The sequence below is a fragment of the Atractosteus spatula genome, assembly GCF_055471065.1.
Source record: "Atractosteus spatula isolate fAtrSpa1 chromosome 10 unlocalized genomic scaffold, fAtrSpa1.hap1 SUPER_10_unloc_1, whole genome shotgun sequence".
Lineage (NCBI taxonomy): Eukaryota > Metazoa > Chordata > Actinopteri > Semionotiformes > Lepisosteidae > Atractosteus > Atractosteus spatula.
The window spans coordinates 3,281,587-3,419,976 of NW_028296612.1; the positions used below are offsets into that span (position 1 = coordinate 3,281,587).

The following is a 138,390-nucleotide window of genomic DNA, read 5'->3' on the forward strand; positions in this document are numbered from 1 at the left end:
ATTGAGAGACAGGCTCGCTGTCTGTTCCTCAGGCTGGGACAGGAGATCACACACTGTATTATTATTATTGAGAGACAGGCTCACTGTCTGTTCCTCAGGCTGGGACAGGAGATCACACACTGTATTATTATTATTGAGAGACAGGCTCACTGTCTATTCCTCAGGCTGGGACAGGAGGTCACACACTGTATTATTATTATTGAGAGACAGGCTCACTGTCTGTTCCTCAGGCTGGGACAGGAGGTCACACACTGTATTATTATTATTGAGAGACAGGCTCACTGTTCCTCAGGCTGGGACAGGAGATCACACACTGTATTATTATTATTGAGAGACAGGCTCACTGTCTGTTCCTCAGGCTGGGACAGGAGGTCACACACTGTATTATTATTATTGAGAGACAGGCTCACTGTCTGTTCCTCAGGCTGGGACAGGAGATCACACACTGTATTATTATTATTGAGAGACGGGCTCACTGTCTGTTCCTCAGGCTGGGACAGGAGATCACACACTGTATTATTATTATTGAGAGATGGGCTCACTGTCTGTTCCTCAGGCTGGGACAGGAGATCACACACTGTATTATTATTATTGAGAGACAGGCTCACTGTCTGTTCCTCAGGCTGGGACAGGAGATCACACACTGTATTATTATTATTGGGAGACAGGCTCACTGTCTGTTCCTCAGGCTGGGACAGGAGGTCACACACTGTATTATTATTATTGAGAGACAGGCTCACTGTCTGTTCCTCAGGCTGGGACAGGAGATCACACACTGTATTATTATTATTGAGAGACGGGCTCACTGTTCCTCAGGCTAGGACAGGAGATCACACACTGGGCTTCCCTTCCTCCCTCTCCCAGTAGGATTGGGACCTGTTGTGACTCTGGCAGGTGTGGGAACTCTGGGACTAGATTTTTGAATTTCGGGAAGAATGTTTCTCTAATCCCAGAGTATTCAATTCAATTCAATTCAATTCAAGGTGCTTTATTAGCATGACCGATGGGTACAATCAGTGTTGCCAAAGCAAATAAAAATAATAAAATTAACATGGAACAAAACACAAAATAGAAGTAAAATAAAATCTACAGACATGTTACAGACATTTACAACAAAGACATATTATAAAATATTGACATATACTGTAGGCGGCTGGAGCATCACTGGGAGAATATCTGTCACTCTCTCTCTGTCTCTCTCTGGAGCCCTGAGACAGTGGAAATTGTCTTTGTTTTCCGTTTTCTGCCGGTCCAAAATGGGACTCCAGCCTTTCCGCCAAACCAATTGTTTTTTTCTTTTTCCTGGCTGGAAGTCTCCTTCATCTTTTACCGCATTGCCATCTCCTCTTTCTCCAGCACCTTCTTACCCGTCTCTCCGAACTATCTGGGCGAGCTCCTCCAGTCAGGACAGGAGGCTCTTCTGTACACAGAGGGTGGCGGGGGTTTGGAACAAGCTGCCCAGCCCGTGTGGTTGAAGCCGATACCCTGGCTTCTCTCCAGACACAGCTGGGTGAGCTCCTCCAGTCAGGACAGGGGGCTCTTCTGTACACAGAGGGTGGCGGGGGTGGGGAACAAGCTGCCCAGCCCGTGTGGTTGAAGCAGATACCCTGGCTTCTCTCCAGACACAGCTGGGTGAGCTCCTCCAGTCAGGACAGGGGGCTCTTCTGTACACAGAGGGTGGTGGGGGTGGGGAACAAGCTGCCCAGCCCTGTGGTTGAAGCCGATACCCTGGCTTCTCTCTCCAGACACAGCTGGGTGAGCTCCTCCAGTCAGGACAGGAGGCTCTACTGTACACAGAGGGGGGTGGGGGTGGGGAACAGGCTGCCCAGCCCTGTGGTTGAAGCCGATACCCTGGCTCCTCTCCAGACACAGCTGGGTGAGCTCCTCCAGTCAGGACAGGGGGCTCTTCTGTACACAGAGGGGGGTGGGGGTGGAGAACAAGCTGCCCAGCCCGTGTGGTTGAAGCAGATACCCTGGCTCCTCTCCAGACACAGCTGGGTGAGCTCCTCCAGTCAGGACAGGAGGCTCTACTGTACACAGAGGGGGGTGGGGGTGGGGAACAAGCTGCCCAGCCCTGTGGTTGAAGCCGATACCCCGGCTCCTCTCCAGACACAGCTGGGTGAGCTCCTCCAGTCAGGACAGGGGGCTCTTCTGTACACAGAGGGGGGTGGGGGTGGGGAACAGGCTGCCCAGCCCTGTGGTTGAAGCCGATACCCCGGCTCCTCTCCAGACACAGCTGGGTGAGCTCCTCCAGTCAGGACAGGGGGCTCTTCTGTACACAGAGGGGGGTGGGGGTGGGGAACAGGCTGCCCAGCCCTGTGGTTGAAGCCCTGATCTCTTTCCCAGAAGAGGCCAAGTTGCTCTCGACCAAATATTCAACTCCTCTTGTTCGCATCTGTCCTGGCGTTCCTCTTCTGTGAAACCACATCCCGCCGTGACTCATCCCTGTATTTATGGAGTGATGAAGTTGATTAACCGAGCAGGTTGACTGCCAGCCCGTCCATGGTGTACGACGCCTTCCGCACGTTGCTCTGCAGGAAGATGGGAGCGGACTTCGCCGAAGAGAGTCCCTGCGGAACGGTGACGTCGCGTCCTCTCAGCCCATCAAACCGGTAAGCGGAGAACACACTGTTCTCGCGTCAGTAAACTGACCTTTTTACGGTTCCAAAATTCATCATATACAGTGGTGTGAAAAAGTGTTTGCCCCCTTCCTGATTTCTTATTTTTTTGCATGTTTGTCACACTGAAATGTTTCAGATCATCAAACAAATTGAAATATTAGACAAAGATAACACAAGTAAACACAAAATGCAGTTTTTAAATGAAGGTTTTTATTATTAAGGGAAAAAAAAATCCAAACCTACATGGCCCTGTGTGAAAAAGTGATTGCCCCCCCTGTTAAAACATAAATCAACTGTGGTTTATCACATCTTTGGAAAGCTGAGTTCAATTTCTCTAGCCACACCCAGGCCTGATTACTGCCACACCTGTTCTCAATCAAGAAATCACTTAAATAGGACCTGCCTGACAAAGTGAAGTAGACCAAAAGATCCTCAAAAGCTAGACATCATGCTGTGATCCAAACAAATTTAGGAACAAATGAGAAACAGAGTAATTGAGATTTATCAGTCTGGAAAAGGTTATAAAGCCATTTCTAAAGCTTTGGGACTCCAGCGAAGCACAGTGAGAGCCATTATCCACAAATGGCGAAAACATGGAACAGTGGTGAACCTTCCCAGGAGTGGCCTGCCGACCAAAATTACCCCAAGAGCACAGCAACGACTCATCCAAGAGGTCAGAAAACACCCCACAACAACATCCAAAGAACTGCAGGCTTCACTTGTCTCAGTTAAGGTCAGTGTTCACGACTCCACCATAAGAAAGAGACTGGGCAAAAATGGCCTGCATGGCAGAGTTCCAAGACGAAAACCACTGCTGAGCAAAAAGAACATAAAGGCTCGTCTCAGTTTTGCCAGAAAACATCTTGATGATCCCCAAGACTTTTGGGAAAATACTCTGTGGACTGACGAGACAAAAGTTGAACTTTTTGGAAGGTGTGTGTCCCATTACATCTGGCGTAAAAGTAACACAGCATTTCAGAAAAGGAACACCATACCAACAGTAAAATATGGTGGTGGTAGTGTGATGGTCTGGGGCTGTTTTGCTGCTTCAGGACCTGGAAGACTTGCTGTGGTAAATGGAACCATGAATTCTGCTGTCTACCAAACAATCCTGAAGGAGAATGTCCGGCCATCTGTTCGTGACCTCAAGCTGAAGCGCACTTGGGTTCTGCAGCAGGACAATGATCCAAAACACACCAGCAAGTCCACCTCTGAATGGCTTAAGAAAAACAAAATGAAGACTTTGGAGTGGCCTAGTCAAAGTCCTGACCTGAATCCGACTGAGATGTTGTGGCATGACCTTAAAAAAGCGGTTAAGGCTCGAAAACCCTCCAATGTGGCTGAATTACAACAATTCTGCAAAGATGAGTGGGCCAAAATTCCTCCGCAGCGCTGTAAAAGACTCATTGCCAGTTATCGCAAACGCTTGATTGCAGTTGTTGCTGCTAAAGGTGACCCAACCAGTTATTAGGTTTAGGGGGCAATCACTTTTTCACACAGGGCCATGTAGGTTTGGATTTTTTTTTTTCCCTTAATAATAAAAACCTTCATTTAAAAACTGCATCTTGTGTTTACTTGTGTTATCTTTGTCTAATATTTCAATTTGTTTGATGATCTGAAACATTTCAGTGTGACAAACATGCAAAAAAATAAGAAATCAGGAAGGGGGCAAACACTTTTTCACACCACTGTATATATATATTTTTTTTTTTCATGTAAGGACAAACTTTCTTCACCTGCAGATTCGTCTCGACCTAAAGCCTTTATTTCCTCACCCCGTGTCGGCTAATGAGTATTCGTTTACCCGCGGCGTGTCTCCTACACGGGGAAAGGTATTTACCACGGCCCGGCTTTCGGGTATCGTCTGGTTTACCCTGTGGGCTTGGTCCGCTGTGCGGCGCGCCTGTGTCACGTGTTGTGCGGTGTCGCGTCCCCTTGCCCGGGGACGATGTCCGCTCGTGTGCAGGGACGGACCGGATGACCTCCCGTTGACAGGAACGAGGAGCTCGGGTTCACCAGAAGCCCTCCGCCGGGCCGCTGGGCAGCAGCAGCAGCAGCAGCGTGCGCTGTGACCAGCGAGCGCCGTCACGCGTGGGTGCCCGCCCCCCCCCCCCCCGGGTGACACTTTTTAGGATTAGTATAATCTCCCCACGGTACCCCTGAGTGTGTGTCACCGGTACAGAAACCGCTGCCCGCTCGGAGGGACGTGCGTCTCACCTTCTCAGCGGGGTCAGACTTAGCGAGGTCACGGTGCTCACCCTCCTATGTGTTGAGTGTGTGTGTGTTTGAGTGTGAGTGTAACTCTAGAAGTTACACATTCCTTCTGCCTGTCCTGTAACCCATTCCGTTTCTCCCTCCCTCTCTCTCTCTCTCCTGTTTACCACAACACTAACCACCCCGACCCGGACCTCCTCACGGACAGAACCGATACCCGGACCACGGTAGTGGCCACGGCGAGGCTACACCAGCAGGGGGCGCCGGTGTCCGGTCCTTTAATGAACTCAATCCTGCAGTTCTCGCGGGATCTCAGTCTCGGTCCCGTCGGCGGTACCGGTACCGGGCCCCTGGGTCTTCATCTCCTAGAATCCCCCCCCCCCCCCCCGGGTCGAATCAAATTCAGGACACCTGCAGCTCTTGCATCATCCCTGCGAGCTCTCCCTCATGTTCCGATTAATGGGGTGGGGTGTTGAACGGGGATCAGTATGTTACAGAGGGACTGTAGGTTTGCTGGAAATGCCATTTAATAAAGCCGAAAGCCGGTCTCCGGGCCTATAATCTCCTCCCTGCCCTCCCGGAGAGACTGTGTTTCCATCCAGCTCTGTCCCGGGACGGGGTCCAGCAGCAGTCTGCGACCCCAGAGGTCTGGGGGCCGTGGGGCTTTGTTTGTTCTCTGATGGTGGTGGGTGCAGGGACAGGACCTCTTGGAGGGCAGCTGTCGAAAAACATAAGACCTGTCAGGAGCTGCGTGGCTTCAACGCCAGCGGCTGGACTCCCAGCTGCTCATGTGCCCGGCACAGCTGGGGTGAACCTGCCTCTGCTTTCGCAGGAGAGAGACGACGGAACAGAGTATTTATTTCGCGAATTATTTAGCAGGGCTCCTGGGGGCTCTGGGTGAGCAGGCATATGGACCCGGCGGAGAGGTGTAGAAACAAGGGAACCAGCTGGCAAAGCTGGTCGGGTGAGACTGTGGGTCTCTGCCATTCACTGATGGAGTCGGATTCAGCTCTGCGGGGCTCTCAGAATGTCTCTTTTTTTTTTTTTACATTTATCACGAAAATCGTCCGGATCTCCTCATTCTGAGATGAGATAAGATCACTTTATTCGCCATATACGATTTCTCGCATTGGGAATTTTAGGCGTCGTTATCCAGGTGTTCAGGTCTGATGAGACCCTAGCCGATCCTGCAGGATTGAGTCTGTCGAGAACCAGCGTTAGCAATCCCACTTTTAGATCATTTTACTGAGCGGAAAGTGTATGCTAAGCTAATGCTTCCGTATTTGTATCCTGCTAGAGATAGACACGTTCTACACAGGTACTGCATCCTACTGTATATCTATACTGCATTTTAGTATACGTACTGTATCCTATATATGTACTGCATTATTTGGATATACTGTTTTCTATGTATGTCCTGCATCCTATATATATTCTATATTCTATAGATATGCTGTATTTCAAAATATCTGACACATAAGCTCTTGTCACAGCCCAGGTGCTGTAGGACTGGATTCTCACTGGAGACACAGTACTGAGAGATCAGCCTGTTTCCCCATGAGGTGACAGATCTTCCCCACAGTCGCGCTACAGATCCCTCTGTCATGTCAGCCCAGTAAAGCACAGGACTAATCGACAGGACAGCCGATCACTGGAGAGGGAAGGCCTTCAGCCTGAGTGTGTCTCCACCGTGGGTGCTGAATTAGAAACACGAATGAGACTTGAAACTTGAAGCCCTGCTTATAATATTAAAAGGAAATTGTTTTTTGTTTTTTTTCCGAGCATACGCTCTTGCACCATTTGGGATAGTCTGAGCTCTGGAAATTCCACCAAGACGGTGCTACATTACAGAAATAATCAAATAAAAGCTCCGAGTTAACATGAAACTTGTTCTGACGATTCTTCTTTGCGAATAAAAGTCACATTTGACCGACAGAGTATTTGAGGAAGCTGACAAGTCCTGTGCACCGGCGGGACAGAAAATCACCACGACAGTACCGGCCTGAGCCGAGGTACTTCCTTGAGTACGGACCTACTCGGAACTAAACAGAACGCGGTGCGTGTTTCCCCATCGGCCGCTACCGGAAATGGACTCGGCCGCTGATTCGGAGGAGGGGTGGCGGAAGTTGTGCAGCGGCGAAACCCTTCCCCCGCAGTCGGCGAGAGACGCAGCGTCGATAAGCAGGAGCAACAGCCGGGGCAGCCGCCCAGCGTGACTGACTTTTGGACCGGACAGCGATCACGGGTTACCCCGGTCGCTGCTCATCAGCGGTAATTAGGTTGCGTCAGGAAACGGTGACCCGAACGATGGCGGAGGCCGCCGGGAAGTCGAGAGAGACGATCACGGAGACGGTGCAGACCAGCACGCCGCCCCCTCCCCAGCAGGTACCGCAGTCGCCGCTAACGAGCGTGTCGAAAATAATGATAATAACGACAGCAATCGCGCTGGAAATGACAACACGGCGCGGCGCAACCTCGCTGCGTCATTGACACTGCGCCACCTGATCACCTCCTGAGCTGCCTGGAGATCTTGTTGACAGACGGAAAACACCATATTTATTCACACACGTCTTTCTCATTTTTAAAACCTGTTCCCCCCCCACACCACCACCACCAGTCCATTACAGTGTTCATGTACTGGAGTGTCCAGTCAGTGTGTGTGTATGAACCCCTCTCTCTCTCTCAGTGCAGTGTTCATGTACTGGAGTGTCCAGTCAGTGTGTCTGTATGAACCCCTCTCTCTCTCAGTGCAGTGTTCATGTACTGGAGTGTCCAGTCAGTGTGTCTGTATGAACCCCTCTCTCTCTCAGTGCAGTGTTCATGTACTGGAGTGTCCAGTCAGTGTGTCTGTATGAACCCCTCTCTCTCTCAGTGCAGTGTTCATGTACTGGAGTGTCCAGTCAGTATGTCTGTGTGTATGAACCCCTCTCTCTCTCAGTGCAGTGTTCATGTACTGGAGTGTCCAGTCAGTGTGTCTGTATGAACCCCTCTCTCTCTCTCAGTGCAGTGTTCATGTACTGGAGTGTCCAGTCAGTGTGTCTGTATGAACCCCTCTCTCTCTCAGTGCAGTGTTCATGTACTGGAGTGTCCAGTCAGTGTGTCTGTATGAACCCCTCTCTCTCTCAGTGCAGTGTTCATGTACTGGAGTGTCCAGTCAGTGTGTCTGTATTAACCCCTCTCTCTCTCAGTGCAGTGTTCATGTACTGGAGTGTCCAGTCAGTGTGTCTGTATGAACCCCTCTCTCTCTCTCTCAGTGCAGTGTTCATGTACTGGAGTGTCCAGTCAGTGTGTGTGTATGAACCCCTCTCTCTCTCAGTGCAGTGTTCATGTACTGGAGTGTCCAGTCAGTGTGTGTGTATGAACCCCTCTCTCTCTCAGTGCAGTGTTCATGTACTGGAGTGTCCAGTCAGGGTGTCTGTATGAACCCCTCTCTCTCTCAGTGCAGTGTTCATGTACTGGAGTGTCCAGTCAGTGTGTCTGTATGAACCCCTCTCTCTCTCTCATTCTGCAGGAGAGCCGCAGTCTGACAATCAAGCTGAGGAAGAGGAAGACGGAGAAGAAGGTGGAGTTTTCCAGCGACACTGTGGACAATGAGCATCTGGGCCGAAGGTCTTCCAAATGTGAGTTGACTGTCACTCAGTTCTGTTTTCCTGTTCCTTCCTCATCAAAGTAGCAGAAGCGTAGCACCTGGACTCATTCAACAGTTAAGGGTCAATGCTGTGCTTATTAGAGAATCCGGCTGATTGATTTCAGTATCTAGTCCAGGCTTGTCCCGAGAGAAGGTGTCAGCTTGTTCCACACTCCCACCGCCCTTTGTGTAAAGAAACACCTCCTGTGGCCAGATTGAACACTTGAGTCTCGGGGTTCGTGTTATGTCATTTAGAAAGTTGAATATACGTCTGAAGGGGCTCTTCTGTACACAGAGGGGGGTGGGGGTGGGGAACAAGCTGCCCAGCCCTGTGGTTGAAGCCGATACCCTGGCTTCTCTCCAGACACAGCTGGGTGAGCTCCTCCAGTCAGGACAGGAGGCTCTGTACCTTCTGTACACAGAGGGTGGTGGGGGTGGGGAACAGGCTGCCCAGCCCTGTGGTTGAAGCTGATACCCTGGCTTCTCTCCAGACACAGCTGGGTGAGCTCCTCCAGTCAGGACAGGAGGCTCTGTACCTTCTGTACACAGAGGGGGGTGGGGGTGGGGAACAAGCCGCCCAGCCCTGTGGTTGAAGCCAATACCCCGGCTTCTCTCCAGACACAGCTGGGTGAGCTCCTCAGATTGATGAGCTACTCACTGCGCAAGAGAGGTGTCTGTATGAACCCCTCTCTCTCTCTCTCTCTCTCTCAGGCTGCTGTATCTACGAGAAGCCCAGGCAGTTCGGGGAGAGCTCCTCGGAGAGCGAGGGGGAGGACGACGGCTGTGGCAGTGCCAACTGCATCATGGGACACAGGAGCCGGCCCGGCGCGGGGCCCCCTGGTGCTGGGGGGCCGCGACAGCAGCCCCAGGGCCGGCACGCCCACTGAGCGCCCAGTGAAGAGAGAGAGAGAGAGAGAGAGAGAGAGAGGTAGCTCACTGTGAGCCAGGGGGGCGCCGCGAGACGCAGAAATAAACAAACTCAAGCACTACAAGACGGGGGGGACCTTCCATTTGTGACGCGGGGGGGGGGCAGGGAGGCAGGCGGGGACACGCAGGGGTGGAGGTGGGGGTATGAGTGGACCGGGGTGAGAGAGGGCGAGAGGCACTGATCGTCGCAGGGAGACGTTGGGAGGGGGGGGGGCAGCTGCTGAGTATCTGCCCCTCCCGCCCCCTCCCACCTCGTCTCTGTAAAGCCTCCCCCGCGCTCCTCTCCCCTTCCTCTCTCCTCCCGCTGCGCCTGGCCGCCCAGCTGTGGTGCCTGATGGGATTGAATGCTGTATCCTCACGAGAAACGCACTGAGTCAGCCTTTCAGTTATTAAACGCACCCTCACACACTCACACACTCTCACACACACTGACGCTGGGCACCTCCCTGACTCTTCCACTGTGCCCTGAGCTGCTGTCGTACAGCCTGATACACACCCTGGCCTGGTGGTATATACAGTTATATGCTGTCAGCTGGTATTTATGTTTATTTATTGTTATGTACCTTCAAGCGGTGTTATATGCAGTTATATGCCCTTCACTGTATGTTGTGTACTCTGCGCTGGTGTTATATACTCTGACATAACCTGCGCCGGTGTTATATAGTCTCTGATGTACCCTGCGCTGGTGTTGTATACAGTTATATACCCTGTGCCGGTATTATATACTCTGATATACCCTGTGCTGGTGTCGTATACAGTAGTATATACCCTGCGCTGGTGTTATATACAGTAATATACCCTGCTCTGGTGTCGTATACAGTTATATATACCCTGCGCCGGTGTTGTATACAGTAATATATGCCCTGCGCCGGTGTTATATACAGTTATATACCCTGCGCTGGTGTCGTATACAGTAATATATGCCCTGTGCCGGTGTTATATACAGTTATATACCCTGCGCTGGTGTCGTATACAGTTATATATACCCTGCGCTGGTGTCGTATACAGTTATATATGCCCTGCGCCGGTGTTGTATACAGTAATATATGCCCTGCGCCGGTGTTATATACAGTTATATACCCTGCGCTGGTGTCGTATACAGTAATATATGCCCTGTGCCGGTGTTATATACAGTTATATATACCCTGCGCTGGTGTCGTATACAGTTATATATACCCGGCGCTGGTGTCGTATACAGTTATATATACCCGGCGCTGGTGTTATATACAGTTATATACCCTGCGCTGATGTTATATATAGTTATATACCCGGTGCTGGTGTTATATACAGTTATATACCCGGCGCTGGTGTTATATACAGTTATATACCCTGCGCTGGTGTTATATACAGTTATATACCCGGCGCTGGTGTCGTATACAGTTATATACCTGGCGCTGGTGTCGTATACAGTTATATACCTGGCGCTGGTGTTATATACAGTTATATATACCCTGCACTGGTGGGGTCGAAGGGTTCAGACGATGGCAGGGGTAACTGGGTATAACAGGAGGACGGCCCGATTTTTATTTGTGTTTTTTTTTAAATACATTTTAATTTTGCAGAATGATTAATAATCCTCCTCTTGACGTTCTTCTGATCAAGAAATGTGGCCCCACACACACACACACACACCCTGGACAGGACACCAGTCTATCACAGGACACACACACACACACACACACACACACACACACACACACACACCTGGACAGGACACCAGTCCATTACAGGACACACACACACACACCCTGGACAGGACACCAGTCCATCACAGGACACACACACACACACGCACACACCCTGGACAGGACACCAGTCCATCACAGGACACACACTCACACACCCTGGACAGGACACCAGTCCATCACATGACACACACACACACACACACACCTGTATAAACAGATGAAATAATAGTCAATCGCTTGCATCCTAAGTATTCCTCTTCACGCCAAGTGTACATGAGAACATTTTTTAAGTATGATATGTATTGCATCTTTCTGTATGATCCTGATAAGTAAAAGAAAGTCGTCTTTGAGTCCCGTGACAAAGCGTTTTGTGTGGAAGTCTGTTTTTTTTCTCCCTGTTGCGTTCGTCTTAAGGGGGGGCCTCCTAGTTCTGAAGCCCTGGGTTCGAGTCCAGGTGTCCACCTTCTGTGGGGAGTCTGCGTGTTCTCCCAGCTGCCCCGGGCTCCTCCCACCTGATCCCCCCAGAGCGCCTCCGCTGTCGTTATGACCCATCAGGCTTCAGCGGGTGCAGCTGCCCTCTGCCCTCTGCAGATTCCTGACAGCCAGTGACCACATGGGACAGGAGGAGAGGAAGTACCTCCCCCCCCCCAGGGGGAAAACAAAACTCGGGTGCGACACAGAACTTGTGTGATTTTTTTTTTCTTTTCCTGACAAAGAGCAGGAGCCCCTGGGGCTGGATTCACGGGTTGGACCTCTGTCGTGCCCTGAACCCTGCAAAGGACACACTCATCTTGTCAGTCAGGTTGGAAAAACTACAGTTCAGCCAGGATAAACGCCAGTCGATACACTAGCCCGCCCGCCCGCCCACACACACACACTCACACACACAGCTGGGACCATAGACTTCAGAGTCCTTAGGAATACGAGATGGGTCACCAAAGAGAGGAGGCGATAAGTCAGAACTTCCCCTTTGGTATGATGGGAAGATCTCATCTAGCTGTGTCTGGAGAGAAGCCAGGGTATCGGCTTCAACCACAGGGCTGGGCAGCCTGTTCCCCACCCCCACCCCTCTCTGTGTACAATAGAGCCTCCTGTCCTGAATGGAGGAGCTCACCCAGCTGTGTCTGGAGAGAAGCCGGGGTATCGGCTGGGCAGCCTGTTCCCCACCCCCGTTACTAAGTCTGTGAATTCCCCGGTTTGCTTCTAGACGTATTATAAGGAAAAACAGACCAGAGACCAGAGCCTGATGATTTTTTTTTAAATGACTTTATTACCTTTGCTTGGAAAACAAACAAACAAACAAAAAAAAAAACAGTACACCATTCATTCCCTCAGTGGCACTGGAGTGACGTCCCCAGTAAAACCGTTTTTTCAGGCTGCGGCGTCCCGACAGTTTCTTTCCCCCCCTGCTCCTTCCTCTCTCCGTTCCTAGGTGGTTTCAATTAAAAAAAAAACCCCAGTAGGCCTCAGTTCAGCCTGCCCGCTCTAGTAGGCTCCCTTCCCCACTGCAGTGCTTCCGTCCTGGGCCGCGGCGTCCAGGACCTCTCCCCGGGCCTCCCCGGGCCTGGAGGGATGCCGGCCCGTTTGTCCCAGAGCGGGACTACTGCTCTCCCGCGTTCCCGACGCACAGCCTTGGTCTGGGTCAGGGCACTGCAACCCGGAGAGAGGGAGAGAGGGAGGTTACAGTCGGGACACGGTCAGATTAGATGGGCAGTTTTACAAACAGCTGTTCAAAACGAGAGGAGAAGCCTCTCAGGTGTGCATCAGGCGAGTCTGGACAGCGTGTCCCATAAGAGTCTGGACAGGCGAGTCCCATAAGAGTCTGGACAGGCGAGTGTGTACAGTGTGTCCAGTGAGAGTCTGGACAGGCGAGTGTGTACAGTGTGTCTAGTAGGAGTCTGGACAGGCGAGTGTGTCCAGTAAGAGTCCGGACAGGTGAAGTGTACAGCGTGTCCAGTAAGAGTCTGGACAGGCGAGTCTGTACAGTGTGTCCCATAAGAGTCTGGACAGGCGAGTGTGGACAGTGTGTCCAGTAAGAGTCTGGACAGGCAAGTGTGGACAGTGTGTCCAGTGAGAGTCCGGACAGGTGAGTGTGTCCAGTGTGTCCAGTAAGAGTCCGGACAGGCGAGTGTGTCCAGTGAGAGTCCGGACAGGCGAGTGTGTCCAGTAAGAGTCCGGACAGGCGAGTGTGGACAGTGTGTCCAGTGAGAGTCTGGACAGGTGAGTGTGTCCAGTGTGTCCAGTAAGAGTCTGGACAGGTGGGTGTGTCTCTACAGTGTGTCCAGTAAGAGTCTGGACAGGCGAGTGTGTCCAGTGGTGTCCAGTAAGAGTCTGGACAGGCGCGTGTGTCCAGTGAGAGTCTGGACAGGCGCGTGTGTCCAGTGAGAGTCTGGACAGGCGAGTGTGTCCAGTGGTGTCCAGTAAGAGTCTGGACAGGCGCGTGTGTCCAGTGAGAGTCTGGACAGGCGCGTGTGTCCAGTGAGAGTGTGGACAGGCGAGTGTGTACAGTGTGTCCAGTGAGAGTGTGGACAGGCGAGTGTGTACAGTGTGTCCAGTAAGAGTCCGGACAGGCGAGTGTGTCTCTACAGTGTGTCCAATAAGAGTCCGGACAGGTGAGTGTGTACAGTGTGTCCAGTAAGAGTCTGGACAGGCGAGTGTGTCCAGTGGTGTCCAGTGAGAGTCTGGACAGGCACGTGTGTCCAGTGAGAGTCTGGACAGGCATATCCACAAGAGCCCGTATACTAGTAGACGGATTAAACAATCCGATTGAAAGACGGTAAGTCCACGAGGCTCGTTCTCAAGCGCACCACATGATGAACTGTTGTCTAAGCGTCCAATACTCGTTTCTAAACAAACGATTCTCGTCGTTCTCCATTTCACCCCCATCCCAAGGAACTCACGTCGAAAACGTGTCTTTTAAGCGTTTGCGCCATTTAACACAAGACACGACCGATTCCAGGACTATTCGAGCTCTAAAACCTGACAATTTCACACGCTCCCACACCCGAAAATGACAAATTTCTCCTCGTTTGGTGAATTTGAAACAGTTTTGTCGAATTTACCGCAGCACACAAGACGGCGGTGTTACCTGTTTCTGCGGGACGTCTGGGGCGCCGCTGCGGGCAGGAGGCGCCTCTCCCGCCGGCTCGGACCTCTCCGGGCCGCCGTCTCCCGCTGCAGGCCGGTTCGGGGGGCAGGCGGGCCCGGGCCGGGGGTCCGGCTCGCCCCGGAGGGCCGCCGACACCAGCGCGGTCCAGGAAAGGCACCCCTTCCTGAAACGCACCCAACCGGGCCAGGAGAGGAACCCCCCGCCGGTCCGTCTGTGGGCCAAGGGTAGCAACAGGCTGACGTGCAGAACCGGGCTCCCGGGACCGGCGCGGTGGGCGGAACCGTCCCCCGTGGGCTCCGGTCGCCCTGGCGGTTTCGGGGCGCAAAGCAGTCCCTTGTGCACCCCGGCGAGCACCCCCCAGCCGGGGTGGGGGGACCCCCTGCCCGGTTCGGCGGCGAGTCCCACGGCGGTCGGCGCAGGACGCGGCGGTTCCGACCCGGACCCCGAAGGCGGCCGCTGTGCGCGTCTCCCGTGACCCTCCGCCGTCTGGGCTGCGGGCCCCCGCTTTTCGCTGACCCTCCACCTCAGGGGGCCCCGAGACCCGCCGACCCGCACCCCGCAACCCCCCGGCCCGCGCCGCCAACGAGCGGCCCCCGCCGCCGCCGCCGCCGCCGGCCCCCAGCTGCGCCCGCCGCCCCGCCGAGGCGCTGGGGTCTCCGGCTGCGGCCCGCACGGCAGCCCGAGGCTGCGGCCTGCGCCGGCGGGCCTCGGCGGCGGGTTGGCTGCGTGCGGCGGCGGCCGCGGCCGCCCGAACAGGCCGCCCCGGCAGCGCAGGACGCCGGCCCGGGCGGAGGCGGAAGGGACCGAAGTCATCGCAGCGGCAGGTAGGCGACAGAAACGCGTCTCATCTAAGCCCGACGAGCGGGTCTCCGGAGCTGAAAGTGTGAAAACGGGGGTCCTGCGCTGTGCACTACCGCCATCCTCGGCGTGTCAAGGTTATGTCAGCGGCGCCCCGTTTAAAAATGCCGTCCCATCTGGGTTTGAGAAAAAAAAACAACAACAAAAACAAACACCACCCCGCTCGATGAATGAGCGCCGGGCGGATCTCCGGTCGTGGGATACCGGCGCATCGTGCTGGCGGCGCCGCCCCGGTACCGGACAGATCCGGTCCCCCCCCCACCCCACGTCGTGTCGTGTCGTGTCGTGTCCTGTATAATCCTGTACGTGTTCCTGTGCAGCCTGAACGCAGGCTGACGCATCTCCCGGCTTGAACTACGTCGTGACTTTTCTCCACTGTCTCCTTTGTGTCTCTCAATTCAATTCAGTTCAGTTCAGTTCAGTTCGAGGTGCTTTATTGGCATGGCTGTACTTTATGGGTACAGTCGGCTTTGCCACCGCAAATGAAAACTAAAACGAACACGAAACAAAACTAAAAATAAAAATCAGATCTACAGACCTGTCACATTTACAACAAAGACATACAGTAGCACACAATATTTACATATCCTGTAAACAGATGAGGAACTGTCTATTCCTCAGGCTGGGACAGGAGGTCACACTGTATTATTATTATTGAGAGACAGGCTCACTGTTCCTCAGGCTGGGACAGGAGATCACACACTGTATTATTATTATTGAGAGACAGGCCCACTGTCTGTTCCTCAGGCTGGGACAGGAGGTCACACACTGTATTATTATTATTGAGAGACAGGCTCACTGTGTGTTCCTCAGGCTGGGACAGGAGATCACACGCTGTATTATTATTATTGAGAGACAGGCTCACTGTCTGTTCCTCAGGCTGGGACAGGAGGTCACACACTGTATTATTATTATTGAGAGACAGGTTCACTGTCTGTTCCTCAGGCTGGGACAGGAGGTCACACACTGTATTATTATTATTGAGAGACGGGCTCACTGTCTGTTCCTCAGGCTGGGACAGGAGATCACACACTGTATTATTATTATTGAGAGACAGGCTCACTGTCTGTTCCTCAGGCTGGGACAGGAGATCACACACTGTATTATTATTATTGAGAGACAGGCTCACTGTCTGTTCCTCAGGCTGGGACAGGAGATCACACACTGTATTATTATTATTGAGAGACAGGCTCGCTGTCTGTTCCTCAGGCTGGGACAGGAGATCACGCACTGTATTATTATTATTGAGAGACAGGCTCACTGTCTGTTCCTCAGGCTGGGACAGGAGATCACACACTGTATTATTATTATTGAGAGACAGGCTCACTGTCTGTTCCTCAGGCTGGGACAGGAGATCACACACTGTATTATTATTATTGAGAGACAGGCTCACTGTCTGTTCCTCAGGCTGGGACAGGAGGTCACGCACTGTATTATTATTATTGAGAGACAGGCTCACTGTCTGTTCCTCAGGCTGGGACAGGCGATCGCACACTGGGCCGCCAGTTCAGCTGAGTTCCCTCCTCCCCTCTCCCAGTAGGATCGGGCCCGTTGGGATGCTGGCAGGTGTGGGAGCTCTGGGACTAGAATTCGGAATAGGGAAGCCAGATCGTAATCACGGGGTGTTTTAGTGCATTAAGGCTCCCTTTTTGTTGTTGTTGTTGTGGTTCGTTGGCTTTGCGCTGTGAAGAAGGCTGGAGAGTGGGTGTGTAAATTGGTCGGGTCTTTCTTGCAGTGGGCGAGACCCACACAGGGTGACCTCCCCCCGCTGTGTGGGCGTGTCCAGTGCATTGTCTTTCACAATGCGGGCACGTCCAACACGACGTCATTACAGTCGTGGACGTGTCTAACACGATGGCACCCCCCCCCCCCCCCGCCAACTGAGGGCGTGTCTAACACGATGGCATCCCATGATTGCCAGGCTCCAGATATTTTGTTGTAGTTTCTTCACTGGATGTATAGTAGCCCTGGATATTAGTGGGGGTGCTACAAGCCAGCAGCCATATCCCCCTGCAGCTCCCAGCTGGCAGCCCCACTGGAGCCCCAGCAGGCGTGAGCCTGGCCAGTACCTGGAGGGGAGACTCCTGGGACAGCTGAGGCTGCTGCTGGGAGAGGGGTGAGTGGGGCCAGCAGGGGGCGCTCAACAGCGGTCTGTGTGGGTCCTGATGCCCCAGTACAGTGTAGTGTGCTCTCTGTAGGCACCAGTTCTGTAGGGTTTGGGCATTTACTGGGGCAATTATTAATTGTAGCAGAAAATCACAAAATTGATTCTTTTGATGGCTTTAGAATCCAACCATGCGATATAACTCAAACAACGCACACACACAGGTACTAATACACAAGAATACATTTATTAATACATACAATATGCATATAAACCTAACAGATCTTATCGAGAGGGTTTTCAGAATACAAAAGGTATATACTCAGTCAGTTTCAAAGAGTTACACATATCAAGAGGACATACGTTCAGTATATCATTCATTTAGACCGTTTCGTAATTGAACTTGGTTACAACTTCTACATTAGATACTCAAAACAAGTACATAAGTCTTAGGAATTAAATTGATACCAACTGGTTGGGATAACAATTGAATTCTCGAGCTGTAATGCAGTGAAGTTGAATACTCTGGGGATTCAGATCTCCTGCGGGCTCTCTGGCTCCGTGCCAGGCTGTGCTGTGCTGCTGATGCTCACTGACCGGCTAGTTAGTGTTGGCTTTAACTAGCACAGTTTGCGCACAGGAGAAGAGATGACTGTGGGTCCCAGCAGGTCAGGAAGAGGACCGGTTCGTTCCTGATGAAGCGCTAGTTCTGAATAGCGATTCAGCTGTCCACAGTTCCGACCTGTTCACGAGGCCTGCTGCTGGTGCTCACCTCGGGTGGATCCTCCGGTTACTCTCTGGCAACCTCCGCTCTCGACTCTTAGAACAGAGGAAAGTTCTGGCACTCGGACACACTGGCCGTTCCGTGGTGGTCCGGGCTGAGTCTCAGGATGGTCAGGAGGCGCGCTGCGAGAATGTCCTGCCCTTGGGAGCCTTCTGCTCCTGGGCCGTCCTGCCCTGGAATTCTCCTTTGAATTCCCTTTAGAAAAGTCCACAGAAGTCTCACTGAATCTCTTCTGAATCTCTCAGGCTCTCTGTGTTGCCTGTTTTTACCTGGAGGAACTTCAGCTCGTTCATTGGCTGAAAGTTCCATGGGCATCAGAGACCCACGTGGGTTACTCTGCCCTACCAGTCCCTGATTGGTTGATCAAGGTGAGATATGAGTCACTTACTCCTGACATCTAGGAATGCAGTCCAGATGTCCATCTGGCTCTCCCTAGACAGATAGGCGCCAATGGATGACCATTGATCATGATAGCCAGGCTTAGCTAAGTGCATCCCCCTTTGGGAGCTGTCCTAGGAAACCTTAAATCACCCTGCACTAATGGTCTCTCTGTGGCTGCACCACAGAGATGAACAGAGAGATGGGGCCTCATTTGGGAAAGCACCGCAACACTTAATTCTGTCTTATTAACAAGCATTGTCGCTACAACAGTGACGGGGGACACTGGACTGTAAACAGGCGCCGTCCTTCGGATGAGATGTAAAACCGAGGTCCTGACTCTCTGTCCTCATTAAAAATCCCAGGGCGTTTCTCGAAAAGAGTAGGGGTGTTACCCCAGTGTCCTGGCCAAATTTCCCATTGGTCCTTCCCAATCATGTCCTCTTAATAACCCCCCCTCTCTGAACTGGCTCCATCACTCTGCTCTCCTCCCCACTGAGAGCTGCTGTGTGGGGAGCGTTCTGGCGCACTATGGCCCCAGGTGGGGCTGCACACTGGTGGCGGTAGTGGGATTCCCCATGACCTGTAAAGCGCTTTGATTGGAGTGTCCAGAAAAGCGCTATATAAGTGTAAGACATTATTATTAATAATTATTATGATGGGCGTGTCCAGTGAGGCCGTCGTTCACAGTTTGGGCGTGTCCAACACGACGTCATTCATATCCTGGGCGTGTCTAACACAGTGGCGCAATACGGCGTCGTTCGCGTCCCCTGTGTGGGCGTGTCCGGCGTGTGTGTCATTCGGGGGCTCGTTCGTTCAGAGAAGACGGAAAGCGTTCTTAACTGGAATCAAGGCAGGTCGGTTCCTGGCACCGATGCGCCCTAGGGAGTGATGGTGTTGTAGTGGGGTGGCGTATACGATATAGGAGACGAGTGTACAGGGCGCTAGGGGTGACTATCCGGGAAGAGCCCTGCCCCACCCACCCTCCAAGTCCTCCTAGTCCTCATTCCCCACCCGTCCACAGAAGGGCTGTGTCGCCTCTCCGTCGTCCGTGATCCCCGGAGGGGGGGGGGGCGGCGCGCCGGTCCCAGCGCCCGGCAGATTCCTTCCACTTCCTCAGGGAGCAGAGGAAGATGAGCGCGCCACACAGGAGAAGCGCGGCGGCGCTCCCCATTCCGACTCCCAGGTCCCGGTGTCTTCCTGGGGAAAGGAAAGGCAGAAAGGACATCAGCAGAGCCCCCTCGCCCCCCCACCCCCCACCCCCCGCCGGAGAGCCGGAGAGCTCAGATCCCAGAGGGTCTTTCCTTCCGTTAGAACCAGCAGGAGCCTTAACGCCGCTGCTGGCAAGCTGACCCCCCCCCCCCCCCCCCCCAGCAAGGTTTTAGAGAAGGTGCCTAGATCCCTAAATCCCTAAAACCCCGGACTGCAAAAAAAATTGGATAATCAGCTTCCATTTGTTTTGGCGCCTTGGGATTCCAGGACAGTGGGGGGCGGGGGATGAGATGAGGAAAAATCATTTTCCTCATCTCCTCATTCCTTCAGGAAACTGCACATTACTGTGTGGAGTGACCTGCTGTAGACCTGCTCACCCTCCACAGTCACGATCGCAGTGCTGATGGTGTTTCCCTGAAGGTCCCTCACTGTGTAGCTCCCCTGATCAGACGCCCTCAGCTCCTGCAGTCTGAGCTCCTGATTCTCCACTGACACTCTGTCTCTGTACTGGGGGACACAGCTGGCTGTGCTGTTCTGGACAGAACACACTGAGGTCCAGTCTCCTGAGCCTTCAGGGTCAAACAGCACCTCCACCGGCTCTCCAGTGAACAGGGGGACAGACAGAGAGGCTCCAGCCTGCAGGGTGACATTGTCTCTGTGAGCTGGAAGACAATCAGGACAGAGAGCAATATTAGAACCCCCTCTGTCAGGAGTGTAGACCCCTCTAGTGACCCTACTGTAGACCCACTCACCTCCCACAGTGACGATCGCAGTGCTGATGGTGTTTCCCTGAGTGTAAGGGACCGTAGAGTCAGAGAGCCAAGTGCCCTGGTTTAAACTGAACCCATACATGGGGGCTGGTCTGAGGGCAGTGGTCACAGGAGGAAATAACAGTACGTATCTTAAATCAAGTCTCGACAGGCGTAGGTCTGGAAACCGGAAAGTAGTGCAGTACTACAGGGAAGTGGAGCTCCTCTGTTGAACCAGAACCAAGTCCGGTCAACGGACCGGTGGCTCTTGTGTAACGGTGACGCCTACAATCAGACGCCGATCGTACCGAACGGGCTTGTGATGGCTCTTGTGTGACCCTGACGCCTACAATCAGACGCCGATCGTACCGAACAGGCTTGTGGTGGATCTTGTGTGACTGTGACGCCTACAATCAGACGCCGATCTTACCGAACGGGCTTGTGGTGGCTCTTGTGTAACGGTGACGCCTACAATCAGACGCCGATCGTACCGAACGGGCTTGTGATGGCTCTTGTGTGACCCTGACGCCTACAATCAGACGCCGATCGTACCGAACGGGCTTGTGGTGGCTCTTGTGTGAGACCCTGACGCCTACAATCAGACGCCGATCTTACCGAACGGGCTTGTGATGGATCTTGTGTGACCCTGACGCCTACAATCAGACGCTGATCGTACCGAACAGGCTTGTGATGGATCTTGTGTGACCCTGACGCCTACAATCAGACGCCGATCTTACCGAACGGGCTTGTGGTGGATCTTGTGTAACGGTGACGCCTACAATCAGACGCCGATCGTACCGAACGGGCTTGTGATGGCTCTTGTGTGACCCTGACGCCTACAATCAGACGCCGATCGTACCGAACGGGCTTGTGGTGGCTCTTGTGTGAGACCCTGACGCCTACAATCAGACGCCGATCTTACCGAACGGGCTTGTGATGGATCTTGTGTGACCCTGACGCCTACAATCAGACGCTGATCGTACCGAACAGGCTTGTGATGGATCTTGTGTGACCTCGACGCCTACAATCAGACGCCGATCGTACCGAACGGGCTTGTGATGGCTCTTGTGTGACCCTGACGCCTACAATCAGACGCCGATCGTACTGAACAGGCTTGTGATGGCTCTTGTGTGACCCTGACGCCTACAATCAGACGCTGATCGTACCGAACGGGCTTGTGGTGGCTCTTGTGTAACGGTGACGCCTACAATCAGACGCCGATCGTACCGAACGGGCTTGTGATGGCTCTTGTGTGACCCTGACGCCTACAATCAGACGCCGATCGTACCGAACGGGCTTGTGGTGGCTCTTGTGTGAGACCCTGACGCCTACAATCAGACGCCGATCTTACCGAACGGGCTTGTGATGGATCTTGTGTGACCCTGACGCCTACAATCAGACGCTGATCGTACCGAACAGGCTTGTGATGGATCTTGTGTGACCTCGACGCCTACAATCAGACGCCGATCGTACCGAACGGGCTTGTGATGGCTCTTGTGTGACCCTGACGCCTACAATCAGACGCTGATCTTACCGAACGGGCTTGTGATGGATCTTGTGTGACCCTGACGCCTACAATCAGACGCCGATCTTACCGAACAGGCTTGTGATGGCTCTTGTGTGACCCTGACGCCTACAATCAGACGCCGATCGTACCGAACGGGCTTGTGATGGCTCTTGTGTGACCCTGACGCCTACAATCAGACGCTGATCGTACCGAACAGGCTTGTGATGGATCTTGTGTGACCTCGACGCCTACAATCAGACGCCGATCGTACCGAACGGGCTTGTGATGGCTCTTGTGTGACCCTGATGCCTACAATCAGACGCCGATCGTACCGAACGGGCTTGTGATGGCTCTTGTGTGACCCTGACGCCTACAATCAGACGCCGATCTTACCGAACGGGCTTGTGGTGGCTCTTGTGTGACCCTGACGCCTACAATCAGACGCCGATCGTACCGAACGGGCTTGTGATGGATCTTGTGTGACTGTGACGCCTACAATCAGACGCTGATCTTACCGAACGGGCTTGTGATGGCTCTTGTGTGACCCTGACGCCTACAATCAGACGCCGATCGTACCGAACGGGCTTGTGATGGCTCTTGTGTGACCCTGACGCCTACAATCAGACGCCGATCGTACCGAACGGGCTTGTGATGGCTCTTGTGTGACCCGGACGCCTACAATCAGACGCCGATCTTACCGAACGGGCTTGTGGTGGCTCTTGTGTGAGACCCTGACGCCTACAATCAGACGCCGATCGTACCGAACGGGCTTGTGATGGATCTTGTGTGACTGTGACGCCTACAATCAGACGCTGATCTTACCGAACGGGCCTGTGATGGATCTTGTGTGACCCTGACGCCTACAATCAGATGCCGATCATACCGAACGGGCTTGTGGTGGCTCTTGTGTGACCCTGACGCCTACAATCAGACGCCGATCGTACCGAACGGGCTTGTGATGGATCTTGTGTGACCCTGACGCCTACAATCAGACGCCGATCGTACCGAACAGGCTTGTGATGGATCTTGTGTGACCCTGACGCCTACAATCAGACGCCGATCTTAACGAACGGGCTTGTGATGGCTCTTGTGTGACCCTGACGCCTACAATCAGACGCTGATCTTACCGAACGGGCTTGTGGTGGCTCTTGTGTGACCCTGACGCCTACAATCAGACGCCGATCGTACCGAACAGGCTTGTGGTGGATCTTGTGTGACTGTGACGCCTACAATCAGACGCCGATCTTACCGAACGGGCTTGTGGTTGCTCTTGTGTGACCTCGACGCCTACAATCAGACGCTGATCTTACCGAACGGGCTTGTGATGGATCTTGTGTGACCCTGACGCCTACAATCAGACGCCGATCTTACCGAACGGGCTTGTGATGGATCTTGTGTGACCCTGACGCCTACAATCAGACGCTGATCGTACCGAACAGGCTTGTGATGGATCTTGTGTGACCTCGACGCCTACAATCAGACGCCGATCGTACCGAACGGGCTTGTGATGGCTCTTGTGTGACCCTGACGCCTACAATCAGACGCCGATCGTACCGAACGGGCTTGTGATGGCTCTTGTGTGACCCTGACGCCTACAATCAGACGCTGATCGTACCGAACAGGCTTGTGATGGATCTTGTGTGACCTCGACGCCTACAATCAGACGCCGATCGTACCGAACGGGCTTGTGATGGCTCTTGTGTGACCCTGACGCCTACAATCAGACGCCGATCGTACCGAACGGGCTTGTGATGGCTCTTGTGTGACCCTGACGCCTACAATCAGACGCCGATCTTACCGAACGGGCTTGTGGTGGCTCTTGTGTGAGACCCTGACGCCTACAATCAGACGCCGATCGTACCGAACGGGCTTGTGATGGATCTTGTGTGACTGTGACGCCTACAATCAGACGCCGATCTTACCGAACGGGCTTGTGATGGATCTTGTGTGACCCTGACGCCTACAATCAGACGCCGATCATACCGAACGGGCTTGTGGTGGCTCTTGTGTGACCCTGACGCCTACAATCAGACGCCGATCGTACCGAACGGGCTTGTGATGGATCTTGTGTGACCCTGACGCCTACAATCAGACGCCGATCGTACCGAACAGGCTTGTGATGGATCTTGTGTGACCCTGACGCCTACAATCAGACGCCGATCTTAACGAACGGGCTTGTGATGGCTCTTGTGTGACCCTGACGCCTACAATCAGACGCTGATCTTACCGAACGGGCTTGTGGTGGCTCTTGTGTGACCCTGACGCCTACAATCAGACGCCGATCGTACTGAACGGGCTTGTGATGGATCTTGTGTGACTGTGACGCCTACAATCAGACGCTGATCTTATCGAACGGGCTTGTGGTGGCTCTTGTGTGACCCTGACGCCTACAATCAGATGCCGATGCTCTGATTGAGCGCTGCGGCGCTCGGTGAAACGACCGTGTGTTAAGAATCTTACCGACGACGGTCAGCCAGACTTGCCCAGTGGCGTTCTGAGACTGGCACTCGTACAGGGTCCCATCAGCGAAGGTGGTGTGGTGAAGGGTCAGGGAGAAGTCACCCGCCGCGATCCTCTCTCGGGACACCGTCGCCCTGCCCTGGAAACCGCTAGCCGCGGTGGCGGTGCCCTTGTTGTACTCGAGGACCTTGGTTTCGGGGGTCTGCCAAAACACGATCAGCTGGTCGGGCGCCCCACTCGGTCCGTGGCAGGGCAGAGTGGCATTGTCCCCGAATTTCACTTCGACCTCCTTGGGCAGAAGAGGTGGGGTGATAACTTTGGGGGAAAAGGAAAAGACTGGTTTGAGCCGCGCTGATCAAGATCTGGCAGACACTGCACTTCCTGTGACGTAGCCCGTAGCCAGTCAGGGCTAACTCTCCCACTTCCTGTGACGTCAGCGAGAGACTTCCTGTCTGGCCACTCAGGGCTAACTCTCCCCCTTCCTGTGACATCAGAGAGAGACTTCCTGTCTGGCCACTCAGGGCTAACTCTCCCCCTTCCTGTGACATCAGCGAGAGACTTCCTGTCTGGCCAGTCAGGGCTAACTCTCCCTCTTCCTGTGACGTCAGAGAGAGACTTCCTGTCTGGCCACTCAGGGCTAACTCTCCCCCTTCCTGTGACGTCAGCGAGAGACTTCCTGTCTGGCCAGTCAGGGCTAACTCTCCCCCTTCCTGTGACGTCAGCGAGAGACTTCCTGTCTGGTCAGTCAGGGCTAACTCTCCCCCTTCCTGTGACGTCAGCGAGAGACTTCCTGTCTGGCCACTCAGGGCTAACTCTCCCCCTTCCTGTGACGTCAGCGAGAGACTTCCTGTCTGGCCAGTCAGGGCTAACTCTCCCCCTTCCTGTGACGTCAGAGAGAGACTTCCTGTCTGGCCAGTCAGGGCTAACTCTCCCCCTTCCTGTGACGTCAGCGAGAGACTTCCTGTCTGGTCAGTCAGGGCTAACTCTCCCCCTTCCTGTGACGTCAGCGAGAGACTTCCTGTCTGGCCACTCAGGGCTAACTCTCCCCCTTCCTGTGACGTCAGCGAGAGACTTCCTGTCTGGCCACTCAGGGCTAACTCTCCCCCTTCCTGTGACGTCAGAGAGAGACTTCCTGTCTGGCCAGTCAGGGCTTACTCTCCCCCTTCCTGTGACGTCAGCGAGAGACTTCCTGTCTGGCCAGTCAGGGCTAACTCTCCCCCTTCCTGTGACGTCAGCGAGAGACTTCCTGTCTGGCCAGTCAGGGCTTACTCTCCCCCTTCCTGCGACGTCAGCGAGAGACTTCCTGTCTGGCCAGTCAGGGCTAACTCTCCCCCTTCCTGTGACATCAGCGAGAGACTTCCTGTCTGGCCAGTCAGGGCTTACTCTCCCCCTTCCTGCGACGTCAGTGAGAGACTTCCTGTCTGGCCAGTCAGGGCTAACTCTCCCCCTTCCTGTGACATCAGCGAGAGACTTCCTGTCTGGCCAGTCAGGGCTAACTCTCCCTCTTCCTGCGATGTCAGCGAGAGACTAAAATGAAGTCAAACGAAACTCTGCACCTCCCCCCTCTGTAAGCCTGTGCTGAGAGATGAATGAGGGTGGTTTGCATCCTCACACTACTGACCTGTAGGCAGGAACACCACGAGGAAGAGGGACCCCGTATCCGGGCCTAGGGGGGAAAAAACACAAAATCAAAAACGAACAAAATGTGCGATTTAAAAAGAGGGAAATGTCCACGTTCACATTCGAGAAAAGCACACAGAACAGTGTCACCCAGGACAATGACTTTGCTTTCTGGAGTTTGTATTCCTTCAGCCTGGAAGTGATCATCTCATTCTCTATCTAGGCAAGAGTACGCATAGCACTTCTGTACACGGAGGGAGGTGGGTGTCACAGGACACACACACACTCACACACCCTGGACAGGACACCAGTCCATCACAGGACACACACACACCCTGGACAGGACACCAGTCCATCACAGGACACACACACACTCACACACCCTGGACAGGACACCAGTCCATCACAGGACACACACACACCCTGGACAGGACACCAGTCCATCACAGGACACACACACACTCACACACCCTGGACAGGACACCAGTCCATCACAGGACACACACACACACACACACCAGGTGCGGAATTGAAGCCAGTTGTATGCAAGTCGAGGGTTTGCTGCCCGCCTTGCTCCACACTCCCACCACTCTTTCTGTAAGGACGTGCCTGAGAAAGGACACCCGACATGCAGACTCCCCACAGACAGCACCCGAGGAATGGGACCCAGGTGCCGACCGCTGCGCCGCCCCACAGTGTTTAATACTTGGACTGTAAAAGACGTTTCACGCCTCGCCGTCGGCTTTTTTTCTCTCTCTCTCTCTTTTACTTCTAAACAAATGCGACTCCGCGTGCCCCGGCTCGAAACCGAAAGCAACGTATTCGGCAGTAAAAAAAATAAATAAATAAATAAAAAAAACATCCGGTAGCTACGAGGAAGTGCACTAGGAGTGACGACGAGACGAGCAGGGATAGGAACTCCCTCCGTTCACAGCGCCGGCGGATCGATTCAAAATTAAAAAGCCGTCGGTTCAAGAGGCAGCCGTCGATACCCGCCGGGTGTTTTTCGGGTCGTCTTACCCATGTCGGTCTCGGGGGGGGGGAGGACTCGGTTGGCGGTCACAGGTCGTGAGGAAGAGGAGGCTGCGGCGATTGCTTGTCGTTTCGGGCTGGGACGGGCCTGGGGCGGAAGACGCTGGGGCTGGTACTGGAGGGGGCGGGGGGAGGAAGGCGTCACCTGCGCGGGTTTTCAGGTCGGGGGGGGGGGGGGGTGACGCGAGCCCGTGGGTCCCCACGTCACCTGCTGACGATGCAGACTCGCCCTCGTCTGCGTTCGGGAAGAAAGTTCGTGAAAGTTGTTTTTTTTTTTTATACACGCAAACCCCAAAAAGACGGGTCGGCCGGTGTTTCAGGGCAGAGGTGGGGGGTACCGGGTCTGGCTGGACTCCACACAGTCACAGTGAGGGCACCTTCTCTCTCTTGGGGGTCGGGGGGTCCCCCTGCACCCGGTCAACAGGATCTTCACGGGGTGACAGTCAGGTGGCGCCCAGGTTCTGAACCGTGTAGCTGAAATACCTCAAGAGCTGTTTTAAGAGGAAGTACCCCCCCCCCCCTCAGTATAACATACTAGAATGTTTCACTGTGTGAATTGTTTGTCGAGAAGAGCAAACGGGCTTCACAAGATGGAGCAATATCGCCACCTACAGACCGCACAGGAGACCGCGGTCGAAATCACGCTCAGAACACGAGACTCGTTTCGTGACAGAAACCACAGCCCGCGACGCCGGTGGTTCGTTTCAGTGGTTTTATTATGTCTCAGTGTGACGTCTCTCTCTAAAGGCGTTCAGTCCACACTCTGCAGAGTCCCTCTCCCGGTCCGTACGGCCTCTTCAGGGACCAGAGCTGTTGGACGACGTCTCGCTCTGTTCTTTTCCTGAAAGACACCACAGGAGAGGTCGGAGGTCACGGACAGGTCAGAGAGGGGTCAGAGCAAGGCGTCTGGTCGAGAGCACACTCCTCTCTCGCGCCACAGATTGGCTGCAGTTCCTTGCAGCACTCGTGCCCTGGGTGCGATTCCAGGCCGGGGGTGCTGTCTGTGTGGAGTTTGCATGTTCTCCCCTGATGAGCATGGGTTTCCTCCCACAGTCCAGAGACAAACTGGTGGGTTACTTGGCTTCGGGGGAAAACTGGCATTGGTGTGTGTGTGTGTCCTGTGATGGACTGGTGTCCTGTCCAGGGTGTGTGAGTGTGTGTGTGTCCTGTAATGGACTGGTGTCCTGTCCAGGGTGTGTGATTGTGTGTGTGTGTCCTGTGATGGACTGGTGTCCTGTCCAGGGTGTGTGTGAGTGTGTGTGTGTCCTGTGATGGACTGGTGTCCTGTCCAGGGTGTGTGAGTGTGTGTGTGTGTGTGTCCTGTGATGGACTGCTGTCCTGTCCAGGGTGTGTGTGTGTGTGTGTCCTGTGATGGACTGGTGTCCTGTCCAGGGTGTGTGTGAGTGTGTGTCCTGTGATGGACTGGTGTCCTGTCCAGGGTGTGTGAGTGTGTGTGTGTGTCCTGTGATGGACTGATGTCCTTTCCAGGGTGTGTGAGTGTGTGTGTCCTGTGATGGACTGGTGTCCTGTCCAGGGTGTGTGTGAGTGTGTGTGTGTCCTGTGATGGACTGGTGTCCTGTCCAGGGTGTGTGAGTGTGTGTGTGTGTCCTGTGATGGACTGATGTCCTTTCCAGGGTGTGTGAGTGTGTGTGTCCTGTGATGGACTGGTGTCCTGTCCAGGGTGTGTGTGAGTGTGTGTGTCCTGTGATGGACTGGTGTCCTGTCCAGGATGTGTGAGTGTGTGTGTGTGTCCTGTGATGGACTGGTGTCCTGTCCAGGGTGAACCCTGCCTTGTGTGTGGATAATGGATGGATTGTCTTATCATCACATGACTCCTGCCTTGGCTACACTGTATCAGTTGCCGGTTACATTTCAGATGGCCTTTAAGAGGTTTTGAATTTCCCGAGTCCCTTCTCTTTCCAGCCCCCTCTCTCCCTCTCTCACCTCGTCCTTTCTTCCTCCAGAGGACACAGGCAGCGACGGGCAGCACCAGAGCCACAGCCAGGACCACGATCACCACCCCGGCGATGAAGCCCGCGTCGGGTTCGAGGTCCTCACCTGTCAGAAGAGGACGGAGAAGCCAGACGTTCAGGTGCAGCAAGCGCTGGAGTTTTCCTGGGCTCTGATCTGGGGATATCGGTGACGCCGTCCTACTTTCTCCTTCCACTAGGGGGAGCCCTTGGGCAGCACACACACACACACACCTGCACAAGCACTGTGAAGTCGCCCCCCTACACACAGCACAAGAGATTCTGTGGTTTGTGCTTCATTGGTGCCGTTGACGTTGAATGCAGTCTGTCTCCATATAGCGCCTTATTCCGTCAGGGTGCGACAGTCTGCGGTCCTTATGACGACGGCGATTGCTGGTGGCGGTCAGGCCTCTGTGCAGTAGCGCGCGTGGCGTACACCTAGCAGAGGTGGGAGGGGAAATGCTGGTAGTCTTGGAGTGTCTTCTGTCCTCCTGTGTCGCAGACTGAGTGTCAGGGCGGTCCAGTCCTCATCCTTGCTGGTGTGTGCATTGTGTGTGTGTGTGTGTGTGCGTGCGTGCGTGCGCGCGCGTCTCTGGAAAGCTGAAAGCCCGGTGGCATCCTTTAAGTGGGTCTCATTAAGCCAATAACGAACCCATTCAGGGTCGTTAAGACCAGGAAGGACAGACCTGCGCAGATATAGAGTACCAGCCCTCCTGGACCAGGACTGACAGCTGGACAGAGGATCTCTCTCTCACCCCAGTCCACCTCCAGCCCGTTGTCCAGGCCGCTGTGCTGGACCCTGCAGGAGTAGCGGTGTCTCTCTCGGCGCTCCTCCTCCTCCTCGCTGAGCGCCAGGCTCTTCCTCAGCTGGTAGGTCCCGTCTCCGTTGGGCAGCACCTCCCCCCCCGTCAGCTCCTGCTCCGGGACGGGACGCCCGTCTCTCAGCAGGCTCAGCTCCAGGGCCCGGGGGTAGAAGCCGGTGGCCAGGCAGGTGACCTCCGTCCCCCCAGAGAGGACGGATGTCTTCCGGAAGACCCGGACCCTGGGCTTGACTGCGGAGGAAGAGGAGCAGAGAAGAGGTCCCCTGAAGGACATGGAAAAGCACTGAAGAAGTAGAACTGGAGAAACGTCTTTACTCAGACAGTGGTAGGGGTGTGGAACAAGCTGCCCAGCCCTGTGGTTGAAGCCGATACCCCGGCTTCTCTCCAGACACAGCTGGGTGAGCTCCTCCAGTCAGGACAGGAGGCTCTTCTGTACACAGAGGGGGGTGGGGGTGGGGAACAAGCTGCCCAGCCCTGTGGTTGAAGCCGATACCCTGGCTTCTCTCCAGACACAGCTGGATGAGCTCCTCCAGTCAGGACAGGGGGCTCTCCTGTACACAGAGGGTGGTGGGGGTGGGGAACAAGCTGCCCAGCCCTGTGGTTGAAGCCGATACCCCGGCTCCTCTCCAGACACAGCTGGGTGAGCTCACTGTGACACACCTCTCCTCATCAGGACATGACCGTCCTGCTCCAGGTATCTCTTCAGCAGCTTCAGGCACATGGGCTGGTAGACGTTGATCACCGCAATCTTATAGCCCTCCAGGAAGAGCTTGTCGTAGATGGCGCCGGGGTCGAGGGGGCTGTAGCTGAAGGTCTCCATATCGTAGGTCAGCACCCCCTGGCCGTCGTAGGCATCGGCTGTCCTGAAGCGGGCGGCCCCACTCTCGTCCAGCTCACAGCCGCTGATCCTCTGGTACGTGTGGACACCTGGAGGACACGGACAACTTCTGTTCTGCAATGTAGGCTGAGATGAGCTCTTTGATTAGTGTAGTGTGTCACAGGGGAGCTGGAGTCTGTCCCAGCAAGCAAGAGGCACACACCCTTGACAGGACATCAGTCCATCACAGGACACACCAACACACTCACACACCCTAGACAGGACACCAGTCCATCACAGGACACACACACACTCACACACCCTGGACAGGACACCAGTCCATCACAGGACACACACACACTCACACACCCTGGACAGGACACCAGTCCATCACAGGACACACACACTCACACACCCTGGACAGGACACCAGTCCATTACAGGACACACACACACACTCACACACCCTGGACAGGACACCAGTCCATTACAGGACACACACACACACTCACACACCCTGGACAGGACACCAGTCCATCACAGGACACACACACTCACACACACCCTGGACAGGACACCAGTCCATCACAGGACACACACACACTCACACACACCCTGGACAGGACACCAGCCCATCACAGGACACACACACTCACACACCCTGGACAGGACACCAGTCCATCACCAGTCCGGGAGAAGTAATGCCGCCGAGCGACACCCACCGGCGCTGTGGTTGAAGCGCGCCATCATGTACGCCAGCTTCCGCCTCATGTCCCGCTGGAAGTCGCGGACGGTCGCTTCCCTGTCCTTGGCGTCCTTGAAGGTGCCGCCGCCCGGGTGCCAGGGCCTCCGCGACACCAGCTGCCCCGCGGCGCTGTCGTAGTACTCCACCTGCACGCCGTCCACCACGCCCACCCCCGACAGCTCGGGGAGCTCGGGGCTGCCCACCACCAGCGTGCCGAGGTACCACAGGGAGTGCCTGCCTGGAAAACAGACGGGATTCTGGGCTCGCCTGATCCCTACATCTCCTCATGCCGTCCGGGGAGAAGGGTCATGCTGGAGGAACTGAGTCTCTTTAGTCTGAAGGGAGTGTCCCGCACTGACAGGCTGGAGGAACTGAGTCTCTTCAGTCTGAAGGGAGCGTCCCGCACTGACAGGCTGCAGGAACTGAGTCTCTTCAGTCTGAAGGGAGTGTCCCACACTGACAGGCTGGAGGAACTGAGTCTCTTCAGTCTGAAGGGAGTGTCCCACACTGACAGGCTGCAGGAACTGAGTCTTTTTAGTCTAAAGGAAGCATCAGAGGAACTGAGTCTCTTTGGTCTGAAGGGAGTGTCCTGCACTGACAGGCCGGAGGAACTGAGTCTCTCTAGGCTGAAGGGAGTGTCCCGCACTGACAAGCTGGAGGAACTGAGTCTCTTTAGTCTAAAGGAAGCATCAGAGGAACTGAGTCTCTTTGGTCTGAAGGGAGTGTCCCGCACTGACAGGCTGGAGGAACTGAGTCTCTTTAGTCCGAAGGGAGTGTCCTGCACTGACAGGCTGCAGGAACTGAGTCTCTTCAGTCTGAAGGGAGCGTCCCGCACTGACAGGCTGCAGGAACTGAGTCTCTTCAGTCTGAAGGGAGTGTCCCGCACTGACAGGCTGGAGAAACTGAGTCTCTTCAGTCTGAAGGGGGTGTCCCACACTGACAGGCTGGAGGAACTGAGTCTCTTCAGTCTGAAGGAAGTGTCCCGCACTGACAGGCTGCAGGAACTGAGTCTCTTTAGTCTAAAGGAAGCCTCAGAGGAACTGAGTCTCTTTAGTCTGAAGGAAGCATCAGAGGAACTGAGTTTCTTTGGTCCGAAGGGAGTGTCCTGCACTGACAGGCTGCAGGAACTGAGTCTCCAGTCTGAAGGGAGCGTCCCGCACTGACAGGCTGCAGGAACTGTCTCTCTTCAGTCTGAAGGGAGTGTCCCGCACTGACAGGCTGGAGGAACAGAGTCTCTTCAGTCTGAAGGAAGTGTCCTGCACTGACAGGCTGGAGGAACTGAGTCTCTTCAGTCTGAAGGGAGTGTCCCACACTGACAGGCTGGAGGAACTGAGTCTCTTCAGTCTGAAGGAAGTGTCCTGCACTGACAGGCTGGAGGAACTGAGTCTCTTCAGTCTGAAGGAAGTGTCCTGCACTGACAGGCTGGAGGAACTGAGTCTCTTCAGTCTGAAGGGCGTGTCCCACACTGACAGGCTGGAGGAACAGTCTCTTCAGTCTGAAGGAAGTGTCCTGCACTGACTCTGGCTCCTTGACAGCCATGAATTAGAAGAAGTGGTTAGATGGATCAGCATGTCGAGTTTATTAGGAAATACAGATCAGCCCATCAGGGCTTCGCAGTTTCACACGTGTTCTCGCGGCTCAGAGAACAGAAACGTTGAAAAAGCGGTTTTTTGTTTTTCCGGTCTGTTTCCACGCCGCAGCTGAGCTCAGCTTTTTCATCGAGCGCTTTCATCACGCCTCCGCGCGCCTCGCTGCCAGCTCGGTTGGCGCCTCGCGGGGCGCCGCCAGGTGCGCTTCCGGGCTGCGCCGGAAGGAGCCCCCCGCAGGTGTGCCCGCGAGCCCGGTGGAGGGGGCACACGTGCGATCAAAGGGCGCCGTCGCCCGCCGCCGGCTCGACGTCACACACCGATAACGTCACCCGCGGTTTTGCCAACGCGACAAAAAAAAAAACCCAAGAGAAACTTGTTTTGCAGACGCCTCTTGCGAAAGCCCCGTTTCGGTTCCCTCTTCCCTTACCCCCCCCCCGTCTCCCCCCACCCCCTGTCTCCCCTCAACTCCTTCAGCCCGTTTCCGGGGCTGTCGGACCGAGCGGGCAAGTCGCGCTGGGGACGTCACCGCTGCCGTCATCCGAAAATGACGAACTACAGAGTCGGGCTGTTCTGTTGTCACGCCGATAGCAGTTCTATGCCTATACACTCGTATTTTTCTCATATACCCCTCTATATAAGAATATTTAAATATATATACATCCTTGTATTCATTCTTTAATTGCTACATCTGTTCTTTTTATTTTCCTGTTTACAACCGTAATATTGTACCCGTGCAATACATTTATATTTATATTATATATCTATATTTACATTCATATGTGCAATACGATTTTTCTGCGTACTGTTCTGTTCTAGTTTCTCTGTGTGTCCTGGACTGTGAGTAACTCTGTTAGTGCCACCCCCTCACTGTACTGATTGTATTGTGTTATTATTATTGTATCATTCGTCACACTGTGGCTGTGTTGTCTGTGTGAAGCTGCTGTTGCCCTGCAAATTTCCCTCACGGGATCAATAAAGTGTCCATCTCTCTTAATTCTGTGAACCTGAGCGTATGAACTGAAGAAAAACCTCCAGTCCGATTTCAAGCATTCTGCTAAATTAAACTATCCAGTCGTCTGTCCCAGCAAGCAACAGGCACAAGGCAGGGTTCGCCCTGGACAGGACACCAGTCCATCACAGGATACACACACACACCCTGGACAGGACACCAGTCCATCACAGGATACACACACACTCACCCTGGACAGGACACCAGTCCATCACAGGACACACACACACTCACCCTGGACAGGACACCAGTCCATCACAGGACATACACACACACACTCACACACCCTGGACAGGACACCAGTCCATCACAGGACACACACACACACTCACACACCCTGGACAGGACACCAGTCCATCACAGGACACACCCCTTTAACCCACCTGCCCGTCTCTGGACTGTCGCAGGAAACCGGAGCAGCCGGAGGACACCCCCACTGACACAGCGAGACCATGCAGACTCCACACAGACAGCACCCCCAGGGTCCCAGCCCCCGGCGAGGCAACAGTGCCACCCGCTGCGCCACGGCACAGCCCGGTAGGTAATGAATCTATAACCCCGCTTCGGTCACAACCGCCTGGCTTCTCCGGGAACATCGCGGTCTCCGTCCCACACACCCACGCGAGCTGCGCCTTTCCCACCCCTATCCCAGAAGGGGGAAAAGTTGGATTCGGGCGTTGGAAAGGACGGGCTTCACAGGGGGGGGGGAGCGACCCGGCGCAAGCGGACAGACACCGGCGGCGGCGCGCTTACCGGCCGAGAGCGCGCCCCGCAGGCAGAGGAGGGCCAGCGCGCACGCCAGGCGCATGATCGTCTCTGCAGCTTCTCCGACACCGGCCGAGCCGAGCGGACCAGGCGCTTGCAGGCGCGTTTAAAGACGGGACATGAGAGGAGGGGGGGGGGGGGGGGGGCGCGCCTTGCGTGCGTGACGATATTCCGGGCCAGTCGAGGAAGGGCGCGTCAGGCGCTGCCGACCCGAGGATGAAGACCGTCGGGGGTGAACGTTTCTTGATCGCATCCGACAGAAATGCGGTGTTTAGGCGTTGTTATTTTACGATGTCTTCATTTGTATACGTATGTATTAAGTACGACAGTCGAAACGGTGTCGGTCCACGCATCGCGGAATTGTCGCTTTCTGCGACGGCAAAAGGCATTCGATGTATAGGAGAGGTATCGGCGCGCGTGTTGAACCCACATTTTGCTTGATCCGCACTCTGTGGTCCTACTGAGCCATTCGGATGGTACCGGCAGGGTGTGTGAGTCTGTGTCCTGTGATGGACTGGTGTCCTGTCCAGGGTGTGTGAGTGTGTGTGTGTGTCCTGTGATGGACTGGTGTCCTGTCCAGGGTGTGTGAGTGTGTGTGTGTGTCCTGTGATGGACTGGTGTCCTGTCCAGGGTGTGTGAGTGTGTGTGTGTGTCCTGTGATGGACTGGTGTCCTGTCCAGGGTGTGTGAGTGTGTGTGTGTGTCCTGTGATGGACTGGTGTCCTGTCCAGGGTGTGTGAGTGTGTGTGTGTGTCCTGTGATGGACTGGTGTCCTGTCCAGGGTGTGTGAGTGTGTGTGTGTCCTGTGATGGACTGGTGTCCTGTCTAGGGTGTGTGAGTGTGTGTGTGTCCTGTGATGGACTGGTGTCCTGTCCAGGGTGTGTGAGTGTGTGTGTGTCCTGTGATGGACTGGTGTCCTGTCCAGGGTGTGTGAGTGTGCCCGCCTGGACTTCTTTAACACGGTTGGTTACTGAAGGTCGTCGCACAGAATGACATAGTAGCCATCGTGCCCAGCGGCCCTCCAGTCCAGTTCACATCAGTTCTGAATGTCCACCTTATAAAATACTGCAGCTTCAGGAAAGGTGTGTACAAAGCTCACAGAGACCCTCTCAACGAAGCGCTGTGCTCAAGCAATAAACACAGGAAAAACCGTACATCAGCTCCCCCTGGTGGCCACTGTAGGGAAAAATATCTGGTCTCTGGAGACCCTCCTGTATCTCTGTATATCCTGTCAGGTTAACAGTATTGAATCAACAGCATGAACCACTGCTACAGGAAAAGGCACCTGAAACACGTCAATGTGCATTCATACAACATTATTAAATATCCAGAATCAACAATAAAGCCACATACTGACAGGCCAACAAGGATTTACATTTTTATTATTATTATTTACAACCTTGGAAGTGCAGCTGTTATCGTCACTTCCAGGATTGCGGCACAAAAAAAGTTCGTTATTAGTTATTCACTTTCTTAAGATGTGATTTCATTTTTTTTTTGATGATCAAATCTATGCAGTGTAGCTGATAAAAATGACCAAAGAAACCCAGCCCCACAGTGATTAATTCTGTTATAAAGGATTCAGGCCCTGCGAGATCTCTGTATACACTCTGCAGAACTCCCCTTTCAGTCCGTACGGCCTCTCTAGGGACCAGAGCTGTTTGATGACGGGTCACTCTTGTTCTTGTCCTGGAAGACACGAGAGGGAGAGGTCAGAGGTCACAGAGAGGTCAGAGAGCATCGGGTTCAACAACCTGGCTGGGCAGCTTGTTCCACACCCCCACCACTCTTTGTGTCTATCTTACTGTAATAAACTGCCAGACGAGTACCACACCAGATAACTTATATGTCATCACATCCCTCCAGTCAGTTGATCTCACACTCACCCTGGGCCTCAGTTTACATGACGTCAGACCTCCTACAGGCTCCTAGGATGTAAAAACACAGATTGTCGTCAGTGAGACAGCAGCGCTCTGCTCTGCTCTGAGCTGTGCTCTGTCTAAAGGGCTGTCAGGTGAATCTCCACTGTGTACATTCACAGAGAGCAGCTCTGATTCCCTGCAGACTGAGTGACTCCTGCAGAAGGTCATGACGTTTTCTCCTGCCTCTCCCAGCCCTGCTGTACACACTGATCTCCACACCTCTCTCCCTCTCTCACCTCGTCCTTTCTTCCTCCAGAGGACACAGGCGGCGACGGGCAGCACCAGAGCCACAATCAGGACCCCGATCACTACCCCAGCGATGAGCCCAGTGTCCAGGTCGGGTTCCGGTTCTGTCAACACAGCAGGGGGGAAGAATGAGCCCGACTCCATGAGCTCTAGTTGGGAATGTGTGTCTGTGACTGTTTCTGGGGTGTGATTGAATATGCTCTGTTTCCTGTCCACAGTCTAGAGTCTAGTGGTTTAGATTCACACGATTATGTGTCACAATGTCCACGAGGAACCTGCAGAGCTGAGCCAAACAGCCGAATGTCTGTTCTGCCCTGAAGCCCTGCTCCAGCTGGACAGAGGATCTCTCTCTCACCCCAGTCCACCTCCAGCCTGTTGTCCAGGCCGCTGTGCTGGACCCTGCAGGAGTAGCGGTGTCTCTCTCGGCGCTCCTCCTCCTCCTCCTCCTCGCTGAGCGCCAGGCTCTTCCTCAGCTGGTAGGTCCCGTCTCCGTTGGGCAGCACCTCCCCCCCCGTCAGCTCCTGCTCCGGGACGGGACGCCCGTCTCTCAGCAGGCTCAGCTCCAGGGCCCGGGGGTAGAAGCCGGTGGCCAGGCAGGTCACCTCCGTCCCCCCAGAGAGGGCGGATGTCTTCTGGAAGACCCGGACCCTGGGCTTGACTGCGGAGGAAGAGGAGCAGTAGATCAGAGCTGAGAGGGGCATCGACTCTTTACCTATGATTCCCAACTGTGGTGACAGTGAAAGAGGCAGAAAACACTCTAAAAATCAAAAGTCCTGGGACAGTAGAGGGACGTTTGTCCATTTTTGCAGTGAAATAATGAAATTTGTGTTTCGAATCAAAAGACTAATAGGAGGCAAAAGTATGGCGTTTGAGGTTTTGTTTCTGCGTATTATTTCACAATCTCACAATCGACATTTGTTGTGTTCAATTGGCCCATTCCATTGGCCCTGGGTTCAATTTCTGGGGTGCTGTCTGTGTGGAGTTTGCATGTTCTCCCTGTGTTCAAGCGGGTTTCCTCTGAAGGCTCCGGTTTCCTCCCACAGTCCAGAGACACGCTGGTGGGTTAACGGGCTTCTGGGCTTCTGGTGTGAGAGAGGCTGTGTCTGTGATGGATTGCTCTACCCTGCCCTGTGACCCTGTACTGGATAAAGTGGATAGCAGATAAATGGATGGACTAGTACTCGTCCTTTAGCTTTTCACTGTAGCTACATGAAGTCTTGCCAGGGAAAAGGACACAGCTAATCAGCACTATGGGGTGATGTAGATGGGAAATTGCCCCCTGTGTCTGATGGAGAACAGACACAGTCTGTCATTCTAAGTGGTGCACATCCTGTACCTCTCATCACAGGTCTGTCCTTCTCCTGCTCCAGGTAGCTCTTCAGGACCTGGATGCACAGTGGCTGGTAGAAAACCTTCTGCTCGATTTGGTCAGACCTCAGCAGAGCCTCGTTGTTCTTTAATTCGGGCACCAGAGGATCCCAGCGGAAGTGGGTTATATTGTATTGGAGGAGATCTTGACCATCATAGGCGTCCCGGGCGTGAAACAGCTGTGTGCCGTTGTCGCTGAGCTCACAGGCAGCCTGTCTCTGGTAAGTGTGCAGACCTGTCACACACACACACACATAGATAAACACAGATCGGCCATACCACCCTGCAACTCACAATGGGCAGCCCCCCCACTGGAGCCCAGCAGGTGTGAGCCTGGCCAGTACCTGGAGGGGAGACTCCTGGGAGAGCTGAGGCTGCTGCTGGGAGAGGGGTGAGTGGGGCCAGCAGGGGGCGCTCTCACCCTGCAGTCTGTGTGGGTCCTGATGCCTCAGTACAGTGACGGGGACACTGGACTGTAAACAGGCGCCGTCCTTCACATGAGATGTAAAACCGAGGTCCTGACTCTCTGTGCTCATTAACAATCCCAGGGTGTCTCTCGAGAAGAGTAGGGGTGTTACCCCAGTGTCCTGGCCTAATTCCTAATAACCCCCCTCTCTGAACTGGCTCCATCCCTCTGCTCTCCTCCCCACCGAGAGCTGCTGTGTGCTGAGCGGACTGGAGCATCATCCAGGTGGGGGCTGCACACTGGGGGCGCTGGAGGGTATCCTCCTGACCTGGGAAGAGCTCTGAGGGGAGGGTCCGGCAAGGCGCTATATAAGTGAAGCTCTTCACTCTTTCACTGAAGAAAGATCTAATTATTCTTGAGCGCACAGGAACTGTCCCTATCTGCCTTTCTGTGTTGTTTGGCCTAAAGGGGCTTTTTTATGTTCTATACATGTGCATGTGACAGTTGTTTTTCTATGTCCTATACTCCCTGCTTCTCATTAAGTGTTAGTCTGTGTCTCTCCCAGAGAACCCCTTCTTTAGCGAAGGCATTAGTTCCACACCCACTGTCAAGAAACACGCAAACGCCAATTCATTTGAGTATCTAGTCCAGGCATGTCCTGAAAGAAGCTTGTTCCACACTCCCACCACCCTCTGTGTAAAGAAACACCACCTGGAGTCAGATTTAAGTACTTCCATGCATTAAACACTTGTACCTTGAGGTTCAGTGTTAATCTCGAGAATTTCTCTTCTCTGACTTTGTCGATGTGTTTTTTTCAGAAAGTTGAATATGCGTCTAAAGTCCCCTCCAGTTCTTAAACAGCTCCAGTTCCTTCACCCTGTCAGGGCCGGATATCCCTGAGGTCCGGGAATGTGTGAAACAGGAACCAGAGAGCACAAGTGGAAACTGCAGGGAAGTCGTGTTAAAACTGAGAACAGGAGGCTCTCCTGTACACAGAGAGTGGCGGGGGTGGGGAACAAGCTGCCCAGCCCTGTGGTTGAAGCCGATACCCTGTCTTCTCTCACACAGACACAGCTGGGTGAGCTCCTCCAGTCAGGACAGGAGGCTCTTCTGTACACAGAGGGTGGTGGGGGTGTGGAACAAGCTGCCCAGCCCTGTGGTTGAAGCCGATACCCTGGCTTCTCTCCAGACACAGCTGGGTGAGCTCCTCCAGTCAGGACAGGAGGCTCTTCTGTACACAGAGGGTGGCAGGGGTGTGGAACAAGCTGCCCAGCCGTGTGGTTGCAGCTGATACCCTGGCTTCTCTCCAGACACAGCTGGATGAGCTCCTCCAGTCAGGACAGGGGGCTCTCCTGTACACAGAGGGGGGTGGAGGTGGGGAACAAGCTGCCCAGCCCTGTGGTTGAAGCCGATACCCTGTCTTCTCTCACACAGACACAGCTGGGTGAGCTCCTACAGGCAGGACAGGAGGCTCTTCTGTACACAGAGGGTGGTGGGGGTGTGGAACAAGCTGCCCAGCCCTGTGGTTGAAGCCGATACCCTGGCTTCTCTCCAGACACAGCTGGGTGAGATCCTGGGATTAAATAACTACCAAGCAGGACAGATGGACTAAATGGCCCGCTCTCATTGGTGACCCATCTTATATAATTCTGCTTCTGGAAAAAAAATGTGTGAATGCATAATGGAGGACATACCAATGTCTGGTCACTCACCTCCACTGTGGTTAAAGTGCTTCATCGCGAGCTGCAGTTTTTCAAACATAGATTCGTAAGTGTGTTCGGCTGCTCTTTTCTTTTCCTCCTCGTTCTCCGCGTTGCCCAGGTCCGGGCGCCAGTGCCGTCGAGACACGACCCTCCTGTGGCTGCTGTCGTAGTACTCCATGGGCAGGCCATCCAGATACCCCACGACCACGAACTTTGGGACCCACGCGGCTTCTGTTGTCAGCGTGAAGGACCAGGACATGGAGTGCATGCCTGGGGTGGCAGAGAGAAATCCCAGGTTTCCAGGGAAGCTGTGTGCCAGGAATCGGCTCGTCTATCAGCACTGGCCCAGCGGAGCCTCAGCTTGCTGACACTCGCAGGACGAGAACTCGGGTGTGTCTGATTTTCCTCTCTAGTAAAAATATTCTAGGTCTGAAATATCTCTGATGTGCGAAATGGAGCTTCTCTTGTGAACATACCTACAACCCTCCATCACAGGACACACACACACCCTGGACAGGACACCAGTCCATCACAGGACACACACACACACTCACACACCCTGGACAGGACACCAGTCCATCACAGGACACACACACACACACACCCTGGACAGGACACCAGTCCATCACAGGACACACACACACACACTCACACACCCTGGACAGGACACCAGTCCATCACAGGACACACACACACACACACCCTGGACAGGACACCAGTCCATCACAGGACACACACACACACTCACACACCCTGGACAGGACACCAGTCCATCACAGGACACACACACACACACACCCTGGACAGGACACCAGTCCATCACAGGACACACACACACACTCACACACCCTGGACAGGACACCAGTCCATCACAGGACACACACACACTCACACACCCTGGACAGGACACCAGTCCATCACAGGACACACACACACCCTGGACAGGACACCAGTCCATCACAGGACACACACACACTCACACACCCTGGACAGGACACCAGTCCATCACAGGACACACACACACACACCAGGGCCAGTTTTCCCAGAAGCCCATTAACTCAACAGCTTCTTAAGAAGACAGAGTACCAGCGAAGCCATGGAGAACATGCAAACTCCCCACAGACAGCACCCCAGCCTGGATATTCCGAAAGATTGGGAAAATCGCCTTGTCCTACAGTGTCAGACGGATCTTAATTTAAAATGCGATCTGTTTTTTTTTTTCCCATGTTAAACCGTCCTGTCCTGTATCTTTGCAGTTTGTTAAGGTTCTGTATCTGAACCTCGTCTGAAATAGATATAAACACAGCCAGAACCTCCCGTCAGGATCCAATCGGGGCCCGAGACTGGGTCGGGCACGAAGCTCTGACTTCGAAAAAGCAGAGCACACCTTTTCAACGTTCAACCTTAACAACACAAGCTCCTGCCTGTCCCGGGATCTGATTTTCTGTCTTTTCATCTCCCTGTCGGAAGCCGGCAAGCAAGTTCTTTCACACGGCCTCAGCCAGACCCCCAGGTTATCGAGTGACACGACGATTCCAGGAGTTTTTTGGTCCAGACCCGCAGAGAGACAATTAAAACCTGCCTTCTGCTTTCAGACTGCAGCAACACGGCAGCAAAGGGCGGCTGTGTTTTGTTCAAGCCCTTTTCCCTAAAAGGTGGGTTTGTTTTCTAGCGGTGCATCAGAGACAGAGACAGACCCCCGAGAGCCCACAATGGACATCCCACAGCGTCCCTGGAATTGAAAGTCAAGGGGGGAGTCTTGTCTCAGTGGTGCTCGGTCCTAAACCCCCTGAACCAAGCACAGACGCCCCAGTTTTCCGAGCCCGCAAGCTCCTCGTGCAGTGGGCAGCACGAGAGTTTTTCCGTCCGCTTCTGTTGTGGAGGAAGATCAAAAAAGACTTTCCCATCTCCTCCCGCCCCCCCCCGGGCAAATTTCACAACAGGGGCAGATCGTCTCGAGAGCAACAAGACAGACAGAATGCTGGGATAGAGAGTTAAAGGTCTTGAATTCAGAGCCAGGGGTCTTTTGGGTTAACTGTATTATGCAGTAGTAGGGCCTCATTTACAAAGCTGTGTAGACTTTTAATCACTAGGTTGTAGAAAACATATTGACAGACTGAAGGAACTGAGTCTCTTTCGTCTGAAGGGAGGGTCCCACACCGACAGGCTCGAGGAACTGGGTCTCTTTAGTCTGCAGGGAGCGTCCCACACCGACAGGCTCGAGGAACTGGGTCTCTTCAGTCTGAAGGGAGCGTCCCGCACCGACAGGCTGGAGGAACTGAGTCTCTTCAGTCTGAAGGGAGCGTCCCGCACTGACAGGCTGGAGGAACTGAGTCTCTTCAGTCTGAAGGGAGCGTCCCACACCGACAGGCTGGAGGAACTGAGTCTCTTCAGTCTGAAGGGAGCCTCCCACACCGACAGGCTGGAGGAACTGAGTCTCTTCAGTCTGAAGGGAGCGTCCCGCACTGACAGGCTGGAGGAACTGAGTCTCTCCAGTCTGAAGGGAGCGTCCCGCACTGACAGGCTGGAGGAACTGAGTCTCTTTAGTCTGAAGGGAGCGTCCCACACTGACAGGCTGGAGGAACTGAGTCTCTCCAGTCTGAAGGGAGCGTCCCGCACCGACAGGCTGGAGGAACTGAGTGTAGCGGCGAGGCTTAATAATAAGGCAGAATTAAGTGTTTCTGAGCTTCCCAAATGAGGCCCCATTTCTCTGTTCATCTCTGTGGAGCAGCCACAGAGAGCCCATTAGTGCAGGGTGATTTAAGGTTTCCTAGGACAGCTCCCAAAGGGGGATGCACTTAGCTAAGTCTGGCTATCATGATCAATGGTCATCCATTGGCACCTATCTGTCTAGGGAGTGCCAGATGGACATCTGGACTGCATTCCTAGATGTCAGGAGTAAGTGACTCATATCTCACCTTGATCAACCAATCAGGGACTGGTAGGGCTGAGTAACCCACGTGGGACTCTGATGCCCATGGAACTTTCAGCCAATCAACGAGCTGAAGTTCCTCCAGGTAAAAACAGGCAACACAGGCCTGGAGATTCAGAAGAGATTCAGTGAGACTTCTGTGGACTTTTCTAAAGGGAATTCAAAGGAGAATTCCAGGGCAGGACGGCCCAGGAGCAGAAGGCTCCCAAGGGCAGGACATTCTCGCAGCGCGCCTCCTGACCATCCTGAGACTCAGCCCGGACCACCATGGAACGGCCAGTGTGTCCGAGTGCCAGAACTTTCCTCTGTTCTAAGAGTCTAGAGCGGAGGTTGCCAGAGAATAACCAGAGGATCCACCCGAGGTTAGCACCAGCAGCAAGCCTTGTGAACAGGTCGGAACTGTGGACAGCTGAATCACTATTCAGAACTAGCTCTTCACCAGGAACGAACCGGTCCTCTTCCTGACTTGCTGGGATCCACAGTCATCTTTTCTCCTGTGCACAAACTTTGCTAGTTAAAGCCAACACTAACTAGCCGGTCAGTGAGCATCTGCAGCGCACCGTCGCAAGCTTGTTTCTTTGTGCCCGCAGGAGATCTGAATCCCCAAAGATTGGATGAGTATTCAACTTCAATGCATTACAGCTCGAGAATTCAATTGTTATCCCAACCAGTTGATATCAATTTAATTCCTAAGAGTTATGTACTTGTTTTGAGTATCTAATGTAGAAGTTATAACCAAGTTCATTTACGAAACGGTCTTAATGAATGATATACTGAACGTATGTCCTCTTGATATGTGTAACTCTTTGTAACTGATTGAATATATATCTTTTGTATTCTGATAACCCTCTCGATAAGATCTGTTAGGTTTACATGCATATTCTATGTATTAATAAATGTATCCTCGTGTATTAGTACCTGTGCGTGTGCGTTGTTTGAGTTATGTCGCATGGTTGGATTCTAAAGCCATCAAAAGAATCAACTTTGTGATTTACTGCTACAATTGATAATTGTCTCAGTAAATGCCCAAACCCTACAGAACTGGTGCCTTCAGAGAGCCACAACGTTACATATTTGGCGTCCCTGAACGGCTATGAAACATTACATGAGTCTCTCCAGTCTGAAGGGAGCGTCCCACACCGACAGGCTGGAGGAACTGAGTCTCTTCAGTCTGAAGGGAGCGTCCCGCACCGACAGGCTGGAGGAACTGAGTCTCTCCAGTCTGAAGGGAGCGTCCCACACTGACAGGCTGGAGGAACTGAGTCTCTTCAGTCTGAAGGGAGCGTCCCGCACCGACAGGCTGGAGGAACTGAGTCTCTCCAGTCTGAAGGGAGCGTCCCACACTGACAGGCTGGAGGAACTGAGTCTCTTCAGTCTGAAGGGAGCGTCCCGCACCGACAGGCTGGAGGAGCTGAGTCTCTTCAGTCTGAAGGGAGCGTCCCACACCGACAGGCTGGAGGAACTGAGTCTCTTCAGTCTGAAGGGAGCGTCCCACCCTGACAGGCTGGAGGAACTGAGTCTCTCCAGTCTGAAGGGAGTGTCTCACACTGACAGGCTGGAGGAACTGAGTCTCTCCAGTCTGAAGGGAGCGTCCCACACATGATTGATATTACAGTCCTTCTCGAAACAACGCCAGACCAAATAGCTGGGCTGGGAAAAGAAGAAGGTGAAACCTACTGGCAGCAACGACTTCTCCTGTGAGCAGAACCGCGAATATCGCCGGGAGCTCCATCGCCGCGGCGTGGCGTCGCGTCTGCGCTGGCTGTCCCGTTCCGGCTGTCCTGCAAGCGCCGAGCGTCCTCGTCTCTGGCTTTCACTCCGAGGAATCAAACTTGCAGAAGCACGAACGCCAATGAGACATTCGCCCAGCCTCCAAGGAGACGGGGCACATCCAGACAAGCTGGGACAGCCCTGGAGAAATTTGTTTTCAAAAGCGCACCTGGCTTCAGACAGGACTGGCACAGACTAGACTTTTTTTTCCGGACTGGGAATCGGAGCCAGCTGGAAAAAAAAACGTGTTGGATTGTGATACAAACAATACACCAGAGCTTAGGTTTAGTCCATGGGTTTCTAGTCCTGCTCCTGGAGTGGTCAGTGTGTGTGTGTGTGTGTGTGTGTGTCTGCAGAGTCTCCAGGGGTCTTTAAAGCAGGGCTGTCCAGTCCTGGTCCTGGAGGGGTCAGTGTGTGTGTGTGTGTCTGCAGAGTCTCCAGGGGTCTTTAAAGCAGGGCTGTCCAGTCCTGGTCCTGGAGGGGTCAGTGTGTGTGTGTCTGCAGAGTCTCCAGGGGTCTTTAAAGCAGGGCTGTCCAGTCCTGCTCCTGGAGGGGTCAGTGTGTGTGTGTGTGTCTGCAGAGTCTCCAGGGGTCTTTAAAGCAGGGCTGTCCAGTCCTGGTCCTAGAGGGGTCAGTGTGTGTGTGTCTGCAGAGTCTCCAGGGGTCTTTAAAGCAGGGCTGTCCAGTCCTGGTCCTGGAGGGGTCAGTGTGTGTGTGTCTGCAGAGTCTCCAAGGGTCTTTAAAGCAGGGCTGTCCAGTCCTGGTCCTGGAGGGGTCAGTGTGTGTGTGTCTGCAGAGTCTCCAGGGGTCTTTAAGGCAGGGCTGTCCAGTCCTGGTCCTGGAGGGGTCAGTGTGTGTGTGTCTGCAGAGTCTCCAGGGGTCTTTAAAGCAGGGCTGTCCAGTCCTGGTGCTGGAGGGGTCAGTGTGTGTGTGTGTGTCTGCAGAGTCCCCAGGGGTCTTTAAGGCAGGGCTTCAAGAGGTCTCCAGAAATGTCTGGTGGGGAATTTCCCCATCTAAAGGTTTTGTGATTCTGCCAGATATGGATGATTGTGCTCTGATCAATACTCCTGATGTCAAAGACATGGGGGTGAATACTGACCAGAGTTCATTAACTATGCAATGTTACACATTTGTGAAACTGAGTACCGTTCATTTATGACCCGGCAGAAAAACAAATTTTTTTATAAATGGTGTTTGATTTGCAGTCACAAAATGCACAGTGCTATTAAACTTCTGATCAGTTAAAAACCAACAGGTGATCGATTCTTCCTGATCTTCACTGATCTGCCGTTCACATGGACCCAATTTATAATCTGCCTCCCACCGTGCCGGTGCACAGGACCACCCCAGGAATGAATAAAACAAGAAACGTCCACTAATTAGTCTTTATTGGTGTGTCCCCAGCTTGTAACCGCGAATGAAATTTGAGTTGTTTTCCGAACACCTTTTTTTTTTTAAGGCGAAGGAGATGGAAATGCGCGTCTACTTAAACTCCATTTTTAATTTAAAAAAAAAAACACCAAGGCGAAAAGATTTGTAATTATCTCTAGCGACTTTCTGTTTTGTTTTTTTTTTTTGTTCGTCCTTCTGTTTTTTGGGGGGGGGGCAGACGGCGTCTCCTTTGCTTGTGTCGTTTGATGGTGATGTTCGGCCAAACGTGAGGCACGGGGTTGTGGGGGAGGTGGGGACGCGCCAGGTGCCCACAGGGCGGCGCTGTGGCCGGCTTTGTTTTTGAGTCAGGCAGCGCGTCGGCCGCCAAAGACAGCGCGGAGGACCCCGCCTCCCCCCCCCCCCCTGCGCGTGTATAAGACGGGCGGCGCGTGAGCCTCGCTTCCTTCTCGTCGCTGGTCCTGCAGGCATGGCTGAGGTGAGGCGGCTGTCCGGGGGTCTTAGCGCGGTATTATTATCATTATTATTATTATCATCATCATCATCATCATCATCAGCAGTCTGAGGGGTGCTAGGTGTTCAGAAATACCGCCTAGGCTGCAGTCCACGTCTCAGCTTGAGGAATGTTTTACATGTGCGTTGAACCCTCGTCTTGCATCGGAGCCGGGCAGGGTGACCGGGGCGGCCTGTGGTCTTCTGAAATTATTTCTGTTTCCACCGGCGAGTGAAGGGTGGGGCCGCGCTCCCCTCTTTGCAAGTTGTGGGTAGGGGGGGGGGGGGGTTATTTTTCCCTCTTCTCAGGCGTGATGATCTGGGGCCCGTCCTTGCAGTCACGGAGCTGGGGGGTGGTAGCAGCTGGGCCTTGATAGTGCGGTTTGCGGACGAAATAGACGCCAGGAGTCGGATGTAATTCGGGAGCGCGGGGACGCGCCTGGCGGGGACGCGCGCGGGGATGAGCCAGCAGACTAGAGTCTCTGATGACGTCATGAAGCTCTTTCACAGTGCACTGAGCGCGCTCCCCGCCAAGGCGACCGTGTGCGTCTGTCTGTGTGTGTGTGTGGGGTGGGGAGTGGGGAATCTCGCTCGCTTTCACGCGTGTTGTGGGTGGGGGGGGGAGTATCTGTAACAGGGCGTTTTTTTTTAATGCGTGTGCGCGTTCCCAGGGTTCGGGAGACGAGCCGTCCCGGCCGGCGTCGGGGGTGGCGGTGGATTTCCCGGACTACACGAAGAGAGGCGGGAGGAGGAGACTAAAGGTACGCGACGCCGGGGCGGGGGGGGTTCTCTTCCGGCTGCGTTCGTCTCTTCCGGGTCGTTGGAAGAGCTTCCTCGATCCCCTTTCCCGGTCGGTTTGGAGTCGCGAAGGCAGAGCTGTGTGACAGCCGAGACTGTTGGGTTGGCGTCTTAAGGGGGTGTTGCTGCAACCCCAACATCGGTTTGCGGGGGTGGATGTGGGAGGTTGGGGAGGGGGGGGGGGGGCTGCAGCTGTAGTGCTGTCTGTGTGGAGTCTGCACGTTCTCCCTGCGGTTGTGTGGGCTTGCTCCCACAGACGAGCAGTTAGCGTGTTGGGGGTCTGGGAGAACTGGCTCTGGAGTGTGTGCGCCTGTGGGGCAGGCGGAGTGGACGTGGGGGCACCGGTGTGGTGGTGTCCAGGCACTGACCTTTCTTCATTCCTTCCTTCCAGGGGGTGATGTAGCGGTTGACCGGGCACTGGACGTCTGGCCAGTTGGACCTCAAGGTGAGCCTTTGGATTGCATTTGAAATTGGGGTAGGAGGTGCATCCTTACACCGACAGTGGTAGGGGTGGGGGAGCAAGCTGCCCAGCCCTGTGGTTGAAGCCGATACCCTGGCTTCTCTCCAGACACAGCTGGGTGAGCTCCTCCAGTCAGGACAGGAGGCTCTACTGTACACAGAGGGTGGTGGGAGAGGGGAACAAGCCGATACCCTGGCTTCTCTCCAGACACAGCTGGGTGAGCTCCTCCAGTCAGGACAGGAGGCTCTTCTGTACACAGAGGGGGGTGGGGGTGGGGAACAAGCTGCCCAGCCCTGTGGTTGAAGCCGATACCCTGGCTCCTCTCCAGACACAGCTGGGTGAGCTCCTCCAGTCAGGACAGGAGGCTCTGCTGTACACAGAGGGGGGCGGGGTGGGGAACAGGCTGGCCAGCCCGGGAGCGATTCACTTCCGCCAGGAGGGCTGAGCGATCTCCGGTCTCGTGTTGTCCGTGACGGAATCGAGCTTTCCCAGGCCGGAGGGGGTGGCGGGGGGCGCGCGCGATGATGAGCCAGCAGACTAGAGTCTCTGATGACCTCATGAAGCTCTTTCACAGTGCACTGAGCGCGCTCCCCGCCACGGAGACCATGGGTTCGATTTGTCTTTTTTTTTTTTTCCCTTCGGTGTCTGAACTGGCTTTTCAAGCACTCACTCTCTCTCTCTGTCTCGGGTTCACAGGTGGGGCTCGAAGTCTGACCCCCCGAGGTGATGGGGGGGGGAGCCCAGATCGCGGACGAGGAGGGGGACCGACCCGTTTGCAGGTGAGTCTGGGGTCCCCGGCCCTGGTGTGGGGCGCCCCCGAGCTTCTGTGGGGTGTGTAGCCAAGCAGGCTGGACCTGCCTGCTCCACCCCCTCCCCCCCTGGTCTTGACCCATCATGGCCTCCTAATCACCCCCCTCTCTGAACTGGCCCCATCCCTCTGCTCTCCTCCCCACTGAGAGCTGCTGTGTGCTGAGCGGACTGGAGCATCATCCAGGTGGGGCTGCACACTGGGGGGGCTGGAGGGGATCCCCCTGACCTGGGAAGAGCTCTGAGGGGAGGGTCCGGCAAGGCGCTATACAAGTGTGGGGGATTATTATTCATGTGTACGTCATCTCTCCATCTGATGTGTCCGCTTGTCTCGTCTCCTAGGTGTGGAGCAGCCCTGCTGAGGAAGACCGGGATTTTTGTGGGTGAACAAGACTGGGATGTTCCCCGTTGAGGTAATTAATTTTCCTCCCTTCTGTGTGGATAGAAACTCCAGTTTTAGGGAACTTGACCACCCCAGGCCTGTATCCTGACCTGGGCAGCAGTGGTGCTCGGGCGGTACGTCCACACCTTAACTGGGGTGATGAATTACCCATCCTGCACTGCAGCTTCCCGAGCTGCGCCTGGTTGGGCGAGCCAGGCGCCGGACTCCATCTTGGCTCCAGGGCGGGTGGGACGCGCGTCGTGGGCGGGGGAGTGCAGCGGTGGAGCCCTGAGCCAAAATGGCGGCCACTGCGCGGCAGTTTCTTTGCCCCGGAGGCGTCGGTGATGAGTGCTTTAATTCGGTTCACTGACTTCTGTCGTGACGATAAACCCGCAGCGCACTGAGACCCTCTTCGCTGTGTGCGCCACGGCGCCCTCTGCTGGGTGGGGTGGGGGGGGGGGGGGGAGATGAACCTTTTAGTCTGGCAGGAAGTAGTTGCGTCCGTCTAGATTACTGGTTCTTGTGCGTACCCAGTGCCAGATTTTCATGCCTCTTTTTCACTGTTAAGTGCCCAGACAAGCAGCTCAAGATTTCGTTTGTCCAGACCTAGAACAGGAACTAGCTTATTTTGATGGCATGTTCAGGGTAACCTGTGCCCCCCCCCCCCCCCCCCCCCCAGTTTTTAAGCAGTGGTTCGGTCCAGGTGCCCCTTTCCTGGACCTCGGTGCTTCGCGGTGGACTCTACCATCTCCTGTTGGAGGAGGGGTGCCCTTCTGACTCTGTCTCCTTGTTTCTGCAGGGGGGTGAAGACGTCATGGGTGGGTGGAGAAGCAGGAAGTCCCGGGACTGGACGAGCGCTTGAGTTTTGCGGACGCCGTCCATTCCGTCTGCTCCTTTTTTTTTTTTTTTTTTTTGCAATTAAACGTTTGGAAACGGTCTCTTTCGAGTCCTGCTTGATTCCTGGGGGTGGGATGGTGTGGGTGGTTTCGGTTCTGTCGGTAACCGAGTGGGTTTGGAGTCCCCCCCCTCCCCCCCACGCTTGGTCCAGGCTCGCAGGTCCGGTGGGAGCGGCTGTCGGACCCAAGCCCCGTTTAAAACGTGGCGTTGGACCCGTCTCCTGACTCGTGTGTCGGGACACGCGGGGGCGGTGCTGTTGAGAGGAGGGATGTTGACCCTGGTGTCCCGACTAGCCTCCCTCTAGCTTGTCCAGTCCGTCCTCCCTTAATTCCCCTGCTGCTGTAGCTTCTCTTTCCTGGTCGGCTGTGCGTCTCCCAGCTGGGGGCCGCTGGTGCTGAGCGGTCGCTGTGCGTCTCCCAAGTGGGCCTTACCGGTGCAGAACGGTTGGTGTGCGTCTCCCAGCTGGGGTTTACCGGTGCAGAAGGATGGCTGTGTGTCTCCCAGCTGGGGGTCACTGGTGCCGAGCGGTCGCTGTGTGTCTCCCAGCTGGGGGTCACTGGTGCCGAGCGGTCGCTGTGCGTCTCCCAGGTGGGCCTTACCGGTGCAGAACGGTTGGTGTGCGTCTCCCAGCTGGGGTTTACTGGTGCAGAAGATGGCTGTGTGTCTCTCAGGTGGGGGTCACTGGTGCAGAATGATTGCTGTGCGTCTCCCAGCTGGGGGCCGCTGGCGCTGAGCGGTCGCTGTGCGTCTCCCAGCTGGGGGCCGCTGGCGCTGAGCGGTCGCTGTGCGTCTCCCAGCTGGGGGTCACTGGTGCAGAATGATTGCTGTGCGTCTCCCAGCTGGGGGCCGCTGGCGCTGAGCGGCCGCTGTGCGTCTCCTAGCTGGGGGCCGCTGGTGCAGAAGATGGCTGTGTGTCTCCCAGCTGGGGGCCGCTGGCGCTGAGCGGCCACTGTGCGTCTCCCAGCTGGGGTTTACTGGTGCTGAGCGGCCGCTGTGTGTCTCCCAGGTGGGGGCCGCTGGTGCAGAATGATCGCTGTGTGTCTCCCAGGTGGGGGCCGCTGGTGCAGAATGATTGCTGTGTGTCTCCCAGCTGGGGGCCGCTGGTGCAGAAGATGGCTGTGCGTCTCCCAGCTGGGGGCCGCTGGCGCTGAGCGGCCGCTGTGCGTCTCCCAGCTGGGGGCGCTGGTGCAGAATGATCGCTGTGTGTCTCCCAGCTGGGGTTTACTGGTGCTGAGCGGCCGCTGTGCGTCTCCCAGCTGGGGGCGCTGGTGCAGAATGATTGCTGTGTGTCTCCCAGCTGGGGTTTATTGGTGCAGAATGATTGCTGTGCGTCTCCCAGGTGGGGGTCACTGGTGCAGAATGATTGCTGTGCGGCTCCCAGCTGGGGGGGGTCACTGGCACAGAACGATCACTGCGCCTCTCCAAGGTGGGACTGCTCTTTACCAGAGGAGGGAGTGTCCCATTCTGTACATGTCCTGAAACTTTAACAAACGCTTCCGTTCTGTTAAGACTGGAGCCCTCCTGGTCTCGGGTGGGTTTCGTTCTCGGTTGTGTACCGATTGTGAACGGCGAGCTGACAAAAAAAGGTCTGCTGGGAGATGGGGCGGGGGGGGGGTGTCGTTACAGCAGTTCATCTGCAGGGCCCGAGCGCGGTTCTGCTCGATTATGAAGACGCATCTTCCATTTCTGTTCGTGTCGAGCGCCTGTGCCTCGTCGGTTCCGCCGCTGGGTGGCGGTGTTACCCTCCACCCATACACACCCACACACCCTCGGCGGGAGGAAGGCGGCGGTACCGGTCCGGCCAGCTGTGGCGGGAGGCTAAAGATAGATCCTGTGGGACAGCTGGAATGTGCTGCGGGCTGCTCCAAGGACAAGGTGTGTTTCAGCCGAAGTCGGCAAAAAAAAAAATGTGCATTAACAGCCCGGTGCGCGTTGCAGAGAAACGCTGGAGCACGGCCCCTATCGCGCGTCTCGGCAGCGCCTTGAAACTCTTCACAAAGGTCGCTCTTCCTGTTTCTCAAGGCCCTGCGCCCTTTTTATCCAGGATCAGTCCTGGCTGACAACTCCTCACGCTCTCTGCGAAGACGGTCTTGTTTGTGCGCAAAATAAAAAAAAAAAAATCATCCTTACACTTGTAATAGCGCTTTTCTGGACATAAAACTAAAACTCAAAAGCTCTTCCCACCTAAAAGTAAGGTGCCGTCCCGCGTGACTCCCCCCCCGCCACACACACAAGCGCGCACACACACACCTCATCTCGCCCCCTCGGTCGCCGTTGACCAATCGCAGCCCCAGCAGGCAATACCGGAATGTCAACTCCCATAGGACCGCGGAGACGTCCATCGCAGCAAGAGAACGCCTCTTGATGATAATAATAATAATTGCTTACAGTTATATAGCGCTTTTCTGGACACTCCACTCAAAGCGCTTTACAGGTCATGGGGACTCCCCTCCACCACCCCCAGTGTGCAGCCCCACCTGGGGCCATAGTGCGCCAGTCCTCTCCCCACACACCAGCTCTCAGTGGGGAGGAGAGCAGAGGGATGGAGCCAGTTCAGAGAGGGGGGTGATTAGGAGGCCATGATGGGTCAAGACCAGGGGGGGAATCAGGCCAGGACACTGGGGTAACACCCCTACTCTTCTCGAGAGACACCCTGGGATTGTTAATGACCACAGAGAGTCAGGTTTTACGTCTCATCCGAAGGATGAGAGAGAAATTCGTGTAAGCGAAACTACAAATAAACCAGGCAGACTTTTTATTTGGCAAAGATACTGAATAGCTTCTGACCCCCCGTAGTCTAGTGCTAAGGGTAAAACCTCAAACGGGGAACGCGAGTAGCTTTTCCACGTCTGAAATATAAAACCCCACCTTTTCGCTCGGCAGAGGGCTACAAAAAAAGGGCGATCGCTTTTTAAGCACGTTTTTTTTTCCCCCCTCCATCTTTCATCACCGCCCGGAAAACGCTCACATCCAAGCTCAGAAAGATGCAGGTCTCCATGCCAGAGGGCAGCACGGCTGTCCCTGTCCTGACAGGCCATCCCCTGTTGTGTGTACAAAGAAATAAACGCGGATAACAGGAGGTGAGGCGGTGCCTCCAGGTGGGGCTGGAGGGGATCCCCGTGCCCTGTCAAGCGCTTTGAGTGGAGTGTCCAGAAAAGCGCTATATAAGTGTCAGCAATTATTATTATCGTTGTTGTTATTACTGCGGGCTCAATCGCAGAGCCAGGCGCGCGTCCGCTGGCGGGGCCCCTCCGAGCCGCCGTAGTTGTAGTCCGCTCGGCTGCTTCCGGCTTCCGTCCCGGCGCTGGCTGGCTGCTGCAGTCTCGCCTGCTGTGTGAGTGTGTGTGAGAGAGAGAGACGCGCACAGAGAGCTGGACAAGTTGCCAACAAGCACCGACTGGGAACGGGGAGAAAACTGGGAGACGGAAGGCGCCGGGAGGCAGGTCGAGAGCAGACCCTCTCCCCCTTCCCCCTCAAACATTACAGAGGCCCGTCGCCTGCCACCTCTGCAGAAAGGGAGGATAACGAGCGACAGCTTTCTGCGGGACACTCCTCCTCCTCCTCCTCCCTGGATTTGGGACATGCCAGAGAACAAGGAACTTCCGACTAAACTTTTAAGTTTTTTTTTTCCTGCGCTCTCTGGGTTAAACGGCGGTGTTTTTTTTTGCGGGAGGGTCGACTCGATCCAACTCCTTTTAACCGCTGTTGTTGGTGGCGGCGGCGGTGTTTTTTTTTTGGTCTAAACAGAGGCGGGTATGGGCGCACCGCGAGTGCACTGGAAGCGTGTTTCTCTCGGGCCGGCTCTGGAGGTGAAGAGAAGGATTGATTTATTGTTTTCTGTCTTGCAACAGTCTGCTTCGCCTCCCGTGTCGCGGGATTAACCCTCCCCCGACGTCCAAACCCTTTCATTTTTTTTTTTTTTTTTAGGGAGGAGGGAGAGGACGTCGCAGACGGTCCAGCTTCTCGGGGTTTTGGGAATCGCGGTCGAACTTTGGCCGAACTTTGAGCGCTGTGGGGCCGGGAGAACTTTGGACCCGAGACTGGTCCCCTGTCAAGTCGGATTAAGTCGTTTTTTAAGGGGGGGTTTCTCGGCGCACGACAGCTCAGTGTTACCGGCTCGGTGGAAAGGAATTCGGGAGACGGCGAGGAAGTGTGTGTGTGTGTGTGTGTCGGGGGGGGGGGGAGAAGGAGGAGTCGGCGCTTTTATCCCATATTCCTTAATAAGGACAGGCACGGCGGAAACAACCCCCGCCCGCCCGCCCCTCTGGAGCCGGGAGATACTTCGCGTTAGCGGGAGCCGAGCGGGTCGGGTTATTACCCACCCCCAAAAAATAATAAAATAATAAATAAATAAAACCTCCCCCCGTTTGTGGGGAGGGCGGGCCGGAGTCGAACCGAGCCCGAGCCCGAGCCCAAGCCCAAGTGAGCAGCCGGTTCGGAAATACCCTCGTGGTGGGGGGGGGGGGCGATTGATCAATCGACTGGGCATTTCGGTTCCTTTAGAAGATCAAACTTCGTGGTCGCCGGCCCCTATTGTATTAAACGGAACCAGGCTGTCTGGACGGCTGTGCTAGAGGCGTGCGGTCCTAGGAGGGCCTGTGTCGTCTGAGAGGGCAGGAGGGAAGAGATTCAGTCCGGTCTGTGACACACACACACACACACCTGTCCGGCCGCGGGGTATCGCGTTGCTCCCCGGGACAGGACGGCCGCGGAGTCGTCCCGAACTCGGGCTCCTCGAGAGAGAAAAGGGAAAAGAAGTTTTCGGACAAGGCGAAGTTTCAGCCGGTCAGGCGGGGTGTCATCACGGCCCGGGCGGAGGGTCAGGGGTTCGGGGACGCACACAACAGGAGTTATTGACCCCCCCCCCCCCTCTTCACAGCCCGGCTAAGTCTTAGAGTGCGGCCGCTCGGTCTCTCTCAAAGGAACTCGAGCCCAGCCCTGCCGTGTTCGAGCGTACCTCGTTCTCTGGGACAATATATTTTTTTAAAAATCAAAACAAAACCACGGATTTACATCGGTCGGACGCTTTTTAGTTGTTGTTGTTTTGTTTTTTTCTTCCTGTGGGACGAAATTTATTTTTGAGGGAACAACAACAACAACAACAACAACAACACAAAAAAAAAAAATATATATTTCCGGGGACTAAATAACCCGACTTGAAAGATGGAGAGCTGAAGGTTAGTGGCTTTTGTTGTTGTTTGTCGTTGATCGTGCGGCGACGCTCTCCACAGCGAGTCTAATTCGCGCCCGTCCCGTACCTCGGTAGTTTGTAGCGAGTTAATTCTCGAAACGCACGGGTGTATTTTTGTTGTCTTGGGTTTTTGACGTCACCTTTTTTTTAACCCCTGCGGAACTGTCGTTTTTCCGAGTTCTCTCCGTCGGGCTTTTCGGAGCGAAACCCCCGACAGACTTTTTTGGGGTTTTTACGACAGAAAGTCCAGGGGCGCTACTTTTTTGGTGGGGGGGGGGGGAGCACTTTTTTTTTCGCCTAAACCACCACAACGTCAGCTTTTCCGCCACCTGGGGCCGTGCGCGCAGGTAACCGGGCGGGCCGCCATCTTTGTTCTCCTGCGCTCCCACCTCCTCTCCTCTCCTCTCTCTCCCGTCGTTCACGAAACACAGGGTGGGGGGGCAGTCCGGATCAATACCGAGGATCCCGGCGGTGCGTTTAGACCCGAGGCGGTGGAGAACCGAGTTCTTGTGCCCGAAAACGTCCCCCCACCCCTCGCGGGTTAAGAGACCTGTAACCTGACGGACGGGCCGGATATGCGCCTGGAGACGGACTTTATTTTTACTTTATTAAATTTTTTTTCCCCCTCGCGAACCATCTGTCATTTTCCCCTGCCGAGAGCCCCACTAGTGGAAGGGAAGGCTCCTTTTTGAGGGGAAAACCTGTACGTACACACGTGTACGTACGTACGTACACACACACACACACACTTTGTGTGGCCCTTTTATTTAGAGAGTTTTTCTCTAAATGCTGACGGAAGGGCGTCTGAAGAGGGATTCTGTTCGAGCCCTTTATTGCTTAATTGGACTTGCTAATTGCTTAATTGGGCCAGGCCGAAGCCCCGGCTTGGGGGTTTAAAGAGACAGCGCCCCCCGACTGAGGGGAGTTGGGGACCACTTTTGTGGGGGGGAGATGGCGGTCTGGGGCCGAGGCTGGGGGTGGGTGAGTCCTGTGTTCTCCTACCGGCCCTGGGGGGCGAAGGAGGAAGAGGAGGAGGAGGAGGAGGAGGAGAGGATGAAGTGTGAGGCGCGGATGAAGAGGGCGGGAGGGGGCTGGGGAGGATGGGGGTCATGGGGTTGGGGCTGGGGGTGGCGGAGGGTAAAGGTCGCGGGGGCGGAAGGGGGGGTCGACGAGCTGGGGGCGACCGGGGAAGAAGAAGAAGAAGAAGAGGAAGAGGAGGAGGTGGAGGTGGAGGTGGAGTGTGAGGGCGCCCCCTGGTGGCGGAGGTGGAGAGCGGCGCTCTCTCCCGCCTCCTGGCTCCGGCCCCGGCAGGAGGCGGGGAACCCTGAGGAGGAGGAGGAGGAGGCGGCGAGGGTGGGGGCGCCCGGGGCTCCCCGGCAGGCACCCCGGCTCTGCGGCCTGTGGCGCTCCTGGCGGGGGGCGGTGCGGCCCGAGCACTACGAGATCTGCCCCAACCTCCTGCGCCACCTCTCCGACCTGACCCTGGCGGTCCTCCTGCGGGCCGCGGGACCGCCGGCGCGGGCGGCGCTGGAGCTGCTGGGCGTGCCCGCCGGCGCCCCGCGGCTGTGGGCGCACGGCATGGCGCTCTTCCTGGCCGCCGCCGCGGGCCTGACGCTGCTGCTGGGGCTGGTGCAGGCCTACCTGCCCCAGTTCGCCCTGGCCTACGGCGCGCTGCAGGCGCTGGTCATCTCCGTCAGCCTGCGGCGGGAGAGGGGCGAGGAGGAGGAGGAGGAGGAGGAGGAGGTGTACCTGGACACGGAGGAGGGGCCCGGCGGAGATCTGGAGGGCTGGCCCGGGTGAGCGAGAGTTCGTCTTCGTTTTGGCAACGTGCTGTGGTTGAAGCCGATATCCTGGCTTCGTCGGCAGACACAGCTGTTCCCCACCCCCACCACCCTCTGTGTACAGAAGAGCCTCCTGTCCTGACTGGAGGAGCTCACCCAGCTGTGTCTGGAGAGGAGCCAGGGTATCGGCTTCAACCACAGGGCTGGGCAGCTTGTTCCCCACCCTCACCCCCCTCTGTGTACAGTAGAGCCTCCTGTCCTGACTGGAGGAGCTCACCCAGCTGTGTCTGGAGAGAAGCCGGGGTATCGGCTTCAACCACAGGGCTGGACAGCCTGTTCCCCACCCCCACCACCCTCTACTATCTTCTCTGGGGAGTGTCACAGGAGCAGACAGACCCGAACCCCCAGATCCAGAGACAGCGTCTTCCCTCAGGCCGTCACATGACTGACCTCCTGGCTCACACCGATGGGTTGTTTGAAGTTGTATGTGATTTGAAGCCGCCGGTCCGGTCCGGTCCGGTCCGGTCCGAGCCCGGATCGGTCCACTCATTCCTTTCCCTCTCCCTGCAGAGCCAGCAGCGCCGGCCCGCCCGCCGGGGAGGACCAGCGGCACTAGCACCCGGAGAGGGCGGTGGAGACGACGGACCGGCGCCGACCCCGGTCCCACTTTCCGAACGGATCTCCCGGGTCTGGGACCGGTGCGACCGGTACCGCGCCTGGCTGGGCCCGCGAGGCCGACCGGGACACGTGCTCGAGGAGGGCACCGCCGCCGAGCGCGGAAGATGGGCCGGCACCCCTCGGAGACGGGCCTGTCCAGCTGCTGACCGCTGGCCGGCCGGACACCGTCTCGTCTGGGGGGGGGCCGGGGGGGCTGCGGGCCAGTGATGAACATGCCGGAGTCGTCGGCAAAGAGCTGATTGGGGGGGAGACTGCGAGGGACGACGAGCCCGGCGCTCTCTTCTGTACGCCGAGAGTGGTAGAGGCGGGCTTCGGGCCAGGGACGAGCACGCCAGAGTCGTCAGCGAAGAGCTGATGGGGTGGGGGGGGGCAGGGGACAGTCGGCAAGAGAGGGACGAAGACGGCGGCCTGCGCAGGAGCGGGTTCGAGCCCGGCGCTCTCTTCTGTACGCCGAGAGTGGCAGAGGCGGGCTTCGGTGGGGGGGAGGGGGGTTCTTGGTTGTGTGGCTGGTTCAGCAGGAATACCCTGGTAATGACTTATCTTGTTCTGTTGTGGTTTAAATAAATGATTTCACCTCCTGCCTTCTGCGTTTTCAGTACCTCGCAAGGGCCTGGGCAACTTTTTCAAATTGTGACGGCACAGTGGCGGCGCCTGGCGGCCACAGCGCGCAATTACAAGTGTCGTCTTCACGGGGGAGGATGGTGTCATTACAAGAGGCTTAGAGGCTTTAAATAAAGGAAAGATCCATCCAAAACGAGCAGTCCTGCCAGGAGTGAGCAGACACAGCCCTGGGGTTAAAGTGCTGTTGTTTTTTTTTGTTTTTTTTTTACACTGACCCAGTCCTCGGTGGGGGGGGGGGGAAGAGGGGAGGAGTTGGGTTCCTCAGGAGCCTCAAACGAATTCACAGTGAGCTCCTTCGGGCTCGGCCTGCGAACATGAAGCAGGGCCCACAAGGGGAAACTTCGAGAAAAGGCAAACTAGGATTTACACAGAGGGGGGTGGGGGTGGGGAACAAGCTGCCCAGCCCTGTGGTTGAAGCCGATACCCTGGCTTCTCTCAGGACACAGCTGGGTGAGCTCCTCCAGTCAGGACAGGGGGCTCTACTGTACACAGAGGGGGGCGGGGGTGGGGAACAAGCTGGCCAGCCCGGGAGCGGTTCACTTCTGCCAGATGGGCTGAGCGATCTCCTGTCTCGTGTTGTCCGTGACGGAATCAAGCTTTCCCAGCCCCCCAGCCTGGTGCTGGGGACCCCAGTCCAGTGCTTCTAATAGCAAACAGCGGGTATGCTCCCACTTCTCACCATGCGTCAAGAGAGGCAGGAGGAGGGGGTTCAGGTACGTGTGTGTGTCCTGTGATGGACTGGTGTCCTGTCCAGGGTGTGTGTGTGTGTGTCCTGTGATGGACTGGTGTCCTGTCCAGGGTGTGTGTGTGTGTGTGTCCTGTGATGGACTGGTGTCCTGTCCAGGGTGTGTGAGTGTGTGTGTGTCCTGTGATGGACTGGTGTCCTCTCCAGGGTGTGTGTGAGTGTGTGTGTCCTGTGATGGACTGGTGTCCTGTCCAGGGTGTGTGAGTGTGTGTGTGTCCTGTGATGGACTGGTGTCCTGTCCAGGGTGAGCCCTGCCTTGTGCCTGTTGCTTGCTGGGACAGACTCCAGCTCCCCCCTGTGACCCTGGACCGGATACAGCTGTCGGAAGATGGGTGGATTGAGAGCTACTACGTCTTTGCACCAAGAATGAGGCTACAGGGGCTGGGGCTCGGCTCAGGCGAGGTGCAACTCCCTCCCACCCGACTCTAACTCCAGTGTCCCTCGCCCCCCCCCTTTAATTATGCGTCTGCTCTCCCCTTTGCTCCGCAGTATGAAAATCAGTCTCTTATTTGCATGTACGAGAGATGCTCAGACCATCCCCTCCTCCTGTCTCTCTGGATACTTTACTGTGTCGTTATTCTTTCATTTCCCAGATGCCCTCTGGCTCCGCATTCTGCAGGTCCCACTCTTCCTCTGTCCCCTGTGGAGAAACATTCCCAGCGCCCGGCGACACTCCTCATCCAAACTGGTGAAGCGATCCCAGCAGGTAAGACCAGACTTTTTTTTCATCTCCTCCTCCTCGGATCTGTACAGGACTGGAGAGACACTCAGTCTGATCACCTCCAGCCTCACCCTCACACTCCTCCTCCTCAGATCTGTACAGGACTGGACACCTCCAGCTTCACCCTCACACTCCTCCTCATCAGATCTGTACAGGACTGGAGAGACACTCAGTCTGATCACCTCCAGCTTCACCCTCACACTCCTCCTCCTCAGATCTATACAGGACTGTAGGGACACTCAGTCTGATCACCTCCAGCCTCACCCTCACACTCCTCCTCCTCAGATCTGTACAGGACTGGAGAGACACTCAGTCTGATCACCTCCAGCTTCACCCTCACACTCCTCCTCCTCAGATCTGTAAGAATACTGTCTTGACTGTGCTTGGATGAATCTGTTTTACAGGTGGGAAGCATGCAGTTTGCCAGACGAGGAGAAAAGATGTTCGTTTCTCTGCTGGGTGAGTCAATTCTCGGTTTCGAGCTGGGGGTGGGGGGTGAATTTCTGACCTGCTCCTTCTCTTCCTGTTGAGTCACAGGGAATTTCACAGAGATCGGCTTTTCCAGTTAGTTCCGAGGGGGAGGGAAAATGATTTTTCTAGGCAAGCAGAAGCAGCATATGACCTCCACAGCGTGCAAGTCTAATAGCACTCTGCTGTCCTGAGTCTGGCTTCGGCCTGCCTGAGTCCCGAAAACGTCTACAATTCAGCCAAACTGAATCGTCAGGGCTGCCCTGCTCTCTGCCCGCCCGTCCGTCTGCGTCTCCCTCTCGCTCCGTCCCTGTCCGTCCTCCTCCGAGTCCCCCCGCAGGGCCATCGCTCCCGTCTGTCTCTTCCTGCCCTCGCCCCGGCTCGCCGCGCGAGCGTGCACGTCAGGCCCTGCGGTGGCGGGCGGGCGGGCGAGTGGAAACGCACCTGCTCTATTCAAATCCTGTGTGTCCAGGGACGGCGGCTGTCTCTCACTTCGTAAGCAAATGGCCCGAGGTATCGATGGCCGTTAGTGGGGTTTGTTCAAGCTTTGTGATGTTAGGGAACTGCGTGTTTACCTTTCCTGCGTGACATACGGACGTGTCTAACCTTCTTTTAACTCCTGAGCACACGCAGCAGGGAAAACAGACACAACAGGACAGGAGACACAGCGAGAGAGAGAGAGAGGAGATCACAGAGAATCCCTCATCATAAACACACACTACAGGACAGGAGACACAGTGAGAGAGGCGAGATCACAGAGAATCCCTCAGTCATAAACACACACTACAGGACAGGAGACACAGCAAGAGAGAGAGAGGAGATCACAGAGAATCCCTCAGTAAAAACACACACTACAGGACAGGAGACACAGTGAGAGGAGATCACAGAGAATCCCTCAGTCATAAACACACACTACAGGACAGGAGACACAGTGAGAGAGGCGAGATCACAGAGAATCCCTCAGTCATAAACACACACTACAGGACAGGAGACACAGTGAGAGAGAGATCACAGAGAATCCCTCAGTATAAACACACACAACAGGACAGGAGACACAGCGAGAGAGAGATCACAGAGAATCCCTCAGTATAAACACACACAACAGGACAGGAGACACAGCGAGAGAGAGATCACAGAGAATCCCTCAGTTAAAACACACACTACAGGACAGGAGACACAGCGAGAGAGAGATCACAGAGAATCCCTCAGTATAAACACACACAACAGGACAGGAGACACAGCGAGAGAGAGATCACAGAAGATCCCTCAGTATAAACACACACAACAGGACAGGAGACACAGCGAGAGAGAGATCACAGAGAATCCCTCAGTAAAAACACACACTACAGGACATATTGAGAGGAGATCACAGAGAATCCCTCAGTCATAGACACACACAACAGGACAGGAGACACAGTGAGAGAGAGGGAAGATCACAGAGAATCCCTCAGTAATAAACACATTACAGGAGAGGAGACACAGTGAGAGAGGCGAGATCACAGAGAATCCCTCAGTCACAAACACACACAGCTGGACAGGAGACACAGCGAGAGAGAGGAGATCACAGAGAAGCCCTCAGTCATAAACACACACAACAGGACAGGAGACACAGCAAGAGAGAGGAGACAGTACAGAAGAAGAGAGGTGAGTCCGTGCGCGAGGCTCTGAGTGACGTCGCTGATGTTGCTGACCGGGGCAGTGTGGTGGCACTGTGGCTCAGGATCTGCACCTGTGGCTGGGAGGTTGCCGGTTCAAATCCTGTGGCTGGTTCAAATCCTACTCCGTTGGGCCCCTGAGCAAGGCCCCCAACCCCCAGCTGCTCCAGGGGCGCTGTATAAATGTCTGACCCTGCGCTCTGACCCCCAGCTTCTCTCCCCCTGTCTGTGTGTCTCATGGAGAGCGAGCTGGGGTCTGTGAGAAGACACATTCCTCATGCAAGACATTGTATAGGGCCAATAAGGCAACATTATCGTTATTATTCTCATTATTGCATTATGATCATGTCTGTCCCCAGTTGCCGCGTGCCTCACTGGGGTGGCTGTGCGCTGTCAGCTCTCGTCTGCCGCCACGACCACAGCGACCACGATCGGCGTCGCTGGGAGAGGTGAGCGGCCCGCCGTACTGGGCAGGGCGACGGAGCAGAGCAGGACGCGGGCCCGAGGACTGGACTGCAGGACCAACACTGCCGTTCATACAGGAATTCATTCGTGAATCAACAGGAGGGGGAGCAATAGGGTCACGGTCCATAACCGCTCAGTCCACTAGAGGGCAGCGAAGAGCCCGAGTCTGAGCTGAGTGGTGTGTGTGTCTAGTACAGTACATTGTACCTGTGGTACTGAGTCTCTTCAGTCTGAAGGGAGTGCCCCACACTGACAGGCTGGAGGAACTGAGTCTCTTTAGTCTGAAGGGAGCGTCCCACACTGACAGGCTGGAGGAACTGAGTCTCTTCAGTCTGAAGGGAGCGTCCCGCACTGACAGGCTGGAGGAACTGAGTCTCTTTAGTCTGAAGGGAGCGTCCCACACTGACAGGCTGGAGGAACTGAGTCTCCTTAGTCTGAAGGGAGCGTCCCGCACTGACAGGCTGGAGGAACTGAGTCTCTTTAGTCTGGAGGGAGCGTCCCGCACTGACAGGCTGGAGGAACTGAGTCTCTTTAGTCTGTAGGGAGTGTCCCGCACTGACAGGCTGGAGGAACTGAGTCTCTTTAGTCTGAAGGGAGCGCCCCACACTGACAGGCTGGAGGAACTGAATCTCTTCAGTCTGAAGGGAGCGTCCCGCACTGATAGGCTAGAGGAACTGAGTCTCTTTAGTCTGAAGGGAGCTTCCCGCACTCAGGCTGGAGGAACTGAGTCTCTTTAGTCTGAAGGGAGTGCCCCACACTGACAGGCTGGAGGAACTGAGTCTCTTTAGTCTGAAGGGAGTGTCCCGCACTGACAGGCTGCAGGAACTGAGTCTCTTCAGTCTGAAGGGAGCGTCCCGCACTGACAGGCTGGAGGAACTGAGTCTCTTCAGTATGAAGGGAGTGTCCCACACTGACAGGCTGGAGGAACTGAGTCTCTTCAGTTTGAAGGGAGAGTCCTGCACTGACAGGCTGGAGGAACTGAGTCTCTTTAGTCCGAAGGGAGTCAGGACAGGAGGCTCTTCTTTACACAAGGGGTGGTGGGGGAGTGGAACAAGCCGCCCAGCCACGTCGTCGAAAAGAGCTCCTGACCGCCCATCGGGGCAGGCGTGCCTCCTCTCGCTTGTCTCACCTGTCTTGTGTCCCCGTGCTCCGGTCGCTGCGCCAGTGCTCACCCAGCCTCTCCCCCCAGGCTACACGGCGTGGGTGCTGCTCCCGGAGGCCGTGACCCAGGAGAGAGCCGCGAAGGCCTGCCGGGAGGAGGGGTCGGCCCTGGCCTCCCTCCGGAGCGCGGGGGAGAACGAGTTCGTGCTGCGCTCCTTCGCGGGCGCGGCGGGCGCGGCGGGCGCGTGGACCGGCCTGGCCTGGAGCGGCGGCGGCTCGGTGCTGGAGTGGGAGTGGGCGTGGGGCGACGGCAGCCCCGCGCTGTACCGGAACTGGAGCGACGGGGAGCCCCAGAGCCCGGTGGGGACGCCCCGCTGCGCGGAGGTGCTGCTGGGGGGCTCGCAGGCCGGAGCCTGGGGGACTCTGAGCTGCAAGGAGGAGAGAGCAGCGCTGTGCAGGAGAGGTGCGGACTCGCCGACTCGCCGGACCCCTGAACCCCAGACTCTCCGAACCCCAGACTCACTGACTCACTGACTCTCTGAACCCCAGACTCTCCGAACCCCAGACTCACTGACTCACTGAACCCCAGACTCACTGACTCACTGAACCCCAGACTCACTGACTCACTGACTCACTGACTCTCCGAACCCCAGACTCACTGACTCACTGAACCCCAGACTCTCCGAACCCCAGACTCACTGACTCACTGACTCTCTGAACCCCAGACTCTCCGAACCCCAGACTCACTGACTCACTGAACCCCAGACTCACTGACTCACTGACTCACTGAACCCCAGACTCACTGACTCACTGAACCCCAGACTCACTGACTCACTGACTCACTGACTCTCCGAACCCCAGACTCACTGACTCACTGACTCTCCGAACCCCAGACTCACTGACTCTCCGAACCCCAGACTCACTGACTCACTGAACCCCAGACTCACTGACTCACTGACTCACTGATTCACTGACTCTCCGAACCCCAGACTCACTGACTCACTGACTCACTGACTCTCCGAACCCCAGACTCACTGACTCTCCGAACCCCAGACTCACTGACTCACTGACTCACTGACTCTCCGAACCCCAGACTCACTGACTCACTGACTCTCCGAACCCCAGACTCACTGACTCACTGACTCACTGACTCACTGACTCTCCGAACCCCAGACTCACTGACTCACTGACTCTCCGAACCTCGGACACACTGACACATTGATTTACTTGCTGGCACACTGAGTGTCAAAATATTCCCTACATGCACCTGTTCACTCCTGTATAACCCTGTGTGTGTGTGTGTGTGTGTGTGTGTGTGTGTGTGTACACAGATGTGATTCCGACTTCCTCTACAGAGGTGACGTCCTCCAGTGCCGAGCTCACTGAACCCACTGGACCCACTGAACCCACTGAACCCACTGGACCCACCACCACTCCCAGAGGTAGGACCACCGCTGGGCCCAAACTCTCTGTCCTCCAGGACCCTGTCCCAGCGTCCTCGAGCTTGAAGGCCCTGCTGTCTCACAGCGCTGGGGCCCTCAGTTCAGTTCCTGGGGTGCTGTCTGTGTGGAGTCTGCATGTTCTCCCTGTGTTCGTATGGGTTTCCTCCCACAGTCCATAGACAGGCTGGTGGGTTAATTGGCTTCTGGGTGAACTTGCTCTGGTGTGTGTGTGTGTGTGTGTGTGTGTGTCCTGTGATGGACTGGTGTCCTGTCCAGGGTGTGTGTGTGTCCTGTGATGGACTGGTGTCCTGTCCGGGGTGTGTGTGTGTCCTGTGATGGACTGGCGTCCTGTCCAGGGTGTGTGAGTGTGTGTGTGTCCTGTGATGGACTGGTGTCCTGTCCAGGGTGTGTGAGTGTGTGTGTGTGTGTGTGTGTGTGTGTGTGTCCTGTGATGGACTGGTGTCCTGTCCAGGGTGTGTGAGTGTGTGTGTGTCCTGTGATGGACTGGTGTCCTGTCCAGGGTGTGTGAGTGTGTGTGTGTCCTGTGATGGACTGGTGTCCTGTCCAGGGTGTGTGAGTGTGTGTGTGTGTCCTGTGATGGACTGGTGTCCTGTCCAGGGTGACCCCTGCCTTGTGCCTGTTGCTTGCTGGGATAGAGGACTAATGCCCCCCCTGTCTGTCTCTCTGTCTCTCAGCAGGCAGCGGCAGTACCACCCCCGCCCGCCAGGGGGCGCTGTACCTGGTGACGCCGGGGCTGCCCTGGGCGCAGGCGCGCCGGTACTGCGAGGGGCGGCCCGGCGGGGGGCTGGCGGCCGCGCCGGACCCCCCGTCCCAGCAGCGCCTGGCCCGCTTCCTTGGCAACCAGACGGCGGAGCCGGGCCGGTTCTGGATCGGCCTGCGCTGGGCCGCGCTGCCCTCCCGCTGGGTCTGGGCCGGCGGGCCGGCGGGGGCGGACATCGCCGGCTGGGCTCCCGGGCAGCCGCGCCGGGAGGGCGCCGGGATGTGCGCCTACGCCGCCGCTGGCGGGTTCGCCCTGGCCAGCGAGTGCTGCGCCACCCGCCTGCCCTTCGTCTGCCGCGGGTCCGAGCCGGGCGGAGGCCTGTAGCCTCTCCGCACGAGCAGCACTAACACAGATACTCGTCCCTCCACTCTCTAACAGCTCCATCACAGGACACACACACACACACCCTGGACAGGACACCAGTCCATCACAGGACACACACACACACCCTGGACAGGACACCAGTCCATCACAGGACACACACACACACACTCACACACCCTGGACAGGACACCAGTCCATCACAGGACACACACACACTCACACACACCCTGGACAGGACACCAGTCCATCACAGGACACACACACACACTCACACACCCTGGACAGGACACCAGTCCATCACAGGACACACACACACACTCACACACCCTGGACAGGACACCAGTCCATCACAGGACACGGACACACACACACACACCAGCCTGTCTCTGGACGTGAGCACTGCTGCCCAAATCCTCTTCCTCCTTCAAACTTTGATTCATATACTGAAATGTATTTTATTGTTCTTATCTGAAATCAGTCATCTGACATTACAGCTGGCTGGGCGATGTCTACATTTTTCAGTGTCCTAAGTGCTGTCCACCGCCTGATGGACAGGTGCGGCTGTTTTGTTGCTCACGGGTGTCACTGCACGGTCCGCCAGCACAATAATTCACGTCAATAAATCCCTTTCAATCTGAATTGCACGCTCTCTAAGTCTCTGAAGGAAGAAAGAACGTATAACAGGAGATCCAGGAGGGGAGAATGCTTTTAGCAGTTATTCTTGGGGGGCGGGGGGGGCCGAGATGAAGCATCTACAGACGGACCCGCAGCCGTGTAGAAAACTAACCCAGACCCAGCTCCGTCTGCCCGGTGACAGGTGACAGGTGCCCTGCTTTTGTTTTCATTGCAGTGCGATTCTGTTTACAAACTACAGTATCTGCAAAACAAGGTTTTATTTCCCAGAAACCGCACACAGGTGTGTAGGCACAACCAGAAAACCGAGCCTGGTAGCTGGTCCTCTCGTGACTTTAGGTGTCTGGCTGCGCCTTTATTTCGCCCAAGAAAACAGCATGAAGCCGTTTCTTGCTTTCCTGGGGTTGCTTTGTCTGAGCGGCTTCGCTCGGGCTGGTAAGTTTGTTTTCGGTTTTTTTTTTTAATTTATTATTTATTTATATCTTCTTTTTGTTTGTTTGCGCGTCTCTCAGCTCGCTCCGCTTAAAACTTTACAAATGCGTTGGGACGTCTGGGTCAATTGTCAGCCGCTCTTCAGATATTCAGATAGCAGCTCGTTCTTACCCCCGTCCTCCTGTGTCGGTTTCGGAAACGACCGACAGGTGATACAGTTGAACGATTTCGCCACACAACAGCTCCGTCAAGATAGGATGTTTTTGTCCCCTGAGGGACATTTTGTTTATCGACGCACAGCACTCCTGTACGTTTCAATAGAAGGCGAACAACAACAACAACAACAAAACAGAAGTAGAGAAAAGAAAAAACATTGCAGATTATTCTACTACAAAAAATAAAAAAATAAGAAAATCACTGCGCGTCGCTCTGTGTCGAGTGTGCCTGCGACACACTGCATAAACTGGCGACTCCCTAGGTGTTAGCTAGATACCAAAACAGGGACGAGCCTGCTGCTCTCAAAGACACAGATGAACGCACTGGAGACACTGGGCTGGGTGCTGGGTGTCCGTTTGTCCTGACACGCTGTACATTTCGAGCGTGAAAAGTTCTTGCGCCGGTTTTCGAGTGCTGTATGACAGCACAAGCAGGCTTTTTCGTCTGCAGTGCTGCGAGAAACCTTGGAGCCCCTTCGTGTTTGACGTTGTTAAGAGCTGCTGGATTGTTAGTCAGTGCTCGTTAGAAAACAAGGCGAAAACATTCTGAAAGATTGAAATATGTTTTGTGTGTGAGTGTGTCTGTGGGTGTGACTTCCGGTTAAGTGGCGCATTGTTGAACTGAATTGAAACCAGTTCACCTTTATTGCCCATGATATGACCATAATACAACACAACAACAGTACAGTACAAGACAACATTCAGCAACATCGCTCGGGCAGACCTCTCTTAACAAGATTAAAAACAGACAGTTAGCTGGTATAGAGTCCGAAACACCAACAGCAACAGTACGGACTCTTCCTGTACATAAACTTTTCATCGTTCAGCAATTCAAAACTTTTACATCCAAATAAAGTCAGTGCTCTCTTAGTCTTTAGACGACGGATCTGGTACCTCCTTCCAGAGGGTAGGAGAGTACTGTATACTCTCCTACCCTCTGGAGGGAGGGTTCGTCACCTGAAGAAGGCTACACAGCCGAAACGTTGTTTTTTCTCTTCTCTTTTCAGCACAGGAATAAACCCATTACTTGTTCCTTTGAGGATCGTATATATCTGCTTTGATCTAACTCAGTTTGTTCTTAGCCCAACACATACCAACGGACACACCCCAGACTTTATCACTGAAAATCATTGTTTCTCATTTGTCTTCCCTTGAGCTAAACCTGTCTGACCACCTACAGTAGCTATTCTCTTCCATCTGGAATGACCTGTTTCTAACACTTCCTCCTGTGTGTGTGTGTGTGTGTGTGTGTCCTGTGATGGACTGGTGTCCTGTCCAGGGTGTGTGAGTGTGTGTGTGTGTCCTGTGATGGACTGGTGTCCTGTCCAGGGTGTGTGTTTGTGTATGTATGTGTGTGTGAGTGTGTGTCCTGTGATGGACTGGTGTCCTGTCCGGGGTGTGTGTGTGTGTGTGTGTGTGTGTGTGTGTCCTGTGATGGACTGGTGTCCTGTCCAGGGTGTGTGAGTGTGTGTGTGTCCTGTGAGTTTCCTCCCACAGTCCAGAGACAGGCTGGTGGGTTAATTGGCTTCTGGGTGAACTTGCTCTCGTGTGTGTGTGTGTGTGTGTGTGTGTGTGTGTGTGTGTGTGTGTGTGTGTGTGTCCTGTGATGGACTGGTGTCCTGTCCAGGGTGTGTGAGTGTGTGTGTGTCCTGTGATGGACTGGTGTCCTGTCCAGGGTGAGCCCTGTCTTGTGCCTGTTGCTTGCTGGGACAGACTCCAGCTCCCCCAGTCTGTGACCCTGGACTGGAGAGAGAGCTGTGATGGAATCAGCTCAGCTCAGCCAGCGGGCGAGCCCATCCGCACATCAGCACTCACCCCCGTGTCCCTCCCTGCTCAGCCGCCCCAGCAGCCCACTCGCTGTGGTACGTCAACACGCTGATCATCGGAGAGACGCAGTTCCCGGAACTGGTGACAGTGGAGATGCTGGACGGCGTCCAGCTGCGATGCTACGACAGCGACAGCAAGCGGCCGATGCTCCGCTGGCCCTGGTCCTCGGAGTCTCCCTGGCTCTTGAACCTGAACCAGGCCGTAAGCGTGGCGGAGGACAACCACTACTGCATGAAGAAGAAGCTGGAGGGCGCGATGCAGCAGTACAACCACACTGGAGGTGAGCACATTGACAGAGTGATCCGCCAGCCAGGAGGGGGCGCTGTGCGCATTATACTATAGAGCTATACTATGTAGATCTGCTATATTGCTTTTAACTCAATACAGTATATTGTATACTAGGAAGTATAGTTGAGTATAGTATACATGGTGTATACTATAAAGGTCTAGTCTTTACATGTACTATAGCATAGAAATATACTATGAGGTATACACTATATATCCTAATCAGTATGTTATATATAAACCATAGAGCTGTACATTTAGTATAATAAAGTCTCTCTATAGTACACTATATAGCTGTACTTAATACATCTAGAATATTGTTTTTAACTCCATACAGTATATTAAATAATGTACACTATACTCTTCACGTGTGTATACTGTAAAGTACTTACATACAGTACACTGTCCTGTTCAGTATGCTATATGTGTAGCTATACTCTATACTACAACAGAACAAGTACAGGTTTATTCCTGTGCTGAAAAGAGACAATGTTTCTGTATTCTGGAAGGAGGGTTCGTCACCCGAAGAAGGCCCCACAGCCGAAAAGTTGTCTCTTTCCCTCTCATTCCAGCGCAGGAATAAACCTATACTTGTTCCTCTGACGCAGCTGCCTACTGGAAACACTGTGTAGCGGCGAGGCTTAATAATAAGGCAGAATTAAGTGTTTCTGAGCTTCCCAAATGAGGCCCCATTTCTCTGTTCATCTCTGTGGTGCAGCCACAGAGAAACTATTCATGCAAGATGATTTAAGGTTTCCTAGGACAGCTCCCAAAGGGGGATGCACTTAGCTAAGTCTGGCTATCATGATCAATGGTCATCCACTGGCGCCTATCAGTCTAGGGAGTGCCGGATGGACATCTGGACTGCATTCCTAAGTGTCAGGACTAAGTGACTCATATCTCACCTTGATCAACCAATCAGGGACTGGTAGGGCTGAGTAACCCACGTGGGACTCTGATGCCCATTGAACTTTCAGCCAATCAACGAGCTGAAGTTCCTCCAGGTAAAAACAGGCAACACAGGCCTGGAGATTCAGATTCGGGAGATTCAGTAAGATTCTGGAGAGGATTCTGTGGACTGTTCTAAAGGGAATTCAAAGGAGAATTCCAGGGCAGGACGGCCCAGGAGCAGAAGGCTCCCAAGGGCAGGACATTCTCGCAGCGCGCCTCCTGACCATCCCGAGACTCAGCCCGGACAACCACGGAACGGCCAGTGTGTCCGAGTGCCAGAACTTTCCTTTGTTCTAAGAGTCTAGAGTGGAGGTTGCCAGAGAGTAACCAGCAGCAGGCCTCGTGGACAGGTCAGAACTGTGGACAGCTGAATCACTATTCAGAACTAGTCTTCATCAGGAACGAACCGGTCCTCTTCCTGACTTGCTGGGACCCACAGTCATCTTTTCTCCTGTGCACAAACTTTGCTAGTTAAAGCCAACACTAACTAGCCGGTCAGTGAGCATCAGCAGCGCACCGTCGCAAGCCGCACAGCACAGCCTGGCACGGAGCCAGAGAGCGCGGATTGGACAGCAACAAGCCTGCAGCTGATTGTTTGTGCCTGCAGGAGATCTGAATCCCCAGAAATTGGATGAGTATTCAACTTCAATGCATTACAGCTCGAGAATTCAATTGTTATCCCAACCAGTTGATATCAATTTAATTCCTAAGAGTTATGTACTTGTTTTGAGTATCTAATGTAGAAGTTGTAACCAAGTTCACTTTACGAAACGGTCTTAATGAATGATATACTGAACGTATGTCCTCTTGATGTGTAACACTTCGTAACTGATTGAATATATATCTTTTGTATTCTGATAACCCTCTCGATAAGATCTGTTAGGTTTAAGGCATACTCTATGTATTAATAAATGTATCCTCGTGTATTAGTACCTGTGTGTGTGCGTTGTTTGAGTTATATCGCATGGTTGGATTCTAAAGCCATCAAAAGAATCAACTTTGTGATTTACTGCTACAATTGAAAATTGTCTCAGTAAATGCCCAAACCCTACAGAACTGGTGCCTTCAGAGAGCCACTATGATTACATATTTGGCGTCCCTGAACGGCTATGAAACACTACATTTATTTGGCGTCCCTGGCACGGGCGTGGCAAGACTGAAATGAATCAACCAAGCGGAATAATTCATATAAAACGCCGCGGGTTTCATACACGACAATACAGTGTGCTGAAAGCCGAAAGAAAAAAGTTCCCCTTGCTCTTTAAGCAGTGCTTGATTGTTTTGTGATCTTTTGCAATCTACCGGGTTGATTGCATACTTGATCTTGTGGTTTTCTGTGGTAAAACTGTGATTTCGTACTTAAAAGTAATACTCTTTAAGTTTAACGATGGTTGCTAAAAGGTCTGAATTCGAGTCGCTATTAAGCACTCTCTCTAGCAGCGACAAGTCTGACCACGATCTCTTCCATATCCCCGTTAGCGGAGAAGCTAGGAGAATAAATCTCCATTCTCTGAGAGAGCTAGCGAAGGACATAGAGAGATTTGACCCCGCAGTGTCAGAGAATAATATCGAGAGTTATATTCAGGACCTCAGGTATACCCTGCAGTACCTGCCAAACGCCACAGAACAGGAGAAAGTGTTTCTGGTCAGGAAAACTACCAGCAGAGCTGTACATGAGTGGATGGCTAGGCAGATGAAAGAAGTCTGTAATGACTTTGAGCAGCTATGTCAAGCACTTATCGAAGAATACAGTGCGTTTATTGACCCGACTGCCGCGATAGCCGCCGCCCTTAACATTAAGCACGAGAGAGCAGAGTCCCCTCGCGAATATTACGAGAGACTTAGACGAACTTATTTTGCAGGGCGAAATTATGAGGGTTGCGAAGAGAACACACATTTCAAGGGTTTATTCATTGCGAATCTCCACCCGTCAGTCAGAAAGATGATCTTAATGCATACAGATGCACAGACCATGAAAATGACTGATATTAAGAGATTCGCGCAGAAAGCCTGGGAGTATGATGTCCAAAGTCGCTCTGAGCAAAAAGCTGCTAAAGCGACTGTGTTCGCCGTCAGAGCCAGCAGGGTTAATTCCCCCCTGCTCGAAGGAGCACAGGCTCCTGAGCTGGCTAAGCCCCGTTCCAAAGCACTCACACAGGACCGCACCCAGCGTCCTAAGTGCCATGAGAACACCGGGGAAGGGAAAGGGCTAGAAAAGGCTGAACAAAAGGATTCAGTAGCCGCCCGCCTGGCCAGGCTTGAACAAGCTTTATTAGGACAGGGACAACCGCTCCCCAAGGCTGCCGGAAGCGTGAATGAGCTGATACTCTCCACTGGAGGAGGCGGAGACCCGCCCCCTCTCCCTCCCTCAGTCTATCTGATTGAGCGGAAGGGTTCCTGCCTGGATGAGGTCAGCCACTCCCAAGCGAGTGCTGACTCCACCCCTGAAGTCACAGAGCAGGCAGTAAAACACAGAGGAAAAGCAGGAAGCTTTTACCTCAAGGCTGCCATGGGAGATGTCTTACCCAGTGAGACACTGATTGACACTGAGGTTGAAAGGTGTTTGATGTCACACGGCAAGCTCAAACGGGTTGAAAAAGAAAAGGGCATGCGACTCAGAGTGGAACCTTTGGTGGATCACCAGAAAGGCAAAGTGTGGAAACAGGTCAAGGCTCCTAAGCCTTCTGTACAGAAGGAAAGGGGGGCCAAGAGGCAGACTGTGCTCACACAGTGCCCACCGAACACAGAAGCCTATGCGGAGATTCCTTCTGTTCCCTCTGGACAAGAAATAAAAATATTATCTTGTTTCCCAGATATACAGGGAAGTCGTGCCCTGGCCAAGGTCACAACAGCCTCCATGCCACAGGAGCGGTGCTCCAAGCAGCCGCCTGATCCACCAGGTAAAGCACACCCCTTTTACATCCCTAAAGAGGAGCAGATCTCCCCACCTGGCGATGAAAAGGAGCTTTCCCTGTGCACCCTGGCACCCAAGAGGGGTCAGGACCACCACCCTGCAGTGGTGGAAGGGATCCAGATGGCAGGAGAGCAGGTTGGTGATGTAGCCCTCGCCCTTAGCCCTGAGAGGTCCTCTATTAGTGAGGATCTGCTTGAGCAGCTGTCACAGGGCCACCGCCAGGTGCCCCTGGTGCAACATTCACAGGTTAGACAGGAGGTCCAGCTGGACGCTGAGACTACTGCGCTGTGGACACACCTGATCCCAGATGCCGATTCCCTCTGCTGTGACCCAGGGAACCTGCAGTCAGGTAACATTATTTCTCACAACTACCAGGTAGTGAGTGAGACTGACCTGATTGTTCCTGCCTCGACAGCAGGGTTGCCAACACACCCAGTCCCCCAGAAGGGACAGGGAATGAAAGCCGAGCCGGTTTTCTTACAGCCACCAGCTCAGTCTGTCAGTCTGAGTCTGACCAACAGTGGTTCAGCCAGACTGGAGCTGGATGGTCAAGTCACCCGCCTGCCAGTGCAGGACATCGCAAAGAGGGGTGTCAGAATCCCCGCCTGCACTGACATGGGCCTGGTGGGTGATAGTAAGTTCAAAGACAATGAACTAGCTATCCCAGTGCTGGGGCAGCTCCCTGAACCCCTAGCGAGGGAAGGGGGGAGCGAGCAGGTGTCCTACACCCACGCCCAGCGAACGATTGTAAACATGCCGATAGAGGGATTCCTCAATCAGGAAGTGTGCAGGGTGGACCTGAACAGTGAGAATGGGGTAACAATCTCAGATCACTCAGGTGCTCCAGATGACCACTCAGCCGAGGGTCAGGCATGCTCCACCGCTGCACCGCCCCCTGCAGGGTTCCTAGAGCACCGGCATGAACAAATCGAAAAAGCAGATGCCCTGGAAATGGAGGAGCAGCATCAGCAGCTGTGTCAGATCTCCCCAGATTTCCAGGATGTTGGTGCCCAAGATGCCACATGGCATACTGAGAAAGACACCATGTACACGCTGCGCCAGCTTAGAAAGGCAACAGTCACTCAGAAGGAGATGACTGGGATCAGCCACCCTAAAAGACTTTTGGGAGGACTGATTGCTGCCACCACTGTTGTGCATTTGCTCTTTTTGGTAGGTTTGTGTGCTACTGGCACTCTCACCCTGACTGCCCCAAGAAGGCAGGTGTCAGAGAGGCCAGAGGGTAGTGACAGACTGTATCGACAGCAGCAAAAGTTGGAAAGCTTAGGGAAAATCCTACAGGCAACCTCCTATGCAACAGGGTTAAACCTTATTCCCCAACCAGTAGACATGATTGTTGGTGTTATACAGTGGGTTTATGCTTGTGTGCAACAGGCCAGAATGTTGACACAAGACCTGTTAAGGGAGTTTAGTGCCACTGTAGCCAGTCTAGCCACGGCACAAATCCCAACCCACTTGATTCCACTCTTCTCAGTAGAGGAGTATGTGACATTAACCCCATCGCTCATAGCTCACCCAGAAGGCAATCCAAGATTGAATTCGGTTCCAAATCTTGAGATGGGTATGGCTACCAAAGCTATCCATTGGCTGTGTCTAAACGATTCACCAATGAAGGGTGTAAAGCTACTAATGAGCAGAGGAAGGTTAATGAACCCCATGAAGAGCAGGTGGGAAGTAAATGGCTGGTCAGCACACCACGTTTAACTGACACTGTGACTTGTGACAGGCATGATGCAGCTACCTAATAAAACAGTTCCTTTAAGTTCCTGAGGAGGCCATAGTACAGCATGGTAACTTAACACTGTACGGTCTAGAACCAGACAACATAAGACCAAACTTGAGGTCATGGATGCCTTCAGGTGCCACACTAAGGAATTGGATAGAAATCCAAGAAACAGTAAGCCCTGAAGAGGTACAGGTAGTTAGTTTGCTTTAATGGAACAAACCTCCAAACCACCCTAGCAGATACCCAACACAGGTGTTGTGGTTTATCGGGGGGCTGGGAACAGGAACTGGTGTTATTGTAACACTGCTGCCGGGTAGCTGGATCATGACTGACAGTGTACTCTGAATGATGTACTCTTACATCAAGATGTACTCCGGGTAGCATGAATGAGTCAAAGGTAGCATGCCAAAAGAAAGGAAGTGACTTCTCCCCAAATATCTACCACAGAGGTATCAGATATTGACAGTGAACTTCCTGATGTGTAATTCCTAGACTTAGATAATGTCTCCTACCGTTTTTATACATACTCCAGATGTTATTCATCCTGTTTGTATCCAATGCTGGTTCCGGTATGAATTCTCGAGGAGTAATGTAGACATTTAAGATTAATGTTCTAATGGCAAGGGACATCACTTAACTCTGTTTTGTTTTGAAGGCAACAACGCCTCAGGACCTCGTGACCTTCAAAAAGGGGGGATATGTAGCGGCGAGGCTTAATAATAAGGCAGAATTAAGTGTTTCTGAGCTTCCCAAATGAGGCCCCATTTCTCTGTTCATCTCTGTGGTGCAGCCACAGAGAAACTATTCATGCAAGATGATTTAAGGTTTCCTAGGACAGCTCCCAAAGGGGGATGCACTTAGCTAAGTCTGGCTATCATGATCAATGGTCATCCACTGGCGCCTATCAGTCTAGGGAGTGCCGGATGGACATCTGGACTGCATTCCTAAGTGTCAGGACTAAGTGACTCATATCTCACCTTGATCAACCAATCAGGGACTGGTAGGGCTGAGTAACCCACGTGGGACTCTGATGCCCATTGAACTTTCAGCCAATCAACGAGCTGAAGTTCCTCCAGGTAAAAACAGGCAACACAGGCCTGGAGATTCAGATTCGGGAGATTCAGTAAGATTCTGGAGAGGATTCTGTGGACTGTTCTAAAGGGAATTCAAAGGAGAATTCCAGGGCAGGACGGCCCAGGAGCAGAAGGCTCCCAAGGGCAGGACATTCTCGCAGCGCGCCTCCTGACCATCCCGAGACTCAGCCCGGACAACCACGGAACGGCCAGTGTGTCCGAGTGCCAGAACTTTCCTTTGTTCTAAGAGTCTAGAGTGGAGGTTGCCAGAGAGTAACCAGCAGCAGGCCTCGTGGACAGGTCAGAACTGTGGACAGCTGAATCACTATTCAGAACTAGTCTTCATCAGGAACGAACCGGTCCTCTTCCTGACTTGCTGGGACCCACAGTCATCTTTTCTCCTGTGCACAAACTTTGCTAGTTAAAGCCAACACTAACTAGCCGGTCAGTGAGCATCAGCAGCGCACCGTCGCAAGCCGCACAGCACAGCCTGGCACGGAGCCAGAGAGCGCGGATTGGACAGCAACAAGCCTGCAGCTGATTGTTTGTGCCTGCAGGAGATCTGAATCCCCAGAAATTGGATGAGTATTCAACTTCAATGCATTACAGCTCGAGAATTCAATTGTTATCCCAACCAGTTGATATCAATTTAATTCCTAAGAGTTATGTACTTGTTTTGAGTATCTAATGTAGAAGTTGTAACCAAGTTCACTTTACGAAACGGTCTTAATGAATGATATACTGAACGTATGTCCTCTTGATGTGTAACACTTCGTAACTGATTGAATATATATCTTTTGTATTCTGATAACCCTCTCGATAAGATCTGTTAGGTTTAAGGCATACTCTATGTATTAATAAATGTATCCTCGTGTATTAGTACCTGTGTGTGTGCGTTGTTTGAGTTATATCGCATGGTTGGATTCTAAAGCCATCAAAAGAATCAACTTTGTGATTTACTGCTACAATTGAAAATTGTCTCAGTAAATGCCCAAACCCTACAGAACTGGTGCCTTCAGAGAGCCACTATGATTACATATTTGGCGTCCCTGAACGGCTATGAAACACTACAACTGTATAATATGTACACCATAATATACAGTATATAGCTCAGGTATATTCTATACATATAGCATATAGTTTATCTTTATGTATAGTACACTATAAAGGTTTACTCTTTATGTGTACTGTAGCATAGACGATATACTATATGTTATATATCCTATTCAGTATGCTATATTGTATATATAGTATATATACACGCATATAGTATATAGTACAGTATATATATATGTGTATAATACAGTATATATATACACTATAGAGCTATACTGTATGTACTATGATATAGTCTGTCTGTAGTATACTATAGAGCTATAGAGCTATATTCTCATCATATACTGTACTATATAAAATATATACACACAGTATACAGCAATATAGTGCTTGCCAATATAGGCTCCAACTCCCCCACAGCTCAGTACTGGATAAAGCAATTGGAAAGTGGATGGATAATCCAGTATAGCTCTATGTGTAGGATAGTATGGACTAGATAGATAGATACTTTATTGATCCCCTGAGGGAAATTGCACTATAGTCCACATACAGTAATTAGTACAGTGTACAGAGCAAGGTGGACACAGTAGAGCTATACTGTAGAGCGTCTGTACTGATAGGTGGGGGTGTGGATCTGTGGCCTTAAGTGACCCCGATCTGACCTCCAACCTCCCTCTCTTCTCCCAGGGGTGCACACGTACCAGCGCCTGGCTGGCTGTGAGCTCCACGCCGATGGGACCAAGCACTTCCAGTCCCGGGACGCCTACGACGGGCGGGACATCCTGAGCTTCGACGTGGCTTCCAACGCGTGGACCGCCCTCACCCCGGAGGGGCTGTACGACAGGGTGCTCCTGGAGACCAACAAGCTGATGAACAAGAACCTGCTGCAGCCCCTCTGCATCAATTACCTGAAGGCACTCCTCCAGGAGGGCAGGAAGGACCTCATGAAGAGAAGTAGGGCATCCCGCCCAGCGCTTGCAACCCAGCACCAGTTATTATACACCACAGAGTACTGTAGAGCTGTACTGTACAGATACTGCAGTATATATACACCCCAGAGTACTGTAGAGCTGTACTGTACAGATACTGCAGTATATATACACCCCAGAGTACTGTAGAGCTGTACTGTACAGATACTGCAGTATATATACACCCCAGAGTACTGTAGAGCTATACCGTACACATACTGCAGTATATATACACCCCAGAGTACTGCAGAGCTGTACTGTACAGATACTGCAGTATATATACACCCCAGAGTACTGTAGAGCTATACCGTACACATACTGCAGTATATATACACCCCAGAGTACTGTAGAGCTGTACTGTACAGATACTGCAGTATATATACACCCCAGAGTACTGTAGAGCTATACCGTACACATACTGCAGTATATATACACCCCAGAGTACTGTAGAGCTATACCGTACAGATACTGCAGTATATATACACCCCAGAGTACTGTAGAGCTGTACTGTACAGATACTGCAGTATATATACACCCCAGAGTACTGTAGAGCTATACCGTACACATACTGCAGTATATATACACCCCAGAGTACTGTAGAGCTGTACTGTACAGATACTGCAGTATATCTACACCACAGAGTACTGTAGAGCTGTACTGTACAGATACTGCAGTATATACTGTATATTGTCAGAGTACAGCAGAATTATACTGTCCACATACCACAGTACTATAACGCAGTATGTGTACAGGCGGTCACCCCCAGTTTTGTGGTATAATCTGTTAAGGGCTTGACAGTAGTCAGACAATTGTGCATGAGTAAGAATAAACTGACCGTTTTCTGCAGAGCTCATTCTGGATCGAGTGTTGTAGCAGTATCTGTTCGGATCTGCCTTCGAGCAAACCAGGCTTGATTCCTCCTTACTGCCTTTCGAGAACTTAGAGTCTGAGGTCAGTAATCCCTGAATCTCTGCTCCTCTTCCTCCGCAGTCAAGCCCAGGGTCCGGGTCTTCCAGAAGACATCCGCCCTCTCTGGGGGGACGGAGGTGACCTGCCTGGCCAGCGGCTTCTACCCCCGGGCCCTGGAGCTGAGCCTGCTGAGAGACGGGCGTCCCGTCCCGGAGCAGGAGCTGACGGGGGGGGAGGTTCTGCCCAACGGAGACGGGACCTACCAGCTGAGGAAGAGCCTGGCGCTCAGCGAGGAAGAGCGCCGAGAGAGACACAGCTACACCTGCAGGGTCCAGCACAGCGGTCTGGACAACAGGATGGACATCAAGTGGGGTGAGAGAGAGACTTAGGACACATGCAACCTCAGTGAATCCCCTCCATTGCCTCTCTGCAGTGGAAGGACAGTGTTAACTTACTTCAATCATGAGAACATAGGACATCCAAGCACTTATAACAGGCCAGGTGAAAAAAGTACCCTTTTAATAATAATAAAGTACCCTTTTCATTCACTGAGTCTAACTTAAAATACCCTCTAGGTTCTTGCTTGCTGATTCTAATTAAGGTTTCAAAGGCCTCAGTGGAGGCCTTAGAGCACCTATCGGATGTCATGGACTGGGACCGAAGAGGTTAAGTTCCTTAAAAAGGTTAAAAAGTTAACTCCACTGGAAGGGATCTTGTTGTTCTTGTTGGGACTTCCTCCAGTCTGTTTGTCGCAATTGTAGCCAGGACTGTAGGTGGTACTGTACTGTCCCAGTGCGGATGAGGTGTCATTAATCCATTTATCCATCTTCAAAACCACTTTATCCAGTACGGGGTTGCGGGGAAGCCGGAGTCTATTCTGTTAAGCTATGGGCAAAAGTCAGGGTACACCCTGGGCAGGACACCAGTCCATCACAGGACACACACACACTCACACACCCTGGACAGGACACCAGTCCATCACAGATCACTCACACACCCTGGACAGGACACCAGTCCATCACTGGACACACACTCACACACCCTGGACAGGACACCAGTCCATCACAGGACACACACACACACTCACACACCCTGGACAGGACACCAGTCCATCACAGGACACACACAGACACACACACCCCTATGGGGCAGGGTAGTGGCTCTGTGGCTCAGGATCTGCGCCTGTGGCTGGAAGGGTTTGCTGGTTCAAATCCCATGGCCAGCAGAGGAATCCTACTCTGTTGGGCCCCTGAGCAAGGCCCTTCACCCCAACTGCTTAAGGGGTGCTGTACAATGTCTGACCCTGTGCTCTGACCCCCAGCTTCTCTCTCCCTGTCTGTGTGTCTCATGGAGAGCAAGCTGGGGTCTGCGAGAAGACACATTCCTAACGCAAGACATTGTACAGGGTTAATAAAGTGATGTTATTATTATTATTATCAACCTCTTTTCTCCACTGACTGGGAAGGGCTGTGTCTGCATTGGTTGACAGAACCAGAACCCGACCTGGACACTGGGCTCATCGCTGGGGTGGTGATCGGGGTCCTGGCTGTGGCTCTGGTGCTGCCCGTCGCCGCCTGTGTCCTCTGGAGGAAGAAAGGACGAGGTGAGAGAGATCGGGGGTGGGGTGGGGGGACCCACTTCACGTTGGATTCCTTATACTAGTCAGGAGTGGAGATCGCCCCCTACTGGTCTCCCGACACCACTCGCAGTAGAGAGCTGGTTTTCCCCAGTACTGAGATCCCACTGGGATCAGGCTGCAGGGTGCTGATACTTGAAGTACAGTCCCAGCAGGGCCCGGGTCGTTGGGAAATCTCCTGGTTTATTCCACCTGTGTCTCTGAGCTCCTAACCCCCCCCCCCCCCCCCCACCCCCGGGGTGACGCATGCCGGCAACCGAGGGCAGATAAAATCCGACAGCTCTCCACGCTGACCTCTCTCTCTCTCTCTCTCTGTGTTGTCACGCCGTAGGTGCCCAGATGCCTGCAGGCTCCGGTGTGAAATACGCCGCGGCCCAGGGTGAGTGTGTCCCCCACGCGCGCCGTTCCGCCGGTCTCCGGTCGCGGCACCGACACGGCCGCCCCGCTGACGCCCCCGTGTGGTTTGCTGTCTGTCCCTTTCAGGGAGCGAGCAGAGCGACGCCTCTTCCAGCGGCTCCGGCACCTAACCCGCGCCTTTCGTGCCCTTGCCGAGTTCGCCCCTGTGGTCGTTTTCTCTGAGTAGAGAGGAGGGCGGTGGAAGGAGACGGCGGGCGTCGAGAAAAACAAACCGGATCTCCGCGAAAGCTCCGTATTTCGTGTAGAAATGAGTTGTTGTTTTTTTTAAGGGTGAGGGGTTTTGTCTGATTTTAAGTGTCTCTGCGCACGTCTGCGGTCGGGACACTGCGTCGCTTTCGGTCAATTCATATCCTTGAAATGTGTAATCGTGTGTGCCGAGCTGCTTGGGAGCGGGTACTTACCGGATGACGTCCGATCGTCATCTTCAGCTTGGGTTGTCTGCGGGGGAATGGAATCGCAGATAAGACGGACAGTATTATGCCTGCAAGCCGTTCCTTCATGTGCGTGTTAACACCTCTGCACTAGACGTAAGGCAGCGTGCCCCTGGCCAGTCGTGGCAAAACAGGCAGAACCCAAATTGTGTGTTCTTGTTTCTACATGCTGTTGAGAGGAAATAGTAATTGTTTACGCTTCTATAGCGCTTTTCTGGACACTCCACCCCGAGCTCTTTACGGGCAATGGGGTCTCCCCTCCACCACCGGCTGTGTGTGGCCCCCACCTGGATGTTTGTGTTGTTAATTAACTGGATACATTTCTGGTGTCCGTTGGTTGTACCAAAGACTAAGCTCAACTACAGGAAAAAAAACAACATCTTTATTATAGGAACAAGTCTGCTTGAAGCGGGTGTTTTAACTCGTTCTGTGGGTGTGTGTAGTGTTGACTGCTGTGAGCAGAGATCCTTCAATAAACTGGGTATCAACCACTGAGTCTTGTGTTCCCCCTTTCCCAGTAGGAATTACAGTACGTTTCTCTATGGTAAAATGACCTCCTGTCCCAGCCTGAGGAACAGACAGTGAGCCTGTCTCTCAATAATAATAATACAGTGTGTGACCTCCTGTCCCAGCCTGAGGAACAGACAGTGAGCCTGTCTCTCAATAATAATAATACAGTGTGTGATCTCCTGTCCCAGCCTGAGGAACAGACAGTGAGCCCGTCTCTCGATAATAATAATACAGTGTGTGATCTCCTGTCCCAGCCTGAGGAACAGACAGTGAGCCTGTCTCTCAATAATAATAATACAGTGTGTGACCTCCTGTCCCAGCCTGAGGAACAGACAGTGAGCCTGTCTCTCAATAATAATAATACAGTGTGTGATCTCCTGTCCCAGCCTGAGGAACAGTGAGCCTGTCTCTCAATAATAATAATACAGTGTGTGATCTCCTGTCCCAGCCTGAGGAACAGACAGTGAGCCTGTCTCTCAATAATAATAATACAGTGTGTGACCTCCTGTCCCAGCCTGAGGAACAGACAGTGAGCCTGTCTCTCAGTAATAATAATACAGTGTGTGACCTCCTGTCCCAGCCTGAGGAACAGACAGTGAGCCTGTCTCTCAATAATAATAATAATACAGTGTGTGATCTCCTGTCCCAGCCTGAGGAACAGACAGTGAGCCTGTCTCTCGATAATAATAATACAGTGTGTGATCTCCTGTCCCAGCCTGAGGAACAGACAGTGAGCCTGTCTCTCAATAATAATAATACAGTGTGTGATCTCCTGTCCCAGCCTGAGGAACAGTGAGCCTGTCTCTCAATAATAATAATACAGTGTGAGATCTCCTGTTCCAGCCTGAGGAACAGACAGTGAGCCTGTCTCTCAATAATAATAATACAGCGTGTGATCTCCTGTCCCAGCCTGAGGAACAGACAGTGAGCCTGTCTCTCAATAATAATAATACAGTGTGTGATCTCCTGTCCCAGCCTGAGGAACAGACAGTGAGCCTGTCTCTCAATAATAATAATACAGTGTGTGATCTCCTGTCCCAGCCTGAGGAACAGTGAGCCTGTCTCTCAATAATAATAATACAGTGTGAGATCTCCTGTCCCAGCCTGAGGAACAGACAGTGAGCCTGTCTCTCAATAATAATAATACAGTGTGTGATCTCCTGTCCCAGCCTGAGGAACAGACAGTGAGCCTGTCTCTCAATAATAATAATACAGTGTGTGATCTCCTGTCCCAGCCTGAGGAACAGACAGTGAGCCTGTCTCTCAATAATAATAATACAGTGTGTGATCTCCTGTCCCAGCCTGAGGAACAGTGAGCCTGTCTCTCAATAATAATAATACAGTGTGAGATCTCCTGTCCCAGCCTGAGGAACAGACAGTGAGCCTGTCTCTCAATAATAATAATACAGTGTGTGACCTCCTGTCCCAGCCTGAGGAACAGACAGTGAGCCCGTCTCTCAATAATAATAATACAGTGTGTGATCTCCTGTCCCAGCCTGAGGAACAGACAGTGAGCCCGTCTCTCAATAATAATAATACAGTGTGTGATCTCCTGTCCCAGCCTGAGGAACAGACAGTGAGCCCGTCTCTCAATAATAATAATACAGTGTGTGATCTCCTGTCCCAGCCTGAGGAACAGACAGTGAGCCTGTCTCTCAATAATAATAATACAGTGTGTGACCTCCTGTCCCAGCCCGAGGAACAGACAGTGAGCCTGTCTCTCAATAATAATAATACAGTGTGTGATCTCCTGTCCCAGCCTGAGGAACAGACAGTGAGCCTGTCTCTCAATAATAATAATACAGTGTGTGATCTCCTGTCCCAGCCTGAGGAACAGACAGTGAGCCTGTCTCTCAGTAATAATAATACAGTGTGTGATCTCCTGTCCCAGCCTGAGGAACAGACAGTGAGCCTGTCTCTCAATAATAATAATACAGTGTGTGATCTCCTGTCCCAGCCTGAGGAACAGACAGTGAGCCTGTCTCTCGATAATAATAATACAGTGTGTGACCTCCTGTCCCAGCCTGAGGAACAGACAGTGAGCCTGTCTCTCAATAATAATAATACAGTGTGTGACCTCCTGTCCCAGCCTGAGGAACAGACAGTGAGCCTGTCTCTCAATAATAATAATACAGTGTGTGATCTCCTGTCCCAGCCTGAGGAACAGACAGTGAGCCTGTCTCTCAGTAATAATAATACAGTGTGTGACCTCCTGTCCCAGCCTGAGGAACAGACAGTGAGCCTGTCTCTCAATAATAATAATACAGTGTGTGATCTCCTGTCCCAGCCTGAGGAACAGACAGTGAGCCTGTCTCTCAATAATAATAATACAGTGTGTGATCTCCTGTCCCAGCCTGAGGAACAGACAGTGAGCCTGTCTCTCAATAATAAGAGGACAGGCTGTGCTCCCACTGCCAGCAGGGAGAAATAGAGACAGAGGTGCACTTCCTACTTACCGCAGCAGGAAAGGTCGACTGCGAGACGGGAGGAAGCGGTCGAACCATGCTGGAGGTGAGGGCTGTGTCCACACGTGTACAAACACACGTATACTAACATATACAGACGTGCGGGTTACGTGAGCTGGACTGACTGGACCAGGGACACAGACCCCTGGACCGACTGGACCAGAGTCACAGACCCCTGGACTGACTGGACCGGGGACACAGACCCCTGAACTGACTGGACCGGGGACAGTGACCCCTGGACCGACTGGACCAGAGTCACAGACCCCTGGACTGACTGGACCGGGGACAGTGACCCCTGGACCGACTGGACCAGAGTCACAGACCCCTGGACTGACTGGACCAGAGTCACAGACCCCTGGACCGACTGGACCAGAGTCACAGACCCCTGGACTGACTGGACCAGAGGACACAGACCCCTGGACCGACTGGACCAGAGTCACAGACCCCTGGACTGACTGGACCGGGGACACAGACCCCTGGACCGACTGGACCAGAGTCACAGACCCCCGGACCGACTGGACCAGGGACACAAACCCCTGGACTGACTGGACCAGAGTCACAGACCCCTGGACTGACTGGACCGGGGACACAGACCCCTGGACTGACTGGACTGGGAACACAGACCCCTGGACCAACTGGACCGGAGTCACAGACCCCTGGACTGACTGGACCAGGGACACAGACCCCTGGACCGACTGGACCAGAGTCACAGACCCCTGGACCGACTGGACCGGGGACACAGACCCCTGAAACGTCGTGTCTCTTTCCTTCTCTTCCCAGCTCAGGATCAAACGTGCACTTGTTCCTCGGCAGCCTGAACGCCTGCTGGCGCAGCTCCCTCCCGGAACTAACGGAAACCTGCTGCTGATCGCTCGCTCTGACGTCAGAAACACCGGGCAGCTCGCTCTGACGTCAGAAACACCGGGCAGCTCGCTCTGACGTCAGAAACACCGGGCAGCTCGCTCTGACGTCGGAAACACCGGGCAGCTCGCTCTGACGTCGGAAACACCGGGCAGCTCGCTCTGACGTCGGAAACACCGGGCAGCTCGCTCTGACGTCGGAAACACCGGGCAGCTCGCTCTGACGTCGGAAACACCGGGCAGCTCGCTCTGACGTCGGAAACACCGGGCAGCTCGCTCTGACGTCAGAAACACCGGGCAGCTCGCTCTGACGTCGGAAACACCGGGCAGCTCGCTCTGACGTCAGAAACACCGGGCAGCTCGCTCTGACGTCGGAAACACCGGGCAGCTCGCTCTGACGTCAGAAACACCGGGCAGCTCGCTCTGACGTCGGAAACACCGGGCAGCTCGCTCTGACGTCAGAAACACCGGGCAGCTCGCTCTGACGTCGGAAACACCGGGCAGCTCGCTCTGACGTCAGAAACACCGGACCCCCGACTTCTCGCCCCCCCCCCCCGTGTGCCGAAGGAGCCTCATTCTCCGACGTCTGTCTGCAGGTGAGCGGAGTTTTATCACCTTGGTGCGGGTTACGGCGTTTTTTTCCCCGGCACGCACGCGTACCCGTACGCCCCCCGAAAAAGTTTCGTCCGTTTTCGAGGAGTACCTAGGCTTTCCTTGAGCTGTTTGTCTTTTCCTGGCCGTGTTAAAAACCTCAAAGTCCGCTCTTGTTTTTCACGCTGCGCTTCCGAGTTGCTGTTAAAAACGTCGAATGTAAATATATATATATATTTTTTTTTCCCCCTCATCCAATTTTTTCCTCCGCGACGCCCCCCAGACCGAATCAGGTCTGAAACACTGACTTTTCCACACACACAAAAAAAAAAACAACCCCAACCCAACAACACAAAGACCACGCGTGACACGGTTTTATTCTCCTGCGTTTTCATCAGCCCACGAAGTTGGTCCGTCAGAAAGATCGTACAGCCTTAGAGAATATATAAAAAAAAACATCCATCGTTTATTTTACTGGATTATTCGAGGAATAGAAATATTTATATATATATATATTTATCTTATAGGTGTATAGGCACAAGCAATCATTTCTGAGCACAGGCAGGGGTTCGGTCCGGTGGGCCTGTGGGCAGTGGTTGGTGTGGCAGTCTGTCTGGACCGCTGTGCTGTAGAGGAGCGCAGAACCTCACAGCACCTCATCCCTGAGCCTGAGCCTGAGCACACAGCTGCAGGATCACCAGGGCTTCGTCCTCATCTCCCTCCCCGGAAGCACCTCAGCACACTGCCTGAAACGGCAGGGCACACACAGACACACAGACACACGAGACAGAGAGAGAGAGTCAGCCCGACTGTACAGTCTGCCCCCAGCCCTCCTCCGGTCACCCCCCAAACCCCACATCTCATCCAGGAGGGATTTTGATATACTGCATATCAGCGCCGTGAGGCAGCACTGAAAGTCAGCCTTCCCAAATGCAGCGTTCTGTGGGGAACCCCATGTCTGTGTCTGTTGCGTTCAGGGGGACGGCTCGATCCCTGTGCATTTTTTTGAGGGATTCTGGAATCTTTGAATGTTGCAGGAGCCGAAACGCTCTTATGTTATGAAGTTATGAAGAGAAATAGCGACTAGGCTGTTCCTGAGGGCTGGGCTACAATGACAGACAGTAGCTATTGGTGAGCGGGTGTCAGGGTGTGGGTGGTGTGTATCAGCGCGTGTGTGGTGTGTATCAGCGTGTGTGTGGTTTATGAGTGTGTGCGTGTGTCAGCGTGTGTGTGGTTTATGAGTGTGTGCGTGTGTCGGCTTGTGTGTGTCAGCTTGTGAGTGTGTCAGTGTGTGTATGATGTGTGTGCGTGTGGTGTGTATGTGTCAGCTTGTCAGTGTGTGTGTGGTTTGTGAGTGTGTGGTTTGTGAATGTGTGAGAGTGTCAGCGTGTGTCGGTGTGTGTGGTTTATGAGAGTGTGTGTGTGATGTGTGTCAGCGTGTGTCGGTGTGTGTGGTTTATGAGAGTGTGTGCATGTGTGTCGGTGTGTGTGATGTGTATCAGCGTGTGTCGGTGTGTGTGGTTTATGAGAGTGTGTGTGTGATGTGTATCAGCGTGTGTCGGTGTGTGTGGTTTATGAGAGTGTGTGCGTGTGTGTCGGTGTGTGTGATGTGTGTCAGCGTGTGTGGTTTATGAGAGTGTGTGCGTGTGTGTCAGTGTGTGTGATGTGTGTGGTTTATGAGAGTGTGTGCGTGTGTGTCGGTGTGTGTGATGTGTGTGGTTTATGAGAGTGTGTGCGTGTGTGTCGGTGTGTGTGATGTGTGTGGTTTATGAGAGTGTGTGCGTGTGTGTCGGTGTGTGTGATGTGTGTCAGTGTGTGTGGTTTATGAGAGTGTGTGCGTGTGTGTCGGTGTGTGTGGTTTATGAGAGTGTGTGCGTGTGTGTCGGTGTGTGTGATGTGTGTGTGGTTTATGAGAGTGTGTGCGTGTGTGTCGGTGTGTGTGGTTTATGAGAGTGTGTGCGTGTGTGTCGGTGTGTGTGATGTGCGCGCGGGTTGGACCCACCTCTGTGCGCCTCGTACAGCAGGGGCGTGACCAGGATGAAGAAGATGGAGGTCACAGACACGTGGATGACCCAGGGCAGGCACTGTCGCAGGCACACCGCACTGGACCCGCGCTCTGGACAGGAGACACAGGCAGCAGGGCTGGCAGAGGAACAGAGCTCCCCCAGCAGGCGGAGAGGGACTGGTGCTTCCTCACAAGTCACCAGGGCTTTCCCACCCCCTCCCCCTTCACAGTCCCCATGGCTGGATAGCTAGCGAGTCTAGATTCCAGGTAGCTGTTCATATTCGGGAAATGCAATTCTAAATGTCATCCATCTACTCTCTAACTGCTTACTCTAGTGCAGGGTCACAGGGGAGCTGGAGTCTGTCCCAGCAAGCAACAGGCACACATCCTGGACAGGACACCAGTCCATCACAGGACACACCCACACACACTCACACAGCCTGGACAGGACACCATTCCATCACAGGACACACTCACACACACACCCTGGACAGGACACCAGTCCATCACAGGACACACACACACTCTCACACCCTGGACAGGACACCAGTCCATCACAGGACACACACACACTCTGGACAGGACACCAGTCCATCACAGGACACACACGCACTCACACACCCTGGACAGGACACCAGTCCATCACAGGACACACTCACACACACACCCTGGACAGGACACCAGTCCATCACAGGACACACTCACACACACACCCTGGACAGGACACCAGTCCATCACAGGACACACACACACACACACACACACACACACACACACACACACACACACACACACACCTGGACAGGACACCAGTCCATCACAGGACACACACACACACACTCACACACACCCTGGACAGGACACCAGCCCATCACAGGACACACACACACACACACACACACACACACACACACACACACCATCAGTCTAGATCCCACATAGTATCTGCCGCTCTGGAATAGGGGTTCGAGACTCCTGACAGTACTGCCAGTCGTCAACATTGCTGGAATAACATCAAGAGGATGTAAGTGCACTAACCCGCCCCTGGGTCTTCAGGATCGCTGGGCCCTGTGAAGACAAACGTTAAAGCGCTCTTAGGACTTCACAACAACAATTGCAACGGCTGGGAGCACACCAGCGACGAGATTGAGGTGCGTGTTTCTCGGTTTGCCGTGAAAGCACAAGCTGGTTCAAGCAGGTTCTAGCCTTCTCCGGGGGTGAAAAGCCGACCCGAACCTCGACTCGTTTGCTTTAAAGCGTGAACTCTCCCCCCCCCCCCCCACCGAACTGTCGTGCTACCGTGCGGCGTCGGGTGGGGGGAGGAGGAATGTGTTCGGTCCGGGGAGTCTTGACTCCAAACGCGTGCCGGGCGGCGTCTTGTGCCAGAAAAAAACACGGCCTCAGCTGAGCGTCTGTGTGGTGTGTGTGTGTGTGTGTGTGTGTGTGTGTGTGTGTGTGTGTGTCAAGTCGTCTTGATTCATATGCACATGGGAGTCCTGGGTCGTGTGGCACAAGACTTAAAGCCCAACTCTTAGAGCGCTCCTTTCTGCAGCGAAACAACCGGTACGAGGAACACTCCCACCCCACTCTCTGCATGCGTAGCGGCTCTCTCTCTGGTCATTCTAGAGAGCTGACCAGGACGTGTGTATCCTGTACCGGCAGCCCCCTGTGTCGCGGGAGAGGTCACCCGGTCGTCTCCCCAGCTGGCGCGTCCAGACAGCGCGCGGCTATCACTCTCGTTCTCTAAACCACCCCTCGGACCTCTCCGTCTGCGTTCTCGGGGACGGTTTTCCGAACTCCTACGTCAGAGAGACTACGGAAAACCCAAATGATCCTCCTGCAGCTAGGATCACACCTTCCCCCCTTCTCCTAACGACAGACTGCTCTTCTTCTCAATTCTCTCCATTCATCTGAGGTTTCATCTCACACCTCTCCTGACTCCCCACCTCCTGATGGGCCTCTCTCTCTGTCCCCTGCTCCCTCCTCCTGCTCCTCCTCTCTCCCAGCTCTCCTCACCTCTCCTGACTCCCCACCTCCTGACGGGCCACTCTCTCTGTCCCCTGCTCCCTCCTCCTGCTCCTCCTCTCACACAGCTCTCCTCACCTCTCCTGACTCCCCACCTCCTGATGGGCCACTCTGTCTGTCCCCTGCTCCCTCCTCCTGCTCCTCCTCTCACACAGCTCTCCTGACTCCCCACCTCCTGATGGGCCACTCTCTCTGTCCCCTGCTCCCTCCTCCTGCTCCTCCTCTCACACAGCTCTCCTGACTCCCCACCTCCTGATGGGCCTCTCTCTCTGTCCCCTGCTCCCTCCTCTCACTCCTCCTCTCTCCCACCTCTCCTCACCTCTCCTGACTCCCCACCTCCTGATGGGCCACTCTCTCTGTCCCCTGCTCCCTCCTCTCACTCCTCCTCTCTTCCAGCTCTCCTCACCTCTCCTGACTCCCCACCTCCTGATGGGCCACTCTCTCTGTCCCCTGCTCCCTCCTCCTGCTCCTCCTCTCACACAGCTCTCCTGACTCCACACCTCCTGATGGGCCTCTCTCTCTGTCCCCTGCTCCCTCCTCCTGCTCCTCCTCTCACACAGCTCTCCTGACTCCCCACCTCCTGATGGGCCACTCTGTCTGTCCCCTGCTCCCTCCTCCTGCTCCTCCTCTCACACAGCTCTCCTGACTCCCCACCTCCGAGACGGGTTGAGTTCGGATCGAAGTAAAGAGACGCCGAGCTAACGGGATCTGACACGGACTTCGAGTCAGAGCTCCTAGTTCATTCCCTCTACAAGCGGTGAACCCCAAAACCCCCCTTTTTTTCGGCGGTCCCCGGGGCGGGGGGGGACTGGCTTACCGGTGCTGTTCCGGCTGGGGGGGCTGGTTCCGGCGCCGATCCGGGGTCCCGGAGGCTCGCCCGCCCGGACCAGCCGCGCGCCGGCCCCGAACCTCAGCCGGCCCCCCTGGCGGTCTGCGCAGAAGTACAGCGCCAGGTCCGGCCCGCTCACGTTGGCGATCCGCAGGGCGACGGAGCGGGCCGGGCCGTCCAGCACGGGCTGCAGGCGGCCGTCCGCGGCGAAGGGCAGCAGCTCGGCGCCCGACACGCCGGTCTTGGCCGTGACCACCAGCCGCGGCGCCTGGGCCCCCCGCTGCCGGAACCACATGGTCTCGAACTCGTAGGGGACGTCGCAGGGCAGCTGGACCGTGGCCCCCAGGGACACCTCGTGCTGGACCACCTCCTCCGCGCGGCCCCCCCGGGCCAGAACTGCAAACCCAATAGTGAGGCAGAGCTGAGAACGAGAATCACAGTCCCTTACGCTTATATAGCGCCTTGCCGGACGCTCCACTCGGAGCTCTTCCCAGGTCAGGAGGATCCCCTCCAGCCCCCCCAGTGTGCAGCCCCCACCTGGATGATGCTCCAGTCCGCTCAGCACACAGCAGCTCTCAGTGGGGAGGAGAGCAGAGGGATGGAGCCAGTTCAGAGAGGGGGGTGATTAGGAGGCCATAATGGGTCAAGACCAGGGGGGGTATTAGGCCAGGACACTGGGGTAACACCCCTACTCTTCTCGAGAGACACCCCGGGATTGTTAATGAGCACAGAGAGTCAGGACCTCGGTTTGACGAGACTTACCCAAAGAGTGGAGGGGGTGGGGAACAAGCTGCCCAGCCGTGTGGTTGAAGCCGGTACCCTGACTTCTCTCCAGACACAGCTGGGTGAGCTCCTCCAGTCAGGACAGGAGGCTCTTCTGTACACAGAGGGTGGTGGGGGTGGGGAACAAGCTGCCCAGCCCTGTGGTTGAAGCCGATACCCTGACTCCTCTCCAGACACAGCTGGGTGAGCTCCTCCAGTCAGGACAGGAGGCTCTACTGTACACAGAGGGTGGTGGGGGTGGGGAACAGGCTGCCCAGCCGTGTGGTTGAAGCCGATACCCTGGCTTCTCTCCAGACACAGCTGGGTGAGCTCCTCCAGTCAGGACAGGAGGCTCTACTGTACACAGAGGGTGGTGGGGGTGGGGAACAAGCCGCCCAGCCCTGTGGTTGAAGCCGATACCCTGGCTTCTCTCCAGACACAGCTGGGTGAGCTCCTCCAGTCAGGACAGGAGGCTCTTCTGTACACAGAGGGGGGTGGGGGTGGGGAACAAGCTGCCCAGCCCTGTGGTTGAAGCCGATACCCTGGCTCCTCTCCAGACACAGCTGGGTGAGCTCCTCCAGTCAGGACAGGAGGCTCTACTGTACACAGAGGGGGGTGGGGGTGGGTTACGAGCCGCCCAGCCCTGTGGTTGAAGCCCTGATACCCCGGCTCGCGGAAAGAAACGAGCCTTGTACGCGATGCAAGGCGACGCATGAGGATGCCTGGTACATCCTGGAGCCCCCCCCCCCCGGTGTCCTCGGATCCGAAACCCCGATACGGTGCCGTCGCGCACGGCCTCGCCGCCAGCCCGCTGTGAGGTGTTCAGTGGCGGCATTTACGGGTGAGCGTCTTAAAAACACACACACACACACACCTCTCCAGCGACAACACGAGCGGTTCTCTTTCTGTCTGCGCCGTGGGCACCGCTGCCCAGCCTCCCTCCCCCGGGGGACGGGAGGACAGACGTGTCCGTTTCCCGCGGCCGCGGTGTCCCTCGATCAGGGCAGCGCGATTAGCGGCGCCGCGGACGGGGGCGGAGGAAAAGCCGGCGTTTGGACGAGATATCGTGCGGCTCCGCGCCGGGATCGTCTCGGTAGTTTGTTTTTTTTTTTTGTGTTAAATAAGAGGAGCGGTTTCTGCGTGTCAAGGAGATTCTCGCCCGGGCCGCGCCGGCGGGTAACTCTCGGCTTCGGCAGCGCTGCCCTGTTTCGCCTCGAAGCCGGTTTTCTCCAAATGTTCCTTTAAACACACACTCACACACCCTGGACAGGACACCAGTCCATCACAGGACACACACACTCACACACCCTGGACAGGACACCAGTCCATCACAGGACACACACACACACACACACACACACACACCTGGACAGGACACCAGTCCATCACAGGACACACACACTCACACACCCTGGACAGGACACCAGTCCATCACAGGACACACACACACACACACACACACACACACACCCTGGACAGGACAGCAGTCCATCACAGGACACTCACACACACACACACCCTGGACAGGACACCAGTCCATCACAGGACACACACACTCACACACCCTGGACAGGACACCAGTCCATCACAGGACACACACACACACACACACACACCCTGGACAGGACAGCAGTCCATCACAGGACACTCACACACACACACACCCTGGACAGGACACCAGTCCATCGCAGGACACACACACTCACACACCCTGGACAGGACACCAGTCCATCACAGGACACACACACACACTCACACACCCTGGACAGGACACCAGTCCATCACAGGACACACACACACACTCACACACCCTGGACAGGACACCAGTCCATCACAGGACACACACACACTCACACACCCTGGACAGGACAGCAGTCCATCACAGGACACTCACACACACACACACCCTGGACAGGACACCAGTCCATCGCAGGACACACACACTCACACACCCTGGACAGGACACCAGTCCATCACAGGACACACACACACACACTCACACACCCTGGACAGGACACCAGTCCATCACAGGACACACACACACACTCACACACCCTGGACAGGACACCAGTCCATCACAGGACACACACACACCCTGGACAGGACACCAGTCCATCACAGCAGCAGTTACAGCAACAACAACAACAACAACAACAACAACACCAGCAGTTACAGCAACAACAACAACAGCAACAGCAGCAACTCAGAAACTGAGTGGTGTCCGGGCCTCTCTGATGTACCGGACCCAGCCCCGGAGAGTGGCCCCCCCTCTGGGGAGACGACCTCGCCCGACCCCTGCCCGGCGACTCAAACGGGGGGGGGGGGGGGTTGGCGATCTCTGGGACTCCGCCGTGTGTCCGTCCGTCTGTCCGTGTCGCCCACCGCCCCGGAGAGAGAGCCGGCCGAGACGAGCAGACGGGGGCAGGCCGACGAGCAGACAGACTTACGCAGGACGAGCGAGGTCCACCGCAGCAGGCGCAGCATCGCGGCGTGGCGTGGCGAGGCGTCGAGATGAAACTGACTCGGGTGTCCTCTCTCTTCTGCTCTCTCTGAACCCCGGCCGCTGCCGGAGTGGAAACTTCACACCTCCGTCCGCAGCTAGAGTTTCTGTTTCCGCAGACCGACGTCCAGGACACACAGATACACACACACACACACACAACACCTGACCGCTTCCTCTCGCTCCGAGGACAGGAGGACAGACAGATTCTGGGTCAACGGTCTGTCTCTTAACTGCGGTCCGGCCCGAGGCGGGGGGGCAGAGAAACTGCTCGGCGCTTTTAGGTGGGTTTTTTTAGGAAACAAATAATTTTCGATTTCATTTTTGAAGAAACGAGAAAAGAAAAAAGATCGTGCTAGTTGCGTTTCTGCTCTTCTTCAGACCAGAGACACACACACACACCCACCCACCCACGGCTGAAGAAAAAAAAAAGCTTTTTTTGTTTCTGGTTTCAACGAGAGCAACGAGACTTTTTTTTTGTGTGTGTGTGTTGTTTTTACCGGACCACCGGAGGAGGTGTCGAATCACAGCAGAGGTTTGGTTGTTTTGTTTTTTTTTAAAAAATTAATCTCAAAATAAACGTCCGTCTTCACACGCGTCACTCGTGTAGAGCACAGTACGGACCCCGGGGAGCAGCGCTCGCCCGTGACGCGTGGCCGTGGAGAGTCACGGGTGGGGAGGGGGGGCGGGACATCAGGGACAAGTTATCCCGTGAAACCCGGCTCTGCCCCCCCCCCCCCCCCCCGAGAAACGGGGTGATCACCGGCGAGGAGAGGTGGGGGGGGTATTTCTGTCCGCATCCTCTGGCAGTTTCTTGCTCTTTATATATGTCTGTCATCCCAAAAGACTCCTTTTGGAATGTAAAAAAAAATGGGTTATCATGTTGGTTTTATATTTCCTTCCAAAAAATGCGTTCGGGCGCTTAAAACGGGTTCACGCAGTGTCAAAACACTCTCGTCTTGTCTTAACTTCATTTCCGTCTTTCTTGACGGGTTGTTACACCGCGGGGCGGAGGGGGTTTTGAAAGATGGGGGGAGGCACTCGGGCGAGAGGAAGGAGCGGACCTAGAGCGAGGGCCTCCGCCGGCATCCCGTCTTGACGTTCACGAGAACGGTCATCTCATAACGAGCTTTATTTTATATAGCGCCTTTGAAGGTGGCTTCTCAAAGCGCTTTACGGGTTGTGTTCTGGGAACTGCGGAGCGTCGCGCCCGGTACTTGAAAGCCGAAAAGGTCCAAACGAGAAACACGATGCAGGGGCGTCGAGGTTCAGTTCTGGACCGGGGGGGGGGGGGGGGTGCTGTCTGTGTGGAGTCTGCATGTTCTGTCCGCATTCGCCGATGCTCCGGTTTCTATACAGGCTGGTGGGTTCACTGGCTTCTGGGGAAACTGGACCTGGTGTGTGTGCGTGTGTCCTGTGATGGACTGGTGTCCTGTCCAGGTGTGTGTGTGTGTGTGTGTGTGTGTGTGTGTGTGTGTCCTGTGATGGACTGGTGTCCTGTCCAGGGTGTGTGAGTGTGTGTGTTTTGTGATTGACAGTTGCCCAGCCCTGTGGTTGAAGCCGATACCCTGGCTTCTCTCCAGACACAGCTGGGTGAGCTCCTCCAGTCAGGACAGGAGGCTCTACTGTACACAGAGGGGGGTGGGGGTGGAGAACAAGTTCTCTCTGGACAGCCAGGTCTGCCTGTGTCCAGTGTCTATGTCCAGGCTGTGGTCACACTGAGCCTCTCCTCTCTGGGCAGCCAGGTCTGCCTGTGTCCAGTGTCTGTGTCCAGGCTGTGGTCACTGAGCCTGTCCTCTCTGGGCAGCCAGGTCTGCCTGTGTCCAGTGTCTATGTCCAGGCTGCGGTGACTGAGCCTGTCCTCTCTGGACAGCCAGGTCTGCCTGTGTCCAGTGTCTGTGTCCAGGCTGCGGTCACTGAGCCTGTCCTCTCTGGACAGCCAGGTCTGCCTGTGTCCAGGCTGTGGTCACTGAGCCTGTCCTCTCTGGACAGCCAGGTCTGCCTGTGGCCAGTTCCTGTGGCCAGGCTGTGGTCACTGAGCCTGTTTCTCTCTGCTGTCTCTTACTGTGATCCGATGCTGTGGTTGTGTATTTTGTCCGTTTAGGATGTTGTGGTCTGGGATCAATGACGAATGTAGTTCCAAAGCGAAACGGGGGGCACGACTAAAAACTACATGTCCCAGAATGCACCGTCCGCGAAGGAAATTGTGCAAACTGACCGGTAACCGTTCACGAAAGAGACGCTTCGCCGTTAGGCGGCGGTAGTGTAGCGGCTGTTGATGGCGAAGCCCAGACGGAGTCGGAGGCCCGAAGGAAAATCAAAACTAAGGCGAATCCGCGGTAAAGGCGGCTGTTCCCAGCCCGGGACAGGAGTTTTGCGGCCTGAGGCCGATGCGGGGACGGGGGGTTTGCGGCTGAAGGTGTCTGAGGCGGGTCGGTCCTCCGGGAGCGCGCAGCTCTAACGGCCGCCCGAATTCAAAACCCGCCCCGCGGGGTCGCGCACGCACGCACGCACGCACTTCCCGACTCCTCCCCGGAAACAGGAAGTGTCGCCGTTGGCGGGAAGGGACGGGAGCGGCGCTGTGGGAGAGAAACGTTTCCGAAGCGGAAAAAAGACGACGTGTCGTTTCGCTTTTTACCCGCGGCTTAAAAAGATTATAGAGAACTTATAAAAGATGGCGGAGGGACCTCCCCTGAGGTCTCAACTCGCCACGAAAACGTTTGTCCGGGTTTAACAAGTCAGGGGCGGATTTTGCTGAATCAGAAATTGCCGCGTTCAGCAACAACACGGAGGAAGGCAGCGAGAGCAGCCGGCTGTGGACGGAGGAGACGATGGAAACAGACGGTCAGGACGTCCAAGCAGCAGCAGAAGCTCCGTGGACAGCTCACGCCTGGGCCGCCACAGGACAGAGACTCCGGGGACATCGCTTTTAAAGGTCCTGTCGTTCACACACTGGACTGGACACTACACCCTCGGTAAGACAGCAGCTCACTGGACACGACGCCCACAGGTCCTGACGTTCACACACTGGACTGGACACTACAGCCTCGATAAGACAGCAGCTCACTGGACACGACGCCCACAGGTCCTGACGTTCACACACTGGACACTACAGCCTCGACAAGACAGCAGCCCACTGGACACGACACCCACAGGTCCTGACGTTCACACACTGGACACTACAGCCTCGATAAGACAGCAGCCCACTGGACACGACACCCACAGGTCCTGACGTTCACACACTGGACACTACAGCCTCGATAAGACAGCAGCCCACTGGACACGACGCCCACAGGTCCTGACGTTCACACACTGGACACTACAGCCTCGATAAGACAGCAGCCCACTGGACACGACACCCACAGGTCCTGACGGTCACACACTGGACTGGACACTACAGCCTCGATAAGACAGCAGCTCACTGGACACGACGCCCACAGGTCCTGACGTTCACACACTGGACACTACAGCCTCGATAAGACAGCAGCCCACTGGACACGACACCCACAGGTCCTGACGTTCACACGCTGGACACTACAGCCTCGATAAGACAGCAGCCCACTGGACACGACACCCACAGGTCCTGACGTTCACACACTGGACACTACAGCCTCGATAAGACAGCAGCCCACTGGACACGACACCCACAGGTCCTGACGTTCACACACTGGACTGGACACTACAGCCTCGATAAGACAGCAGCCCACTGGACACGACGCCCTCAGGTCCTGACGTTCACACACTGGACTGGACACTACAGCCTCGATAAGACAGCAGCCCACTGGACACGACGCCCACAGGTCCTGACGTTCAAACACTGGACACTACAGCCTCGATAAGACAGCAGCCCACTGGACACGACACCCACAGGTCCTGACGTTCACACACTGGACACTACAGCCTCGACAAGACAGCAGCCCACTGGACACGACGCCCACAGGTCCTGACGTTTACACACTGGACACTACAGCCTCGATAAGACAGCAGCCCACTGGACACGACGCCCACAGGTCCTGATTTTCACACACTGGACTGGACACTACAGCCTCGATAAGACAGCAGCCCACTGGACACGACACCCTCAGATCCTGACGTTCACACACTGGACACTACAGCCTCGACAAGACAGCAGCCCACTGGACACGACACCCACAGGTCCTGACGTTCACACACTGGACTGGACACTACAGCCTCGATAAGACAGCAGCCCACTGGACACGACACCCACAGGTCCTGACGTTCACACACTGGACTGGACACTACAGCCTCGATAAGACAGCAGCCCACTGGACACGACGCCCACAGGTCCTGTCGTTCACACACTGGACACTACAGCCTCGATAAGACAGCAGCCCACTGGACACGACGCCCACAGGTCCTGACGTTCACACACTGGACACTACAGCCTCGATAAGACAGCAGCCCACTGGACACCTGATGCCCACAGGTCCTGATGTACACACACCGGACGCTGCAGATGTTGGAGATGGGTGTTGTGTCCCTATGGAGAGGACGATGTGGCCAGGGATCTGGGAAAACCTGGGAGAATCCCAAGGAGATCCGCGAGGGAGGAGAGAGTTGTGGACCTGGTAAGTCAAGGCTGGTGTCTTGAGAGCGCTGCTCATGAGGAAGCCTTCTGTCTGAGAAGATCGGAGGTGTACGGAGACTGTGTATGGATGTTTGAGGAGATTGAATAATCTGAGTAATCAGGTGCTCGTAGTCCTCTGTGATTGAAGCTTATTTGCTGTTCTGGTCTGTGACTGCACTGTGATCTCTTTTTGCTGTTCTGGTCTGTGACTGCCCTGTGATCTATTTTCTGTGTTGGTCAGTGACTACACTGTGATCTATTCGCTGTGCTGGTCTGTGGATATACTACGATCTATTTGCTGTGCATGTCTGTGATTACACTGTGATCTATTCACGGTGATGTTCAGTGACTACGCTGGGATCTACTCACTGTGCTGGTCTGTGACCACACTGGGATCTATTCGCTGTGCTGGTCTGTGACTACACTGGGATCTATTCGCTGTGCTGGTTTGTGACCACACTGGGATCTATTCGCTGTGCTGGTTTGTGACCACACTGGGATCTATTCGCTGTGCTGGTCTGTGACCACACTGGGATTTACTCACTGCTGGTCTGTGTCTGCACTGTGATCTCTTTTTGCTCTTCTGGTCTGTGACTGCACTGGGATCTATTTGCTGTGCTGATCTGTGGCTATACTACAATCTATTTGCTATGCATGTCTGTGATTACGCTGGGATCTATTCACAGTGATGTTCAGTGATTACGCTGGGATCTGTTCACGGTGATGTTCAGTGATTACGCTGGGATCTGTTCACGGTGATGTTCAGTGACTACGCTGGGATCTATTTTCTGTGCTGGTCTGACTACACTGGGATCTATTCGCTGTGCTGGTCTGTGACTACGCTGGGATCTATTTGCTGTGCTGGTCTGTAACTACACTGGGATCTACCTGCTGTGCTGGTCTGTGACTACTCTGTGATCTACCCGCTGTGCTGGTCTGTGACTACTCTGGGATCTACCCGCTGTGCTGGTCTGTGACTACTCTGGGATCTACCCGCTGTGCTGGTCTGTGACTGCTCTGGGATCTACCCTCTGTGCTGGTCTGTGACTACGCTGGGATCTACTCGCTGTGTTGGTCTGTGACTACACTGGGACCTATTTGCTGTGCTGGTCTGTGACTACACTGGGATCTACTCACTGTGCTGGTCTGTGGCTATGCTGGGATCTCTTTGCTTTGCTGGTGTGTGACTATACTGTGATCTATTCACTGTGCTGTTCTGTGACTATACTGTGATCTATTCACTGTGCTGTTCTGTGACTGCTCTGGGATCTACTCACTGCGCTGTTCTATGATTGTGCTGTGATTTATTTGCTGTGCTGGTCTGTGACTATACTGTGATCTATTCACTTTTCCTCTCTGTGACTGTGCTGTGATCTATTTGCTGTGCTGGTCTGTGACTACTCTGGGATCTACTCACTGTGCTGTTCTGTGACTACTCTGGGATCTACTCGCTGTGCTGGTCTGTGACTATATTGGGATCTACTCATTGTGCTGGTCTGTGACTACTCTGGGATCTATTTGCTGTGCTGGTCTGTGACTATGCTGGGATCTATTCACTTTTCCTCTCTGTGACTGTGCTGTGATCTATTTGCTGTGCTGGTCTGTGACTACTCTGGGATCTACTCACTTTGCTGTTCTGTGACTACTCTGGGATCTACTCGCTGTGCTGGTCTGTGACTATATTGGGATCTATTTGCTGTGCTGGTCTGTGACTACTCTGGGATCTACTAGCTGTGCTGGTCTGTGACTACGCTGGGATCTACTCACTGTGCTGGTCTGTGACTATACTGGGACCTATTTGCTGTGCTGGTCTGTGACTACACTGGGATCTACTCATTGTGCTGGTCTGTGACTACTCTGGGATCTATTTGCTGTGCTGGTCTGTGACTATGCTGGGATCTCTTTGGTTTGCTGGTGTGTGACTATACTGTGATCTATTCACTGTGCTGTTCTGTGACTGCTCTGGGATCTACTCACTGTGCTGTTCTATGATTGTGCTGTGATTTATTTGCTGTGCTGGTCTGTGACTATACTGTGATCTATTCACTTTTCCTCTCTATGACTGTGCTGTGATCTATACGCTGTGCTGTTCTGTGACTACTCTGGGATCTACTCGCTGTGCTGGTCTGTGACTACGCTGGGATCTACTCGCTGTGCTGGTCTGTGACTATGCTGGGATCTACTCGCTGTGCTGGTCTGACTACGCTGGGATCTACTCACTGTGCTGCTCTGTAACTACGCTGGGATCTACTCACTGTGCTGGTCTGTGACTACACTGGGATCTATTTGCTGTGCTGGTCTGTGACTACTCTGGGATCTACTCACTGTGCTGTTCTGTGACTACTCTGAGATCTACTCACCGTGCTGTTGTGTGACTACTCTGGGATCTACTCACTGTTCTGGTCTTTGATCACACTAGAATCATTTGTGTTGCAATACCTATTTTGTTTCCAGAAATGAAACGACAACAAAAGTAAGATGCAATTATTTTAAATAATTTCTGATATTGTTACAATGACAAAATAATCTGTTACTAATATTGTTGTTTCCCATGAATTATTAAAAATTATAGAAAATAAAAGGCTTATGTATTTAAATTATATTATCAATCCGTCACCATTTTTTAAACGAAATTAAACTTGTAATTGTGAATTAATAAGTGCACTCATGAAGACAGGAGACAGGGTGAGAGAGAGAGCAGATCACAGATAATCCCACTGTAATAAACACACACCACAGGACAGGAGACCCCCCATGAAAACTGAATTGAATATTTTTCACATTTCAGTTGTTGAAGAAAAATAAGATTTGCATTCCCCAGCAGAAGCTTTCTTTTACAGTAAGAAAGAGGACAGAAGCACAGAGATCAACCCAAGACTGAAGAATTCCAGATATCAGCTGAGTCTTTTCCAAGATGTGAAAGGATGCAGACATCATCTGTGAGTGTGAAATGTGGTTTCACTGGAGGAGAGATCAGCGCAGTCAAAAGCAGGGTGTCCATCTTGCAGCTGCATTTCGCTGGTGTGACAGACAGGACTCACGCTGAGAGTCAGACAGGGGCGTGTCGCTGGTGTGTGACAGTCAGGACTCACGCTGAGAGTCAGACAGGGGCGTGTCGCTGGTGTGTGACAGTCAGGACTCACTGAGAGTCAGACACGGGCGTGTCGCTAGTGTGTGACAGTCAGGACTCACTGAGAGTCAGACAGGGGCCTGTACCGAGACTGCAGAGAGAGCTGGCGGTGGTCTGGCGGAGAGTTTCTAGACACCAGGAGTCTCCTGACTGATGTTAGTGCAGCGTCTGTGAGCTGTCCTCGCCAGTTTCTACACCAGGAGTCTCCCTGACTGATGTTAGTGCAGCGTCTGTGAGCTGTCCTCGCCAGTTTCTACACCAGGAGTGTCCTGATTGATGTTAGTGCAGTGTCTGTGAGCTGTCCTCGCCAGTTTCTACACCAGGAGTCTCCCTGACTGATGTTAGTGCAGCGTCTGTGAGCTGTCCTCGCCAGTTTCTACACCAGGAGTCTCCTGATTGATGTTAGTGCAGCGTCTGTGAGCTGTCCTCGCCAGTTTCTACACCAGGAGTCTCCCTGACTGATGTTAGTGCAGCGTCTGTGAGCTGTCCTCACCAGTTTCTACACCAGGAGTCTCCCTGACTGATATTAGTGCAGCGTCTGTGAGCTGTCCTCGCCAGTTTCTACACCAGGAGTCTCCCTGACTGATATTAGTGCAGCGTCTGTGAGCTGTCCTCGCCAGTTTCTACACCAGGAGTCTCCCTGACTGATGTTAGTGCAGCGTCTGTGAGCTGTCCTCGCCAGTTTCTACACCAGGAGTCTCCTGATTGATGTTAGTGCAGCGTCTGTGAGCTGTCCTCGCCAGTTTCTACACCAGGAGTCTCCTGATTGATGTTAGTGCAGCGTCTGTGAGCTGTCCTCGCCAGTTTCTACACCAGGAGTCTCCTGACTGATGTTAGTGCAGCGTCTGTGAGCTGTCCTCGCCAGTTTCTACACCAGGAGTCTCCTGATTGATGTTAGTGCAGCGTCTGTGAGCTGTCCTCGCCAGTTTCTACACCAGGAGTCTCTCTAATTGATGTTAGTGCAGCGTCTGTGAGCTGTCCTCGCCAGTTTCTACACCAGGAGTCTCTCTAATTGATGTTAGTGCAGCGTCTGTGAGCTGTCCTCGCCAGTTTCTACACCAGGAGTCTCCTGATTGATGTTAGTGCAGCGTCTGTGAGCTGTCCTCGCCAGTTTCTACACCAGGAGTCTCTCTAATTGATGTTAGTGCAGCGTCTGTGAGCTGTCCTCGCCAGTTTCTACACCAGGAGTCTCCCTGACTGATGTTAGTGCAGCGTCTGTGAGCTGTCCTCGCCAGTTTCTACACCAGGAGTCTCTCTAATTGATGTTAGTGCAGCGTCTGTGAGCTGTCCTCGCCAGTTTCTACACCAGGAGTCTCCTGATTGATGTTAGTGCAGCGTCTGTGAGCTGTCCTCGCCAGTTTCTACACCAGGAGTCTCCCTGATTGATGTTAGTGCAGCGTCTGTGAGCTGTCCTCACCAGTTTCTACACCAGGAGTCTCCCTGACTGATGTTAGTGCAGCGTCTGTGAGCTGTCCTCGCCAGTTTCTACACCAGGAGTCTCCCTGATTGATGTTAGTGCAGCGTCTGTGAGCTGTCCTCACCTGTTTCTATACCAGGAGTCTCCCTGACTGATGTTAGTGCAGCGTCTGTGAGCTGTCCTCGCCAGTTTCTACACCAGGAGTCTCCTGATTGATGTTAGTGCAGCGTCTGTGAGCTGTCCTCGCCAGTTTCTACACCAGGAGTCTCCTGATTGATGTTAGTGCAGTGTCTGTGAGCTGTCCTAGCCAGTTTCTACACCAGGAGTCTCCTGACTGATGTTAGTGCAGCGTCTGTGAGCTGTCCTCACCAGTTTCTACACCAGGAGTCTCCCTGACTGATATTAGTGCAGCGTCTGTGAGCTGTCCTCGCCAGTTTCTACACCAGGAGTCTCCCTGACTGATGTTAGTGCAGCGTCTGTGAGCTGTCCTCACCAGTTTCTACACCAGGAGTCTCTCTAATTGATGTTAGTGCAGCGTCTGTGAGCTGTCCTCGCCAGTTTCTACACCAGGAGTCTCCCTGACTGATGTTAGTGCAGCGTCTGTGAGCTGTCCTCGCCAGTTTCTACACCAGGAGTCTCTCTAATTGATGTTAGTGCAGCGTCTGTGAGCTGTCCTCGCCAGTTTCTACACCAGGAGTCTCCCTGACTGATGTTAGTGCAGCGTCTGTGAGCTGTCCTCGCCAGTTTCTACACCAGGAGTCTCTCTAATTGATGTTAGTGCAGCGTCTGTGAGCTGTCCTCGCCAGTTTCTACACCAGGAGTCTCCTGATTGATGTTAGTGCAGCGTCTGTGAGCTGTCCTCGCCAGTTTCTACACCAGGAGTCTCCCTGATTGATGTTAGTGCAGCGTCTGTGAGCTGTCCTCACCAGTTTCTACACCAGGAGTCTCCCTGACTGATGTTAGTGCAGCGTCTGTGAGCTGTCCTCGCCAGTTTCTACACCAGGAGTCTCCCTGATTGATGTTAGTGCAGCGTCTGTGAGCTGTCCTCACCTGTTTCTATACCAGGAGTCTCCCTGACTGATGTTAGTGCAGCGTCTGTGAGCTGTCCTCGCCAGTTTCTACACCAGGAGTCTCCTGATTGATGTTAGTGCAGCGTCTGTGAGCTGTCCTCGCCAGTTTCTACACCAGGAGTCTCCTGATTGATGTTAGTGCAGTGTCTGTGAGCTGTCCTAGCCAGTTTCTACACCAGGAGTCTCCTGACTGATGTTAGTGCAGCGTCTGTGAGCTGTCCTCACCAGTTTCTACACCAGGAGTCTCCCTGACTGATATTAGTGCAGCGTCTGTGAGCTGTCCTCGCCAGTTTCTACACCAGGAGTCTCCCTGACTGATGTTAGTGCAGCGTCTGTGAGCTGTCCTCGCCAGTTTCTACACCAGGAGTCTCCCTGATTGATGTTAGTGCAGTGTCTGTGAGCTGTCCTCGCCAGTTTCTACACCAGGAGTCTCCCTGACTGATGTTAGTGCAGCGTCTGTGAGCTGTCCTCGCCAGTTTCTACACCAGGAGTCTCCTGATTGATGTTTGTCAGCGTCTGTGAGCTGTCCTCGCCAGTTTCTACACCAGGAGTCTCCCTGACTGATGTTAGTGCAGCGTCTGTGAGCTGTCCTTGTCAGTTTCTACACCAGGAGTCTCCCTGATTGATGTTTGTCAGCGTCTGTGAGCTGTCCTCGCCAGTTTCTACACCAGGAGTCTCCCTGATTGATGTTAGTGCAGCGTCTGTGAGCTGTCCTCGCCAGTTTCTACACCAGGAGTCTCCCTGACTGATGTTAGTGCAGCGTCTGTGAGCTTCTCGCCAGTTTCTACACCAGGAGTCTCCCTGACTGATGTTAGTGCAGCGTCTGTGAGCTGTCCTCGCCAGTTTCTACACCAGGAGTCTCCCTGACTGATGTTAGTGCAGCGTCTGTGAGCTGTCCTCGCCAGTTTCTACACCAGGAGTCTCCTGACTGATGTTAGTGCAGTGTCTGTGAGCTGTCCCAACCAGTTTCTACACCAGGAGTCTCCCTGATTGATGTTAGTGCAGCGTCTGTGAGCTGTCCTCGCCAGTTTCTACACCAGGAGTCTCCCTGATTGATGTTAGTGCAGCGTCTGTGAGCTGTCCTCGCCAGTTTCTACACCAGGAGTCTCCCTGATTGATGTTAGTGCAGCGTCTGTGAGCTGTCCTCGCCAGTTTCTACACCAGGAGTCTCCCTGACTGATGTTAGTGCAGCGTCTGTGAGCTGTCCTCGCCAGTTTCTACACCAGGAGTCTCCTGACTGATGTTAGTGCAGTGTCTGTGAGCTGTCCCAACCAGTTTCTACACCAGGAGTCTCCCTGATTGATGTTAGTGCAGCGTCTGTGAGCTGTCCTCGCCAGTTTCTACACCAGGAGTCTCCCTGATTGATGTTAGTGCAGCGTCTGTGAGCTGTCCTCGCCAGTTTCTACACCAGGAGTCTCCCTGATTGATGTTAGTGCAGCGTCTGTGTGCTGTCCTCGCCAGTTTCTACACCAGGAGTCTCCCTGACTGATGTTAGTGCAGCGTCTGTGAGCTGCTCTCGCCAGTTTCTACACCAGGAGTCTCCCTGACTGATATTATTTCCCTTCAGGACACGAACCCAAGTGGAAAACAAAGCTGTCCTTACCCCAGTGACAGAAGAAGGGTTTGATCTCACTGCAGTTTGTCTCTGTCCATCTGCTTTTCGGGCTGCCCTGCAGGTCCACCTGCGCACATCTCTGCCAACCTGCTGACCCAGGCTGCCCTCCTGCCCAGTTCCTGAAGCTGGACGCCCCCTGGTCTGACCACTTCCAGGGCTCATTGTACAGGCCGATCCACACCCTGTGACCCCGTGCTGACCTCCGAACCTCCTCATTCTCACTCTGGCTCCTCTCACTGACCAGCTCTGTGTGCTTCTGTCTGCAGAGACTCTGGGCTCCAGTCCAGGTCTGGTTGAGTTCAAACAGGGTGACGTTACTGCGCTCTGAGCAGACAAGAAAATGTATCAGTGAGTCAAAATGTCTCTGAGATACTGGAGTGATGGACTGTCCTCTTACCTGTGTCGAGCAACAGGGGTGAAGTGTGTCTCTGATTCAGAGCAGAGAGACGTCAGTGAGACACTGGGGTGATGGACTGTCCTCTTACCTGTGTTGAGTGACAGTGGTGAAGTGTGTCTCTGATTCAGAGCAGAGAGACGTCAGTGAGACACTGGGGTGATGGACTGTCCTCTTACCTGTGTTGAGTGACAGTGGTGAGGTGTGTCTCTGATTCAGAGCAGAGAGACGTCAGTGAGACACTGGGGTGATGGACTGTCCTCTTACCTGTGTTGAGTGACAGTGGTGAGGTGTGTCTCTGATTCAGAGCAGAGAGACGTCAGTGAGACACTGGGGTGATGGACTGTCCTCTTACCTGTGTTGAGTGACAGTGGTGAAGTGTGTCTCTGATTCAGAGCAGAGAGACGTCAGTGAGACACTGGAGTGATGGACTGTCCTCTTACCTGACTTGTTGAGACACATGAAGTAGTTTGTCTCCTGACAGTCTCTCTCTTCCCATCCTCCCTCAGAGTCCATCAGCACACAGACGCGCCCCTGGGTTTGAGTGTAGGGGCTCCCTGCAGCTCCCCCAGACCCCGGGTCACTCTGTGTGTTGTTATACAGACCAATCAGGCTCCGTCTGCTTCACCAGTGTTTGTGAGGCTGAGAAGTTGTCTCTGCTGCTCCTCAGTGAACACAGTGACCAGGTCTGTGTGATTGTACCGGCAGTATTCCTGAGCTCGAACCCATGACAGTTTATAGCGTATGAAGTGGTACTGCTCAGAGGAGTCTGTAGCTGTAAATTAAATACATATAGAAGTAATATTTTTGTACATTCTGAAATTATCATTTACTTGATGTTCTGTCTATAAGTTCTTTATTTGCTCTTGATGTAGTTCTGTGCTGCTGCTGGGAGACCGAGGTCAGACGAGGGAGATACAGCTCTCTGCTGCTGTTCTCTCAAGCTGGATTCTCCTGAGACAAACTCAGCTCACTGAGCTGCTGCCTGGGGCTCTGGGACAGTCTGTCAGGGCTGGACTCACCATTGTAGCAGAAGAAGGGGCTGGAATGGTTTGCACCAGCATCGTTCCAGCCACCTCTTTTATTATTATTATTATTATTATTATTATTATGTACATTATCTTTTAAATAGATCTCTGTGTACAGGGCTCCTCCTCCACTGGGCTCCCCAAGACTCCAGTTGCGAAACCCAGAGCGCCTCCCGTCAGACCACTCCCAGCCGTCCTGGAGCAGCGCGATCCAGACAGCGTGTCCCTGCGCCGTCGTCCTGATCTGTTCAGACTCTCCCACGCTGTCCACCCGGGGCAGGTCGGAGCAGCTCTCTCTGCAGTGTCTCTGGGCTGCAGCGAAGGTCTTGTTTTCCCTGATCAGCCTGTACTGCTGTGTCTCGCCTGTGAAGACAAGTCAGTTCAGCACAGCACTGGACATGAGTCTCGAATCGGTGAGCTCTCCGGTCGCAGGAATGTTCCAGATAGCAACATGACCTCTTGAGTTTTTGCAAATGTCCATCTTGTAGTAGAATTTGTGCACTGAAGTGCTTTTCCTTGCTGAATTCAGAGGACTGGAGACACAGACGCACTGTCTGTAACACATTATGAGCGGATATAAAGATCTAAAGATCTGCAGATGGATTTATATTCAATTATTTTTGGGGGGGTTGGTCGCATTGTTGTATAAATGGATAAGAAGTAGTTCAGGTGGGGAGCTGCATCAGCTAGCGTAGGTGGCAAACGATCAAGTTAAAGGTGTATTCCTGTGCTGAAGAGAGATGAGAGAAAACACAGCGTTTCGGCTGTGGAGCCTTCTTGGGGTGTGAGGAGGAGATGCTTGCACTCGGAGAAGGCTCCACAGCCGAAACATTGTGTTCCCTCTCTTCTCTCTTCAGCACCGGAATTAACCTGTGACTTCTTCCTAAATGGACAAGAGCCCATTTCTGTTCCACTGAAGTGTGAATGTTTGCAGCTCCTCTGTACGACACACACACCCACACCCACAAACTGACACACACCCACCCACACACTGACGCACACCCACCCACACACTGACACACACGTCTTTATTTCTCAGCCTCTGACTAGCGGGGGTGAGGAGCGGAGGGTCAGGAGCTCCGATTCAAGGCGGCCGACAGTCGTGCGTCCCGATGCCCTCGAGCAACGGGAAGCGCTGAAATCGGAAAATGAAATCCGGAAAGAACATTAGGATGGAAACATGGCCGCGGCGGACGTTTCGAATCCCGAGGGCCCTGAGGTGTCTGGTTCACCTCCCGCTCGAGCAGGTGAGGGCCGTAATTAACGTTTCATTGTACGTTACTCAATGAGATGACTGGATTTAAACCGTTTGCCCATCGTGTTGTTGTCCTAACCCTCTTGCTCTCCGCCTGGGTGATGGCGTATCCGTTGGCTTTCGTCTCCTGGTGTCCCTAACCCCAGGCCGTTTGTCAAGGGGTTTCGAGGGGAGAGAGTTGGCAGGCGGATGTGTCGTGGAAAGTAACAGGAACGCGAACGCGAACGCGAACGCTCCACCGTCGCGGGAGGAGAGAGACGACGGAGTCGCTCGCGGGCCTCGTTTCGGGTGGGCCTGGTGGTCCTGCCTCGGCCTCTCTCGCAGGAAGCGGCTCGACAGGTCCCAGAATTCCCGGCGCGTCGGCTCTTCCCGCTTCCTATCCGTGGCCCTGGGCTGACTGCGGAGGGCTGTGAGACTACAAATCCCATCGTGCTCTGCGCACCGCCATTTCCTGTTTCCTGTCCATCCCTGTTTTTCCTATAGTTAAGCTCAGCTCGCGCTCTCCGTTTGTCTCACCTTGGCTCTCGCATACGAAGAAGTTCTCCTCGCTGCAGTCTCTCTCCTCCCAGAATCCCGCTGCGTTGAGAGCAGCGCAGGGGAGCTGACTCCTCCAGTGGGTGAAGGTCACGACCTCTCCGCCAGACCACCGCCAGCTCTCTCTGCAGTCTCGGTACAGGCCTATCCAGGCTGGGCCACTGGGCAGGTTAGTGGTGTTGAGGACTGTGTCCATTTCTGCTGTGCTGTTGATGGAGGCCAGGTCAGTGTAGGTGTCTCTGCAGTGTCTCTGAGCGTCGGTCCAGTTCAGGGGTGAGTCCACAAAGTAGAACTTCCCGATGTGGCCGGATCCAGTTGGACAGAGCACTGGGAACAGAAAACCAAGCAGGTGGAGTTCTGACGAGCAGCAGCAGCTCGTGCTCAGAGCCGGTGCTTTAGAAAGTAGTTAATAACCTCAGGCTACTCCCCGCGACCCCGGTCCCCTGAGAGAGGAAGGATATCGCTGGGGAGGGGGTCTGTACAGAGACACAGGAAACAGAGCTCCCCTCCCTCCTCCTCTCCCTCTTTTCCAGAGAAACTGGGGCCCAGGGAGTCACCTGTAGCCTTGCCTGTCGTGTCCAGGATGCGCCAGGTATCGCCCAACACCGATACCTGCGGCCTGAGTGCTGGAACAAGATTGAGACAGAGGTCAGAGGTCACTCACCAGCCACGGCCAGCAGCAGACAGGCCAGCCCCCCCCTCTCCATCTCCGCAGCGCCGCTGGGAGGTCAGGCAGCTCGTGTCCAAGCCCTTCTCTGGACAGGCAGTGGGGTCGGTTCCCGGGGTCAGTCCGCTGGCCAGCCCCTCAGACAGCAGAGCTGGGAGCTGGACAGGAAGTCAGTCAGGTGATCAGCTGAGTGCGCCGTCGGTCAGCGTGTCAGACAGACATCAGGAGCAGCAGCAGAAGGGACAGCTGTCTCTCTCCCTCTCTCTTTCCTCTCATTCACTCTGTACTTGTCTCTCACTGTCTCTCCTTCTCCCCTCTATCTCTCCTTCTCCCCTCTCTCTCTGTACCTGTCTCTCTTTCTCTCCTCTCTGTACCTGACCCTGTCTCTTTCTCTCCTCTCTCTCCCTCTCTACCTGTCTCTCTCCCTCTGCCCTGTGTTCCTGGTACCAGTTAGAATCAATTGCTGGCTATTGATTAACTAGGCAAATGAGGACAGCTCCTATCTGTCCAGAACTCTGAATAGCACACTGTACAGTAAGTTAAGTCCGTAAAGAAGGAAAAACTGACTTGTCCCAATTTCCATTGTCTCTTTGTCTCAGTTCCCTGTGTTCGTGGTGCAGTTACAATAACATACCAGTTATTTATTAACTAGGCAAAACAGTCTCTTTCTGGGGGTCAGCTACGGATTGTGTTCTAAACAAAGCAGGAGCAGGACACTGAGACCTGTTGTGTCATGAAACCCCCCCCCTTCAGACTCCTGCGCGAGGGGGAGAGTCCGTCAGGTGAGAGGAGAGCCTGACACAGGCCAGAGCCCCCCCAGGAGCACAGGGTTCAAACACAGAGTCACTGAGTCTGTCATCGCCCCCGGTCCTGCGCCCCAGACTCTTCCAGAGCCCCACCAGGAGCACAGGGCTCAAACACAGAGTCACTGAGTCTGTCATCGCCCCCGGTCCTGCGCCCCAGACTCTTCCAGAGCCCCACCAGGAGCACAGGGTTTAAACACAGAGTCACCGAGTCTGTCATCGCCCCCCGGTCCTGCGCCCCAGACTCTTCCAGAGCCCCACCAGGAGCACAGGGCTCAAACACAGAGTCACCGAGTCTGTCATCGCCCCCCGGTCCTGCGCCCCAGACTCTTCCAGAGCCCCACCAGGAGCACAGGGTTCAAACACAGAGTCACCGAGTCTGTCATCGCCCCCGGTCCTGCGCCCCAGACTCTTCCAGAGCCCCGCCAGGAGCACAGGGTTCAAACACAGAGTCACCGAGTCTGTCATCGCCCCCGGTCCTGCGCCCCAGACTCTTCCAGAGCCCCACCAGGAGCACAGGGTTTAAACACAGAGTCACCGAGTCTGTCATCGCCCCCGGTCCTGCGCCCCAGACTCTTCCAGAGCCCCACCAGGAGCACAGGGTTTAAACACAGAGTCACCGAGTCTGTCATCGCCCCCGGTCCTGCGCCCCAGACTCTTCCAGAGCCCCGCCAGGAGCACAGGGTTCAAACACAGAGTCACTGAGTCTGTCATCGCCCCCGGTCCTGCGCCCCAGACTCTTCCAGAGCCCCGCCAGGAGCACAGGGTTCAAACACAGAGTCACCGAGTCTGTCATCGCCCCCGGTCCTGCGCCCCAGACTCTTCCAGAGCCCCACCAGGAGCACAGGGTTTAAACACAGAGTCACCGAGTCTGTCATCGCCCCCGGTCCTGCGCCCCAGACTCTTCCAGAGCCCCACCAGGAGCACAGGGTTTAAACACAGTCACCGAGTCTGTCATCGCCCGCGGTCCTGCGCCCAAGACTCTTCCAGAGCCCCACCAGGAGCACAGGGTTCAAACACAGAGTCACTGAGTCTGTCATCGCCCCCGGTCCTGCGCCCCAGACTCTTCCAGAGCCCCACCAGGAGCACAGGGTTCAAACACAGTCACATTTAAACACATTAGATCTCTGTATTAACTGGTGCTCTCCCTGTGTTTATTGGTGTGCTCGCTGTATCAATTGGTGTGTTTGCTGTATGCTGAATGAACTGCTGTTTCTTTGTGTTAATGGGTGTACTCTCTCTGTATTAACTGGTGCTCTCCCTGTGTTTATTGGTGTGCTCGCTGTATGCTATATTAACTGGTGCTCTCCCTGTATTAACTGGTGCTCTCCCTGTGTTTTAATTGCCCCTCAGGGGTGAGTGCAGTGCCCTGGGACGCTGCTCTCCCACACTTACCTCTGCTCCTCGGGGTGTCCCTCTGTCTCGGCGCCTGGCTGGGTGGGAGACGAGCTCTCTGTCTGTCTGCCTGCGCTGGTATCGCTCTCTGCCTCGCTGATACAGCCGGTATGGAAATGGAGAGTGATCACGTGACCCCAGCTCACAGCTCGGACAAGGGTGTGTCTGTGAAGCCCATAGAAAACACATATGACACAGATCCCTCCCCCCTCTACCCCAGCTACAGAGCTCAGCCCCTCTACCCCAGCTACAGAGCTCAGCCCCTCTACCCCAGCTACAGAGCTCAGCCCCTCTACCCCAGCTACAGAGATCACCCCCTCTACCCCAGCTACAGAGCTCAGCCCCTCTACCCCAGCTACAGAGATCACCCCCCTACCCCAGCTACAAAGCTCAACCCCTCTACCCCAGCTACAGAGATCACCCCCCTCTACCCCAGCTACAGAGATCACCCCTCTACCCCAGCTACAGAGACCAGCCCCCTCTACCCCAGCTACAGAGACCAGCCCCCTCTACCCCAGCTACAGAGACCAGCCCCCTCTACCCCAGCTACAGAGATCACCCCTCTACCCCAGCTACAGAGCTCAGCCCCCTCTACCCCAGCTACAGAGACCAGCCCCTCTACCCCAGCTACAGAGCTCAGCCCCCTCTACCCCAGCTACAGAGACCAGCCCCTCTACCCCAGCTACAGAGCTCACCCCTCTACCCCAGCTACAGAGATCACCCCTCTACCCCAGCTACAGAGATCACCCCTCTACCCCAGCTACAGAGACCAGCCCCCTCTACCCCAGCTACAGAGACCAGCCCCTCTACCCCAGCTACAGAGACCAGCCCCTCTACCCCAGCTACAGAGATCACCCCTCTACCCCAGCTACAGAGCTCAGCCCCCTCTACCCCAGCTACAGAGACCAGCCCCTCTACCCCAGCTACAGAGACCAGCCCCCTCTACCCCAGCTACAGAGACCAGCCCCCTCTACCCCAGCTACAGAGATCACCCCTCTACCCCAGCTACAGAGATCACCCCTCTACCCCAGCTACAGAGCTCAGCCCCCTCTACCCCAGCTACAGAGACCAGCCCCTCTACCCCAGCTACAGAGCTCAGCCCCCTCTACCCCAGCTACAGAGCTCAGCCCCCTCTACCCCAGCTACAGAGATCACCCCTCTACCCCAGCTACAGAGCTCAGCCCCCCAACCCCAGCTACAGAGCTCACCCCCCTCTACCCCAGCTACAGAGCTCACCCCCCTCTACCCCAGCTACAGAGCTCACCCCCCTCTACCCCAGCTACAGAGATCACCCCTCTACCCCAGCTACAGAGCTCAGCCCCCCTACCCCAGCTACAGAGCTCACCCCCCTACCCCAGCTACAGAGCTCACCCCCCTCTACCCCAGCTACAGAGCTCACCCCCCTCTACCCCAGCTACAGAGCTCAACCCCTCTACCCCAGCTACAGAGCTCAACCCCTCTACCCCAGCTACAGAGCTCACCCCCCTCTACCCCAGCTACAGAGCTCACCCCCCTCTACCCCAGCTACAGAGCTCAGCCCCCCTACCCCAGCTACAGAGCTCACCCCCCTACCCCAGCTACAGAGCTCAGCCCCTCTACCCCAGCTACATACCAGTTCATACTTCATACATTATAAACTGTCATGGGTTCGAGCTCAGGAATACTGCCGGGACAATCACACAGACCTGGTCACTGTGTTCACTGAGGAGCAGCAGAATGAACTTCTCAGCCTCACAAACACTGATGATGGTGGCTGGAGGGGGAGCCCAGCGCATAGACACCCAGGGGTGACAGAACAGAACCCCCAATACAGATCAGATCGGATCTCTAACCTTTTTGTTTTATGTTTTCGATCAGGCTGCCAGTCTGATCTGAAATCGCAGAAAAAGCAATTATTCGGGCGTTTTCATTTCCCACAGACGCAGCTCCTGCAGGAGTACCTCAGCCCCAGCGGACAGGGAGAGGGCAGGGAGGCTGTGGGACGTCCGGGAAGCTCCGGGACAGGTGGGCAGGGAATGGGAATGTGGGAGCTGCCCGCCGTGTTTGGAAACAGGGCCAGGCAGCCAGGACTGGAGAGGGCGCCCCCAGACCAGCAGTTAGAGGACAAGGGGGTGTGCTTGACTGGTCAGCACAGGAGGGGACAGGGTACCCCATCAGCACTGAAGGGCATGAGGCGCCAGGCAGGTGAGTGCAGACCAGGTGAGTCTCTCCTCCACTGGCTTCACAACCCCCCTGGTGAAAGAGGAGCGCTGGTATGATATAGTGCAGAACAGTAAGACTGTTAGCAGGGTGCTTTTATTGGCAAGCTTAGTAACAGAAGCATTACTGTTACTCCGGGTGCTAATAAACTTGTTTTCAGTAGCAGCACTATTAATAGAAGCAGCAGTACTGTTAATGTAAGTAGGAGCAAGAGTAACTGAAGTCATATTGTTGTTATCGGTACTAAATATGTGCGAAAGGCGATCAGGAGTGAGGTAAGATTATAGGATGTTATTGTCCTCTGAGGGAAATTTTTTATGGACACCCAGCATTCCTGTACAATTAAATGGAATGCAAACAAAAGAAAGAGAAAAAAAACATTGCACATTATTCTGTTGCAAAAATAATGAGAAAAACATGGGTGAATGAGAGAGTTCGGACGTCTCTGCTTTGTTGGCTGTGAGAGAATCCCCACAGCGCCTCTGTGCCGAGTGATGATATCGTTGTTCTCGGCTGTAAATACAGTTTTAAAAGCTGTGGTCAGTTTCTCTCTCAGTAAGGTGAACAACATCACAGTCTGGAAGAGACGAGAGAAGACTGGCTTCAGTCTGCGGCCTTCGGGCTCAGGAAACCTTCAGTGTCACAGGTGGGGATCGGGAGTTGTGCTTGAGGTGGGATACTCTCTCCTAACTTTCTTTTCCTTTATTTTCCAGGATATTCCAGTGGCCGACAGTGAGAAGACAGGTATGGATAGGGAGTTGTGATAGAGGTGGGATACTTTCTTAACTTTCTATTCCCTGATTTTCCAGGATATTCCAGAGGCTGACAGTGAGAAGCCAGGTATGGATCGGGAGTTGTGCTAGAGGTGGGATACTCTTTCCTAACTTTCTTTCCTTTTATTTTTCAGTGTATTCCAGTGGCTGACAGTAGGAAGACAGGTAGGGATCGGGAGTTGTGCTAGAGGTGGGATACTCTCTCCTAACTTTCTTTTCCCTGATTTTCCAGGATATTCCAGAGGCTGACAGTGGAAAGACAGGTATGAACAGGGAATTGTGATAGAAATTGGATGTTCTCTCCTAACTTTCTTTTCCTTTTTGTTTTCCAGGATATTCCAGAGGCTGACAGTGGGAAGACGGGTAGGGATCGGGAGTTGTGCTAGAGATCGGATACTCTCTCCTAACTTTCTTTTCCCTGATTTTCCAGGATATTCCAGTGGCTGACAGTGAGAAGACAGGTATGGATCGGGAATTGTGATAGAAATTGGATGTTCTCTCCTAACTTTCTTTTCCTTTATTTTCCAGGATATTCCAGAGGCTAACAGTGGGAAGACAGGTATGAACAGGGAGTTGTGATAGAGGATTTTCTCTCCTAACTTTCTTTTCCTTTTTCTTTTCCAGGATATTCCAGAGGCTGACAGTGGGAAGACGGGACCAGACGGGGAGTAGTGATAGAGGTGAGATGCTCTTCACTACTTCTTCACTGTCCTAACTTTCCGTTCCCTGATTTTCCAGGATATTCCAGTAGCTGACAGTGGGAAGACGGATAAGGATGGGGAGTTGTGATACAGGTGGGGTTCTCTCTCTTAACTTTCTGTTCCCTTGTTTTCCAGGAAGTCCCGACGCTGGCAGTGGGAAGACCGGAGTGGATGAGGGGTGTGGATGTGGAGGTAGGAGACTCTCCCGTCTTGATTTCTTCCTCCTTGTGTCAGTCTGTGTGCCTGTCTCTCCAGCTGCCTGTGGGCTGTGAAACTCCACAGCTTCGCGGTGCTAACCTGGGCTTAGTAACTGTAGGTTGCAGGTTTGATTCCTGAGGGGGGACACAGCTCACAACTCCAGAGCTGAATACTGAATACTGGCCCTAACACTGATCTGGTACTTGTACTGTGCTTTGAAACCTTAGTATTGAACTCTCACATCTGTTGAACTTTAATACTGAAACCTGCGTGCTGATCTTTTCAACTGCGCTACAATACTCACACATGCATACTGAACTCTCTACTGTAATGCGCTTTAATACTCACAGCGACACACCTGTGTGCTGAACTCTCAGCTGTACTGAGCTTTAATACTCACACTGACACACGTGTAATGGACTCTGCTGTGTACTGCTGTTATACTGAAACCTGTGTACTGATCTCTCACCGGTACTGAATTCTCGACGACACACCGGTATGCCTGTATTGCACTTGAATACTCACACTGACACTCCAGTGTGCTGACTTTTCGATTGTACTGCGATTTAATCTTCAGTGACACATCAGTCTGCTGAACTCTCTACTGTACTCTGTAATACTCAAGCCCGTGCACTGAACCCACCTGTACTGTACTATAATACTCCACACATCTGTGTACTGAAATCCCAACTGTAATGTGCTTTAATAATCAGTGACACATCATTGTGGTCAAGTCTCACCTGTACTGTGCTGTAATACTCACACTGACACACCTGTGTGCTGAGCTCTCACCTGTACTGTGCTTTAGTATTCAACCTTGAGTATTGAACTGTCATCTCTATTGAGCTTTAAAACTCAAACCTGTGTGCTGAACGTTTGCCTGTACTGCGTTGTTATACTCAACAGTGGTGTGCTGAATTCTCACAAATACCGTACCTTAATACTCTGTCTACCATACACTGACACACCAGTCTACAGAACTCTCAGCTGTACTGAGCTTTAATACTCACACTGACACACGTGTAATGAACTCTGCTGTTTACTGTTGTTATACTGAAACCTGTGTACTGATCTCTCACCGGTACTGCACTGTAATACTCAAGGACACATCTGTGCACTGAAGGTCTCACCTGTACTGTGCTGTAATAGTGGCACACTGACACACCTGTGTGCTGAACTCACCTGTACTTTAATACACCAACACACCTGTGTACTGAGATCTTAACTGGAAAGCGCTTTAATAACCACTGACACATCATTGTGCTGAACTCTTGACTGTAATGTGCTTTAATTTGCATACCTGTGTACTGAACCCACCTGCACTGCAGTATAATACTCAAACTCGTGTGCTGAAATGTCAACAGTACTGACCTTTAATCAATGACAGACCATTGTGCTGAAGTCTCACCTGTACTGCAGTAGTGACACAGACACACCTGTGTGCTGAACTCCCCTCTTTACTGTGCTTTAATACTCAGAGTGCGGAATTCTTTCCTGCTCTGTGCTTTACTAATCAACGACGGATCTGCTGACAGATCATCTTAAGTCTCACATGTACTGTGCTATTAAAGTGTGTGCTGAACTCTTCTGTATTGTTTTAATACTCAGTCCTGTGTGATGACCCCACCAGTGCTGTACTATAATACTGCAACACATAATAATTAATAATCAATGACTGATCATTGTGCTGAGCTCTCGGCTGTACTGTTGTGTAATAGTGACGCACCTGTGTGCTGAACCTCTTTTACTGTGCTATAACATTCAATCCAGGCGTCTGTACTGTCTTTATTACTCGGTGATACTCCAGTGTGAAGAACTCTCACCCGTACTCTTGTAATACTCAAACCTGTGTACCGAATTCTTGCTGTACTATCTACACACTGACACACCTGTGTGCTGAACTCTCTTGTCTTGTGTGCTGATACTCAAACCTGTGTACTGAACCCACCTGTACTGTAATACTCAAACACATCTGTGTACTGAAATCTCGACTGTAATGTGCTTTAATAATCGCTGACAGATCTTTGTGCTGAAATCTCACCTGTATTGTGTTGTAATACTGACACTTGTGTGCTGAACTGTTTTGTACTGTTTTATATTCAAACCTGTGTTTCGAATTGTTGCTGTAATATCTACACAGACACACCTGTGTGCTGAACTCTGTTCTGTTTTGTATTTTAATACTCAAACCTGTGTACTGAACCCACCTGTACTGTACTGTAATACTCAAACACATCTGTGTACTGAAATCTCAACTGTATTGCTCTTTAATAATCAGTGACAGATTTTTGTACTGAAGTCTGTTGTACTGTACTGTAATAGTGGCACTGCCACAGCTGTGTGCTGAACCTCTGTCTGTACTGTGCTTTACTACCGTGTGACACTGCTTGGTGAAGAACTCTCACCCCTTACTCTTGTAATACTCCAACCTGTGTATGAATTGTTGCCTGTACTGTGCTGAACTCTCCTCTGTATAGTTTTAATACTCAAACACATCTGTCCTGAAATCGTGACTGTAATGTGCTGTAATCATTGATGACAGATCATTGTGTTGAAATGTCACTTATGCTGTACTGTGCTGTAATGGTGACACTGACAGCTGTGTGCTGAACTCTTCTGTACAGTAGAGCTTGAGTCTTATGTACTATAATACTCCACACATGTGTATTGAGATCTCAACTGTGCATTAATAGTCACTGACTGATCACTGTGCTGAAGTCTCAGCGGTACTGTGCTGTAACAGTAGCACACCTGTGTGCTGGACTTCTGCCTGTACTGTGCTTTACTACTCAGTGATACTGTCATTAACTCCTACCTCTACCCTTGTAATACTCAGCCCTGTGTATGAATTGTTGCCTGTACTGTGCTGTAATATTCACACACTGACCTCTCTCTCTCTGTCTTGTGCTCCCTCACACTGCCCCCCTGTTGTATCAGACCTGCCTGTTTCCTGAATGCCCTGCTCTCCTCTGGGGTAGGGTTAGTGAATCCCCTGTGTCTGTGTGTTAATCCTCCTCTGTCTCTGTGCCCCAGGACAGAGCTGCTGTTCTTGGTGTCTCTGTGGAGAAGCAGCCGGCGGGGACCAGGAGCTGCGTACAAACAGGCCGAGCGCGAGAGGCACAGGGGTCTGAAGCACAGCAGCACCTCCTGCGCTGTGAGGACAGTGAGAGAGAGAGACTACTGCGCCGTCGCCTGGCCGCTGTCACTCAGGCCAGAGTCTGAGCTGCACCTGTGAGCCGCTACAGAGCAAAGAGCTGGACTCTGTCACCCAGGATCCCAACACCCTGCCTGGAGAGGACGAGTCTCCATTTCCCCGAGGTCTGCGGCCGTCTGCTCTGCTGTCGATATAACCTCCTGCCAGCTTGTCTGGGGTTAAGACTGTTGTTTGGTTTTTGTACCCTTTTCCCCATGAGTGGTGTCCCAGTTTCAGGTTTATTTTCTCAAGAGGAGTGGTGGGGTGGGAGGGGAGGTGCTAGTAGCCTTTCTTCACCAGAGGGCAGGGTGGGAGATCCTCATCCCTGATCCTCTCCTTGTGCTGAATGGGCTGTACCCCATTAACAACACCCAGTCCTTCTACTGCCATAGCACTTCTCTACACCCTCCATGAACACGCAGGAGCTGGGGTCTGTGTCTCCTCTGGTTAACAGTGTGCCTTTTCACGTTGGCCAGGGTCGTGTCCCCTCTTCCTAGAAGTGAGGGTGAGTGTCCCCCATCGTTCTACTATCCCCCCAGCAGCAGCCTCAGCTGTCTCCCCTCCAGGTATAGGCCAGGCTCACACTTGTGGTGCTCTGGTGGGGCTGCAGTCCAGCTCCTATGCATTTATATCGGCCGCTGGGGTTCAGTCTCCACCCTCTGGGCCTTCCTCACTGGAGCTGGCCTGCTGCAGGGCCACATGGACTACATTTCCCAGCATGCCATGGGGGGAGACCAGGGGCCAATGGGCTGCCTCCCCTGGGTTAATGAGGCTCAGCTGCTGTCCAGGTAGAGCCTGCAGGTGCTGTATATAAGGAGGCTGGCAGAGCTCAGCTCCTGCAGAGGGGTGGAGGGGGGAGGCAGTAGTAGATGGCTTGTTTTGGGGAAGGAAACATCTTCCCTGTAGAGAAACTGGCAGCAGCTGTAAGAAAGGAAAAGAATGGGGGGGGGGACAAGCGGGGTGGTTCTCCCTGAGCCAGGAGCTGTCCTGGCGGGGTTCAGATTTGATTTCTCTTCCTCATTCAGATCTCTCCAGGGTGAGCAGGATCTGTGTTCCTGCTGCTTGAAAGGCCAGCAGGGAGGGGGGCGCTGGTGTGAACTGCAGTCCCCCCTTCTCTCCCACAGGCAGGGCCAGCGGCTCTTTCCTCTCAGAGGAGGCTCAGCAGGAGCCCTCATGAACCTCTAGAGCTAGACTGGGCAGGGGCCCTTACTTCTTCCTGTGCTTGTTTCACAGGGACCTGGTGTGGACTGGTGCTGGTGACCCTGTCATTTGACACCCACCCCACTGTAGTCAGACCCTCAGCAACAGGGATCAGCCAGAGACTCATCACTGGTTTTTCTCCCCCATCTTTTTTTAGCTGGGAGGGGTCGAGGGGCTCACCTGGGCCCAGTCCTCCAGTGCAGGAGGCCCAGCGGGGCAGCTCTGGGCACAAACACTCACAGCCACAAGGTAAGGGATCGCAGTGCTCTTTATTCACAGCGAGGGACACAGCAGGCCAGAAACCACAAGACAGACCCTCGCTCTTACCTGGAGCCGCCACCAGCTTCAAACCAGACCTGTGTCAAGAAAGCCAGCACTCCCAGTTCAGACCTTCTCCTCTTCCAACAGCAGCAGCAGCACAGCTCTGAAGCTCTTCTCTCCTGCTCCGCTCAGCACAACCGCTCTCTTCCCCAGCCAAGGTCTGACTGAAGGGATCCGCTGCCTGCTTTTTAAATGTCTCCTGACCAATGGGCTTCCACCAGTTAGCCAGGTAATTGTTTGGCGTGGCCTGCTGGGAAATGGAGTTGACATCTTGCTGCCCCTCACGGCATCCAGAGCGAGTGGCACAGAAGCTGTTCCTGAAGTAGCTGAGCCCGTCGGCGAGGGAAATAAACCCAATTCAAATAAAAAAGAGCAAGTAGTCTTCTGGGATGAGTAAAATAATAATTGTTAATGTTTGTGAGAATTAAATGTAAAACACTTGTCCTGTGGAGGATTTGAACCTGCAGGTTGGAGGCGAGCAGGCGAGAGCTCTTCCACAGAGCCACCGTGTCTCTCTGCAGGCTGGGGCTCCTGTGGGCTCTTGCTCTTCCCGGCTCAGGGTTCCAGACTGAGCAGTAAAAGGCAGAGCGATGGCGTCTCCTCTCAGGGCAGGAGCAGGTGGAGGAGTGGAGATGGTGCTGTGCTCATGACTGGGAGGTTGTGAGTTCAAATCCCAGGTGGGACCTGAGGTTGGTAAGAAAAGTACATGATCTCGGTGTCTCCATTTATTAACATATCTCTGTTTTCAAGAATTAAATTGAATAAAACAAGCAGCTAGTTTCTCCCTGGATTTGAACCCACAACCTCTCGGGTACAGAGGCAGAGCTCTTCCACAGAGCCACCGTGTCTCTGTTGGTCTGGGGCTCCCGTGGGCTCTTGGTCTTCTTCCCAGTTCAGGGCTGAAACGGAGGGATAAGAGCCGGACCGAATCCCTCTCCCCTTGGGCCTGGAGCAGGTGGAGGAGTGGAGATGGTGCTGCGCTCATGACCAGGAGGTTGTGGGTTCAAGTCCTGGCTGATCCCTGGTAAGTAAACTGAGGTGAGTATGTGGGCAGGATGATGGGGAGGGGCTATTACTGGGGGGTAGTGGGGGGGTGGAGGAGGCAAGGCAGGGCAGGTAGTGGGGGTGGGCTAGGAAGGGTAGGTTGCTGGGTTAGACAGAGGGGGAGAGGTAGGATAAGGTAGGGTAGGGCTAGGCTAGACAGGGGTAGAGTAGAGGTGGGCTAGGGGGAGGGGTAGGCCAGGGCTAGGTTAGATGGGTGGAGTGGGGGGGTGAGCAGAGCAGGGCAGGGCCTAGGCTAGACATGGGGGGTGGGTAGAGCAGTAGAGGGCTAAGGGGAGGGGGAGAGGCAGAGGCAGGGCAGGGCTAGACAGGAGTACAGTAGAGTTGGGAGGGGGTGAGGCTAGGCTGGGTGGGGTGGGTAGAGTAGCCTAGGGCTAGGTTAGACAGGGGCAGGGGCAGTGGGGGGTAGAGTAGAGTAGGGCAGGGCAGTGTAGGGGCAGGGGTGGGTGGAGAGTAGGAGAGGTGGGGGGTGCAGGCAGAGCAAGGAGAAGTGAGGGGGGGAGGAGTGGAAGGCGGAGGGTGGCCTGGGCCTGAGGGGCAGGAGGAGGTGTGAGGGAAGGGGGGGCCCAGGCTGGGGGGGAGGGGGTGAGGCTAGACAGTGAGGTGGTGGGGGGGTGCAGGCAGGGCAGGCAGGTGAAGAGAGAGGTGAGGGTGGGCAGACAGGTGGGAGACCAACAAGTTTTGCCAGTGCTCTCCCTACCATATAGTACCAGGAGGGGGTAGACCCTAGCCACTGACACCAGGACAGTAGAGGATGGACACCAAAGCTACCATCTCAGGGTAGGTGTGAGACTGGCTGGACAAAAACTTGTTGGTCACCCCTCCTCCCACCTGTCTGCCCACCCTCACCTCTCTCTTCACCTGCCTGCCCTCCCCCTCACCACCTCACTGTCTAGCCTCACCCCCTCCCCCCCAGCCTGGGCCCCCCCTTCCCTCACACCTCCTCCTGCCCCTCAGGCCCAGGCCACCCTCCACCTTCCACTCCTCCTCCCCCCCTCACTTCTCCTTGCTCTGCCTGCACCCCCCACCTCTCCTACTCTCCACCCACCCCTGCCCCTACACTGACCCTGTCCTGCTCTACTCTAGCCCTACCCACCCCACCCAGCCCAGCCTAGCCTAGCCTCACCCCCTCCCAACTCTACTGTACTCCTGTCTAGCCCTGCCTCTCCCCTTAGCCCTCTACTGCTCTACCCACCCCCTCCCACAACCCCTGTCTAGCCTAGGCCCTGCCCACCCCCACTCTACCCCCTCTGTCTAACCCAGCAACCTACCCTTCCTAGCCCACCCCCACAACCTGCCCTGCCTCGCCTCCTCCACCCCCCCCCACTACCCCCCAGTAATAGCCCCTCCCCATCATCCTGCCCACATACTCACCTCAGTTTACTTACCAGGGATCAGCCAGGACTTGAACCCACAACCTCCTGGTCATGAGCGCAGCACCATCTCCACTCCTCCACCTGCTCCAGGCCCAAGGGGAGAGGGATTCGGTCCGGCTCTTATCCCTCCGTTTCAGCCCTGAACTGGGAAGCAGACCAAGAGCCCACAGGAGCCCCAGCCCAACAGAGACACGGTGGCTCTGTGGAAGAGCTCTGCCTCTGTACCAGAGAGGTTGTGGGTTCAAATCCAGGGAGAAACTAGCTGCTTGTTTTATTCAATTTAATTCTTGAAAACAGAGATTATGTTGATAAATGGAGACACCGAGATCATGTACTTTTCTTACCAACCTCAGGTCCCACCCAGGATACGAACCCCCACCCTCACCGTCACAAGCCCAGCACCATCTCCACTCCTCCACCTGCTCCCGCCCTGAGAGGAGACACCATCGCTCTGCCTTTTACTGCTCAGTCTGGAACCCTGAGCCGGGAAGAGCAAGAGCCCACAGGAGCCCCAGCCTGCAGAGAGACACGGTGGCTCTGTGGAAGAGCTCTCGCCTGCTCCCCTCGAGCCTGCAGGTTCAAATCCTCCAAAGGACAAGTGTTTTACATTTAATTCTCACAAACATTAACAATTATTATTTTATTCACCCGAGAAGACTACTTGCTCTTTTTTATTTGAATTGGGTTTATTTCCCTCGCCGACGGGCTCAGCTACTTCAGGAACAGCTTCTGTGCCACTCGCTCTGGACGCTGTGAGGGGCAGCAAGATGTCAACTCCATTTCCCAGCAGGCCATGCCAAACAATTACCTGGCTGATTGGTGGAAGCCCATTGGTCAGGAGACATTTAAAAAGCAGGCAGCGGATCCCTTCAGTCTGGCCTTGGCTGGGGAAGAGAGCGGTTGTGCTGAGCGGAGCAGGAGAGAGAGGAGCTTCAGAGCTGTGCTGCTGCTGCTGCTGCTGCTGCTGCTGCTACTGTGTTGGACTGCTGAGCCTGGGAACTGGGAGTGCTGGCTTTCTTGACACAGGTCTGGTTTGAAGCTGGTGGCGGCTCCAGGTAAGAGCGAGGGTCTGTCTTGTGGTTTCTGGCCTGTTGTGTCCCTCGCTGTGAATAAAGAGCACTGCGATCCCTTACCTTGTGGCTGTGAGTGTTTGTGCCCAGAGCTGCCCCGCTGGGCCTCCTGCACTGGAGGACTGGGCCCAGGTGAGCCCCTCGACCCCTCCCAGCTAAAAAAGATGGGGGAGAAAAACCAGTGATGAGTCTCTGGCTGATCCCTGTTGCTGAGGGTCTGACTACAGTGGGGTGGGTGTCAAATGACGGGGTCACCAGCACACGTCCACACCAGGTCCCTGTGAAACAAGCACAGGAAGAAATAAGGGCCCCTGCCCAGTCTAGCTCTAGAGGTTCATGAGGGCTCCTGCTGAGCCTCCTCTGAGAGGAAAGAGCCGCTGGCCCTGCCAGTGGGAGAGAAGGGGGGACTGCAGTTCACACCAGAGCCCCCCTCCCTGCTGCCCTTTCAAGCAGCAGAAACACAGATCCTGCTCACCCTGGAGAGATCTGAATGAGGAAGAGAAATCAAATCTGAACCCCGCCAGGACAGCTCCTGGCTCAGGGAGAACCACCCCGCTTGTCCCCCCCCCCATTCTTTTCCTTTCTTACAGCTGCTGCCAGTTTCTCTACAGGGAAGATGTTTCCTTCCCCAAAACAAGCCATCTACTACTGCCTCCCCCCTCCACCCCTCTGCAGGAGCTGAGCTCTGCCAGCCTCCTTATATACAGCACCTGCAGGCTCTACCTGGACAGCAGCTGAGCCTCATTAACCCAGGGGCGGCAGCCCATTGGCCCCTGGTCTCCCCCATGGCATGCTGGGAAATGTAGTCCAGGTGGCCCTGCAGCAGGCCAGCTCCAGTGAGGAAGGCCCAGAGGGTGGAGACTGAACCCCAGCGGCCGATATAAATGAATAGGAGCTGGACTGCAGCCCCACCCGAGCACCGCAAGTGTGAGCCTGGCCTGTATGTGGAGGGGAGACTCCTGGGTCAGCTGAGGCTGCTGCTGCTGGGGGGGACAGTAGAACGATGGGGGACACTCACCCTCACTTCTAGGAAGAGGGGACACGACCCTGGCCAACGTGAAAAGGCACACTGTTAACCAGAGGAGACACAGACCCCAGCTCCTGCGTGTTCATGGAGGCTGTAGAGAAGTGCTATGGCAGTAGAAGGACTGGGTGTTGTTAATGGGGTACAGCCCATTCAGCACAAGGAGAGGATCAGGGATGAGGGTAAGACAGAGAGTGGATCTCCCACCCTGCCCTCTGCTGAAGAAAGGCCAGTACTGCACCTCCCCTCCCACCCCAAGACGCCTCTTGAGAAAATAAACCTGAAACTGGGACACCACTCATGGGGAAAAGGGTACAAAAACCAAACAACAGTCTTAACCCCAGACAAGCTGGCAGGAGGTTATATCGACAGCAGAGCAGACGGCCGCAGACCTCGGGGAAATGGAGACTCGTCCTCTCCAGGCAGGGTGTTGGGATCCTGGGTGACAGAGTCCAGCTCTTTGCTCTGTAGCGGCTCACAGGTGCAGCTCAGACTCTGGCCTGAGTGACAGCGGCCAGGCGACGGCGCAATAGTCTCTCTCTCTCACTGTCCTCACAGCGCAGGAGGTGCTGCTGCGCTCCAGACCCGTGTGCCTCTCGCGCTCGGCCTGTTTGTACGCAGCTCCTGGTCCCCGCCGGCTGCTTCTCCACAGCAACACCAAGAACAGCAGCTCTGTCCTGGAGCACAGAGACAGAGGAGGATTAACACACAGACACAGGGGATTCACTAACCCTACCCCAGAGGAGAGCAGGGCATTCAGGAAACAGGCAGGTCTGATACAACAGGGGGGCAGTGTGAGGGAGCACAAGACAGAGAGAGAGAGAGGTCAGTGTGTGAATATTACAGCACAGTACAGGCAACAATTCATACACAGGGCTGAGTATTACAAGGGTAGAGGTAGGAGTTAATGACAGTATCACTGAGTAGTAAAGCACAGTACAGGCAGTTCAGCATATAGGTGTGCCACTGTTACAGCACAGTACCGCTGAGACTTCAGCACAGTGATCAGTCAGTGACTATTAATGCACAGTTGAGATCTCAATACACATGTGTGGAGTATTATAGTACATAAGACTCAAGCTCTACTGTACAGAAGAGTTCAGCACACAGCTGTCAGTGTCATCATTACAGTATAGGTGACATTTCAACACAATGATCTATCATTAATTATTACAGTGCATTACAGTCACGATTTCAAGACAGAGGTGGTTGAGTATTGTAGTACAGTACAGGTTGGAGTATTAAAACTATACAGAGGAGAGTTCAGCACAGTACAGGCAACAATTCATACACAGGTTGGAGTATTACAAGAGTAAGGGGTGAGAGTTCTTCACAGAGCAGTGGCAGTAGTAAAGCACAGTACAGAGAGGTTTAGCGCACAGGTGTGTGACTGTTACAGTACAGTTCCTTCAACACAATGATCAGTCATTGATTAGTACAGAGCATTTCAGTACACAGATGTGTTTGAGTATTACAGTACAGTACAGGTGGGTTCAGTACACAGGTTTGAGTATTAAAACACAAAACAGAACAGAGCTCAGCACACAGGTGTGTCAGTGTGTAGATATTACAGCAAAAATTTGATACACAGGTTTGAATATAAAACAGTACAAAACAGTTCAGCACACAAGTGTCTCAGTATTACAGCACAATACAGGTGAGACTTCAGTACAAAAATCTGTCAGTGATTATTAAAGCACATTACAGTCAAGATTTCAGTACACAGATGTGTTTGAGTATTACAGTACAGGTGGGTTCAGCAGACAGGTTTGAGTATCAGAACACAAGACAAGAGAGTTCAGCACAGAGGAGCATCAGTGTGTAAATATTACAGCACAGTACAGGCAAGAATTCACTACACAGGTTTGAGTATTACAAGAGTAAGGGGTGAGAGTTCTTTACGCAGGAGTGTCACTGTGTATTACAGCACAGTACAGGCAAGAATTATGCACCCTGGTTTGTAAAGGCAGTAAAGCACAGTACAGGCAAGGTTCAACACATGGGTGTCTCAGTGCGTCACTATTAAAGCACAGTACAGCTGAGAGCTCAGCACAGTGGTCTGTCATGACTACTAAAGAGCAGTCCAGTCAAGATTGCAGGACACAGGTGTGTTTGAGTGTTATACTACAGTACAGGTAATACTTCAGGACACAGATCTAAGTATTAAAGGCTGTTCTATTACAGCACAGTACAGGTGAGAGCTCAGCACAATGATCTGTCTTTGATTACTAAAACAGATCACAGTCAAGACTTCAGTACACAGGGGTGTTTGAGTGTTAAAGTGCAGCGCATGCGGGTTCAATACACAGGTTTGAGTACTAAAGCACAGTACTGAAGAGACTTCAGCACACAGGCGTGTCAGTGGGTCCCTTTTATGGCACAGTACAGGTGAGACTTGAGATGATCTGTCAGCTCATCTATTGTTGATTAGTAAAGCACAGAGCAGGCAAGAACTCAGCACCCAGTTTTGAAGTACTAAAGCACAGTACAGTCAAGAGTTAAGCACCAAGGTTGGAGTATTACAACAGTACAAGGAAGTTTCTCACACAAGGGTGTCACTGAATATTAAAGCACAGATACAGGTGAGACTTCAGCACACAGGTGTGCCAGTATCGCTGCTACAGTACAGGTGAGACTTAGGCACAGCGATGTCATTGATTAAAGGTCAGTACGGTTGAGATTTCAGTACACACATGAGTTTGAGTATTATACTACAGTGCAGGTGGGTTCAGTACAAGGGTTTGAGTATTAAAGCCCATTACAGTCGGCTTTACAGATACAGTACAAATGTGTTGGTGTATTATAGTACAGTACTGGTGAGTTCAGTGCACAGGTGTGTCAGTGCGTCACTATTACAGCACAGTACAGGCGAGACTTCAGCTGATCTGTCACTGATTCTTAAAGCGCAGTACAGTCGAGAATTCAGTAGACTGGTGTGTCCTTGAGTATGACAGTGCAGTACCGGTGAGAGATCAGTACACAGGTTTCAGTATAACAACAGTAAACAGCAGAGTTCATTACACGTGTGTCAGTATGAGTATTAAAGCTCGGTACAGTTGAGAGTTCAGTAGACTGGTGTGTCAGTGTATTGTAGACAAGAGTATTAAGGTACGGTATTTGTGGGAATTCAGCACACCACTGTTGAGTATAACAACGCAGTACAGGCAAACGTTCAGCACACAGGTTTGAGTTTCAAAGCTCAATAGAGGTGAGAGTTTAATACTAAAGCACAGTACAGGTGAGAGCTCAGCACACAGGTGTGTCAGTGTCACTATTACAGCACAGTACAGGTGAGACTTCAGCACATTGAGGATTAAAGAACAGTCCAGTCGCGAGTTCAGTACACAGATGTGTTTGAGTATTACACTGCAGTACATGCGAGTTCAGTACACAGGTTTGAGTATAAAAGCTCAAAAGAGAAGAGTTCAGCACTTGTTCAAATACTAAAGCACAGTCCAGGTGACGGCTCAGCGCACAGGTGTGTCAGTGTGAGTGTTCAGGTACAGTATTTGTGAGAATTCTGCAACACCACTCTCTACAGTACAGCCTCGATGCGGACCATTATATCAGAACAGTATCTGAGCACAGTGAGCTGTGTCCCCCCTCAGGAATCAAACCTGCAACCTACAGTTGCTAAGCCCAAGTAAGCACTGTGAAACTGAGGGGTGTCCCAGCTCACAGGCAGCTGGACTGAGAGAGACACCAGCTGGAGAGATGCCACAGAGACTGACACAAGGAGGAAGAAATAAAGACAGGAGACAGTGTCCTACCTCAATCCAAACCGTCCCTTCATATCAGTCTTCTCACTGTCAGCCTCGGGACTTCCTGGGAAATCAGGGAAAAGCTGGGAGAGAGTATCCGATCTCTATCACAACTCCCCATCCATACCTGTCTTCCCTCTGTCAGCCACTGGAATATCCTAGAAAATAAAAGGAAAAAGTTAGGAGAAAGTATCCCACACGTCTATCACAACTTCCAATCCATACCTGTCTTCTCACTGTCATCCACTGGAATATCCTGGAAAATAAAGGAAAAGAAAGTTAGGAGAGAGAATCCCACCTCTATCACAACTCCCTATCCACACCTGTCTTGCCACTGGAATATCCTGGAAAATAAAGGAAAAGGAAGTTAAGAGAGTATCCCACCTCTATCACAACTCGCGATCCATACCTGGCTTCCCACCGTCAGCCCTCTGGTCCTTCCAGAAAATCAGGGTAAAGAAAGGAGAGAGTATGCAATCTCTAGCACAACTCCCCATCCATACCTCTCTTCCCACTGTTAGACTCTGGACTTCCTGGAACATTTGGGAAAAGAGTTACAGCGCAGTACATTCAAGAATACAGTACACAGATGTGTCCTTGAGTATTACAGTGCAGTACCGGTGAGAGATCAGTACACAGGTTTCAGTATAACAGCAGTACACAGCAGAGTCCATTACACGTGTGTCAGTGTGAGTATTAAAGCTCAGTACAGCTGAGAGTTCAGTAGACTGGTGTGTCAGTGTATGGTAGACAGAGTATTAAGGTGCAGTATTTGTGGGAATTCAGCACACCACTGTTGAGTATAACAACGCAGTACAGGCAAACGTTCAGCACACAGGTTTGAGTTTTAAAGCTCAATGGAGATGAGAGTTTAATACTAAAGCACAGTACAGGTGAGAGCTCAGCACACAGGTGTGTCAGTGTCACTATTACGGCACAGTACAGGTGAAACTTCAGCACATTGAGGATTAAAGAACAGTCCAGTCGCGAGTTCAGTACACAGGTGTGTTTGAGTATTACACTGCCGTACATGTGAGTTCAGTACACAGGTGTGTTTGAGTATTACACTGCAGTACATGCGAGTTCAGTACACAGGTGTGTTTGAGTATTACACTGCAGTACATGCGAGTTCAGTACACAGGTGTGGTTTGAGTATTACACTGCGGTACATGCGAGTTCAGTACACAGGTGTGGTTGAGTATTACACTGCAGTACATGCGAGTTCAGTACACAGATGTGTTTGAGTATTACACTGCAGTACATGCGAGTTCAGTACACAGGTTTGAGTATAAAAGCTCAAAAGAGATGAGAGTTCAGCACTTGTTCAAATACTAAAGCACAGTCCAGGTGACGGCTCAGCGCACAGGTGTGTCAGTGTGAGTGTTCAGGTACAGTATTTGTGAGAATTCTGCACACCACTGTCAACACCACACTCTCTACAGTACAGCCTCGATGAGGACCATTATATCAGAACAGTATCTGAGCACAGTGAGCTGTGTCCCCCCTCAGGAATCAAACCTGCAACCTACAGTTGCTAAGCCCAGGTTAGCACTGTGAAACTGAGGGGTGTCCCAGCCCACAGGCAGCTGGACTGAGAGAGACACCACAGAGACTGACACAAGGAGGAAGAAATAAAGACAGGAGACAGTGTCCTACCTCAATCCAAACCGTCCCTTCATATCAGTCTTCTCACTGTCAGCCTCGGGACTTCCTGGGAAAGCAGGGAAAAGTTGGGAGAGAGTATCCCACCTCTATCACTACTCCCCATCCATACCTGTCTTCCCATAGTAGGCCACTGGAATATCCTGGAAAATAAAGGAAAAGAAATTTAGGAGAAAGTATCCTACGTCTATCTCAACTCTCCATACCTGTCTTCCTACTGTCAGCCACTGGAATATCCTGGAAAATAAAGTTAGGAGAAAGTATCCCACACATCTATCACAACTCCCAATCCATACCCGTCTTCTCACTGTCAGCCACTGGAATATCCTGGAAAATCAGGGAATAGAAAGTTAGGAAAGAGTATCCTACCTCTATCACAACTCCAGATCCATACCTGGCTTCCCACCGTCAGCCTCTGGTCCTTCCAGAAAATCAGGGTAAAGAAAGGAGAGAGTATGCAATCTCTAGCACAACTCCCCATCCATACCTCTCTTCCAACTGTTAGCCTCTGGACTTCCTGGAACATTTGGGAAAAGAGTTACAGCGCACTACAGTCAAGAATACAGTACACAGATGTGTCCTTGAGTATTACAGTGCAGTACAGGTGAGAGATCAGTACACAGGTTTCAGTATAACAACAGTAAACAGCAGAGTTGATTACACGTGTGTCAGTGTGAGTATTAAAGCTCAGTACAGCTGAGAGTTCAGTAGACTGTTGTGTCAGTGTATTGTAGACAGAGTATTAAGGTACGGTATTTGTGGGAATTCAGCACACCACTGTTGAGTATAATAATGCAGTACAGGCAAAAGTTCAGCACACAGGTTTGAGTTTAAAGCTCAATAGAGGTGAGAGTTTAATACTAAAGCACAGTACAGGTGACAGCTCAGCGCACAGGTGTGTCAGTGTGAGTGTTCAGGTACAGTATTTGTGAGAATTCTGCACACCACTGTCAACACCACACTCTCTACAGTACAGGCTCGATGAGGACCATTGTATCAGAACAGTATCTGAGCACAGTGAGCTGTGTCCCCCCCCCCTCAGGAATCAAACCTGCAACCTACAGTTGCTAAGCCCAGGTTAGCACTGTGAAACTGAGGGGTGTCCCAGCCCACAGGCAGCTGGACTGAGAGAGACGCCAGAGACTGACACAAGGAGGAAGAAATAAAGACAGGAGACAGTGTCCAACCTCAATCCAAACCGTCCCTTCATATCAGTCTTCTCACTGTCAGCCTCGGGACTTCCTGGGAAATCAGGGAAAAGTTGGGAGAGAGAATCCCACCTCTATCACAACTCCCGATCCATACCTGTCTTCCTACTGTCAGCCACTGGAATATCCTGAAAAATAAAGGAAAAGAAAGTTAGGAAAGAGTATCCCACCTCTATCTCAACTCCCCATCCATACCTGACTTCTCACTGTCGGCCACTGGAATATCCTGGAAAATCAGGGAAAAGAAAGTTGGGAGAGAGTATCCCACCTCTACCTCAACTCCCCATTCATATCTGTCTTCCTACTGTCAGCCACTGGAATATCCTGGAAAATAAAGGAAAAGAAAGGAGAGAGTATCCGATCTCTAGCACAACTCCCGATCCATACCTGTCTTCCCACTGTCAGCCTCTGGAATATCCTGGAAAATAAAGGAAAAGAAAGTTAGGAGAAAGTATCCCACGTCTATCACAACTCCCAATTTATACCTGTCTTCTCACTGTCAGTCACTGGAATATCCTGGAAAATCAGGGAAAAGAAAATTAGGAGAAAGTATCCTACGTCTATCACAACTCCCGATCCACACCTGACTTTTCACTGTCAGACTCTGGACTTCCTGGAAAATTAGGGAAAAGAGTTACTAGAGAGTGTCCGATGTCTATCACAACTCCCCATCCATACCTGCCTTCCCACCGATGGAGTCTGCTAGCAGAATCTGTGTGTTACTCTGTACCCATATAGTGGCAGGAGCTGTGAACTCCTGCTGTATTCAATTCAATTCAACTTTATTGTCATTAAACTTACACAGGTGCATAGTATAATGAAAAGTGTTTCTCATTAGTCACTCAGGTGCAGTATATAAATAGGACAGAAGATAAGACAGCAGACAGTAACACAATAGCAATAACAGTAACATGTAATAACATAACATAAATAACATGTTATAAAGTAATCAAAACTGTGCAAAATTCCGCAAACAGAGAAAATATAACAGGACAAAAACAGTGTAAGGTAATTCTTGGAACAGTGCAAAAATAGTATGGTTAAAAATAGTATGGTTAATTAATAAATTAAATATTATTACGACCGGTACAGTTTTACTGGGCTATCGAGGGGACAGTACAATTTCGGTTTACATGTGTGTGTAGTGGTGTAGGAGTACATTCACATGCTAAACTCGAACCTTCAAGCTGGCTTGAGCTCAGATGCTTCTCCCTCCCTGGACTGAACTGCCAACCTCTGTACCGAACTCCCTGATGGTGAGGGAATGTTTATACTAAACTCCCTGATAAGGAAGGAGTGTTTTAAGTGCTTTCCGAGCCCTGGAGTGTCCTGAGAAAGCTACCTCAAAGACAGGAGGGGGAGGGTGTAGAGAAACGTGTATATATCAGCTGTGCAGAGCCATGTCCCCTCTGAGCAATACAACAACAAGCCTGAAATGTGTGGTTCCTTGTACGCCTACAATACAGCTTGGCTTGACAAACGGACACTTCAGGCTCGAATCTCTTGGCTCCTACACCACTGTCAGCCACTGTGCACAGCTCAACTGTCTCCTGAGCCTGAAGACCGCAGTCTGCCTCTGACATCTCTCTGCACCACGTTGTCCGAGACTGAACCCCATCTTCACTCGTCTCTTAAAGACTGTGAGGTTGCTCACATTTTTGAGAGAGAAAATGGCCACAATGATTTAAACTGTACGATAACTATTACAACTGAGAATAACTATATCATCACTCGGCACACAGGAGCTGTGTTGATTCTTTCACAGCTAACAAAGCAGAGACGTCCGAATGCTCTCTTACACTCCTGATGGTGGTTTGCACATATTTAGTACTGATAAGAACAAAGATACTTTGGGTATGACTGCTCCTACTTACTGTATATTAACAATACCAGTCCTGCAACTGAAAATAACACGACTGCATCTAATGCGTGAGCTGCTAATATCATAACTATCTACTAATAGTTACTGTTAATAAAACAATAACCATACTTCATCAAGTAGCGATATCAACAGTGATAAAATACTACCAGCGCTCCTCTCTCACCAGTATGGTTCTGGACTCCAGTCCTGGGTTTGACACTGGACTGACGAGACCAACCACAGACCAGCGAGGGACAGCCAGTGGAGGAGAGACTCACCTGGTCTGCCCTCACCTGCCTGGCCCCTCGTGCCCTTCGGTGCTGATGGGATACCCTGTCCCCTCCTGTGCGGACCAGTCAAGCACACCCCCCCGTCCTCTAACTGCAGGTATGGGGGCGCCCTCTCCAGTCCTGGCTGCCTGGCTCTGTTTCCAAACACGGGGGGGCAGCTCCCACATTCCCATTCCCGCCCCACCTGTCCCGGAGCTTCTCGGACGTCCCACAGCCTCCCTGCCCTCTCCCTGCCTGCGGGGGGCCGAGTTCCTCCTGCAGGAGCTGCGTCTGTGGGAACAAGACTGAAGGCAAGAGGCCCCCGACACCAGCAGGAACTGGAAATGGCTGAAGGACAGGCTGGCAGAGCAGCTCCAGGGAAGATACCCAGCGTCTGGTGACGTCTGTGGGTCGCAGACTTCAGGCAGCCCTGGACTGCAGAGGATTTGCGACCAAGTACTCAACATGACGATTTTATTTAAGATGATGTTAATGTGTCCAATTTCTTCTGGTCCCCTGAAATGAGGGGGGCTATGTATAAAAAGGGCTGCGATCTCTGTATGGTTCACCCACTATAGACGGAAATACCCTCGAATTAAAGCTCACATCCTGCACTGTAACTTCACAGTCGTCGCTTCATTTCAAATCCAGTCCAGTGTGCTGGAGCACAGAGCCAAAACAACAAAAGGCGCGTCTCTGTCCAAGTACTTATGGCCTGCACTGTGAACGGCGGGTTCTGACACCTTAGGGTGTCCAGGCGCTGGGCTCCCCCCTCCAGCCACCGTCTCCACACTGCCTGTGAGCACGAATAAAAACCAATCATAATCCTCACACTTCCATAGCGCCTGGCTGGACTCTCCCCTCGGAGCTCTTCAAAGGTCAGGGGGATCCCCTCCACCCCCCCCAGTGTGCAGCCCCCACCTGGATGATGCTCCAGTCCGCTCAGCACACAGCAGCTCTCAGTGGGGAGGAGAGCAGAGGGGTGGAGCCAGTTCAGAGAGGGGGGTGATTAGGAGGCCATGGTGGATAAAGACCAGGGGGGGAATCAGGCCAGGACACTGGGGTAACACCCCTACTCTTCTCCAGAGACACCCTGGGATTGTTAATGAGCACAGAGAGTCAGGACCTCGGTTTTACGTCTCATCCGAAGGACAGCGCCTGTTTACAGTCCAGTGTCCCCCGTCACTATACTGGGGCATCAGGACCCACACAGACCGCAGGGTGAGCGCCCCCTGCTGGCCCCACTCACCCCTCTCCCAGCAGCAGCCTCAGCTCTCCCAGGAGTCTCCCCTCCAGGTACTGGCCAGGCTCACACCTGTGGAGCTCCAGTCTGTTGCCAGCTGGGAGCTGCAGGGTAAAACAGCTGCTGGATTCTGCAGAACTGGGATGAGTTAACCTGCTCCACAGCGCCGCCCTGCAGGCAGCCTCCTGCACAGTCCTTCACACTAACTTACTGTTGTCACTGCTGGCCCACAGGTGAGGATGCTGAAGCCCCTCGGTTCCTCTGCTGTCTGGTCTGAGCTCACTGGGGAACAAAACACACATATCATGAATACGAATGTGAAAATCTGATTTCATCTTCCTTAAGAGCTCCAAAGTAGTGCTGGACTGGGAGCACCAGCAGACGACACTGTCCCACGTCTGGACACCGTGTATCAGCAGAGAGGAGTCCAGCGACACCTCCCCCCCAGAGACAAGACTCCAGGATCACAGACTTCCCAGCGTCGTGTCTCCTGAAGAACCACACCACATCCCACTGCTGTCTGTCTGGTACAGTCTGTCCTCCGAAAATTCCCCATAATCCTCCTGGAGCAGCAGTTTCTCTCTCCTCCCCTAATCTGCGTGCAGAACGATCACTATGTCTCCCAGGTGGGGTTACTGGTGCAGAATGATCCCTGTGTCTCCCAGGTGGGTTTACTGGTGCAGAATGATCGCTGTGTGTCTCCTAGCGACGGGGACCAAGGCTCGACTCCTGATCCAAGACTCACCTCCCACAGCGAATCCCGGAGTCCAGGCCAGGACTGGGAGCAGACCGGTCAGGGGTGAGTCCAGGAGATCCACTTCAGACCTCTGCCGGCTCTCTTCCTGAAGAGCTCCTGAGCGTCTGGAGAAGCGATGGAGGCGCACACGTCCGGCGTGGCTTCAGGTCGATGTCTCGCAGGGGTTCCCAGAGAAAAACACCAACTCGTTCACACCGGCAGGACATTCTGAAACACCCGTCCACAGATGAACACATGAGCCCAGGCACACAGACCCACACACAATCCTCACCGATCCACTGCCCACAGGAGCACTGAGAGACGCAGCCACTCACAAAGAGTTAGTTCTCTGTACCTCAGCGCGGCAGTGAGTGTGATTCACTGGCCAGAGACGATCGACAGGTGACGCTTCTGGTGCGTTCGTTAGACGCTGGCGAAACGACTGCTTCATTCGTTCCGTTTCCTGCTGTTCATCATCTTTCAATCCACTTGATATGGAACGTTAATATGGGATTTTGCAACTAAAGGGAAACTGTGGTAGCAGACAATTAAAATAACAGAAGGATAACATCTCTGAACTTCAAAAACTGTATTCATTTATTAATTTAATATATTGTACAGACTATAAATACCTGGTAGTGGTAGCTAAAAATACTAAAGTACCCCACAGAACTCCACCTTCATGAACATCTTCTGCATCAAGGTCTTTAACTCTGGTTATTGTGGAAGACCTGACGTGCTCGTTCTAACTATATAAACTTTATATATATCGGGAAGCATTTTGTCCGAGTTTCAATTCCTGGTCCAAGCACAAGTTCTACTTTTCAGAATGCAAGCTGGGCCGTTTTACAAACCTGAATTTCTCAGCTGGATCGACAAAAAAACACAAAAAAAACCTGAAGAAGGCTCCACGGCCGAAACGTTGTGTTTTCTTTCTTCTCTTTTCAGCACAGAAATAAACCTACTACTTGTTCCCATACAAACAGTTTATTATTAGGGCTCATCACGGTCTCTATATACTCTATGTACCACGTTAAAACAGTCCGTATTTTCTCTTAAGAAGCTGATTTCACACGCACTGGACCGCAGTGGCTTTAAAACCCTGCGCTGTGGTTTCGGCACCTCTGTGGAAGGCACTTCATGCGATCTGCCTGTGGCGCGTTGGGCACGGGTAACTGGGAGGCGCGGTACAACTGGAAACCGTACACGTGCCGCAGACACGCGGTGATCCTGCAGCCCTGAGGTTAAGCGCTCCCGAGAGGTGATGAAGTCACGAAGCAGCTGATTTATCATACAGCTGCAGGCGCAAGTCTGGGCACCCCTGGGGTCCAACTGCAGGGCTCACAGCAGCTCGAAGTGAAAAGACGTCAACACAACCCCTCTGCAGGGTACAGACGTGAACCTGACGTATTCCTGCACGTTTTAAGGCACGCTTACTGTTTATTTAAATAAAACGGTAAATGTGGCATGAGCAGTAGTGTGGGCACCCGGTCAGTCAGTACTTTGTAACACCTCTTTCGGCAGAAATCACAGTTTACAAACATTTCCTGTAGCCATCTAGGAGTCTTTCTGTTCTTGCTTAAGGAGTTTTCTCCCCACTCTTCCTTGCAGAACTCTTCCAGCTCAGAAATAGCCTCAGGTCTTCTTGCAGGCACGGCGTGTTGGAGATCTCCCCACAGATTTTCAATAACATTCGGGTCTGGGGACTGTGAAGGCCACTCCGCAACCCTCATCTTGTGTTCCTGTGAGAACGTCACGGTTGGTTTTGAGGTATGTTTTGGATCGCGGTCTTGCTGAAATATCCAGACTCTTCTCAGCCTCAATTCCTTCTCTGACTCTGGGACATCAGCTTCCAGGATTTGCTGGGATGGACTTGAATCCTTTCTTCCTTCCTCCTGAACAGTATTCCCTGCGCCGCTGGCTGCCACACCACCCCAGAGCACAACAGATCCACCCCCATGCTGAACGCTTGGCAAGCTGCTCTCTTCTTCAGATGCCTCACCCGTTTTCCTCCAAGTGAATCTTTCCTGGTTGTGGCTGAAAAGCTCGATTTTTGTTTCATCAGCCCACAGCACTTTGTTCCAGAAGGTTCTGGCTCGTCTCAGTATGGCTCTGCACTGTGAGGAGGTCGAAGGGAAGGTTTCCTGCTGACAGCTCTCTCATGCGGTGAGCAGCGCTGTACTGGGGACCTGTGGACCACTACTCCAGTCCCAGCTCAACCCCTCTGCAGGTGCTCTGCAGGGATCTGTGGGATCTGACCAGTTTACCAGCAGCTCTATCGGAGGTGCTCCTGGGTCTTCCGGATCTTGCCTTGACTTCCAAGAGTTCCCCTTAACTCCCAGTTCTGAACGATGTTCCCGACCGTGGACATCCCAAACCGGAAGTATTTAGATACCTCTTCACAGCCACCTTTCGCTCTGTAGGAGTCAATGATCTTCATTTTCCAGTC

The 138,390-nt window shown here is 53.5% G+C and overlaps 10 protein-coding genes and 2 long non-coding RNA genes across 14 annotated transcripts; 6 read left to right on the forward strand and 6 right to left on the reverse strand.

Annotated features, from left to right (window-relative positions):
- The first annotated feature begins 6,942 nt into the window (after nt 1-6,942).
- ppp1r11 (protein phosphatase 1, regulatory (inhibitor) subunit 11) lies at nt 6,943-11,441 on the forward strand. The gene is made up of 3 exons (XM_088908267.1): nt 6,943-7,220; nt 8,347-8,455; nt 9,175-11,441. Exons 1-3 carry the CDS (start codon nt 7,143-7,145, stop codon nt 9,348-9,350), a joined length of 363 nt encoding a protein of 120 aa, XP_088764393.1. The 5' UTR covers nt 6,943-7,142; the 3' UTR covers nt 9,351-11,441.
- Nucleotides 11,442-12,327: 886 nt separating this feature from the next.
- LOC148813452 (uncharacterized) lies at nt 12,328-15,342 on the reverse strand. The gene is made up of 2 exons (XM_088908251.1): nt 14,167-15,342; nt 12,328-12,728 (listed from the first exon to the last, which is right to left on the reverse strand). Exons 1-2 carry the CDS (start codon nt 14,998-15,000, stop codon nt 12,564-12,566), a joined length of 999 nt encoding a protein of 332 aa, XP_088764377.1. The 5' UTR covers nt 15,001-15,342; the 3' UTR covers nt 12,328-12,563.
- A 2,033-nt stretch (nt 15,343-17,375) lies between these two features.
- LOC148813453 (uncharacterized) lies at nt 17,376-27,053 on the reverse strand. The gene is made up of 5 exons (XM_088908256.1): nt 26,880-27,053; nt 25,861-25,905; nt 24,240-24,554; nt 19,901-20,185; nt 17,376-19,511 (listed from the first exon to the last, which is right to left on the reverse strand). The coding sequence occupies exons 1-5, from the start codon at nt 26,881-26,883 to the stop codon at nt 19,315-19,317; spliced, it is 846 nt and encodes a 281-aa protein (XP_088764382.1). The 5' UTR covers nt 26,884-27,053; the 3' UTR covers nt 17,376-19,314.
- A 539-nt stretch (nt 27,054-27,592) lies between these two features.
- LOC148813454 (major histocompatibility complex class I-related protein 1-like) lies at nt 27,593-34,681 on the reverse strand. The gene is made up of 6 exons (XM_088908249.1): nt 34,595-34,681; nt 31,221-31,481; nt 30,343-30,609; nt 29,617-29,913; nt 28,836-28,949; nt 27,593-27,732 (listed from the first exon to the last, which is right to left on the reverse strand). Exons 1-6 carry the CDS (start codon nt 34,647-34,649, stop codon nt 27,689-27,691), a joined length of 1,038 nt encoding a protein of 345 aa, XP_088764375.1. The 5' UTR covers nt 34,650-34,681; the 3' UTR covers nt 27,593-27,688.
- A 1,290-nt stretch (nt 34,682-35,971) lies between these two features.
- Nucleotides 35,972-45,013, reverse strand: LOC148813455 (major histocompatibility complex class I-related protein 1-like). Its single transcript, XM_088908250.1, has 7 exons — nt 44,860-45,013; nt 40,260-40,520; nt 38,110-38,376; nt 37,129-37,431; nt 36,764-36,877; nt 36,492-36,533; nt 35,972-36,294 (listed from the first exon to the last, which is right to left on the reverse strand). Exons 1-6 carry the CDS (start codon nt 44,912-44,914, stop codon nt 36,505-36,507), a joined length of 1,029 nt encoding a protein of 342 aa, XP_088764376.1. The 5' UTR covers nt 44,915-45,013; the 3' UTR covers nt 35,972-36,294; nt 36,492-36,504.
- On the forward strand, nt 37,151-44,097 carry LOC148813456 (uncharacterized). Its single transcript, XR_016086225.1, has 4 exons — nt 37,151-37,249; nt 38,144-38,362; nt 40,369-40,640; nt 41,507-44,097. It is a non-coding gene; the product is annotated as an uncharacterized LOC148813456 (long non-coding RNA).
- Nucleotides 45,014-46,766: 1,753 nt separating the features above from the next.
- Nucleotides 46,767-50,218, forward strand: LOC148813457 (uncharacterized). 2 transcript variants are annotated; one of them, XR_016086220.1, is made up of 6 exons: nt 46,767-46,819; nt 47,505-47,594; nt 48,023-48,076; nt 48,788-48,870; nt 49,241-49,311; nt 50,080-50,218. It is a non-coding gene; the product is annotated as an uncharacterized LOC148813457 (long non-coding RNA). The 2 variants fall into 2 exon arrangements; XR_016086221.1 differs by lacking the exon at nt 46,767-46,819 and adding an exon at nt 46,858-46,975.
- A 3,276-nt stretch (nt 50,219-53,494) lies between these two features.
- Nucleotides 53,495-58,589, forward strand: c10h6orf47 (chromosome 10 C6orf47 homolog). Of its 2 annotated transcripts, XM_088908253.1 has the most exons (3): nt 53,495-53,986; nt 54,105-57,164; nt 57,720-58,589. In XM_088908253.1, exons 2-3 carry the CDS (start codon nt 56,320-56,322, stop codon nt 57,763-57,765), a joined length of 891 nt encoding a protein of 296 aa, XP_088764379.1. In that variant the 5' UTR covers nt 53,495-53,986; nt 54,105-56,319; the 3' UTR covers nt 57,766-58,589. The 2 variants fall into 2 exon arrangements, with proteins under 2 accessions (XP_088764379.1, XP_088764378.1); XM_088908252.1 differs by having other exon boundaries at nt 53,495-57,164.
- Nucleotides 58,590-59,337: 748 nt separating this feature from the next.
- Nucleotides 59,338-66,789, forward strand: LOC148813459 (uncharacterized). The gene is made up of 6 exons (XM_088907997.1): nt 59,338-59,899; nt 60,319-60,373; nt 62,397-62,486; nt 63,692-64,066; nt 64,935-65,045; nt 65,744-66,789. The coding sequence occupies exons 1-6, from the start codon at nt 59,654-59,656 to the stop codon at nt 66,148-66,150; spliced, it is 1,284 nt and encodes a 427-aa protein (XP_088764123.1). The 5' UTR covers nt 59,338-59,653; the 3' UTR covers nt 66,151-66,789.
- Nucleotides 66,790-67,050: 261 nt separating this feature from the next.
- Nucleotides 67,051-82,136, forward strand: LOC148813460 (class I histocompatibility antigen, F10 alpha chain-like). The gene is made up of 7 exons (XM_088908248.1): nt 67,051-67,218; nt 69,268-69,537; nt 77,968-78,234; nt 79,239-79,529; nt 80,647-80,760; nt 81,125-81,172; nt 81,277-82,136. The coding sequence occupies exons 1-7, from the start codon at nt 67,161-67,163 to the stop codon at nt 81,318-81,320; spliced, it is 1,092 nt and encodes a 363-aa protein (XP_088764374.1). The 5' UTR covers nt 67,051-67,160; the 3' UTR covers nt 81,321-82,136.
- A 4,374-nt stretch (nt 82,137-86,510) lies between these two features.
- LOC148813461 (uncharacterized) lies at nt 86,511-107,131 on the reverse strand. Its single transcript, XM_088907998.1, has 7 exons — nt 107,105-107,131; nt 106,846-106,987; nt 105,997-106,332; nt 90,915-91,322; nt 89,111-89,140; nt 88,070-88,183; nt 86,511-86,813 (listed from the first exon to the last, which is right to left on the reverse strand). The coding sequence occupies exons 1-7, from the start codon at nt 107,129-107,131 to the stop codon at nt 86,779-86,781; spliced, it is 1,092 nt and encodes a 363-aa protein (XP_088764124.1). The 3' UTR covers nt 86,511-86,778.
- Nucleotides 107,132-107,341: 210 nt separating this feature from the next.
- On the reverse strand, nt 107,342-109,926 carry LOC148813462 (secretory phospholipase A2 receptor-like). The gene is made up of 4 exons (XM_088907999.1): nt 109,884-109,926; nt 109,777-109,845; nt 109,202-109,546; nt 107,342-107,793 (listed from the first exon to the last, which is right to left on the reverse strand). The coding sequence occupies exons 1-4, from the start codon at nt 109,924-109,926 to the stop codon at nt 107,342-107,344; spliced, it is 909 nt and encodes a 302-aa protein (XP_088764125.1).
- Between the last annotated feature and the right edge of the window lie 28,464 nt (nt 109,927-138,390).

Coding starts and splice junctions, on each gene's coding strand:
- ppp1r11 (XM_088908267.1), top strand. CDS start 7,143: ATGGCGGAGGCCGCCGGGAAGTCGAGAGAGACGATCACGGAGACGGTG. Junction 7,221..8,346: donor CGCCGCCCCCTCCCCAGCAG/GTACCGCAGTCG, acceptor CTCATTCTGCAG/GAGAGCCGCAGTCTGACAAT. Junction 8,456..9,174: donor GGGCCGAAGGTCTTCCAAAT/GTGAGTTGACTG, acceptor TCTCTCTCTCAG/GCTGCTGTATCTACGAGAAG.
- LOC148813452 (XM_088908251.1), bottom strand. CDS start 15,000: ATGACTTCGGTCCCTTCCGCCTCCGCCCGGGCCGGCGTCCTGCGCTGC. Junction 12,729..14,166: donor CAGACGTCCCGCAGAAACAG/GTAACACCGCCG, acceptor TCCGGGTTGCAG/TGCCCTGACCCAGACCAAGG.
- LOC148813453 (XM_088908256.1), bottom strand. Junction 20,186..24,239: donor AGTCTGGCTGACCGTCGTCG/GTAAGATTCTTA, acceptor ATTGTCTTCCAG/CTCACAGAGACAATGTCACC. Junction 19,512..19,900: donor TGCGATCGTGACTGTGGAGG/GTGAGCAGGTCT, acceptor TCCTTTCCCCAG/GAAGACACCGGGACCTGGGA.
- LOC148813454 (XM_088908249.1), bottom strand. CDS start 34,649: ATGCGCCTGGCGTGCGCGCTGGCCCTCCTCTGCCTGCGGGGCGCGCTC. Junction 30,610..31,220: donor GCGCTTCAACCACAGCGCCG/GTGGGTGTCGCT, acceptor CGTGTCCTCCAG/GTGTCCACACGTACCAGAGG. Junction 27,733..28,835: donor CTGGAGGAAGAAAGGACGAG/GTGAGAGAGGGA, acceptor GGTGTCTTTCAG/GAAAAGAACAGAGCGAGACG.
- LOC148813455 (XM_088908250.1), bottom strand. CDS start 44,914: ATGGAGCTCCCGGCGATATTCGCGGTTCTGCTCACAGGAGAAGTCGTT. Junction 40,521..44,859: donor AGGAGAAGTCGTTGCTGCCA/GTAGGTTTCACC, acceptor CTGCCACCCCAG/GCATGCACTCCATGTCCTGG. Junction 36,534..36,763: donor CTGGAGGAAGAAAGGACGAG/GTGAGAGAGGGA, acceptor TTTACATCCTAG/GAGCCTGTAGGAGGTCTGAC.
- c10h6orf47 (XM_088908252.1), top strand. CDS start 56,320: ATGGCGGTCTGGGGCCGAGGCTGGGGGTGGGTGAGTCCTGTGTTCTCC. Junction 57,165..57,719: donor GATCTGGAGGGCTGGCCCGG/GTGAGCGAGAGT, acceptor CTCTCCCTGCAG/AGCCAGCAGCGCCGGCCCGC.
- LOC148813459 (XM_088907997.1), top strand. CDS start 59,654: ATGCGTCTGCTCTCCCCTTTGCTCCGCAGTATGAAAATCAGTCTCTTA. Junction 59,900..60,318: donor TGGTGAAGCGATCCCAGCAG/GTAAGACCAGAC, acceptor TCTGTTTTACAG/GTGGGAAGCATGCAGTTTGC. Junction 60,374..62,396: donor GATGTTCGTTTCTCTGCTGG/GTGAGTCAATTC, acceptor GTCTGTCCCCAG/TTGCCGCGTGCCTCACTGGG.
- LOC148813460 (XM_088908248.1), top strand. CDS start 67,161: ATGAAGCCGTTTCTTGCTTTCCTGGGGTTGCTTTGTCTGAGCGGCTTC. Junction 78,235..79,238: donor GAAGGACCTCATGAAGAGAA/GTAGGGCATCCC, acceptor CTTCCTCCGCAG/TCAAGCCCAGGGTCCGGGTC. Junction 79,530..80,646: donor CAGGATGGACATCAAGTGGG/GTGAGAGAGAGA, acceptor ATTGGTTGACAG/AACCAGAACCCGACCTGGAC.
- LOC148813461 (XM_088907998.1), bottom strand. CDS start 107,131: ATGGGTTCGAGCTCAGGAATACTGCCG. Junction 91,323..105,996: donor ACCCTTCTTCTGTCACTGGG/GTAAGGACAGCT, acceptor TTGGGTTTGCAG/TTCTGGCCCGGGGGGGCCGC. Junction 86,814..88,069: donor GCTGTACGAGGCGCACAGAG/GTGGGTCCAACC, acceptor CTGCCGTTTCAG/GCAGTGTGCTGAGGTGCTTC.
- LOC148813462 (XM_088907999.1), bottom strand. CDS start 109,926: ATGGAGAGGGGGGGGCTGGCCTGTCTGCTGCTGGCCGTGGCTG. Junction 109,846..109,883: donor TCTGCTGCTGGCCGTGGCTG/GTGAGTGACCTC, acceptor ATCTTGTTCCAG/CACTCAGGCCGCAGGTATCG. Junction 109,547..109,776: donor CACGACAGGCAAGGCTACAG/GTGACTCCCTGG, acceptor TTCTGTTCCCAG/TGCTCTGTCCAACTGGATCC.